General features: G+C 46.5%; 1 protein-coding gene, 1 long non-coding RNA gene and 1 other non-coding gene across 3 annotated transcripts; 2 read left to right on the top strand and 1 right to left on the bottom strand.

The window, feature by feature from the left end:
* The first annotated feature begins 27265 nt into the window (after nt 1-27265).
* rasgrf1 (Ras protein specific guanine nucleotide releasing factor 1) lies at nt 27266-143973 on the top strand. The gene is made up of 27 exons (XM_073032700.1): nt 27266-27736; nt 70931-71037; nt 79221-79368; nt 80792-80884; nt 82482-82735; nt 85815-85894; nt 88283-88476; nt 91903-92012; nt 93989-94107; nt 98750-98910; nt 99960-100023; nt 101066-101202; nt 102093-102175; nt 103520-103768; nt 104974-105344; nt 106728-106853; nt 109477-109647; nt 111120-111226; nt 111642-111754; nt 118186-118246; nt 118336-118430; nt 121627-121711; nt 126825-127022; nt 127127-127206; nt 131499-131616; nt 136691-136759; nt 142113-143973. Exons 1-27 carry the CDS (start codon nt 27461-27463, stop codon nt 142203-142205), a joined length of 3762 nt encoding a protein of 1253 aa, XP_072888801.1. The 5' UTR covers nt 27266-27460; the 3' UTR covers nt 142206-143973.
* Nucleotides 59854-59964, top strand: LOC140718951 (U6 spliceosomal RNA). Its single transcript, XR_012096840.1, has one exon. It is a non-coding gene; the product is annotated as a U6 spliceosomal RNA (small nuclear RNA).
* Nucleotides 71595-77538, bottom strand: LOC140718776 (uncharacterized). The gene is made up of 4 exons (XR_012096787.1): nt 77434-77538; nt 72190-72262; nt 71964-72107; nt 71595-71879 (listed from the first exon to the last, which is right to left on the bottom strand). It is a non-coding gene; the product is annotated as an uncharacterized lncRNA (long non-coding RNA).
* Nucleotides 143974-144179: the final 206 nt, after the last annotated feature.

The raw sequence follows: 144179 nt of genomic DNA, 5'->3' as shown, positions 1-144179 counted from the left end.
CGGAACGCCACATTCACTTGTCTAACTAAATCGCAACGCTGACCCTGATTACTTAGCAATGACATTTAACAGCACTTTATCACAAAATGCTGGAGGAACTCAGCAGGTCTGCCGGCATCTCTGGTGAGGAATTAACAGTCGACACTTCACACCGAGACCCTTCATGGAGACTCTCGGCCCCATAGATGCAGCTTGGCCTGCTGAGTTCCTCCAGCATTTTGTGTGTGTCATTCTGGATTTCCAGCATCTCGGAATCTCTTGTTTTTATCCAGATACTACAATGTAGGGAATATCCTGAAACATGGGCTCTCCTGGAGAAGCCGGGTTCTCCACTGCCACCGGATCTGGCAAATACACATGTGGTGCCCCCAGTGTTGCTTTTCTAATTTTATCTGATGAGAAATACATTGAAACGGAGGAGGAAGTCTCAGGAAATGAATAAGAGTTATATTAAGAAATTTATTTTGAAGCTTTTAATAAATCCACACTATAAAAAGATTTCTTAGAAGTTTTTGTGTTTGAATATGTTTATGTTTCCTTCTGCAAGATATCCACTCAGACATCACCTCTCTGGAGTTTTCTGAACACTGCCAGCCTGAAACAGAGGACTCCACTACCCAGGACCTGCCCCCTTCTCATTACTACCATCAGAGAGGAGGTACAGGAGCCTGAAAGTACCCTTGAATTAGCCACTTCCACCCTGGGAAAAAGCATCTGGCTGTCCACTCTATCTATGCCTCTTATCGTCTTGTACACCTCTATTAAGTCACATGTCATCCTCCTTGGGTCCAAGGAGAAAAGCCCCAGCTCGCTCAACTTATCCTCATAAGACATGCTCTCTAATCCAGGCAGCATCCTGCTAAATCTCTTCTGCACCCTCTCTAAAGCTTCCACATCCTTCCCATAAGAGGCACATCCCATAGAGGCAACCAGAACTGAACACAATACTCCAAGTGTGGTCTAACCAGAGTTTTAGAGAGCTGCAACATTACCTCGTGGCTCCTAAACTCAATTCCCTGACTAATGAAAGGCCGGCACACCATAGATCTTTCCTGAACAATTCTAGTCTGAAGTAGAGGGCCCCTACTATCCAGGATTTGGTCTTATAAGATATGGCCGGTGTATGGGGGTTGAGTGGGATCTGGGATCAGCCATGGTGGAATGGCAGAGCAGACTTGATGGGCTGAATGGCTTAATTCTTCTCCTAGCTCTTATCTCTTATGGTCTTATGGACACACCCTCTTCTCATTGCAACCATCAGGGAGGAGGTACAGGACACACTCAACAATTTAGGAACAGCTTCTTCCCCTCCACCATCAGATTTCTGAATGGTCCATGAACTGACGAATACTACCTCACTCTTTGTACTACCCATATATTATATGTGCAACAAATTTTTGACATATGTCAGTGACAATAAATCTGATTCTGAGGATCATACTCTTAAGAATTGATTAAATTATGTAAAGAAATGGAAAATAACTGGACTATCAAGACCACCAGCAGGATGGGCCAAGGAGCCTCTCGTGCTGTAAGATCCTACAAGTCTATATCTGTTGAGGGACCAAGCAGGTCTCAAGGTATAGAAATGAAAGTGATTCAAAGTTCAAAGTAAATTTATTATCAAAGTACAGTACATATATGTCACCACATAGTATCCCAAGTTTCATTTTATTGCAGGCATTCACAGTAGAACAAAGAAATATAATAGAATGGGGGTTCCATAACTGGCCGTTGTCCGGCATGCCAAAGGCTCGGCCTAAGAGTCCGGCTCGAATTTAGAAATCTAGGATCGTGGAGCTCTGGAGATGGGTGGATCGAAGGTCAGTGTCACGACAGGAGACCCGTGTGTCGTTGGGGGAGTCGAAATATCTACGGCTGTGTGCCTGGAGACCCGGATCTTTGCAATCTTCAGGCACAGAGCTCAAAAACAGTGACTTAACAGACTCTTAACAACCAGAGATTTGTTTGTTATGTCTCCCTGCTTGCTGAGAAAATGGAGACACCACTTTCTCCCTTATTAGGGAGAGAGAGAGAGAGAGCCTGCGGCATGTTGAATACCGGGTGAAGTGCAAAGTCTTCGGAGTAACGGCCAGTCTGTGTCTTTGCTGTTGCTTTGCTCACACTCGAGTGCTCGGTGGTGGTGCCAGTGTTTGCCTTTTTTTGCCAGTGGGGGGGGGAATTGTTGCTTGCTGCTGCTCACACGTGGGAGAGGGGAGCTGGGGGGGGTGCTTTGGAGTTCTAACATTTCACTGTCGTTCATTCTTTGGGGCACTCCTCTGTTTTCGTGGATGGTTGCAAAGAAAAAGCATTTCAGGGTGTATATTGTAATCATTTCTCTGACATTAAATCGTACCTTTGAACCTTCGAACTTTGAATCAGTGAAAGACTGACCAACAGCCAATGAGCAAAAGAAGTCAAACTGCTCAAAAATATAAGAAATTACAGAGAACCTGAGTTGTAGAGTCCTTGAAAGTGAGTTCACAGGTTGTGGAATCAGTTCAGAGTTGAGGTGAGTGAAGTTCAGGACTGATCTTGAACTTGGTGGTGTGGGACCTGAGGCTTTTGCGCCTCCTTCCCGATGGCAGCGGTGAGAAGGACTCCACGGGTCAAGCAGGGTCTGTGGGGACAATGATGGACGTTTTGGGTTCCACCAGTTGAAGATTTGCTTCATATTCCAGCATCTGCAGTTTCCCGTGTTGCTGTGTCTCAGGTTGTAGGGCTGCTGTTTTCCACACACGTTTCCCAGAGGAATGACAGGCGCCTTCTGCACCTGACCTGCAGATCCCTGCGGTTGTATCGAGAATACGAAGCTGGGTTTAGCTGTGATTTTGCTGAATGAGGCTGTTAGCTCAAGGGGCTGAAGGACATTTACTGATTGAACTTGCTCTATCCAAGCTGGCCACGGAAACCCCAGAGTGTGAGAGGAGGTCCTGCAACAGTTACAGGCATACAACATGGATACACAGGTGAATTACAAAGCCACGTAGACTAGTTACGGCTGAAGGTGACTGTCCAGCCTGCCTTACCCCTCGCCTGCAACAGCTCTCATCCACGTGGCTCTGCTCACGACTAGAATCATAAAATGTAGAACATTACCGCACAGTGCAGTCCCTTCAGCCCATGATTGTGCTGACCCTTTAACCTACTCCCAGATGAAACCATTCCTTCCCTCCCCAAATTACCCTCCATTTTTCTTTCATTCATGTGCCTTTCTACCAATATCTAATATAATCTACCACCACCCCGGCAGTGTGTTCCATGCACCTACCATTCTCTGTGTTTAAAAGAAACTTACCTCTGACCTCTGACATCCCCTTTATACTTTACTCTCAACAATTTAAGATTATGTTCTCTTGAATTAGCCATTTCCACCCTGGGAGGAAGTCTGAAGCTATCCACTCAGTCTAATGCCTCTAATCATCTTGTACACCTCTATTAAGTCATGTCATCCTCCTTGACTCCAAAGAGAAAAGCCCCAGCTCACTTAACTTATCCTCATAAGACATGCTCTCTAATCTGGGCAGCATCCTGGTAAATCTCTTCTGCACGAAAGGTGACCAAAACAGAACACAATACTCCAAGTGAAGGTTTTATAGAGCTGCAACATTATTTTGCACTCAATCCCCCAACTAATGAAGGCCAACGCACCTTTCACCTTCTCAACCATCCGATCACCTTGTACGGTAGCTTTGAGGGATCGAGAGATGTAGATCCCAGGAGTCATCTGTTCCTCCCCATGGATTAGAATCCCACCATTACATGATTGGTGATGTACAGATGGGTAATTTGTTCCAATACACCTTCTCAAGAACTCTTTGTCTTTTCATTGTGGACCCCATTCATGCTCACTGAACTCTGGCCTTCTGCTAACTGTTGCTGCCATTTCTCTCCACACCCATCCCTCACACATGGCCCTTTCCAGGTGTCTTTGAGGATCAGCTCACTGGTCTCCGGGTGGACAGGACTCCTCTTATAAGATACCTTCAGCCAGTTGACACTGCCCATTTCTCTTGCTCACTGACACACACTCACACGCACAAAGACAAACAAAGAAGACTAGCATTAGATCCAATTATACACATAAGAGGTTCCTCAAATGCTGGAAATCCTGAGCAACACACACAAAATGCTGGAGGAACTCAGCAAGTCAGGCAATATCTACAGAGGGGAAAAAACAGTCAAAATTTCGGCTGAGACCCTTCATCAGGACTGGAAAAGAAGGGAGACTAATCCAGAATAGAAAGTGGAGGGGGGGGAGAGGAGTACAAGCTGGCAGGTGATAGGTGAGGGGGAAGGTGGGTGAGTACAAGCTGGGAGGTGATAGGTGGAAGAGATTAAGGGCTCAAGAAGAAGGAATCTGATAGGAGAAGAGAGTGGACCATGGAAGAATGGGGAGGAGGAGGGGCACCAGAGGAAGGTGAAGGGCAAACAAGCAAATGAGAAGGGGGGAGAGGGGAACCATAATGGGAAATGGAAAAGAGAGCAGGGGGAAGGGGAGAAATTAACTGAAGTTGGAGAACTCAATGTTCATGCCATCAGGTTAGAGGCTGCCCAAACAGAATAGGAGGAGTTCCCCTCCAACCTGAGCGTGACCTCCCTCATCATGGCAGCAGAAGAGGCCATAGAATGAATATTTCTGACAGTCAAGTTTCCAAGTGTGCCGATTGACTCTCCCTGAAGTGTACACATGGTGACGAGCTTCCTGTTTGCAGGCAATCTCTCTGCCAGTGAGATCTTGATTTTTTTTTGTCATCTGTGCTTGTCAGTGGAGAGGCAGGCTGGCAGAGAAAGATCCTGATGGCTTCTGACTTGGCATCAAGTGCCATGCTGTGGGCATTAGGGTTCCTCGCCAGACTGGCAGACCATGTCTGAGTGGCAGAGGAAATTGGGTCAGCAGGGGAACAAAGGAGGTCACCACACAGCAACGTGACAGATCGTCCTGGGCATCTAACACTCTGCCAACATTCCCAGCGTGCACAGTGATAGTGGGAACAAGTGGTGACCTTCTCACCAGAAGTGACAGCTGACAAACTCTCAGGAAGTCTTGGAATGAGCCAATTAACTGAAAATTCCAGGAAAACAACTCCCGAGTCAGCACTCTGAAACATGCTTCCAATCTCTCTTGCTGTCAAATAGCAACTCGCTCCCGAGTACAAAACTAAGCTTCAACATCTCTCAGACCTTCACAAAAATTCTGCAAGTAATTCCCCCGAGATTCCCTGGCTGGTAGTTTTGAGGACCATATCCTCCTGCCCTTGAGTATAAAATGATACTTGTGATGAGGAAGTGGAAGTTTTCAGTAGACACGAAGGCTGACAGTGTTGTGGGCAGTGGAGAAGGTTGTTGTAGGTTACAGTGGGACATTGATGGGATACAGAGTTGGGCTGAGAAGTGGCAGATTACAGCACATTACAGGCCCTTTGGCCCACAATATTGTGCTGACCATGTAACCTACTCTAGAAACGGCCTAGAATTTCCCTTCCACATAGCCTTTTTCTAAGCTCCAGTACCTATGCAAGAGTCTCTTAAAAGACCGTATTGTATCTATCTCCACCACTGTCACCGTCAATGAATTCTACACACCTACCACTCTCTGTGTGAGAAACTTACCTCTGACATCCCCCTTGTACCTACCTCCAAGCACCCTAAAACTATGATCCCTCGTATTAGCCATTTCAGCCCTGAGAAAACGTCTCCAGCTATCCATACGATCAATGCCTCTCATCATCTTGTACACCTCTATCAGGTCACCTCTCATCCTCCGTCACTCCAAGGAGAAAAAGCCAAATTCACTCAAACCTATTCTCACATGGCATGTCCCCCAATCCAGGCAACAGCCTTGTAAATCTCCTCTGCACTCTCTCTATAGTATCCACATCCCCCCTGTAGTGAGGCGACCAGAACTGAGCACAGTACTCCAAGTGGGGCCTGGCCAGGGTCCTATATAGCTGTAACATTACCTCACAACTCTTGAACTCAATCCTTATCTCGTTCTAAATGGACGTCCCTCTACTATGAGACTGTGCCCTCTGGTCCTTGACTCCCCACTATAAGAAACATCCTCACCACATATCCCTCTAAATCTTCCCTATGCAGGTACCTGTCTTTTAAGTGTTGCTGATGTCCCTGTGTCTGGCAGCTGACGAACCACTTGGCAGTGCAGTGCGTGTACACTGTGTACCACCCCTAAAGCAATGCTCCACTGTGGCAGGTTTCTGAATTGTGGAACTATGCACTGATCTACCGCAATATCGAGCAGCCAAGAACCAAACTCTGCTCGACTGCAATTATTTATCGGAACCAGGGCCCAGAATCTCTCTAGCAAGCTGGTCCCCCACGGTGAGAGCTGCATTTCGGAGAACTCTACCACACAGTTCCACAATGTGCCGAGGTGGCTCGTGTGGGCTGCTCCTGCACACTGTTCACTTCCCTGCCCTCCTCTGCCGTGCGGACACGCCATGGCGGTTTGTTTTACCATCTGGAAGTGAGGGCAGAAGGTAAAGGAGGCTTAGGCCCCACACCACCAGGTTCAGGAACAGTTATTACCCTACAACCATCAGGTCCAGACCACCAGGTTCAGGAACAGTTATTACCCTACAACCGTCAGGTCCCACACCACCAAGTTCAGGAACAGTTATTACCCCTCGACCATCAGGTCCCACACCACCAGTTTCAGGAACAGTTATTACCCTTCAACCATCAGGTCCCACACAACAAGGTTCAGGAACAGTTATTACCCCTCAACCATCAGGTCCCACACCACAAGGCTCAGGAACAGTTATTACCCCTCAACCATCAGGTCCCACACCACAAGGCTCAGGAACAGTTATTACCCCTCAACCATCAGGTCCCACACCACCAGGTTCAGGAACAGTTATTACCCCTCAACCATCAGGTCTCACACCACAAGGTTCAGGAACAGTTATTACCCTATAACTATCAGGCTCCTGAACTGGCATTTATAACTTTACTCATCTCCACCTTGAACTGATTCCACAATGTGTAGACACACTTCCACAGACCCTTTACAACCTGTGTCCTCATTATTAATATTACTTTTTTTGTTAATTGCCCAAATTTTCTTCTTTTGAACATTGGTTGTTTGTCAATCATTGCTATGCAGAGTTTTGCATAAATTCTTCTGTATTTCTTTATTTTCCCTGTGAATGCCTGCAAGAAAACAAATTTCAGGGTAGTACAAGGTGACATATATGTACTTTGATAATAAATTTACTTTGGAAAAGGAAAGAAACTGTAGCCTGGGGCAGAATTTTATTCCAGAAACTTTAACCAACCAAGAGGAACATTTAGAAACTTCAAACAACATAGATAAACTAGCCACCCAACCTCTTTGTCAAGCACCTCTGCTCCATCCGCCAAAACTGTCATTTCCCAGCGGCAAAATATTTAAATTCCTATCCGCAGTCCCATTCCGACATGTTTGTCCATGGCCTCACCTTTTTCCCAAGACGAGGCCACTTCAAGGTGGAGGAACTGGATCTCAGGTCTGTCTAGTTAGCTTCCAAACCAGTGGCATGAATATCAATTTCTCCTTCTGGTAATTTTTTTCCCTCCCCCATCCCTCTTCCTGTATTTCCCATTCTGACCTCTTATCTCTTCCCACCTGCCTATCACCTCCTTCTGGTGTCCCTCCTCCTTCCCTTTCTCCCATGGTCCACTCTCCTCTCCTATCAGATTCCTTCCTCTCCAGCCCTTGACCTTTCCAACCCACCTGGCTTCACCTATCATCTTCTATCTATCCTCCTTCCCCTCCCCCCACTTTTTATTCTGGGATCTTCCGCCTTCCTTTCCAGTCCCAATGAAGAGTCTCAGCCCAAAACATCGACTGTTCATTCATTCCCACAGATGCTGCCTGACCTGCTGAGTTCTTCCGGCATTTTGTGTGTGGTGTTAAGCTTGCATATTGTGGTGGCACAGAGCAGTGTTGCTAGGAATTAATCCACATTAATCCCTGTTTGAAGTTATCTTGTCCTCTCCCTGTTTCAGGAGTTTTCTGGATCTGGCCATCCCTGGATCGTCCTGTGCACCTGCAGTTTGCCAGCCCAGAGAGCAGGTGGTGGAACAGTGCGCGCTGAAGGTGGCATTGTTGGACTGAAAGGTGAGGAGACTTGTCACCACTGAGGTCTGTAACATTAGAACAGAGACCAAGAACAGGCCCTTCGGCCCACAGTGATGTGCTGCATCAAATAAATTAGTAATCAAATGGCCAACTCAACTAATCTCTTCTGCCTACACAATGTCCATATCCTTCCATTATCCTCACATTCAAGTGCCTATCTAAACATCTCTAAAACAGCCCTAATGTATCTGCCCTTACCACCAGCAGGGGCAGCACATTCCAGACACCCACCACGCTGTGTAAAAAACTTGCCCTCACATCTCCTCTGAATTTACCCCCCTCACCCCAATTGCAATCCCCTTGGTGTTAGATATTACAACTCTTGGAAAAAGATACTGTCTGTCTTCTCATAATCTTATAAACCTCTATCAGATCTCCCCTCAGCCTCCACTACTCCAAGGAAAACAAGCCACGTTTGTCCAACCTCTCATTAAAACGCATGCCCTCTAATCCAGGCAGCATTCTGGTAAACCTCTTCTGCAGCCTCTCCAGAGCCTCGACATCCTTCCTATAGTGGGGCAACCGAACTGTGTGCAATACTCCAGATGTGGCCTAACTAGAGTTTTGTAAAGCTGCAACATAACCTCCTGACTTTTGAACTCAATGCCTCGACTAAAAAAGACAAGAATGCCATATGCCTTCTTAACCACCCTATCATGTATTTAGACAATAAGACTGTATAACAACAGCACCCTTTGTAAAATATTCTCATCAGGACGGAGAGTGCAATGTTGCATTTGCTTAAGACGAGCTCCGTGGGTGGATGTCATTATCAGTGTTGCCTCTGTCACCTTACCAATTATCTGCAGGTTTCTGCAGGTCAAAACTTTGAGGGACTTGTCACCTGATGCTTTAAATAACCTCAAGAGTTTCTGCAGATGCTGGAAATCTTGAGCAACACACAAAATATACTAAGGAACTCAGCACATCAGGGAGCATCTATGGAGGGGAATTAACAGTTGATATTTTGAGCTGAGACCCTTCATCAGGACTGGAAAGGAAGGGGGACAAAGCCAGAATATGAAGGTGGGAGGAGGGGGAGCCTGTACAAGCTGGCAGGTGACAGGTGAGCAGATGAGGGGGTGGGGGTGTGAAGTAATAAACATTGACTGTTTATTTCCCTCCATAGATGCTGCCTGACTTACTGAGCTCCTCCAGCATTTTGTGTGTGTGGTGTTAAAAAACCTCCTCTCCTCTCCCTGCCATAATCCTAGCTCACATTCCCTTCATTCTCCTGTCGACATGGGATCTGAAGACCCAGATGGAATGTCCTATCTGGAGATCTGAAGGTTAACCTTGTTTGATAACCCCTGACCTTCGCTGCTCGATAGAGGGCAGTCGCAGTTTCGTCATTCTCTGCATTGAGCTGCTCCTCAGTGCTGGAACCATTCCAGTATCTCTCCGCTGCACATCGCTAGCCATAAGACAATAAGACCTAGAGTAGTAGCAGAGCCAGGCCATTCAGCCCATAAAGTCCATCTTGGATGATATATTAATCCCATTCTCCATGTACCCTTTGACACCATTACTAATCAAGAACCAATCTCCCCTTTACATACACCCTTCTGCAACTTTTCAATGTACTGTGGTAGGAATCAGACTCAATGCCCTTCCCGCTTTCACGGAGGGGGTAGGGACCACGTTACCTCTGTGAGCCTGCTCCACCATTCGATGTGATCATGGCTGATCCATTCCCCGTCTCTCCAGAACAGTTGATGCCATCTGTAGCTCTACTATCACGATGAGGCCAAACTGAGGCGGGAGGATCAACACCTCAAGTTTCCATCCTGTGCAAGAGGGCAGAGGGATCTCACACAGTGACTCTGGTTCTCGAAGACCAAGATGAATGGAAATGAAGGTGGGGAGGCACATAAACCAACTCTTGCCCTCCTCCATCACCTCCTCCATCACTTCCTCCATCTCCTCCTCCATCATTTCCTCCATCTCCTCCTCCATCACCCCACAGCCTTGGTGATGTCCAACCAACTCATCTAAATAGCAAGACTTTCAACCACACCTTGAACCTGCCCTTTTGGGGACATCATGAGCAAAAGTCCACAAACTTGTACAGAGCCAGACTATGCAGGGGAGATGCCAAATATTTTAATATCAAAATAACTTTTTATTCATAATAAAAACTATTTATAAGTATAAACCATGAAATAGCTGATGAAGGGCCTTGGTCCAAAACATCGACTGTTTATTCCTCTCCATAGATGCTGCCTGACCTGCTGAGTTCCTCCAGCATTTTGTGTGTGTAAACCGTGCGAAGTTTATATTCTTACAACCATAGTCGATGCATTAAGTAGTGTTCTCTGACATTTCTTAAAACCAGTAGGACTGTTCAAAAAAGAATAGAATAGAACTTCACTGTCTTTGCTCTAGACAACAGGATTGAGGTGCTACTCCAGTCCATGCAAACATATTTAAAATGCATATGGTACATCTTAATTAAAAATTTCCCATATTTACTTGCAACAAGTGACTTTGAAAGTCAATAACACTCAAGGGCCATTGGCAAGCCGAGGTGTAGCATTATTTAGCTGCACAACAGCCCTTGGGAAGAAGCTTTTACAGCCTTAATGTCTTGGCTAAGGTGTTTCTGCACCTCCTACCAGGTGGCAGGAGATTGAACAGACGGCATACGGGATGGGCTGGGTCTTTAATGATGTTATGAGTGTTCCGTGGGTATCGAGAGTGGTAGATCGTCTCCAGGTGGTCCAGTAATTGAGTCCCAATGATGGGCTGAGCTGTCCTAATCAATAAAGTTGGCCAGCAATTTCTGAGGCAGTTGGGCTCTCCTTAAGCACTGCAGGGAGTGTAGTCTCTGTTGTGCCTTCCCTACTATTGGGTTGATGGACCAAGAGAGCACTCATGTGACTCATGTGGCTCTCTGGGGAGATACACTACTGCAGTAACTGAGAAACTTCTTCACCCAACCTGGCCCCTCCCTGTCCAGTAGTGGAAAACTCCTTACACTGAGACTGAACTACTACAGCTCGGGGTGTCGGAGGTTGGGGTTCAGAGTTTGGTCCAAACGTTCTCTGTAAGATGTCTCTGTACGATCTCTTCATGGAATACCTGGGTTTTCTCCAGGTCCTCTGGTTTCCTTCCACAGTCCAAAGACGAACCAGATAGGTTAACTGGCCATTGTAAGCTGTCCTGTGATTAGATTAGGGTTAAAACGGGGATGTTGAAGGTTGGTAGGTGGTGCAGCTCAAAGGGCTGGAAAGGCCTACTCCACATTGTATCTCTAAATAAACAAATAAACCCTATATTGTGGTCCTCCACCATTGGACAGAACATCTTTACACTTACTCCCTCTCCATAGATGCTGCCTGACTTGCTGAGTTTTCCAGTATTTTGTGTGTTACTCAAACTCACAGAGGGTATTACAGAGAGGACACCTCCCCCGAGGGAGCTGTTGGGCTGCTGATCAAATGAAAATTGCAAAACTGCAAAAAGTATGTTCGCTTTATTTGGCCAAGGCACAGAGGGAAACAGGACAAAGCTAGGGGGAGGTCAGCCATGATGCACTGATTAGGAGCACAGGGCTGAATGGTCTCTCGTTCATGTTCAGTGCCTGGCTTGGGATAAGTGAGCTTTGAGAAACCTCAGCATGCGATCCCCAAGAAACTATCACCCAAGTCTCAGCATGTGTTTCCTGGTGAGGGGGAAATTGCTTGAATCCTTCTGTCACCAATAATTGCTTAAAGTAATCTATCTCTAACTCTAACCGCAATCATCTCATCACTGCAGGCAAACATGTTACAAAAATGATGAATAACTTGTCAGCTTGAAAATGCTTGAAGGAGCGGTTGTTGTAATTTTGGCACAGACACGGAGAATGTCTAATCTCATGTTTCTCCCACTATCAATCTTCCCTACAAGCCCGAGTTATTTCCAATTAAACTGATTTCAAATCAAGAGCCATCACTCTGCCAGATCTCTTTTCTGGCTTCTTCCTCTCCCCTCCTCTTCTCCCTCTCTCCTCCCTTTCTCCTCTCTCCTCTTCTCCTCCCTCTCTCCTCCTCTCCTCCCTCTCTCCTCCCCTTCTCCTTTCCTCCTCTCCCCTCCTCCCTTCCTCCTCTCCCTTCCTCTCCCTCTCTCTTCCCTTCCTCCTCTCTCCTCCTCTTCTCCCCCTCTCCTCCCATCCTTCCTCTCTCTTCCCCTCCCCGTCTCCTACCCTCACCCTCTCTCCTGACTCCCTCTCTAAACTCCTCCCTCCTGTCTCCTTCTCTCCCTCCTCTCTTCTGTCCTAATTTTTCTCATGTCCTTCCCTTCTCCTCCCCTGCCTTTCTTCACTTCCCCTTCCTGGCCCCTAACATCTCTCCTCTTTCTGCCCTCCCCCGTCTCCTCCCCACCCATTCCTCCACCCCCTTCTCTCTTCTGCCCTCCCGATTCTCTCCTGGCCCCTCTCCTCTCCTCCTCCCTCTCCTACCCTCCCTCCTACCATCCCCCACTTCCCTCCCCATCTCTTGTGCCCTCGGGTGATTGGAGCAAAGTTTAGGGGTGAAGTCATTGTTTGTTTTTAACACAGAGAGTGGTTGGAACGCCCCACCAGGGGCAGATATATTGGGGGCCTATAAGAGATCCTTGGACAGACGCGTGGAGGAAAGGAAAACAGAGGGATTTATGGAAGGGAAGGACCTTGGATCTCGTTGTGCATAAACTAGCTGTTACATTCCAAAAATACTTCATCATAAAGACTTGAAGACATCTGAAGATGGGATTGTCCTAATTGGTATGCAAGACTTTGTGTCCTTTGACAGCAGGACAATCTTGCAACACTCATGGCCAAGAAAAGCCTTCAGCTCACACCCAGCAGGGACTTGCAGGGATCTGTGGAAACAACAGGGTGGTGGGACTAACTGGGGAGTCCTTTCAAAGAGCTCCTATAGACAGGCTGGGCTGAGCAGCCTCTCTCAGACCTCAGGATTCGTTCTGATGACACTTTGGATCTTCTCTCTCCGTACCCTGACCAAAGATTGAGAGCTCCAGCTGGTAATCAGCTCTTGGATGTTATCTGAAGACATGAACACAGAAAGCAGCCAAAAACAACCACCCCCAGCGTCCATCTGAGAAAACCTGTCAAACTTTACCCGTCCAGCCTCAAGTTTTGGGGTAAAAACCTGGGACAACATTGAGCATAACTCCATGATACTCTACATAACCCAGTGATACTGACCATAACCCCCATGATATTGAGCATAACCCCGTGCCAAGCCCGTACTCTTGAACGGACCTCTCATTAGATCAGCTTTATTTGCCACAGCATACAGTGAAATGCGTCAATGACTGAGCTGGGGGCAGCCCACAAATATCAGAATATGCTTCTGGCATCAACATGGCATACCCACAACTAACTAACCCTAACCCGTACATCTTTGGACCGTGGGAGGAAATCCGAGTACCCAGAAGAAACCCACACAATCATGGGAGAACATACAAACTCCTTACAGACAGCAGAGGGAACTGAACCCCAATTGTTGGCACTGTTGTGCATATTGCTAACTGCTAAGCTGCCGTGTTGGACCCCCTGTATGATAAACATAGAACATAGATCGGGCCATTCAGCCCACAATGTTGTGCAAAACCAGCTAAAAAACAAATCAAAAAAACCCAAAGCACTAATCCCTCCTACCTACACCAAGCCCATATCCCTCCATCTTCCTTACATCCGTTTGGCTACCCAAGCATCTCTTAATTGTATTTGCATCTACCAACATACCAGGCAGCACATTCCAAGCATCCACAACTCTCTGAGTAAGAACTTACCCGTCACATCCCTCTTGAACCTACCCCCTCTCACCTTCAATGAATGCTCTCTGATACTAGACATTTCTACCCTGGGAAACAAATATTGCATGTCCACTCTATCAATGCCTCTCATAATCTTGTAAACCTCTATCAGATCTCCCCTCATCCTCCCATGCTCCAGAGAGAACAACCCACCTTTATCCAGCCTCGCATGATAGCACATGCCCTCTAAACCAGGCAGCATCCTGGTGAACCTCTTCTGTACCCTCTCCAAAGCCTCAACGTCCTTCCTATAGTGGGGTGACTAGAACTGTATGCAAAACTCCAGCTGTGGCCTAACCAGAGCTTCATAAAGTTGCAACATAGTCTCCTGACTTTTGAATTCAATGCCTTGACAAATAAAAGCAAGCATTCCGTAAGCCTTTTTAACCATCTTCTCTTCATGTGCAGGTATTTTTAAGGAGCAATGAACTAGGATCCAAAGATCTCTCGGCTTAGCAACACTGTTAAGAAACCTAGTTTCACTTTACATTGTACTGTCTCCTTGCATTTGCCTTCCCGAGGTGCAACACCTCACATTTATCGGGATTAAACACCATCTGCTATTTCTCAACCCATTTCTGCAAATGATCTATATTGTTCTGTATTCTTTGCCAGTCTTCTACACTATCCACAGCTCCGCCAATCTTGGTGTCGTTCACGAACCCACCCATCAACATTTTCATCCAGGTCATTTATATACGTTACAAACAGCAGAGGTCCCAGCTCAGATCCCAGTGGAACTCCACTAATTACAGACCTCCCACTCGAATAAGTTCCTTCAACTACTACCTTCTGTCTTTTATACGCAAGTAAGTTCTGAATCCAAACGGCCAATTCACAGCAGATCCATGTATCTTAATCTTCTCGATTAGCTGCCCATGAGGGATTTTGTTGAATGCCTTACTAAAATCCACGTAGACAACATTCACTGCCCTACCCTCGTCAATCTCTCTCGTCACCTTGTCAAAAAACTCAATCAGGTTGGTAAGGCACGACCTGCCCCACACAAAATCATGCTGGCACTCACTAATTAGGCCATGGGCTTCCAAATGCTCATATATCCTATCCCTAAGAATTTTCTCCAGCAATTTCCCTACAACTGATGTGAGGCTCACCGGTCTATAGTTCCCAGAAACCTGGAACATTAATCATCCATTCCTGCCCATCTCTCAACCAAGTTTCAGTAATGGCTACAACATGATAGTTCCATGTATTGATGGGCTCTTTGCCTGATAATCTACATCGTTATGACCTTGCAATTTTCTGGTAGCTTTTACTGTTAATTCTGCGTTGTTATTGTTTCACCTTGTACTGCCTCAGTGTAATGATTTGATCTGTATCAATAGTATACAAGACAAACTTTTCACTGTATCTGGGTACATGTGGCAATAATAAACCAATTCCAATACCAGAGGCAAAGTCTTGGATTCATTCCTACCCCCCGGCTGTAAATTCACCTTCCAGCCACGCTCTCCTTGGTTTGGAGGATGGCTCGATTCTGGTTTAGTGGGTCCTGAGGTGCTCAGTAGGGTCTGCTACAGATGCTGGTGCTTGCTGGGGTGGGGGAGGTTCTTTGGGCTTTGGCAGCTGCAACAGCATGCCAGTGGGGAGACATCCCAAAGGTCTGTGTCTGTGGTGGCTGCACGGGGACCCGTGGTACCACTGTCACGGCGCATGTGTGAGCTATTGATTTCTCAACATTACAGTACAAAGTTACATGTTTGGGCATTAAGAATTAGCATAATATGAAATTTAGTTTTTTTAAACCAAAAAAACTTTATTCATAATAGAAGATATTTACAGGAATAAATATTGTAACACTTTCTCATTCTTACATTCATAGGCAACGTGTTTAGTGCTCGATTAAACCCATTAAGGGGGCCCTCTGGTGTGGGACATACTACAAGAATTTAGAGGCTAAAATAAGTCAACAGGTCAGTCTGTGTGTTTGTCTTCAGATCTGTCTCCCCTCCAAGCGCATCAGATCTGTGCTCTATGCTCTAAGGTGAGAGGAGGAAGTTTAAAAACTTACGAGGCAAGTTTTAATGCGGAGAGTGGAAGGCGCTTGGAGCACGCTGCCTGCGCTGCTGGTGGACGCAGGCACAACAGCAACACTTTCCAGGCATTTAGACAGGCAGGTGAACGGGCAGAGAGTGGAGGGATATAGGCCAAGTGCAGGCAAACGAGATCTGTGTAAACTGGCATGGTGGTTGGCACAGACATTGTGGGCAAAGGGCCTGTTCCCTGTTGCACGTTCAATGTTCTAACATCCCCATTTACATTAACCCTGGTCACTTTAACCATTCATTTCTGTTCATTCACCAGGACTGGAGTCATGAAGTCATGGGCTGTTGAACACAACCACCACACTGCCCCAGTCAGCAGCCGGAGTGGAACTGACTCCTGGGCAGGAGGTTCGGTCTCAGGTGAGATGGGTGGAGGGAGGGAAGGGCAAAATCTAATGGACGTTGATAAAGATTGCACAGGAAGGCTCTACAACAATTAGTCAAAGCTGGCATCAGCCTAACCACCATCAAAGACATACTGTATGCACAGAAAGGTGCTGGAAAAGGGCCAGTAACATCATGAAGGATCCTACCCACCCTGCCCATGCACTGTTTGTCTCACTCTCATCTGGGAGGAGGTTATGTAGCATCCACTAGACTAAAAAAAACCCAATTACTTTCCCCAAGCAGTAAGGCTGATCAACACCTCCACCCACCAACCCATCCCAGCCACTTATCATTTCCTGTCCGTCACCCTATGTACAGACACTCCTGTGCCTAGTGACTTTATGAATATTCAATCAATGTATATAAGCTATCTTATGTATTTATATTTATTGTGTGTTATTATTGTGTTCTTTATCTTTTGTGTGTTTTTCTGTGCTGTATCAGATCTGGAGTAACAATTATTTCAGTCACTTGTGTACAGGAATGGACATTAAATAATCTTCAATCTTGATTACTTTGGAAATGGAATGTCATTTGACCAACTCCACGTGGAACATTGCCAAGACTAACTGACACACCCTCTGCTGGGAATTAAGAGGTGTTTTCTAGAAACACATCAAACACAAACCTCTTCCATACATCAATTGATCTTGTAACAATGAGGCACCCGTCAATAACATAAGACAATTCATAGAACGTTCTGCTTGTACGATGCTATTAACTTACTGGTTTATTATGGGTCTATGTACCAGGATATGGTGAAATACGTTTGTGTCAGGAAATGTGGAGGAGGCTTGACCCAAACACAGCAGTGGAGACAATTAAGCAGTGAGCCATAACTTTAATAACAAGCTGCAAAATAACAAGCCAGGACAGGCCTTAAGTCAGATACTGAACACATCAAGGTAACTGAAGCTCAGGAACAACTGGCTGAGGCTGGCTGGTTCGTATAAGTGAACAAGGACTGTGGCTGAGAGCTGGGTTTAAATAGGCTGCAGGTGATGAGTGGGAAAGGAGAGGCATCAGGTAACCCCCATTAGCTGAGTGGGGACTGGGAGGCGCCTGCCTGTGCAGACCAGACACATTTGTTAACAAGCTGCCTGGGCAGATCACTCCAAACATAAATGCATCGAGGTAGGAAATAGAAAATGAGATGTAGAATATAGTATTGTAGCTACTGAGGAAATGCAGTGCAGTTCACTCTTTCCAGGCCTTTCAGAATCTGATAGGTTTCGATGAGATTCCCCTCCCCCCTCCCATCCCCATCCTTCCGAACTCCATTGAGTACAGACCTAGAGACATTAGGCACTCCTCATTGTCTGTGAAATCTTTTACGATATCCCAGGGATGTGAAACTCACTAATATAAAAGTATGGTTTCAAACAATGCTGTTTTCATGTTCCTGGGAACAGCTTCAGTTCTCCCCTCCTGTGAGCTCGCTCCCTGTTCTATCACTCACCATGCACTCTCACATCCTCTGCAGGATTTCTTCATTGAAAACTGCTTGTTCCTTTAATACTTCTAAATGACTTCTGATTTGCATTTGGATATTTATTGCAGAGAGACATAGTAAATATAAATTTCAAAGACTTAATGCAGACTGAAATTTCGAGCTGACACCGACCTGAAGACAGCTCGACAAAACAAGCCGCTATGAGACAGCAAAACAGCCCTCAGTCAGCCCGATGGGTCTGGCTGTGAATCAGTTTTGAGCACTTCCCTCTCATCCTGTAAACCATTTGTCCAATCCTGGTTCAGATCTATTTATCAGAACAGACAGTAAAATGTGTTAGCAGCCAACACAACCTAAGGATGTGCTGGGGGCAGCCCACAAGTGTCACCACACATTCTGGTGCCTATATACCAAGCCCACGATGTTCAGCAGAACAACACAAGCATCAACAATACCAGAACAATACAGGAACAGCAAAATATGCTCCGTTCCTCAAACCCCCTCCCCTGCCCGCCCCCCGCACCACACCCAGCCTCTCACACGCACAGACAGACCTGCAACCCCAGGACAGGTTCCCTCCAGACGTCCAATCCCTGGCCCAGACTCGCAGACTCACAGACCTTTGGGCCTCTACCTCCAGACTTCAGACTTCCTGTTCAGTCTGGCACAGTAACAGTCTTCTCCTGGCAGGGATGTAGCCACCCACCCTCATTGTAATGTCCCTCCCCACCGCACGTCCCTCCATTATTCTGGCTCAGAATAAAATGAGAAGATAAACTACAGAACAAGAAATAAAAATTGAAAAATCTGTTGAAAGGACTTGAAAGATTAGTCCTGTCCTGTGTCCACGGATGTTATGTAATTACTGATGGTTTCGGAGGAGGATCGGCCAATCAGCACGGAACTGATCTCGAATCATGCTAACACTTTAACATGCCTTATGTTGAAGTGCGATATCTATTTCACTACCCAGTTCGACTTGGCTAACTCTAGCTTCCTCTGTTTGTAATGGTTCCCGGGGATTGTATCAGCTGTAATTCCAATCACAGTGGTGTATCGGTCAGTGTAACGCTTTACAGTGTCAGCATTAGGGTTCAATTCCCACCATTGGCTGTATGGAGTTTGTAAATCCTCCCCGTGACCATGTAGATTTCCTCCAGGTGCTCCTATGGGTTAGGGTTAGTATGTTGTGGACGTCAAATCAAGTCATTTTTATTGTCATTTTGACCATAACTGCTGGTACAGTACACAGTAAAAATGAGACAACGTTTTTCAGGACCATGGTGCTACATGAAACAGTACAAAAACTACACTGAACTACGTAAAAACAACACAGAAACAAAAACTACGCTATTCCACAGACCTACCCAGGACTGCATAAAGTGCACAAAACAGTGCAGGCATTACAATAAGTAATAAACAAGACAATAGGCACAGTAGAGGGCAGTAAGTTGGTGTCAGTCCAGGCTCTGGGTATTGAGGAGTCTGATAGCTTGGGGGAAGAAACTGTTACATAGTCTGGTCGTGAGAGCCCGAATGCTTCGGTGCCTTTTCCCAGATGGCAGGAGGGAGAAGAGTTTGTATGAGGGGTGTGTGGGGTCCTTCATAATGCTGTTTGCCCTGCGGATGCAGCGTGTAGTGTAAATATCCGACAACGTGCTATGTTGTCTCTGGTGACACTTGCAGGCTGCCCCCAGGGCAATCCTATGATGGTCTGGGCTATCCCCTGACTGCACCATCCCAAAGCCATTCTGCACATTATCCTTGGTACAACTGAGAGAGGCAGGTATATAAAGAAGAACCTGTTTCTGTGTAACAGGGGAGTGGGACTGATGGGATAACACTGAGCCTGCAAACACTCGATGGGCTGAACAGCCTCCTCCTGAGTTAGAAGAATACATAAAAGCACGATCAACAGACTGTTCATTGAATAGGAAAAGTATCCAAGAACTAATGCTTTACATAATCCCACTAAGCTTATCACTGTACATGCTTTTTAATTATTTATGTAAATCATTTTCCTTGGAACCTTCAGTCCCATCAATGGCCAAAAATTAAAGGACTGTGAGAATACTCCCTCACTAACCTGTAACCTGATGTGAAATACACCCAAGTCTTATGATTGCCGTTAAAATTAATATACACTTTGCTATTAACAATTCACTCAATATTACAATAACAGTAATTTCATGATTGTTCAAAACACTACAAGCAAAAAGTACACATTTCCAACTGACTGGCTTATTCAACCATAGTTATAACCTTGATTAATGCCAAATGTACACTCAGTCCCCTCTTTATTAGCTACTTTTCGTCACCATAACTAGAGAGAAGTTTCTTGGGAAACGGAAAGGTCTGAAGGTAGATAAGTCACCAGGACCAGATGGTGTACACCCCAGGGTACTGAAAGAGGTGGCTGAAGAGATTGTGGAGGCATTAGTAATGATCTTTCAAGAATCACTAGATTCTGGAATAGTTCCGAGAGACTGGTAAATTGCAAATGTCACTCCACTCTTCAAGAAGGGAGAGAAGCAGGAGAAAGGAAACTATAGACCAGTTAGCCTGACCTCAGTGGTTGGGAAGATGTTGGAGTTGATTATTAAGGATGAGGTCTCAGGGTACTTGGAGGAACATGATAAAATGGAGCACAATCAGCATGGTTTCCTCAAGGGAAAATCTTGCCTGACCAATCTGTTAGAATTCTCTAAGAAATAACAAGAAGAGACAATGGAGAATCGGTTGATGTGCAATTGGATTTTCAGAAAGTCTTTGAGAAGGTGAGGGGTCTGTGTTGGGACCAGTTCTTTTTACCTTATATATCAAAGTAATATGCTGCAAAGTTTGCTTACGATATGAAGATAGGTGGAGGGGCAGGTAGTTTTGAGGAAGGACTTAGACAGATTAGGAGAATGGGCAAAGAAATGACAGATGGAATACAGTGTCAGGAAGTGTGTGGTCATGCACTTTAGTAGAAGAAATGAAAGGATTGACTATTATAAATGGAGAGAAAATACAAAAAACAGGTGCATGGGAGTCCTTGTGCAGGATTCTTTAAAGGTTAATTTGCAAGTTTAATCTGGTGAGGAAGGCAAATGCAATGTTTGCATTCATTTCAAGAGAAATTAAAAAGCAAGGATGTAATGTTGAAACTTTATAAAGCATTGGTGAGGCCACACTTGGAGCATTGTGAGCAGGTTTGGGCCCCTTATCTTAGAAAGATGTGCAGAAACTGGAGAGGATTCAAAGGAGGTTCACGAAAGTGATTCCAGGATTGAATGGCTTGTCATATGAAGAGTGTTTGATGGCTCTGGGCTTGTACTCACTAGAATTCAGAAGAATGAGAGGTGACCGCATTGAAACATATCAAAAGGTGAAAGGCCTTGATAGAATGGATGTGGAGAGAATGTTTCCAGGTTGGGAGAGTCTAAGACCAGAGGATGTAGCCTCAAAGTAGAGGGGGAATCCTTTTACAACAGAGGTGAGGAGGTATCTCTTTAGCGAGTGAGTAGTGAATCTTTGGAATTCTTTGCCACAGGCAACAGTGGAAGCCAAGTCTTTATGGATATTTAATGCAGAGATTGATAAATTCTTGATTGGTCAGGGCATGAAGGGACACGGGGAGAAGGCAGGAGATTGAAGCTGAGAGGAACATTGGATTAGCATTGGATTGGAACATTGGATCTCGAATTCTGCTCCTATATCTTATGGTCTTGTGCTACGTTAGTGGTCTTCTGCTGCTCCCACTGAATGCATCCACTTCAGGATTTGACAGGCTATGCAATCAGCAATGTTCCCTCTGAGGGAAGTGTGTGTGCTCAAAGGAGTTTAAGCTGTGTACTAAAGGCTGTCACCCTCTGCCTCAATGGCACGTTGATTATATTTTACAATTGTACACAATCAAATTTCCTTTTATGGTTTCTGATGTGGATGGGGTTGACAACGTGGAGTTTACGATGATTTGCTTGCAGGTTTTAGATTGTTTGTATTGAAGAAATTATTCAGTGCACTCATGTTGTTGTCACTGGGTAAAGAATTGCACAGCACAAGATTTTTGTGCATACAGGTCATTACAAATTAGAGTGAAAGTTGGTATTCAGAGATGCTCTCTGTACACTACTGATGTGATACATGCTTATTTGAGTTATTGATCCAAAGATCCAAAGAACATTTATTATCAAAGTATGTATGTAAATATGTACTGTCACCTTCCTGTCAGCTTGAAGCAGTCTGGCCATTCTCCTCTGACCTCTCTCATTAACAAGATGTTTTCTCCCACAGAACTGCTGCTCATTGGATGTTTTGTGTTTAATGCACGCATCATTCTCAATAAACTCTAGAGACTTGTGTGTGAAAATCCCAGGAGATCAGCAGTTTCTGAGATACTCAAACCACCCCACCTGGCACCAACAATCATTCCATGACCAAAGTCACTTATGTCACATTTCTTCCCCATTCTGATTTTTGCTCTGAACAATAACAGAATTCAATGCTTTTATGCATTGAGTTGCAGCCGCGTGTTTGGCGGATTAGAGGAGCATTAAGGAGCAGGTGTACAGCTGTACCTAATAAAATCGCCACTGAGTGTACAACAACCATGAGTAGGAAAAATCACACCAGCCATCAAGCCATGCATCTCCCATGCTGATCAGAGATAGTGGGAGGACACGTCCCACCTCACCAGCAGCCCCTGATTTAGCCCTAACCTAATTATGGAACAATTTAACCCGAGCCTAATGATGGGACAATTTACAATGACCAATTAACCTACTAACCGGTGCATCTTTGGACTGTGGGAGGAAACCAGAGCACCCAGAGGAAGCCCACACAGTCACTGGGAGGACGTACAGAGACTCCTTACAGAGGATGCCAGGATTGAACTCTGAACTCCGACACCCCAAGCTAATGGCAACGTTACCATGGTGCATATTACATTAATAGTCATAGCTTTCCATACTGTTCTATTACATTCCTACTCACCAACAGGACTGTTGCCACTCATGTGGCCCCCTGGGGTGGTTCATTACTATAATCATTGAGGGCTCTTCCCTCTCCAGTAGTGAAAGAACTGTATACTTGGTCCTTCCCCATCCAGCCTTACTGTGGCCCCTCCACACATACACCTACAGCCTGGAATGCACATGCCCTAGGTTCAATTCTAGCTCAAGTTTGAGTTTATTGTCATTCAACTGTATACATGTACACAGCCAAACATAACAACGTTCCTCCAGACCAAGGTGCACCACACAGTGCATACGATTCACACACATAACACATAAATTACAGAATAATAACATACAGTACTGTGCAAACACACACACACACACTCACACTCACACACACACACACACACACACACACACACTCACACACACACACACACACACACACTCACACTCACACACACACACACACTCACACTCACACACACACACACACACACACACACACACACACACACACACACACACACACACACACACACACACACACACACACACACACACACACGCTCTTTGCACAATACTGTAGTGACTTTACGTATTGCACTGTCCTGCTGCTGCCAAGTGTCTCGGGACTGGGTCTCTGTTCTGAACGGGCTGCCAGCAGGAGTGGTGGATGCAGGTTCGATAGTATTTCAGAGAGGCTTGGGTAAGGACCTAGATGGGATGAACACAAAGGCTGTGATCCAAGTGCAGGTAGCTGGGACGAGGCAGAATATCAGTACAGCATGGACTAGGTGGGTTGAAGGGTCTGTTTCTGTAGTGCTCTATCCCTGAGCGGTGAAGTTTACGTCACATGTCTGGTGTGTCCTCTAGGAGACAGAGAGGCTTTGGGGCTGGGGGAGGGGGTGGTTGAATGTGGCCTTCACCATCTCGAACTGCTCCTACACCCACAGTGTTTACACTGCTGGCCCAGTGACGCCTCTGCTCACCAATGAGCCTCTGGGACTTTGAGTGGTGGGAACATTGGTGACGGTAATAGCGATGAACGCCAAGGGCAGATCGTTTTGCATCTCACGTTCTTGATGTTTATTGCTTATTTATTTATTATTATTATTTCTTTCTTTTTGTATTTGCACAATTTGTTGCCTTTTGCAGTCTGGTTGAACGCTCAAGTTGGTGCAGTCTTTCATTGATTCTATGAAGGTTATTATTCTATGATGCATTTATTGAGTGTGCCCACAGGAAAATGTATATTGTGTTTGCATATGGTGACATATATGTACTTTGATAATAAATTTACTTTGAACTTTATAACCTGTCATGTTGGAGACAGTCCCTGCCTCCATCTTCTGTGTCATAGATGTTCCCAAGCCCAGTACCAGTGTTGTCCACAGGATGAAAGGCCTGACCTATAACAAAGCTTGTGAAGGACTTGATGCTTGATTTAAAACATTGACAACTGCTCCCCCTCCCCACCTTGTCCACACAGATGCTGCCTAGCCCACTGATTGCTGTTTACTTCAGTTTCCAGCATCCTGGCCTCTTGTGTCTCTACTTGTTCTAGAATTCTCTCCCTGTTTCTGCCTTGAATGTCTCAGTTTGATCCCTCCTGAATCTTCACAAATAATGCATACAGACAGGAAGGCTCTAAACATGTAGTCAAAACAGCCCAACACATCGCCGGCACCAGCCTATCCACCACCAAGGACATATTTACTGAAAGGTGGTGGAAAAGGGCCAGTAACATCATGAAGGATCCCACCCACCCTGCTCAGGGGCAGTTTGTCTGACTCCCCTCAGGGAGGAGATTACATGGCATCCTCACCAGGACCACCAGACTCAAAAACAGTTACCTTCCCCAAGCAGTAAGAATGATCAATACTTCCACCCACTAACCCACCCGACCACCACCGCTACTTTATCATTTCTAGTCAGTCAGCTGATGTACCGACACCACTGTACCTAACGTCCCTGTATGGGCATACGATCAATCTATGTACAGTATGTAATCTACTTTATGTATTAATATTTATTGTGTTTTATTAAATTATTGTGTTCTTTATCTTATTACTTTTTTATGTGACATTGTATCTTGTTCTCCCTTACACTTGTGTGCTGGAAATTACGTTAAACAATCTTGAATCTTGAATCAAATCCCCTTTTCCTATCGGTCCTTCAGTTTATTTTTTCAGATGCATTTAATCGATTATTTGATTAATCAGAGCAGCCTTCTATCTGTAACTGTTCATCCCTACCCTCGCATTCCCCCTCTCAACCTATTACACGCCTGATTTATTGCCAAGGTACTGTGACGCCTTGTGCAGCCTGCGGTCTATAATTCAGGGGCCCTCTAATCTCCACAATCTGCTGCAGCAAATGGCAATTTGCTTTAACTGGACTTTAATTAATGAAGTAGTGTTTAATTTCAGATGTTAAATTGGACATAATAAAAAAAAAGAAATTGGTGGCCAGGGAAAGGCTGTGCTAAGTCCCTGTGAATGGAGATGGATTCTGAATTGGTGGCTTAAAAGCTCAAGTGTGTTTAACCCCGAGTTCACGTGCTGATGACCAGCCGTGACCTGGTGCAGTTGTACGCTGGCAGCATTGCAGGACTGGGACTGAAAAGGTAGCTGAGGAATTTAAATTCAGTTGACATAGAAGTTCAGGCTCCTCAGCCCACAATGTTGTGCTTACCAATATAAACCATCTCTACAATTAATCTAACCCTTCTCGCCCACGTAACCCTCCCTTTTTCTAGAGTCTCTTAAATGTCAATACATCCGCCTCTACCACCAGCAGGGCATTCCACACACTTACCCCTCTGACATCCCCCCTGTATTTCCCTCCAATCACTTTAAAATTAATTATACCCCCTCGTATTAGCCATTCCTACCCTGGCAGTCCCCTTTATCAATGCCTGTTATCATATTGTACTCCTCTATCAAGTCGCCTCTCATCCTCCTTCACTCCAAAGAAAAGCCCTACTCCGCTCAACCTCTCCTCATAAGACGTGCTCTCCAATCCAGGCAGCGTCCTGGTGAATCTTCTCTGTGCTGTCTCTGAAACCCATCTGGTTCATCAGTCTACCTGACCCTCCCAGTGTGTGTAGCCTGTTGCTGTCTGTCTGTCTGTGACTCCCGACTTACTACAACGTAGTTTGCTCTGACGTGGTCCAGCTTGAAGGGCAGTGTGACCCAGCCTGCTTCTGCTTTGCAACTGGTGAGTGAAAACGGATAATTTACACCAAGGGGCAGCTTCTGAATCTCCAGAAAGAGCATGGTGACCTGCATCGAGCCGTGTGTATCCCTGAGTATCTCTGCACACAGTGTTGTCTAGGGTGGCTTTAGGGGTGTACTGTGCCTACCCTGTGGTAAAGGTTGTAGGGAGCATCGGTGACCATAGCACAATCCCTCCACACACACATTCACCCCTCTTTCGCTCTTCTCCTCATCACTCTATCTCCTCTCTTTCTCCATCCTGGCTCTTGTCACTACCATCCCATCTTGCGAATCCTGTCCCTCTCTGCCCTCCTTATTTCCCTCATTTTCATCCTGTTTTCCCCAGGCCCTGACCCAATTCTTGCTAAATTTCTTCTTTCCCTACCACACCCCTCTATCCATCTCTCTCTCTCTCTCTTTCTCTCTCTCTCTCTCACCCCCCCCCCCCCCCACCGCCCGGCTAGTCCTCCATTTCTTTATCGATTTTCTCTTCCCACCTTCCCTCTCAATCACTGTTTCCCTTTATTTGGGAACCCTATACCTCCTCTACCTCTCTCCCTCCATTCTCTCCTCTCCCCTCTCTCCCAACATCCAGTTTCTTTCCTTCTATCTCGTCTCCTCTTCCCACCCTCACTCCCTGCATTCCCTAACCCTCCTCCCCTCCCTCCCTTAACCCTCACCTCTTTCCCCTTTCCTAGTCCCCTTCCTTACTATTGCATTTCTCTTTTTACTTTTGATTCTCCCATCACTCTCTCTCTCCCTCTCCTTTCCTACCCCTCTGTCTATCCCCTCTCCTCATCTCTCTGTATTCCCCACCAGACCACTCCCTTTCCTTGTCTCTTTCTCCCAATCCCATTCACCCTCTCCATGCTCTCTTCCTGCCCTCTTCCCTTCCTAATCTTCTTCACCTATCCTCTCTCTTCATGCCCTCCCTCCTTGCTCTATCCAACCCCTTCTAACTCCCCGAGGTTTCTTTCCCTCCCTCGTGCCCCCTTCTTTGACTGCCCAGTCCCATTTTCCAACTCTCCCCCCTTCCCATCCCTCATCCCCCACTTTGTTTTACTGCCTTGTGCCCTCCACTGCTCCCCACCTTCACCGACACCCCACCCCTCTATCTCTCTCCCTCCCTTCCCTCTCTCTCCATCCCCTGTGCCCCCTCGCTCCCTCCGCAGCCTCTCTCCCCCTCCCGCCCTCTCCCCCTCTCCGCCCTGTCCATGGTGCTGAAGTTGCCCCGCAGCGGCGCCACGTGACGCGGAGCCGCGGTCCCGGGCTCCGAGCAGATCAGTCCCTGTTCAACGCGGGATCCGGCGGGCAGGGGCAGGGAGCGGGCTTGCGGAGGAAATGATGTAGAAGCACCTCTCTGGCGAGAATCTGATTTGAACCGCAGTTGGAGCTTCGGTGAGTTGCTCGGGCGGCGATGTGAGGCTGGCGCTGGCGGCTGCGGCAACATGCAGAAGGGAATCCGCCTCAATGACGGGCATCTCTCCTACTTGGGGCTCCTGGCCAAGAAGGACGGGAGTAGGAAGGGCTACCTGAGCAAGCGGAGTTCGGACAACACCAAATGGCACAGCAAGTGGTTCGCCCTGCTCCAGAATATGCTGTTTTATTTCGAGAATGATTCCGCTTCGAAAGCCTCGGGTCTCTACTTGCTGGAGGGATGCGTGTGCGAGAGGGCACCGTCTCCCAAACCGTCTCTGTCCGCCAAAGAATCCTTGGAGAAACAGGTAGGCGGCAGACAGATCATCTGCCCATCGCCCGCGCCCGGCTTCGATGTGCGGTGCTCCAGCCAGTGCGTGGGGTTCGGTGCCCGTTAACTAGTGTTCGATATCCAGTGCCTGTATCCAGAATCCAGTGCCTGCCCAGTGTTCGATATCCAGAATCCAGTGTCCACGCGTTATCCAGTGCCGACCCCAGTGTTGAAAACCCAGAATCCAGTGTCCACTCATTATCCAGTGCCCAGTCCAATGTTCTGTATCCAGGATCGAATGCCCACTGAACTGTTGAATATCCAGAATCCAGCGCTCCTCGTTATCTGGTGCTCACACCGTGTTTAACATCCAGAATCCGGAGCCACTCCACCGTTCAATACCCAGAATCGAGTGACCCCTTGTTATCCAGTGCCCACTCCACCGTTCAATACCCGGAATCCAGTGGACCCCCCCCCCCCCCCAGTGTCCAGAGGACCAGGGTCACCATGAGCTCCAAGCTAGTGTTTTATTGTGAAAGGGCGCCCGGTCTGCACGCTCACAGCGCTGTCAGAGAGCGGAGTGTTTCTGGCTTCCAAACCTTCGCCTGTGTAAGATCCCTCAACTAGATCATCGGGCTGTTTGTTTTCCTAATAATCCTGGTGCAATTACTGCGGCGTCAAGCCAACACACAGACTAAAGGGGAAAAGCTAGAACATGCAACATTTTAAATACAGACGAACTTTATGACGGGAAAGGGATTTCATGTCATTAACAGCGATCAAGTAAACACGCCTCCTTGAATGTTATTGAGAAAACAACTTTATTTTGTACAGACGCTATAATATTTCTAAATTACCTGTAATTCTAAATAAATAATTAATCGGTAGTTGGCTCGGGGAGAGTCTATTTTTAACGGTTAATCAGTCACAACGCGTCTGCTAATGAAGCTAAACGAGAGCGCGCGGCATCCGCAAATTTTAATTAATCTTTGAAGTGCAGATTCTTCCTGCTGAGAATCCAATATTAAGAAGAAGCAGATCGATAAATTATGCAACAGGCCAGATGTGAGGTTTATCAAACTGGACAGGCAAAGTTAATTAGCTGTTTCTTGGGCAAAGTGGGTAAACGTGGGCGAGCGTTGCCCGGGTTATTTATTTATCGGGGCTCACCGGCGCCTCCTCCTGGACTGAGAAGGGACTGCGTTCCCCGCAACCCCTCGCCTCTTCGTTCCTCGTTTATCTCCTCCCTCCTCTTTATTACTGATGTCAGAATACTTGAATCAACGATACCGGTGTGGCTGAGACACTGCGATTACAGAGGGTGGTGGAAGGGTGGGCTATCTCCAAGACGCTCACTGTGGGAATGTGCTGGCCGTTTGCCAGATATCGATACTGCTCTCCCTGACACAGAATAAATATAAACGATAGCCTTGCCTCAGTGATACAAATATCCTGATATTAAACACCCCCTGCTCTCCGCACCCTTGTTATCTAGAGTCTGTCTTCGTTCAAGGCTCCAATATTTAGGTCGATTTCTCACACATTACTGCCCCGCAGTGTCAATGAAACAGCCCCCTGCAGCCTATTGCCGCTCGGGGAATACCGCTCGCTTACAGAGAAAGTCGGAACAAAACAGAAATCTTCCACAGGATTTGCCGCATGTTTATCAGACATAAATCAAACGAGCTGTAATGGCCGTGGATGTGACGGGCTGTCAGTCCGGCGCTTTCTGTGCAAAGTGAAGCGGACGGTTCCTGCTGATCCTTGCGGGAGTCAGAACTGAACAGGAAATCTCTACGCCGGAATCACAGAGCGCCGCGGCCACCGGGTTACAGCTGTGTCCTGAGGCTGTAGGCAGCCACACACACACACACACACACACACACACACACACACACACACACACACACACACACACACACACATACACACACACACACACAGAGTGATCAACACACACACACATACACACACACAGTGATCAACACACACACATACACACACAGTGATCAACACACACACACATACACACACACATACACATACACACAGTGATCAACACACACACACACACACAGTGATCAACACATACATACACACACACAGAGTGATACACACACACAGTGATCAACACACACAGTGATAAACACACACACACACAGAGTGATACACACACACAGTGATCAACACACACATACACATACAGTGATCAACACACACAGTGATAAACACACACACACAAAGTGATCAACACACACACACATACACAAGTGATACACACACACATACATACACAGTGATAAACACACACACACACAGTGATCAACACACACACACACACACACACAGAGTGATACATACACACAGTGATAAACACACACACAGATTGATACACACACACAGAGAGTGATACACACACATACAGTGATAAACACACACACAGTGATAAACACACACACAGTGATAAACGCACATGCACACAGTGATACACACACACACACACACACACACACACACACACACACACACACACACACACACACACACACACACACACACACACACACATACACACACACAGGATTAGATTAGGTTTCATCCCACAGGAGCCGGAGTCAGGCAGTGAGGTGATACAGGGCTGTGTTGCAGCAGAGATGTAGTCGACATCGACGACACAGTACAGAAAGATGTTGTACAAGGGGTGATTCCGCTTGCCCTGGTCTCAGTCGATGCAAGAAATCTGCTCAATGAGGACAAAGTTGAAAATGTCCAGAGCGATCCCTGACTCTTACATGAGAGAGTGAGAAGATAGGCACTGATCAAGCCTGATGACTCCGAGCTGGACAGGGAAGTGAATGTGGGACGTGGAGCTGATCCTAGACTGGACAGGGAAGTGAATGTGGGACGTGGAGCTGATCCTAGACTGGACAGGGAAGTGCATGTGGGATGTGGAGCTGATCCTAGACTGGACAGGGAAGTGAATGTGGGACGTGGAGCTGATCCGTAGACTGGACGGGGAAGGGAATGTGGGGCGTGGCGCTGATCCCAGACTGGACAGGGAAGTGAATGTGGGACGTGGAGCTGATCCCAGACTGGACAGGGAAGTGAATGTGGGATGTGGAGCTGATCCCAGACTGGACAGGGAAGTGAATGTGGGACGTGGAGCTGATCCTAGACTGGACAGGGAAGTGAATGTGGGACGTGGAGCTGATCCTAGACTGGACAGGGAAGTGAATGTGGGGCGTGGAGCTGATCCTAGACTGGACAGGGAAGTGAATGTGGGACGTGGAGCTGATCCTAGACTGGACAGGGAAGTGAATGTGGGGTGTGGAGCTGATCCTAGACTGGACAGGGAAGTGAATGTGGGACGTGGAGCTGATCCTAGACTGGACAGGGAAGTGAATGTGGGACGTGGAGCTGATCCTAGACTGGACAGGGAAGTGAATGTGGGACGTGGAGCTGATCCTAGACTGGACAGGGAAGTGAATGTGGGGTGTGGAGCTGATCCTAGACTGGACAGGGAAGTGAATGTGGGGTGTGGAGCTGATCCTAGACTGGACAGGGAAGTGAATGTGGGACGTGGAGCTGATCCTAGACTGGACAGGGAAGTGAATGTGGGACGTGGAGCTGATCCTAGACTGGACAGGGAAGTGAAAGTGGGACGTGGAGCTGATCCTAGACTGGACAGGGAAGTGAATGTGGGACGTGGAGCTGATCCTAGACTGGACAGGGAAGTGAATGTGGGGCGTGGAGCTGATCCTAGACTGGACAGGGAAGTGAATGTGGGGCGTGGAGCTGATCCTAGACTGGACAGGGAAGTGAATGTGGGACGTGGAGCTGATCCTAGACTGGACAGGGAAGTGAATGTGGGACGTGGAGCTGATCCTAGACTGGACAGGGAAGTGAATGTGGGACGTGGAGCTGATCCTAGACTGGACAGGGAAGTGAATGTGGGATGTGGAGCTGATCCTAGACTGGACAGGGAAGTGAATGTGGGGTGTGGAGCTGATCCTAGACTGGACAGGGAAGTGAATGTGGGGTGTGGAGCTGATCCTAGACTGGACAGGGAAGTGAATGTGGGACGTGGAGCTGATCCTAGACTGGACAGGGAAGTGAATGTGGGACGTGGAGCTGATCCTAGACTGGACAGGGAAGTGAATGTGGGACGTGGAGCTGATCCTAGACTGGACAGGGAAGTGAATGTGGGACGTGGAGCTGATCCTAGACTGGACAGGGAAGTGAATGTGGGGCGTGGAGCTGATCCTAGACTGGACAGGGAAGTGAATGTGGGACGTGGAGCTGATCCTTATACTGGACAGGGAAGTGAATGTGGGGCGTGGAGCTGATCCTAGACTGGACAGGGAAGTGAATGTGGGGTGTGGAGCTGATCCTAGACTGGACAGGGAAGTGAATGTGGGACGTGGAGCTGATCCTAGACTGGACAGGGAAGTGAATGTGGGACGTGGAGCTGATCCTAGACTGGACAGGGAAGTGAATGTGGGACGTGGAGCTGATCCTAGACTGGACAGGGAAGTGAATGTGGGACGTGGAGCTGATCCTAGACTGGACAGGGAAGTGAATGTGGGACGTGGAGCTGATCCTAGACTGGACAGGGAAGTGAATGTGGGGTGTGGAGCTGATCCTAGACTGGACAGGGAAGTGAATGTGGGGTGTGGAGCTGATCCTAGACTGGACAGGGAAGTGAATGTGGGATGTGGAGCTGATCCTAGACTGGACAGGGAAGTGAATGTGGGACGTGGAGCTGATCCTAGACTGGACTGGGAAGTGAATGTGGGGCGTGGAGCTGATCCGTAGACTGGACAGGGAAGTGAATGTGGGATGTGGAGCTGATCCTAGACTGGACAGGGAAGTGAATGTGGGGCGTGGAGCTGATCCTAGACTGGACAGGGAAGTGAATGTGGGACGTGGAGCTGATCCTAGACTGGACAGGGAAGTGAATGTGGGACGTGGAGCTGATCCTAGACTGGACAGGGAAGTGAATGTGGGGTGTGGAGCTGATCCTAGACTGGACAGGGAAGTGAATGTGGGGTGTGGAGCTGATCCTAGACTGGACAGGGAAGTGAATGTGGGACGTGGAGCTGATCCTAGACTGGACTGGGAAGTGAATGTGGGGCGTGGAGCTGATCCGTAGACTGGACAGGGAAGTGAATGTGGGATGTGGAGCTGATCCTAGACTGGACAGGGAAGTGAATGTGGGGCGTGGAGCTGATCCTAGACTGGACAGGGAAGTGAATGTGGGACGTGGAGCTGATCCTAGACTGGACAGGGAAGTGAATGTGGGACGTGGAGCTGATCCTAGACTGGACAGGGAAGTGAATGTGGGGCATGGAGCTCATCTCTCCATGTCACGGACTTTGGTGCCAAGGACTGGGGCTCAAGGGTGTGATGAAAATACTGGTGACCTGTTGATGGTGTGACCTGTGCACGGGGAAACACACACCGAATCCCAGCGCCTGGTGACGCTGTTGATGGTGTGACCTGTGCACGGAGAAACACACACCGAATACCAGCGCCTGGTGACGCTGTTGATGGTGTGACCTGTGCACGGGGAAACACACACTGAATACCAGCGCCTGGTGACGCTGTTGATGGTGTGACCTGTGCACGGGGAAACACACACCGAATACCAGCGCCTGGTGACGCTGTTGATGATGTGACCTGTGCACGGAGAAACACACACCGAATACCAGCGCCTGGTGACGCTGTTGATGGTGTGACCTGTGCACGGAGAAACACACACTGAATACCAGCGCCTGGTGACGCTGTTGATGGTGTGACCTTTGCACGGAGAAACACACACCGAATACCAGCGCCTGGTGACGCTGTTGATGGTGTGACCTGTGCACGCGGAAACACACACCGAATACCAGCGCCTGGTGACGCTGTTGATGGTGTGACCTTTGCACGGAGAAACACACACCGAATACCAGCGCCTGGTGACGCTGTTGATGGTGTGACCTGTGCACGCGGAAACACACACCGAATACCAGCGCCTGGTGACGCTGTTGATGGTGTGACCTGTGCACGGGGAAACACACACCGAATACCAGCGCCTGGTGACGCTGTTGATGGTGTGACCTGTGCACGGAGAAACACACACCGAATACCAGCGCCTGGTGACGCTGTTGATGGTGTGACCTGTGCACGGAGAAACACACACCGAATACCAGCGTCTGGTGACGCTGTTGATGGTGTGACCTGTGCACGGGGAAACACACACTGAATACCAGCGCCTGGTGACGCTGTTGATGGTGTGACCTGTGCACGGGGAAACACACACTGAATACCAGCGCCTGGTGACACTGTTGATGGTGTGACCTGTGCACGGAGAAACACACACCGAATACCAGCGTCTGGTGACGCTGTTGATGGTGTGACCTGTGCACGGAGAAACACACACCGAATACCAGCGCCTGGTGACGCTGTTGATGGTGTGACCTGTGCACACGGAAACACACACCGAATACCAGCGCCTGGTGACGCTGTTGATGGTGTGACCTGTGCACGGGGAAACACACACCGAATACCAGCGTCTGGTGACGCCGTTGATGGTGTGACCTGTGCACGGAGAAACACACACCGAATACCAGCGCCTGGTGACGCCGTTGATGGTGTGACCTGTGCACGGGGAAACACACACCGAATACCAGCGTCTGGTGACGCTGTTGATGGTGTGACCTGTGCACGGGGAAACACACACCGAATACCAGCGCCTGGTGACGCTGTTGATGGTGTGACCTGTGCACGGAGAAACACACACCGAATACCAGCGTCTGGTGACGCTGTTGATGGTGTGACCTGTGCACGCAGAAACACAAACCGAATACCAGCGCCTGGTGACGCTGTTGATGGTGTGACCTGTGCACGGGGAAACACACACCGAATACCAGCGCCTGGTGACGCTGTTGATGGTGTGACCTGTGCACGGAGAAACACACACTGAATACCAGCGCCTGGTGACGCTGTTGATGGTGTGACCTGTGCACGCAGAAACACACACTGAATACCAGCGCCTGGTGACGCTGTTGATGGTGTGACCTGTGCACGGAGAAACACACACTGAATACCAGCGCCTGGTGACGCTGTTGATGGTGTGACCTGTGCACGGGGAAACACACACCGAATACCAGCGTCTGGTGACGCCGTTGATGGTGTGACCTGTGCACGGAGAAACACACACCGAATACCAGCGCCTGGTGACGCTGTTGATGGTGTGACCTGTGCACGGAGAAACACACACTGAATACCAGCGCCTGGTGACGCTGTTGATGGTGTGACCTGTGCACGGAGAAACACACACCGAATACCAGCGCCTGGTGACGCTGTTGATGGTGTGACCTGTGCACGGAGAAACACACACCGAATACCAGCGCCTGGTGACGCTGTTGATGGTGTGACCTGTGCACGGAGAAACACACACAGAATACCAGCGCCTGGTGACGCTGTTGATGGTGTGACCTGTGCACGGGGAAACACACACCGAATACCAGCGTCTGGTGACGCCGTTGATGGTGTGACCTGTGCACGGAGAAACACACACCGAATACCAGCGTCTGGTGACGCTGTTGATGGTGTGACCTGTGCACGGGGAAACACACACCGAATACCAGCGTCTGGTGACGCTGTTGATGGTGTGACCTGTGCACGGGGAAACACACACCGAATACCAGCGCCTGGTGACGCTGTTGATGGTGTGACCTGTGCACGGAGAAACACACACCGAATACCAGCGCCTGGTGACGCTGTTGATGGTGTGACCTGTGCACGGAGAAACACACACCGAATACCAGCGTCTGGTGACGCTGTTGATGGTGTGACCTGTGCACGGAGAAACACACACCGAATACCAGCGCCTGGTGACGCTGTTGATGGTGTGACCTGTGCACGGAGAAACACACACCGAATACCAGCGCCTGGTGACGCTGTTGATGGTGTGACCTGTGCACGGAGAAACACACACTGAATACCAGCGCCTGGTGACGCTGTTGATGGTGTGACCTGTGCACGGGGAAACACACACCGAATACCAGCGTCTGGTGACGCTGTTGATGGTGTGACCTGTGCACACGGAAACACACACCGAATACCAGCGCCTGGTGACGCTGTTGATGGTGTGACCTGTGCACGGGGAAACACACACCGAATACCAGCGCCTGGTGACGCTGTTGATGGTGTGACCTGTGCACACGGAAACACACACCGAATACCAGCGCCTGGTGACACTGTTGATGGTGTGACCTGTGCACGGAGAAACACACACCGAATACCAGCGCCTGGTGACGCTGTTGATGGTGTGACCTGTGCACGGAGAAACACACACCGAATACCAGTGCCTGGTGACGCTGTTGATGGTGTGACCTGTGCACGCAGAAACACACACCGAATACCAGCGCCTGGTGACGCTGTTGATGGTGTGACCTGTGCACGCAGAAACACACACAGAATACCAGCGCCTGGTGAAGATCTGGCCATAACCAGAAGTGTGCACACTGTATTTTGTCATCGAGACACTCCTTGCGTGAGCTGTCTTTACCTCTTCGATGCACAGTAACCAGACTGCTGTTATTACACCATGTTCATCTTTTCTCCAAATGCTGGAGAAACTCACCAAGTCAGCAGCATCTAGACAGGGGAATAGACATCAGGAGGGTTCTCAGCACCAAAAGTATTTTTAAAGCATAAACACAAGAGACTCTTCAGATTAACACACACAAAATGCTGTTGGGTGACCAGCGGGAGATCCTGCTTTTGTGGCAGACAAGAACTCCTGCAGATGCTGGAACACACAAAATGCTAGAGGAACTCAGCAGGTCAGGCAGCGTCTTTGGAGGGGAATAAACAGTCAATGTTTCCGGCCGAGACCTTTCATCAGGACTGCAAAGGAAGGGGCAGAAGCCAGAATAAGAAGGTAGGGTAGGGGGGGAAGGGAAGGACTACAACAGGCAGGTGATAAGTGAGGGGGAAGGTGGGTGGGTGGGCCAGGGGTGATGGAGAAGCTGGGAGGTGATGGGTGGAGGAGGTAAAGGGCTGAAGAAGAGGGCATCTGATAGGAGAGGGGAGTGGATCATGGAATAAGGGAGGGAGGAGGCCAGAGAGAGCTGCTGGGCAGGGAAGAGAAGGAGCGAGAGGGGAGTCAGAATGGGAAATGGAAAAAGATAGAAGAGTGAGGGGGTTAATTACCAATGTTGGTGAAATTGATACTCACACCATCTCGTTGGAGGCTTCCCAGATGGAATTTGAGGTGTTGTTCCTCCAGTCTGAGAGTGGCCTCGTGCTGGCAGAGGAGGAGGTCACGGGCTGACATGTTGAAATGGGAGTGGGAAGCTGAATTAAAATTTTTAATGCTTAAGTATTTTTGTGGATTAGAGAGAGACAGGAACAGTTTTCTCTAGTGGGGAGACTGGAACGAGCAACTTTAACTTAGAGCCAGACTGCTCAGGCCAGCCTGACGTACGGTGCTGAGGGGCAGGATCTCTCCTGGATGTTGTTGATGTGACGACTCAGATCAACAGGCTTTTGTTGGATGTGGACTTTAATGGTGAAGTAGATGAAGTTGAGATACAAAGTGGCTGGCACGATTGTGTAATGGTTAGTGTAACGCTATTACAGCATCAACGACACGGGTTCAATTCCCACCACTACCTGTAAGGATTTGTACATTCTCCCCATGACTGTGTGGGTTTCCTCCAGGTGCTCTGGTTTCCTCCCACATTCCAAAGACAGGTTAGACAGGTGAGTTGTGGGCACGCTCTTTTGGTGCCAGAAGCGTGACAACACTTGTGGACTGCCCCCAGCACATCCTTGGACTGTTGGTCGTTGAATCTAACAACGCACTTCATGTGTGTGTATCCTCGTACATGTGACAAATAAAATTAATCTCTAGCCATTAATTAAATGTATGCTAGAACAGGGTTGAGGGGAGGAATGGCCTCCAGCAACTGAGCTGCTCCCCCCTTTTCCAGATGGTGTACAGGTCCATTCCCTATCCTTTAATGGGTAGTTGGTGTGGGTCTTAGCCAACTGCAGCCCCTCCTCTCTCTGCACAGAGACCGAGGCTGTGCCTCAGCTAGGCCAGCAGGTCTGCCCCTTTGGTAACAGCCCCAGGCTTCAGCAGCGATCAAAGCCAAAGGTCAGTCTGAATTCCGGGTCAAGGGCCGCTGACCAGAGCCCAAGTGTGCGAATCCACGAGTCCGCTGGAGGCTGCAGGCCGAAGGTGGCCTCTCCTTGGGTTAGAGGAATGTGTATGTGGGCGAGAGGGAGGAACGGGGTTTGTTTCACTGTGTTTGCTTTGTATGTTGCTTGTGTTGTTCTGTGCCAAGCTTCGCGGACATGCCATGCTGATGCCGGAATGTGTGGCGGCTCTGGTGAGCTACCCCGGTTACACCACTGGGTGTGTCGGTTCTCGATGCAAGCAACACCTTTCATTGTATGTTTCGATGTAGACATGATAATCCCAGGCATTCAGACCCGGGTTGGCAGCAGTGGGACCCGGGTTGGCAGCAGTGGGACCCGGGTTGGCAGCAGTGGGACCCGGGTTGGCAGCAGTGGGACCCGGGTTGGCAGCAGTAGGACCCGGGTTGGTAATCATTCTTTATGGAAGGACTGAGCTCGTGCTGCTGCTCTCCTCATTTGCAGATGAAAAGACAGTTCCCATGTTCTGAGATTTATGTGATAATTGGTTTCCTTCAGTTTTTTGGTGTTTTCTTTCTTGAGGACGATTGGCAGGTGGGTGATCTGTTAATCTTTGTGTGTAAAAGCGGGGTTGGGGATTTGGTGCTACGGTCACTGTTCTTTTCTGTGAGTGAGGGGATTGGGGATTGTTATGTGTAGGGGTCGGTGATTGTTATTGTGGCTGTTTTTGCTGTGGGGAGGGGGGGATTTTGGGGGCTGTGAGTTTTGCTTTGTTTTTTTTTCCTGCTGGTGTTGTGGGGGAGGGGGGTTGTGAGGTGATGTCTTTTCTTTCGTCAACACCTATGTGTCTTTCTGTACTTCTTTTCTATCTGGAGAAGACAAGTATCGGGTTTGTGCTGTATGTGCGAACTTTTACAATAAATTGAACTTTTGAAATAAATTTGAACCTGAGATCTGATCTGTGAGGGCTCAGCTTGTGTCCCTAGATAGTGTTCCCTTCAATCCCACTCTCCGCCAAGCTGTTTAGCTCCCACCCGCCCCACCTGCTCACTGAACACAATCCATAACTGCTGTGTATTTAATGTTTCAATTATATTTGAGTAATCCTGTAAATATATTGTTTGATTAAACATTCTTTTGTTTCAATAGTTCATTATGAGTAATTTGTAAAAGTACTTGGATTGCACACGTCATCACACTACGTACACACACAGTTTGGAGTGTTGTGTGCAGTTTTGGTCACCTACCTACAGGAAAGATGTAAATAACATTGAAAGAGTGCCTAGAAAATTACGAAGATTTTGCTGGGGCTGGGGTACTTGAGTTACTTGAAAGATTGTGCTTTATTCCCTAGAGTGTAGGAGAATGAGGGGAGATTTGATAGAGGTATGCAAAATACTGAGAGGTATAGATAGGGCAAATGCAAGCAGACTTTTCCCACTGAGTTTGGGTGGGACTATAACCAGAGATCATAGATTAAGGGTGAAAGGTGAAATGTTTAAGGGGAACATAAGGGGAAATTTCTTCACTCAAAGGGTGGTGAAAGTAAGGAACGAGCTATCAATGAAAGTAGTGCATGCGATTTCAATTTCAATGATTAAGAGAAGTTTGGATAAGTACGTTAATGGGAGGATTATGGAGGGCTGTGGTCCGGGAGCAGGTAGATGGGATTAGGTGGTTTAAATGGCATGGATTAGCTGAGCCAAGGGCTTTATAACTATGATTCTAATGCTGGAAAAGAACTGATGATGGGCCTTGGCCCAAAACTTCAACCATTTATTCCTCTCCATAGATGCTGTTTAGTTCCTCTAGCACTTTCTATGTTGCTCTGGGTTTTAAGAGCAGTGAAGATCTTCATTTCTGATTGAGCACTATGGTTACAAAACCATAGGATCCAGGGTCAATAAAAACACAAAATGCTGGCAGAACTCAGCAGGCCAGACAGCATCTATGGGAGGAGGTAGTGACGACGTTTCAGGGGTTTCGGTCTGAAACGTCCTCACTACCTCCTCCCATAGGTGCTGTCTGGCCTGCTGAGTTCTGCCAGCATTTTGTGTTTTTATTTATTTCCAGCATCTGCAGATTCGCTCGTGTTGCCTTTGGAATCAGGGTCAATGGCTGTTTGACTGGGGGTGAGGCAGCAGCCAATCATTTTATGTAGATTTGTCACTTTCTAATCAGCTGCAGGAGGGCAGGGTGACACAGAAGGAGTGTTAGCTGGCAAATGGCAAAAGGCTAGGGGATAATTGAGGATAATTCTTGGAAAATATCCAATCAGAGTCATGGTGTCTGGGTCACCTGACCAGCCTTCATTGACTGAGACATGACTTTTCTATGAGGTAAAGGCACTGCAAAGGTTTGAATTAAGGATGACATTCTCTCCATCTGGCAGGTACTGTGGGACACGATTGAAGGGGAGATATTTATGTGGAATGTAGAAAATGGTTACTTCACTTTGGAGGAGAAGCGGGCCCAGAAGGAAGGAAGTTATAAATACTTGGCTTAATCATGCCATATTGGTTTAAATGACACATTTAAAACTTAGACTTGGTAAACATACTTCAGGTGAATGTAGACAGTGTCAACTTCCAGAGAGAGTTTTGCATATGTTATTGAAACGTAGGGCATACGAGTCGAAGAGAAAGCAGACCCAGGAAAACAATATTGTTACTTCGGATAGTTTGGTGGAGTATGGGTAAGACACACGAGAAAAGTATAGACAAGTATCTAAATCCTTGAAACTTGTTGGATTGTCAGAATCAGGTGTAGTATCACTGGTATATGTCATGAAATTTGTTGTCTTTGTGGCAGCAGTATATTACAATACATAAGAAACTGTAAATTACCGTAAGAAGTAGAGAAAGTAATGCAAAAAGAGAAAATAAAATACAGAGGTAGTGTTCGTGGGTTCATTGTCCATTCAGAAATCTAATGGCAGGGGGGAAGAAGCTGCTCCTAAATTGTTTAATACAATTTAAGTCAATGGCGTTGAGTGTTTATATGTTCAGTTATTATTATTATTATCTGTATAATTAGTATTATTTCTCCTTGTGGGTGGTGGTAGGTGTTAGGTCCACTCCCCTGAATCCTCCTCACCCTTCAGTTCAGTGGGTGGCAGTAATGCCCCGCGTGAATTGGACTGCTAACCGCCAATAAACGGCAAGAAGATGGAGAAGTTTGAGACATGACTTTGGGAAGGTTCCTGAAGGTTGGAGGCCTGTGTGAGTGGGTGGGAGGGTGAATCTGAATCCAAATCAGAATGATTGGAGCTCATCCTTGTTGGCATCTAGATGCATTAGCTCTTCCGGATGAAGCAGTGGACTACACGTGTGAGTGCAAAGCCTTGTCCAACTATCCACAAATATTTATGCTACTGGCCTCGTGTGGTCTTGTATAAAGGAGGAGGTCACTGTGCAATCAGCAATGTCTGTCGGTAGTATCTATTACTGGCTCTCTTGGGAATTTGGTGTGTAGAAATAGGCTCTATGTGTCCTACATGAGGATGATTTGGGCAGAATGGTCACAAAGTGGTTCCCACCGTTATCTGTAAGGTGTCGGTACGTTTTCCCCGTGATTCACTTTGGAAGGTTGAACGAAGGCAGTGTAAAGGGTTAATGGCAGAGTGGAGAAACAGAGGAACCTTGGGGTTCATGTCCATATGTCCCTCAAAGTTGCCGTGCAAGTTGATAGGGTAGTCAAGAAAGCTTATGGTGTGTTGGTCTTCATTAGTCGGGGGATTAATTTCAAGAACTGTGAGGTAATGTTGCAGCTCTGTAAAACTCTGGTTAAACCACACTTGGAATAGTGTGTTCAGTTCTGGTCACGTCAGTATAGAGGGAGCAGAGGAGATTTACCGGGATGCTGTCTGGATTAGAGAGTTTGTCTTATGAGGATGGTTGGGCAAGCTCAGGTTTTTCTCTTTGAGAGCTGACTTGACGGAGGTGTATAAGATACGAGGCACAGATCAAGAGGACAACCAGAGACTTTTCCCGGTGGAAATGGCTAATACAAGAGGGCATAAGTTGAAGGTGATTGGAGGGAGGTCAGAGGCAGGTTTTTCAGAGAGATTGGTGGGTGCATGGAAAACCGTACCGGGGTGGTGGTAGAGTCAGATACATTAGGAACGTTTAAGAGACTTTAAGATAAGCAGATGAATGATAGAAAAATGGTGATCAATGTAGGAGGGAAGGGTTAGATTGATCTTAGAGTAGGTTAACAAGTGAGCACAACATTGTGGACTGTGTTGTCATGTTCTCTGCCTCTTCACCAAAGTTTGCATTTGCTTGATAATCACTCTTCTCACGTCCCCTGGTTTCGCAAAATAAGTCCTGTAGAGAGTAGAGAGGTCACGTTCCAACTCTACGAATCTCTGGTGAGACCACACTTAGAGTACTGTGTTCAATTCTGGTCACCTCATTATAGGGAGGATGTGGAAGCTATGGAGAGGGTGCAGAGGAGATTTACCAGGATGTTGCCTGGATTGGAGAACAAGTCATATGAAGCAAGGTTAGCAGAGCTGGGACTTTTCTCTTTGGAGCGTAGAAGAATGAGAGGGGACTTGATAGAGGTCTACAAGATTATGAGAGGCATAGATAGGATGGATAGTCAGTACCTGTTTCCCAGGGCACCAATAGCAAACACAAGAGGGCATATGTACAAAATTAAGGGAGGGAAGTTTAGGGGAGACATCAGGGGTAAGTTTTTTACACGGAAGGTTGTGAGTGCCTGGAATAACTTGCCAGGGATGGTGGTGGAAGCTAAATAATTAGGGGTATTTAAGAGCCTCTTGGACAGGCACATGGATGAAAGAAAAATAGAGGGTTATGGGGTGGTGTGGGTTTAGTACTTTTTTTAAGGATTATATGGGTCGACACAACATGGAGGGCTGAAGGGCCTGTACTGTGCTGTAGTGTTCTATGGTTCTATGGTTAAAGCTCTTGGCTCGAAACGTCATCTGTTTATTCCTTTCCATAGATGCTACCTGACCTGCTGAGCTCCTCCAGCAGTCTGTGTGTGTTGCTCGGATTTCCAGTAGCTGCAGAATCTCTTGTGTTTAAAATAAATGCAAGTTGCTGTTGTTGTTGACAGTGCATGGCATTGGATGTGACATTGGAGCTCAGCCTGGTCCAACCTTATTAGCAACTAAATTGGCACCTTATACCTTGTCAATCATGTGTAATACCTTCACTATTGGTGTGACTTAAGCCCTTCAGGCTGAAAGTGCAACAGATAAGGAAGAGGGTTTACTAACAGACTTACAGATGGCAAAATGCTTTCCTACCATATCTGCAAAGTAGGAATGTAAAGGCATTGCACTGTCTATTCTTGCAAATCTTTTTTTATTATGAATAAGGTTTATTTTGGTTAATATATTTAAAAAATCATGTTTCTGGGCACAGTTATAATGGGAGCCCTCTGTGGAAACAGCTCTTGGTGTCACTGTGCCTGCTTGCCCGCAGAGAGATGCCAGACATTTCATCGGTCGGGGGCCTGAATTCAGGGTGGGAGGCAGGGGTGAGGGGGTGTGTTAAGCTCAAAGGGGATGTGTCAGACACAGAGAGTGGTGAGTACCTGGAATGCTCTGCTAGGGGTGATGGTTGGGGCAAATATGATAGGCTCTTAGGCATATGAATGTGCAGAGAATGGAGGGAGATGGACTGTGTAGGGCAACGGATTACTTTAGTCAGGCATTTGATTACCTTTTTAATTAGATCCACACAACATTGTTCCTTTCCCATGTTCAATTCTTTGTCCATTCTTCCCAAGCCATTGGGGATTTTACCATTTAGAAAAACTAATCATAAATCAAAATAATATCTAAAAATAAAGTCCCAACGTATTACTTTAAAATTTAAGTTGTGTTTTGGCCGTGATCCACTCAGTCCCGTCAGTTTGGGGCCATACAGAGAGAACTTGCAAGGGTGTTGCTGGGACTGTGTTAAAGGGAAAGGTTGAATAGGTTAGGACTTTATTTCCTGGAGTGTAAGAGAATGGGGGGGAGATTTATACACAATTATGAGGGGTATATATAGGGTAAGTGCAAGCAGGCTTTTTCCCCTCAAGTTGAGTGAGATGAGAACTAGAGGCTTATGGTGAAAAGCGAAACATTCAAAAGGAATCTGAGGGGAAACTCCTTCACTCAGAGGGTGGAACGAGCTGCCAGTGGAAGTTGTAGATGCAGGTTCGATTTTAACATTTAGGAGAACTTTGGATAAGTATATGCATGGGAGGGGTAAGAGGGCTATGATCTAGGTGCAGATCAATGGCAGACTAGCAGTTTGGTATGAACTAGATGGGCTAAAAGGCCTGTTTTGTTGCTGTAGTTCTCTATAACTCTATAGCTCAATGCCTGACAGAACAAAACCGAAGGATTTGCATTCACACACGTGCCTCCTCCAGCATCGTGTAGAGATGCTGTTTTGAGCTGAACTGGAAACCCCATCTGCCTTCTCAAGTACGTTGAAGACCAGGGAAGGTTTGCCAAGTAGTGGGAGCTTTCTGTGCACGTATTGGCTCCTGCGTTTCAAACATTACAATCACATCATAGTGAAGTACTTTATGACAGCCTGTGGTAGAGCAGGTACCATTGAACAGTAAAGCAATGTCTAGTTTCTTGTTGTGTTATCAGGTACTGTAATATATTCAGTGTCTTAATCCTTACCGGAATAAAGTGACTTTCTGATACCAGCAGTTTAATGCTTGGAACAGACTGTTGTCTCCCTGAAATTATCGCATCTGACGAGTTTGTTTTTCTTGTTATGACTGAATCTCATTGTAAGCAGTCAGCAACAAGATGACAAAATTCATCCAGTGATAAGCGCACCAATCCTTATACGTTTATCATCACTGTATAATGTTCAAAATCTGATTACTCTGTAAACAGACATTTGCTATTACTATCGTAAATTATGTTTCAGCTTATTATTACTAAGTGTGGGAAAAGCCCCACTGTCAGTCAGTGGATATTTTATCAGCTTGGAGACCAGGAATGAAACAGCCAATGTTACAGTGCAGTACAGGCCCTTGGTGTGCCAACTTTTTAACCTACTCCAAGATAATCTGCCCCTTTCCTCCCACATAGAGCTTCATTTTTCTTTCACCCATGTACCTATTGAAGCATTTCTTAAATGTCCCTAATGGACCAGCTTCTACCACCACCCCAGCGGAGTGTTCTATGCACCCACCACTCTGTAAAAATACTACCTTGAACAATCCCCCCATACTCTTCTCCAATCATCTTAAAATTCTGCCCTCTCGTTGGACGGTCTTCTCATTGTTACCTGTAGTCTGAAGACACACACTCAACTTCCCCTCCACTGTCAAATTCCTGAATGGACAATGAACCCATGAACACTACCTCACTGTTTTCTCTCTCTTTTTTATATATACTTACTGTAATTTATGGTTTTTAATATTATATAGCACTGTACAAAACAAAATATTTCACAACAGACGCCAGTGACATTAAATCTGATTCTACTTCCTTGGGTTTCAGTGGGAGCTTGGAGGTGACAGGTTTCTCAGGACAACACTCTGGTTCTGGAATGTTGATCCAAAGATGGGAGATCAAATTCCTCTGTGGTAACAGGGGGACCTACCTATCTGTAATTAAATAAAACTAAACCAAGAAGCTAATACCAGTGGGGGTAAACATGGACCTTTTCCCTGTCTGATTCAAGAAGGATATTTATGTTTCAGACAACAGAGCTGCCACCTGCCAAGCCGCTATTCCAATGGGATCTGGCTGGTTCAGTCCAGAAGATCCTTAAGCTTCTGGATCATTTTCCACTGGCAAGCTCGGACCAGCCTGGGCCCTGGGTGTTGCAGTCGATGCTGCTGCCTGTGTGCAGGGATGGGAAACATTACGAAAAGGTTCTGCAGTGCCACTGCAGAATAGACATCTGATTACACAAGACTCTCAGGAGGATGTTGGACTGTGAGGGCAAGACCAGGCCCCTGGGGCTAATGTCAGCGAGCCTCTACAGTCATGAAGAGCCTCCTTTGCTGTTCTACGTGTCTGAACTTTTCTATTTGAGATGGCACTGAGTTGTGGTCTCCAATGAGGTCGCTGCCCAGGTGTGTTTTCGTTAAGGTTTGCAGGGATGATTTTGGGGCAGTGAGGGAAGTTGGGGGCCAGGTTAGAGTTTAGGGACATGGGGGAATTAGAAGTCAGCCCAGAGTCTAAGCCTGCGTTCCGCTTTTGGAGATCAGATGTCGGGCTGATCAGTGAGGTCGAGGGTTTGAGCTGCTGGTGTGTTCCAGGCTCGGAGTTTCTTGCAGGCGGGCGGAACCCGGGCCATTGGCCCCTCGGATGTGACTTGTTAGCGCAAATGACACACCTCACTGTACGTTTTGATGTGCGTGTGATAACCAAATCTGAAGACCAGACATCAAAAAACCATTAACTAATCCTCCAAACTTTCAAATTCCTGCCCCCACAGTCACTTGAATTTTGTAACTGCTGCGCCAGCAGATCGATATTAACCAGGGCTCCGCGGCAAGAGTGTTAATCTGGATAGTTTATTTTAATTACATCCAGTACAGTGAAATTCATGTCATTCCCGTTACCATGGTGAAGCACGGATAGAGGCTCTGCACAGCAACAGCCTCGCTGAATCTAGAATCGCCTGGTTCTATTTTCTGTAGCAGCTCAGTAAGATCACAGCAACATCACTTCTTCCCCCTGCAGATCGAGAAGGTCCAAAGACTCCTGATGGGACTCCATCACCTCCAGAGATCAGGTGAATCCTGTCGTGGAGGAACCTGGGTCATTCCTTCATTATTCAGGGTGACGGAATGTTTGACAACGCACCCAATAGACTCTGTAGAACCCCGAATCAGAATCACTGGCGAGTTGTGAAATTTTATTTTTAATCGAGATGAGGACGGAAGAGGTCTTTCCTGCCCTTTGATCCAAGCCATCCAGCAAACCTGAGCCTAATCATGGGACATTTTATAATGGCAATTAACCTGCCAACCGGTACGGCTTTGGACCGTGGGAGGAAACCGGAGCATCCAGAGGAAACCCACGCAGTCACGGAGAGAATGTACAAACTCCTTACAGGCAGCGGCAGGAATTAAACCTGCGTCTCCTGTATCGTAAAGTGTTGTGCTAACCACTATGCTACCATGTTGTTTTGTTGCAGCAGTACGTGGAAATAAGTAATAATAAAAACTTTGAATTACAACAAAATACATATAAAAAAGAAAATTATATTAAATAAGTAATGTAAGAAGGGAGGGTAAAAATAGAGGTAGTGTTCATGGGTTCATTGTTCATTCAGAAATCTGATGATGGAGAAGATGCTTTTCCTGAAAGCTGAGTGGGTGTCTTCAGGCTTCTATACCTCCTCCCTGTCTGTAATGAGTTTGTACGTTCTCCCCGTGACCACATGGATTTCCTCCGGGTGCTGCAGTTTCCTCCCACAGTCCAGAGACGTACGGGTTAGGACTTGTGAGTTGAGGGCATGATATGTTGGCACTGGAAGTATGGCGGCATTGTATTGGTTGTTGATGCAAATGATGCATTTCACTGTTACGCACACAAACCGCTGGAGGAACTCAGCAGGTCAGGCAGCAGCTGTGGAAATTAACAAACAGTTGACGTTTCGGGCCAAGACCCTCCATCAGGACTGGAAAGCAAAGGAGGAAGAGGACTCCCTTCCACTTCACTGTATGCTTCGATGTAATAAAACTCAAAAAACCCTTAAATCTGTCATGAACACACCCAACAAGTGGTTTTAAAATGAAGTCAGTGAATCCAGCATGGATTGGGCTTGTATCCCTGGTCCCTGATCTCTGATCACATTATCCAGTGGGCGATAACAGTGCCAGTCTCCTGTTTGGGTGTAATTGGGCGGCATAGCCTTGACGAGACTGAAGAGTCTGTTACTGTGCTGAATCTCTAAATAAGCAAATAAAATAAAGTTTGCAATATAAAGAAAAGTCACAGCAAACACTGGAAGAGATTGTTTTGACATAAATGATGACTGAAAGTAATAAACCATAAATAACCTCAGAGTTTAATGGTGTTGCTTGAGAGGAAGATGAACTTGTTCCCCAGTGCCACTCCATCTGCAAAATGGAAGGGTTAAGTTCTGATCTGGAACAGCCCAACAACTGGTAAATTATCCACTGGTGATAACAGTGTCTTTCAGTCAGTTGATAGGACCCGTTGGGTGCATGTAATTGGGCAGAGAGGGCTCTTTGGGCTGGTGGAGCCTGTTACTGCTGTTTCTCAAAACAAAATATTTTTGCAGTCTTGTAGCCTGATCTCAAAGTGGCCTAATATCCTCGTAGCGCAAACACTCGAGATGAGTATGATGTTCTCGTGAGGGGTTGTCTACTGGTGGGTCCTCAGCTGGCTGTGGAGGCCGATCTGGGATCCACAGAACTGGGTGGATTCCCTCAATGGAGAACACTTGAGAGTGACTTTGTTTAATGTGGGGAGGCTGATGCACGGGCAGCTACCACACCGTCCTTGACAGAGCGGGGTCAGTGTCCCATGGCATGGAGTGACAGATGACTGAGGACACCCTCGTCCCCTCAAAACTAATCTACAAGCTGCAAGACCGTGGCCTCAATATCTCCTTGCGCAGTTGCCTCCTCAGTTCCACCACTTGCCAGTCAGTTCAGATTGGCAATGTCTCCTCCACAGCCTCCACCAGTACAGGAGCACCACGAGGCTGTGTGCTTATCCTCCTGTTCTTCAGTAGAGTGTTCCAGTGGGAACAGGGAGAGACATTCGGCACCACGTTGGCGTTACCGTTAGCAAGACGCTATTACAGCGTAGGGCGTCGGAGTTCAGAGTTCATTTCCGGTGTTCTCTGTCAGGAGTCTCCCTCCCCGTGGAATGCGTGGGTTCTTTCCTGGTTCTACAGCTTCCTCCCGCAGTCTAAATACGTGCCAGTTACTAGGTTAATTGGCCATTGTAAATTGTCCTGTGATTAGGTTAGTGTGAGTCAGGGGTTGCTGGGGGGGTGGGGGGGGGGTTTGAAGGGCCGGAAGGGTCCATTCTGTGCTGCGTCTCTAAGTCAATAAAGCCAAGGCCTTGGCGTCTGAAGGGCAGGTTACCAGGTGACAGTTACAGTGCAGGATGAGCAACAGGCTCAAGGTGGAGAGGAACAGGGGTTTCCAACCTTTCCTATGCCATAGAGTCTTACCATTAACTGAGGGGTCCATGGACCCCAGGTTGGGAGCCCCTGCCTCAGACCATAAGAACAGGAGCAGGATTAGACCATCTGGTCATTGCGTCTGCTCTGCATTACATCAGCCCACACACAATTCTGCAGGCAGCACCTATGAAAAGGAATGAAGAGTCGATGTTTCGGGCCAAGACCATTCATCAGATGAAGAGACTCAGCCTAAAATGTCAACTTTTTTTTTCTTTTTCATAGATGCTGCCTGACCTGCTGAGTTCTTCCAGCATTTTGTGTGTGTTGCTCTGGGTATCCAGCATCTGCAGAATCTGCTGTGTTTATGATTTGCCATTCCATCATGACAGATATATTCATCATCATCATTGTGTCCTGTGCCATATGACGTAGGCTATTTATGGGTTCGCTCTCTCTATCCATGACCATGACTGTTCTTGGCAAATTTTCTACAGAACTGATTTGCCATTGCCGCCTTCTGGGCAACGTTTTTACAAGACGGGTAACCCCAGCTGTTCTCAATACTCTTCAGAAATTGTCTGCCTGGTGTCAGTGGTCACATAACCAGGACTTGTGATCTGCACCGGCTGTTCATACGACCATCCACCACCTGCTCCCATGGCTTCACATGACCCTGATCAGGTGCTACACCTTGACCAAGGGTGACCTGAAGGCTAGCGGAGGGAAGGAGTGCCTTACACCTCCTTTGGTAGAGACATATCCCCACCCCATCACCCAGCTAATTTATTATCCCTCCCAAATCCCATTCTCCTGCCTTCTTCCTGTAACCTATTGCTATTGGAGATGGTGTAGAGAAGGTTTATGAGAATTATCCTGGGAATGAAGGGGTTAATGTATACAGACAGACAGACATACTTTATTGATCCCGAGGGAAATTGGGTTTTGTTACAGCCGCGCCAACCAAGAATAGTGTAGAAATATAGCAATATAAAACCATAAATAATTAAATAATAATAAGTTAATCATGCCAAGTGGAAATAAGTCCAGGACCAGCCTATTGGCTCAGGGTGTCTGACACTCCGAGGGAGGAGTTGTAAAGTTTGATGGCCACAGGCAGGAATGACTTCCTATGTCGCTCAGTGTTACATCTCGGTGGAATGAGTCTCTGGCTGAATGTACTCCTGTGCCTAACCAGTACATTATGGAGTGGATGGGAGACATTGTCCAAGATGGCATGCAACTTGGACAGCATCCTCTTTACAGACACCACCGTCGGAGAGTCCAGTATGAGAAGCGTTTGATGGCTCTGGGCCTGTGAGTGAGTGAGATATTGCATCCTAGCTGTCTAGATACACAAGCCAGGGCAGTACAATATGGAGAGCAAGCTGTAGCCCATGTAGCAGACTCCCCCTCTCCACGTATCTGATGAACCCAAATGAACAGCAAAGACCGATACAGTTCAGTACCAGCAGCGTCGCAGGAGCTGCCATTCAGCGCTGAACTTGGGGATTCCAGCTCCGGTTTTTCCCCTTGGGATTTACTCCTGAAGCCTTCCCCAACAGTGGGGTTTGAGATCAGAGTTTTGCTTCTCCTAGATGAACCGCCAACCATGGTTGACAGGCCTCATCATCCCAAAGCAACTGGTTCTGAGGCACTGGTAACCCACCTCTGCCCCTTCTCTGCCAGTACCACCAGGCTTAGTAGCTAGTCTACACGTGAAGGCCAGGAGCTGGATTTGGTTGTCAGAGGCTATTGAGGTGCACGTCATTGGAAGTATTTAATAAGTAGTGGGAGCTTCTCCCTATTACCATCCCCGGCTATAACAACCTTAAGGAATTAATACTGGGCTTGTACTCACTGGAGTTTAGGAGAATGGTGGCGGGGGTGGGGGTGCAGATCTCATTGAAACCTATCGAATATTGAAAGGCGCATGGAGTGCACATGGAGAAGTTGTTTTCATTAGTGAGAGAGTCTAGGACCAGAGGGCATGGTCTCAGAATAGAAGAATGTCCCTTTCAACCAGTAATGAGGAGGAATTTTTTTTGCTAGCGGGTGGTGAATCTGTGAAATTCATTGCCACAGATGGCTGCGGAGGCCAAGTCATTGGGTATATTTAAAACAGGGGTTGAGAGATTCTTGAATAGTAAGGGTGTCAAAGGTTACAGGGAGAAGGCAGGAGAATGGGATTTGACAGGAATAATAAATCAGCCATGATGGAACGGCAGAGCAGACCTGATGGGCCAAATGGCCTAATTCTGCTCCTGTGTCTTACGGATGTGGTTAAGTAGCCTCCTCAATCAGCCTTTCACACAGTATGTAGACACACCGTCTGGTCTCTCCACTCCTGTATCCTGTGGTAGTGTAGTGGTTCGCACAAGCCTCTTCCAGCTTCGGGAGTCGGAGTTCAGAGTTCAATTCCAGTGTCCTCTGTAAGAATGTGAACATATGGGTTTCCTCCGGGTGCTCCAGTTTCCTCTCATAGCCCAAAGACGATCATTGTAAATTGTCCTGTGATTAGGTTAACTTTAAATTAGTGGGTTGCTGGTGGTGCGGCTTGGAGGACCGACAGCTATCTCTAAATAAATAAATAAGTACGACCTTCTGTCATTTCGCATTTCTATCAACCTTCTCCTGTCTGTCTCTGACCCCCTGAAGTTTGTTCCTGTCTTCGTGCAATTCCTTCGTTTGGCTTCCTGCAAGCACTTAAGGCTTGCCGTCTCTGCCAAACCAGGTGACAAACATATCCCAGCTTTATACGTGGTCCTCATTCCGAGCACCCAGGAACATCAGGACAAACTTCGCTCCGTCTGAGAAACAGCCACTCACCACTGAGCAATGCTTTATCCGATTTATGAAGAATTAGCTTTGTATGATGGAGCTTTTAAAAACACATAGAGTGAACATTTTGTGTAACTGTCAGTTCATATCTGCAGTAATTACAGAGCTCAGGATTCCTGCAGCCCTCGTTTCCCCGCCCTCCCTCTCCCGATCTTTATATAGACCCCAGCAAGATACACAGCATCCTCTGCCAGATATCAACGGTTATGGCAAGTGCAGTCTCACAGTTGGTAGTAGGTGTATCCGGAATGTTCTCTCCTGAAACCCACTCCTACATCACAGTGACTGCGTTTATAATGTTCTTCAAAAGCTTAGTGGAGTACCCCGAAATGGTGTGTCAGGTGCCATATAAAGTGTCTCTTTTTAATCAAAAGGAGGACATTTCTAAGTCTGAGATTAATACAACATAGAACAGGACAACCATGATGTTATGCTGACCTTTTAACCTACTCCAAGATCAAATTAACCCTTTCCTCCCATATAACCCTCCATTTTTCTATCATTCACGTGTCTATATCAGAGTCTCCTAAAAATGTCCTTAATGTGCCTGCCTCTACCATCACTCTTGGCAGTGTACTTTTTCTCGTAAAGAAAGCTAAACTCTAAATCCCCCTATACTTTTATCCAATCACCTTAAAATTGTGTCTCCTCACATTAGCCATTTCCACCCTGGGGAAAGTCTCTGACTGCCCACTCTGTCTATGCCTTCTTTCATCCTGTACATCTCTAACAAGTCACCCCTTGTCCTCATTCACTCCGAAGAGAAAAGTCCTAGCTCATTCAACCTTTCCTCATAAGACATGCTGTCTAATCCAGGCAGCATCCTGGTAAATCTCCTCTGCACCCTCTCTAAAGGTTTCACGTTCTTCCTATAATGAGGAGACCAGAACTGAGCACAATACTCCAAGTGTGGTCTAACCAGAGTCTTATAGAGTTGCGACTTTCCACGCAGCTCTTGAACTCACTTTCCCAAGTGATGTATGAGGTGTAAACAAGGAAAGACATTCTTGCCATAGAGGGAGTACAAAGAAGGTTCACCAGATTGATTCCTGGGATGGCAGGACTTTCATATGAAGAAAGACTGGATCGACTAGGCTTATACTCACTGGAATTTAGAAGATTGAGGGGGGATCTTATTGAAACTAAGATTCTAAAGGGATTGGACAGGCTAGATGCAGGAAGATTGTTTCCGATGTTGGGGAAGTCCAGAACGAGGGGTCACAGTTTAAGGATAAAGGGGAAGCCTTTTAGGACCGAGATGAGGAAAAACTTCTTCACACAGAGAGTGGTGAATCTGTGGAATTCTCTGCCATAGGAAACAGTTGAGGCCGGTTCATTGGCTATATTTAAGAGGAAGTTAGATATGGCCCTTGTGGCTAAAGGGATCGGGGGGTATGGAGAGAAAGCAGGTACAGGGTTCTGAGTTGGATGATCAGCCATGATCATACTGAATGGCGGTGCAGTCTCAAAGGGCCGAATGGCCTACTCCTGCACCTATTTTCTATGTTTCTAAACTTTGGGCAGGTACCAGGGAGAACTCCCATTCTCTCTGAGATTGTTCGGGAGGATCAAAACAGTGAAAAAGAACTCTTGGAGCAGCTTAGCTGGAAGTCCCTGGCACCCCATCCAGAGCTGATTAACTTCTCAGACCCAGCTCCAGAACCTGATTTCCCATAAGACCATAAAACATAGGGGCAGAATTAGGCCATTCAGCCCATCGAGTCTGCTCCTTCATTCCATCATAACTGATTTGTTATCCCTCTCAACACCGTTCTCCTGCCGTCTCCAGTAAACTTTGACGCCTTTACTAATTAAGAACCTGTCAACCTTAAATATATCCAAAGACTTGGCCTCCACAGTCACCTGCGGCAACAAATTCCACCAATTCACCACCCTCTGGCTAAAGGAATTTCTCCTCATCTCTGTTCTAAATGGGCGTCCCTCGATTATGAGGCTGTTTCGTTGTGAAGTTGTAAAGATACAATTCTTGGCAACAATGTGGCCTATACTCTTTAAGAATGTTAATTTTTGTAATCATTGTGTGCCTGAAATTCCTAACAGCAATGTAATATGAGGGCATAAAAAGCAGGTAATTACAATTTCAGGAAATAAAAATTTGCAGCAAAAGTCATGTATCAGAAAAGTCTGCCTTCACTATTTCCACATCAACAATTATAAGTATGTAACATGGACTCCCCACTACAGGAAACGTCTTCCCCATGTCCACTCTATGCAGACCTTTCAATGTTCAATAGGTTTCAGAGAGATCCCCCCCCCCCCCATTCTTCTAAACTTGGCACCTGTTAACCCTTTCATTCCTGGAATAATTCTCGTAAACCTCCTCGGGACCCTCTCCAATGCCAGCACATCTTTTCCTAGATAAGAGACCCAAAACTGCTCACAGTACTTCAAGTGTGGTCTGACCCATGCCTTATAAAGCCTCAACATTACATCCTTGCTTTACGTCTCGAAATGAATGCTAACATTGCATTTGCCTTCCTTACCACCAATTCAACCTGTAAATTAACCTTTAGGGAATCCTGCGCAAGTACTCCCAAGTCCCTCTGCACCTCAGATTTATGAATTTTCTTCCCATTTAGAAAATAGTTATTTTACTACCAAAGTGCACGACCGAACACTCCCCACACTGCATTCCATCTGCCACTTCTTTATCCATTCTTCCAATCTGTCTTAGTCCTGCTGCAGTCTCCCTACTCCCTCAACACTACCTGCCCCTCCACCTATCTTTGCACTGTCCGCAAACTTACCCACAAAGCCATCAATTCCTTCGCCCAAATCAATGATATGTAATGTGAAAAGAAGCGGTCCCAACTCCAACCCCTACGGAACACCACTTGTCACCGGCAGCCAACCAGAAAAACCTTACTTTATTCTCACTCTTTGCCTCCTGCCAATCAGCCAGTCTACTATCCATGCTCTAAGTAACTTTCCCATAATACCATCTTGTTAAGCAGGCTTGTGTGTGGCACCTTGAAAAAGGCCTTCTGAAACTTCAAGTGAATAACATCCACCTTTTCTATCTTGCCTATCTTTATTTCCTCAAAGATTTGTCAGGCAAGTTTTCCCTTAATGAAACCATGTTAGCTATTTTATCATGTCCCTTCAAGTACCCTGAAACCTTGTCTTTAATAATTAGACTCCAATGTCTTTCCCACCACTGAGGTCAGACTAACTGGTCTGTAATTTCCTTTCTTCTGCCTCTCTCCCTTCTTGAAGAGTGGAGTGACATTTGCAATTTTCCAGTCTTCCAGAACCATTCCAGAATCTAGTGATTCTTGAAAGATCATAGATAATGCTTCCACAATCTCTTCAGCCACTTCTTTAAGAACCCTGGGGTGTAGTCCATCTGGTCCAGGTGACTTATCTACCTTCAGTAGCTAAATACTCAAATGGCAAAATAGACATCCATGGCTGACAAGGGAAGTCAAAGCTAATGTAAAAGCAAAAGGGAGTGAATACAACAAAGCAAAAAGTAGCAGGAAGATAGAGGATTGGGAAGCTTTTAAAAGCCTACAGTAGGGCAACTAGAAGAATCATTAGGAGGGAAAAGGTGAAATTTGAAATCAAGCTAGCAAACAATATTAAAGCGGATAGCAAAGGGTTTTTACAAGAATGTAAAAAAAATTAAAGAGAGATGAGAATGGATAGAGGATTGTGAGAAAATGAGGCTGGAGAAATAATAACGGGGGACAAGGAGATGGCAGGTGAACTAAATGAGTATTTTGCATCAGTCTTCACTGTGGAAGACGGTAACAGTGTGCCAGATGTTGAAGGGTGTGAGTGAGGGAAGAGAAGTGAGTGCAGTTACAAGAGAGAAGGTGCTCAAAAAGCTGATAAAGCCTAAGGGTATATATGTTAGTCGGACCTGATGAACTGCACCCTAGGGTTCTGAGCGAGGTAGTGGTAGGGATTGTGGAGGCATTAGTAATGATCTTTCAAAAATCATTGGACTGAGACATGCTGCCAGAGGACTGGAAAATTATAAATGCCACTCCACTCTTTAAGAAAGGAGGGAGGCAGCAGAAAGGAAATTATAGACCAGTTAGTCTAGCCTCAGTGGTTGGGAAGTTGTTGGAGTCAATTGTTAAGGAAGAGGTTATGGAATACTTGGTGATACAGGAAATGAAAGATTTCCTTGAGGGAAAATCTTGCCTGACGAACTTGTTGGAATTCTTTGAGGAGATTACAAGTAGGATAGATAGATAGAGGGGATGCAGTGGATGTTGTATATTTGGATTTTTAGAAGGCCTTTGACAATGTGCCACATGTGAGGCTACTTACTAAGAGCCCATGGTATTTCAGGGAAGTTACTGACATGGTTAGAGCATTGGCTGATTGGTAGGAGGCAGCGGGTGGAAATAAAAGGATCCTTTTCTGACTGGATGCCAGTGACTAGTGGTGTTCCGCAGGGGTTGGTGTTGGGACCGCTTCTTTTTATGTTGTATGTCAATGATTTAGATGATGGAATAGATGGCTTTGTTGCCAAGTTTGCAGATGATCTGAAGATTGGTGGAGGGGCAGGTAGTGCTGAGGAAACAGGTAGGCTGCAGAAGGACAAACAGATTAGGAGAATGGGCAAGAAAATGGCAAATGAAATACAACATTGGAAAATGTATGGTCATGCACTTGGGTAGTACAAATAAACGTGCGGACTATTTTCTAAATGGGGAGAAAATCCAAAAATCTGAGATGCAAAGTGACTTGGGAGTCCTAAAGGTTAACTTGCAGGTAGTCAGTGGTGAGGAAGGCAAATGCAATGTTAGCATTCATTTCAAGAACTCTAGAATACAAGAGCAGGGCTGTGATGCTGAGGCTTTATAAGGTACTTGTGAGGCCTCACCTTGAATACTGTGAACAGTTTTGGGTTCCTCTTCTAAGAAGAGATGTGCTGGCATTGGAGAGTTCAGAGGAGGTTCATGAGGATAATTCTGGGAGTGAAAGGGTTATCTTACGAGTAATGTTTGATAGCCCTGGGTCTGTACTCGCTGGAATTTAGAAGGATGGGGGGGTGGGGGAATGTTGAAAGACCTAGACAGAGTAGATGTGGAAAGAATATGTTCCATGGTGGGGGAGTCTAGGACAACAAGACACATCCTCAGGATAGAGGGGCAACCATTTAAAGCAGAGATGCAGAAAAATATCTTTACCAAGAGGTGGTGAGTTTGTGGATTTTATTACCACAGGCAGCTATGGAGGAAGCCAGGTCGTTGAGTGTACTTAAGGCAGAGCTTGATAGGTTCTTGATTGGACACGGCATCAAAGGTTACGGGGAGAAGGCCGGGGAGTGGGGCTGAGGAAGGGAAAAAAGATCAGCCATGATTGAATGGCGGTGCAGACTCAATAGGTCAGATGGCCTAATTCTGCTCCTATAATCTTCAGACTTTCCAGCTTCCCAAGAAACCTTCTCCTCAGCAACTGCTCTCACTTCTGACCCCAACACTCTCGAATTTCCAGCATTAACCATAATCACACACAAAATGCTGCAGAAACTCAGCAGGTCAGGCAGCGTCTATAGAGGAGAATAAACAGTCGATGTTTCGGCTGAGACTCTGCATCAGGACTGGAAAGGAAGGGGGAAGAAGCCCGAATAAGAAGTTGGGGGGGGGGGTAGGAAAGGAGTATAATTTGCCAGGTGACAGGTGAGGGGGAAGGTGGGTGGGTGTGGGAGGGCAAATGAAGTGAGAAGCTGGGAGGTGATAGGTGCAAGAGGTAAAGGGCTGAAGAAGAAGGGTTCTGTTAAGAGAGGAGAGCGGACCATGGGAGAACGGGAAGGAGGAGGGGTACCAGAGGGAGGTTATGGATAGGTGAGAAGAGTAAGAGGGGAGCCAGAATGGGGAATGGAAAAAGAGAGAAGGGGAGCGGGAGAAATTACCAGAAGTTGGAGAAATCAATGCTCATGCCATCAGGTTGGAGGCTACCCAGACGGAATATGACGTGTTGCTCCTCCACCCTGACAGTGTCTCTATCGTGGCAGTATAGGAGGCCATGGACGGACATGTCAGAATGGGAATTGGAGGGAGAATTGAAATAGGCGACCACCAAGAAATCCCTGCCTTCTGTGGCAGGTGGAGCAAAGGTGCTCGACGATGCAGTCCCCCAGTCGACATCAGGTCTCACGGTAGAGCAGGCCGCACCAAAAGCACCAGGTACAACCACAGCCGCCGTGCCCCGCCTCACTGGCAGGAGTGCTTACCTCAGAGGCTAACAGACAACACAGGATCTTCCGTGTCACATCAGTACCGAGGTGGGAACAATCTAACACACGCTGAACAAATATAGGAATAATTACGCCAGAATAATTTCATTTAAATCCATTTATAGTCTGCACGTGGAAAAGAACTTGAGATGGACTTCAGATCTTGAGAGAGGACCTAGCAGCTTTAGTTAGAGCATATCCATGGTGGAATTGTACCGGAATCATCTGATTTCTAAAGATAGCGTCTCCTGATATTATTCACTTATAAGGAGCCAAAAGAATACACTCTAGTACATAAAAGTACATTTAGGAAATCTTTAATTGGTTACCAGGGAAACAAATCCACAGTACTATAATTAACTAGAACATCTTGTAGCTGAAATAAATAAATTGTTTTTAATCAACTCACTCATTAATATTTCCTCAATGACAGTAAGTAGCACCCATAATTCAGTATTTGTTAGAAATGGTTGCAGTTCAGACACTTCCCTTTCCCTTCCTGACACAGTGGTGGCTGTTACTGAGCCATGAATTCAGGATGTTGTTCAAACCCCAACCCAGCACGGTTAGTGAGAGTCTCCGAGCACACGGTCTCCACACTGGGGCGTGCAGAGGGAGGGGCACACCCAGTAAAAGGGACTGAGAAAGTGTGTGGAGAAGACAAGTGAAGTTCTCTGAGACATCTCCCCCTTCCCCTCCCCCTCCCTTCTCCCTCTCCCCTCCCCTCCTCTACCCCCTCTCTCAATCCTTTACTCTCTCTCCCTCTCTCTCACTCTGCTCTCTCACTCTCGCTCTCTCACTCTCTTTCTCACTTTCTCTCACTCTGTCTCTCTCACTCCTCTCTCACTCTCTCTCACACTCTCTCTCACTCTCTCACTCACTCACTCTCTCTGTAACACACATACACAAACACTGCAGATGAACTTTTTCCTGTGCATTAGACCCTACACTGGCAACAAACAATTCCACGGGAGGTCACGTGTTTAAGGGACAATGATTCTTGTTGAACAAAGCTGCCGGATGGGGGTGGCGCCAGTGCGGCGGTTAACGTAGCCGGCGACCCGGGTTCACTTCCCGCTGCTGCCTGTAAGGTGTTTGTATGTTTTCCCTGTGACTGTGTGAGTTTCCTCCAGGTGCTCCAGTTTCCTCCCACTTTCCAAAGACGTACAGGTTGGTGGGTAATTGATCGCATAGGTGTAATTGCGCGGAGTGGGCTCGTTGGGCTGGGAGGGCCAGTTACCCATAATGCACCCACATTGGATACCTTTCTGTGAGGCAGGGTAGTTTACCAAGAAGGTGCAGCATTGGGAATAATCTGTGTCCCAATTTGTGCTCTGTTTCCTTGATGTGGACTGGAAAGATTAGAGGCAGTGATTTGCGTGTACAGGGTTGAAGGTTGCTTCTGTTATGGTTATTACTCTGTGAGCTTATTGAGCAAGACAGTGAATCTCTGGGTTGTATACGGTGACATATCTGAACTTTGATAATAAGTTCTTTTTTAACTTTGAGCTTATCCTTGTCATTGCTTAAGTGAAGGAGTTTGATGAGTACATTTCCTAGCACGGGTAGAATTGCAGGAAGTGGTTACATTAGAACAAGCCACAACCGTGGCCATCACTGTGTAGTAGTCAGTGTTAGAATGTGGGAAGCACAGCTTGCATGATAACAGCAATGTGTTGGGGGCCAGGTTACTGTATATGTTCTCAGTGATATTAGATGGGGCATAAATACTGGCTGGGACACCGAGGAGCTCCCCCCCGCCTCTTCATCAGACAGACAGATGCCATGGCACATCCTGCTTTCACGTAAATGGGCAGACGGAAACGTGCAGAGATGCCCCTCCATTTCGACAGCACATGTACTAAAGTTGGAGTGATACCGAGAAGATTAGCATGACTCCTACGCAAGGATGACACGCAGATTGGTGAAGGTTTTCGAATTTGGTTAGGGTTGGCACGGTAACATAGTGGTTAGCGGAACACTTTACAGCACCGATGACCCGAGTTTAATTCCTGTCACTCTCTGTGGGGAGTTTGTACGTTCTCCCCATGACCGCGTGGGTTTCCTCCGGGTGCTCCGGTTTCCTGTCCCGTTCCGAAGATGTCTGGGTTCGGAAGTTAATTGGTCACCTGGGTGTGATTGGGTAGCGAGGCCTCGTTGGGTCAGAAGGGCGAGTTACCCGCTGTATCTCTAAATCAATGCGTGCGGCTCTCCTTCAGTGTCACCCTGGGGATTAGCTGAGACTATTGTGGAACCAGAATCTCCAGACTCCTGTCTCCAACAGTCAGCACTAATCCAAGGCAGCACATTCTGAGCCTTGAAGAGCACCTTCGCTCAGTCCACTGCCCCCATTTCAATTTAACTTCCCATTTTCACTTGTCAGTCCATGGCCGCCTGTATTGCCACAGCGAGGCCAAGCTCCAGGTGCAGGAGGATCACCTCATATTCTGTCCGGGTATCTTCCAACCTGATGGTACAAACACCGATTTCTCCATATTCTGATAAATTCTCCCCCCTCCCACTTTGCTCTTTTTCCATTCCCCTTTCTGGTTCCCCTCTCACCCCCTCTCTCCTCACTTGCTCATCACCTCCCTCTGGTGCCCCTCTTCCTTCCCTTTCTCCCACAGTCCACTCTCGTCTCCAATCAAACTCCTCCTTCTACAGCCCTTTACTTCTTCTACCTCTCACTTCCAAGCTTCTTATTTCATCCATCCCTCCCCCATCACCCCTCTTCCTCCTCACTTGCTGTTGGTTAAGATTTCCAGCATCTGTAGAAACTCTCATTTCTGTAGGGCCACGTAAGAGTGAAGGGTTAGATTAATCTCAGAGTAAGTCAAAAGGTCGGCACATTGTAATTTTCTATGTTCTCCTCTCATCCACGTGGTTACATGATACAAAGATGATAGAGTTTTTAATTATCCACAACAATTAGTTTCTGTCAACAAGTCTACAACAGTCCCAGGAGAAAGAAGCTTTGGGAACCACAAACTCACAGATTTGGGCCTGCTGAATTTGTGGTAGAAAGGATTGGAGGGTCCCTCAGCACCGGGTACTGTCTCACCTGAGGGGTGGGGTTGAACAGCCCTCACTGTGTATGGCCATTACATCTCCCAGGCTGTTGTCTGTGCCGAGACAGTGCCCTCATTTTGAATCTTCTGCTCTAGTGGGCTGTACGGTCTGATTACTCCAGGGATACGTGACAGTGCTGCTTGGTGTACGGTGATGTCACCAACCCCTTGCTGGATAATTTTAAACTCTGTCTCCAGACTCAGTAAACAAGTCAATAAGTGCAGTGTCGTGTCAAATGCTCAAGCACTGCAGCGCTTAGCAAAAGCTGTGACCAAAATTCCTTCAAAAAACTGCTTAACTTTAGTTTGAAGATCAAGCTAAAACAAAGGGATTAGGTTTAATTGTCACATAGACATCGAAATGTGTCGTTCTGCGTCAATGGCCAACGTGGTCTGCAATTGTCGTTACGCTTCTGGTGCCAACATAACATGCCCACAACTTACTAACCCTAATTCATACATCTGGGGAGGAACCTATGGTCATGGGCACTGGGAGAAGGTGCAAACTCCTTACAGTCGGCGATGGGAACTGAACCCTGATCACCGGCACCGTGAAGCCTTACACTAGCTGCTACACTAACCTAGCACACTGGCAACATTAAAATGTTCATAATGTTGTCAGATTCCACGTGAATCTCTTCCTAAATCCATACATTCTTTGCGCAAATTATGCAATCAAAAAATATTTTGAGAAAGAGATCTGTCTGAAGCACATTGGACTTCCAAGCATGAGGAGTTTCTGCAAGTGAATACTGCTGTACATGCTGACGGATGCACTGAAATTCAGTGAAACCCCAGCAGAGGGTCCTCTCGCCACTGCACATGCAGTGGAAGGAACACCTCTCAAAGTCAAAGTCAATAGGGCGCTGTAACGTAGCAGTTAGCATAACACTTTAAAGCACCAGCGATGGGGTTTGACTCCCACCGCTGTCTGTAAGGAGTCTGTACCACATGGGTTTCCTCCCACTTTCCGGGGACATCGGGTCTGGGTCAGTGAGTCGTGGGCATGCTATGTTGGCACTGAAAGCTTAGCAACCCTAGAGCTCCCCAGTACAATCCTCACTGATTTGACATAAATGACACTCTTCACTGGCTGTACACGTGACAAATAAAACTAACCTTTAATCTTTGAAGTCAAACTCAAGTTAATTGTCATATGCACAAGTACACGTGTGCAGAGGTGCGAAGTAAACCCGCAGCAGCATTGCAGGCACAAAGCATCAGATTAGAAGCATTCGCGAGAAAAGCATGAATTGAGGTTGAGGGAACTCGGGCTTTTCTCTGTAGAGTGAAGGAGGATGAAAGGTGACTTGATAGAGGAGTACAAGATGATGAGGCATAGATCAAGTGGGCAGCCAGACTCTCCCAGAGTGGAAATAGCCAAAATGAGGGGCATTATTTAAATGTGTTTGGAGGAAAGTATAGGGTTTGCCAGAGGTAGGTTTTTTAAACTCAGAGAGTTGTGAGTGTGTGGAACGCCCTGCCTTGAAATACAAGGTGACAGGTGACAGATGAAACCAGATGAGGGGGAAGGTGGGTGGGTAAGGGGGAGATGAAACTGGGAGATGATGGTTGAAAGAGGTAAAGGGCTAAAGAAGAAGGAATCTGATAAGAGAGGGGAATGGGCCATGGAAGAAAGGGCAGGAGGGGAGGTGATGGACAGGTGAGGAGAAGGGAGGGGGTGAGAGAGGAGCCAGAATGGGGAATGGAAAAAGAGAGAAGGGGAAAGAGGAGAAATTACTGGCAGTTAGAGAAATTGATGTTCATGCAATCAGGTTGGAAGCTACCCTGATGGAATATGAGGTGTTGCTCCTCCACTCTGAGAGTGGCCTCATTGTGGCAGTTCAGCAGGCCGTGAACTGACAGGACACACCCCCCCGGTGACTGCTCCTGTGACTCCTCCCACAGACCCCCTGCTGACTCCTCCCGTGGCTCCTCCCACAGACCCCCTGCTGACAGCTCCTGTGGCTCCTCCCACAGACCCCTGCTGACTGCTCCTGTGGCTCCTCCCACAGACCCCTGCTGACTCCTCCCACAGACCCCCTGCTAACTGCTCCTGTGGCTCCTCCCACAGACCCCCTGCTGACTCCTCCCACAGACCCCCTGCTAACTGCTCCTGTGGCTCCTCCCACAGACCCTGCTGACAGCTCCTGTGGCTCCTTCCACAGACCCCTGCTGACTGCTCCTGTGGCTCCTCCCACAGACCCCCTGCTGACTGCTCCTGTGGCTCCTCCCACAGACCCCCTGCTGACTGCTCCTGTGGCTCCTCCCACAGACCCCCTGCTGACAGCTCCTGTGGCTCCTCCCACAGACCCCTGCTGACTGCTCCTGTGGCTCCTCCCACAGACCCCTGCTGACTCCTCCCACAGACCCCCTGCTAACTGCTCCTGTGGCTCCTCCCACAGACCCCTGCTGACTCCTCCCACAGACCCCCTGCTGACTGCTCCTGTGGCTCCTCCCACAGACCCCCGCTGACTGCTCCTGCAGCTCCTCCCACAGACCCCCTGCTGACTGCTTCTGTGACTCCTCCCACAGACCCCCTGCTGACTCCTCCCACAGACCCCCTGCTGACTGCTCCTGTGGCTCCTCCCACAGACCCCTGCTGACTGCTCCTGTGGCTCCTCCCACAGACCCCTGCTGACTGCTCCTGTGGCTCCTCCCACAGACCCCTGCTGACTGCTCCTGTGGCTCCTCCCACAGACCCCCTGCTGACTGCTCCTGTGGCTCCTCCCACAGACCCACTGCTGACTGCTCCTGTGGCTCCTCCCACAGACCCCTGCTGACTGCTCCTGTGGCTCCTCCCACAGACCCCCCGCTGACAGCTCCTGTGGCTCCTCCCACAGACCCTGCTGACTCCTCCTGTGGCTCCTCCCACAGACCCCTGCTGACTGCTCCCGTGGCTCCTCCCACAGACCCTGCTGACAGCTCCTGTGGCTCCTTCCACAGACCCCTGCTGACTGCTCCTGTGGCTCCTCCCACAGACCCCCTGCTGACTGCTCCTGTGGCTCCTCCCACAGACCCCTGCTGACTGCTCCTGTGGCTCCTCCCACAGACCCCTGCTGACTGCTCCTGTGGCTCCTCCCACAGACCCCTGTTGACTGCTCCTGTGGCTCCTCCCACAGACCCCCTGCTGACTGCTCCTGTGGCTCCTCCCACAGACCCCTGTTGACTGCTCCTGTGGCTCCTCCCACAGACCCCTGCTGACTCCTCCTGTGGCTCCTCCCACAGACCCCCTGCTGACTGCTCCTGTGGCTCCTCCCACAGACCCCTGCTGACTGCTCCTGTGGCTCCTCCCACAGACCCCCTGCTGACTGCTCCTGTGGCTCCTCCCACAGACCCCTGCTGACTGCTCCTGTGGCTCCTCCCACAGACCCCTGCTGACTGATCCTGTGGCTCCTCCCACAGACCCCTGCTGACTGCTCCTGTGGCTCCTCCCACTGACCCCCTGCTGACTGATCCTGTGGCTCCTCCCACAGACCCCCTGCTGACTGCTCCTGTGGCCCCTCCCACTGACCCCCTGCTGACTGATCCTGTGGCTCCTCCCACAGACCCCCTGCTGACTGCTCCTGTGGCCCCTCCCACTGACCCCCTGCTGACTGATCCTGTGGCTCCTCCCACAGACCCCCTGCTGACTGCTCCTGTGGCCCCTCCCACTGACCCCCTGCTGACTGATCCTGTGGCTCCTCCCACAGACCCCCTGCTGACTGCTCCTGTGGCCCCTCCCACAGACCCCTGCTGACTGATCCTGTGGCTCCTCCCACAGACCCCTGCTGACTGCTCCTGTGGCTCCTCCCACAGACCCCTGCTGACTGATCCTGTGGCTCCTCCCACAGACCCCTGCTGACTGCTCCTGTGGCTCCTCCCACTGACCCCCTGCTGACTGCTCCTGTGGCTCCTCCCACAGACCCCTGCTGACAGCTCCTGTGGCTCCTCCCACAGACCCCTGCTGACTGCTCCTGTGGCTCCTCCCACAGACCCCTGCTGACAGCTCCTGTGGCTCCTCCCACAGACCCCCTGCTGACAGCTCCTGTGGCTCCTCCCACAGACCCCCTGCTGACAGCTCCTGTGGCTCCTCCCACAGACCCCCTGCTGACTGCTCCTGTGGCTCCTCCCACAGACCCCTGCTGACAGCTCCTGTGGCTCCTCCCACAGACCCCCTGCTGACTGCTCCTGTGGCTCCTCCCACAGACCCCTGCTGACTGATCCTGTGGCTCCTCCCACAGACCCCTGCTGACAGCTCCTGTGGCTCCTCCCACAGACCCCTGCTGACAGCTCCTGTGGCTCCTCCCACAGACCCCTGCTGACTGCTCCTGTGGCTCCTCCCACAGACCCCTGTATAAAGGCGATTGAAGGCACTGCTCCTCCCTCAGTCTCCAGGATGCTGTGTGGTGGTCTCTTGCTGCTGACAGTGCTTTCTTCCAGCTAATAAAAGCCTATCTCTTGCCTCACGTCTCCGAGAGATACTGATGGTGCATCACAGGGCGGAATGGAAAATGGGAAGTAGAACTTAAATGGGTGGCCACCAGGAAACTCTGCTTGTTGTGGATGGAACGAAGGTGCTCACCAAAGCTGACACAGGAAACAGGAAATTAAATCCTATTCTATGGCTAAAGCCCTCACAACCATTGAGCACATCTACATGAAACACTGTCACAGGAAAGTGGTATGAACACCCACCATGCAGGACATGCTCCCTTCTCACTGCTGCCATCAGGAAGAAGGCACAGGAGCCTCAGGACCCACTCCACCAGGGTCAGGAACAGTTATTACCCTCAATCATCAGGCTCTTCAGCCAGAGAGGATAACTTCACTCAACTTGTCTCACCCCATCACTGAACTGTTCCCACTGAACCCAGTTCACTTTCAAGGTCTCTTCATCTCATGTACTCAGTATTTATTGCTTAGTGTGCTGTTATTATTGTTTCTTTTTTTTTTGTATTTACACAGTTTATTGTCTTCTGTACACTGGTTGAATGCCCTAGTTTGGTGGTCTTTCATTGATTCAGTTATAGTTATTATTCTATAGATTTGCTGAGAATGCCCACAAGAAAATGAATCTCTGGATTGCACTTGGCAACATTTACTTTGAACTTTGTGCTGTTGAACTCCTACCACCATTAGAAAGTTCCCATGAACAGCAAAGAGGTAAATGGCTGATTAAACGTGGCAGTGACAGGTAAGAAATGGTTTACTGGAGAACACGTCTCCCTTTGATTGTCATTGATCAGAGCACCAACATCTCCTGCGTCTTGCTGACAGTCAGAGGTCCACCGTTGAATGTAGCTTCTGAAGCCCATGCTGCAATGAACAGAAGGTACATGAAGATGGTGATGGGGTGAGGAGCTGGGGCGTGTGGATAGGACAGGAGGAAAAGGGATGTAACAGCTGCGCATTTTTTGAAAGGTGAGTTAAGGTTGGAATATGCACAAAATGCAGGAGGAACTCAGTAGGTCAGGCAGCGTCCATGGAGAGGAATAAACAGTTGATGTTTCAGGCCAAGATCGTCCTGATGAAGGGTCTCGGCCTGAAACGTTGACTGTTTATTCCTCTCCATAGATGCTGCCTGATCTGCTGAGTCCCTCCAGCATTGTGTGTGTGCATTGCTCTGAATTTCCAACATCTGCAGAATCTCTTATTAAAGGTTGAAAGTTGCCCCCCAAAAGGAGGAACACCTTTGATGGGCCAAATGGCCTTCCTGGCTATATGAATGATTAAACCATTAGACACAGGAGCAGAATTAGGCCATTTGGTCCATCTAGTTCATATAACAGTTGTAATACGTGGACTTTGATGTCTGCACGTGACCCTCCTGGTAATCCAAAGTTCAAAGTAAGTTTATTATCAAAGTACATATATGTCACCATGTACAACCCTGAGGTTCATTTTCTTGTGGGCGTTCACAGTAGAATGAAGAAACACATTAGAATCAATGAAAAACTGGACAAAAAGACTGACACACAACCAATGTGCAGAAGTAGACAAACTGACCATTGGTAAATAAACAAACAGATAATTAAATGAACCTCAGAAGATGTGTTGTGGAGTGTTTGAAAGTGGAACTATAGGTTGTGGGATCAGTTCAGAGCTGCGTTGAGTGAAGTCATCCACACTCCATCATTAACTGCCCCTTCAATCATTCATGAATTGCACCTTTTCCATTCCTTTAGAACACAGAGTGTGCAGCTTTGTGGACTAAACATCGCACCTTCTGAGCAGAAGATGCTATTGTCAGTTTCTGTACAGGAGTTCTTTCAGCCTTTTCATTTTGCAGTGTGAATCTGAGCCACACAATATCGATGGGTTTCATCACACTCTCGCTCATATCTTGCAGCCTCTGTGCTTTTGCCCACATTTCTGAACGCTGCTGATTATTTCTCTACACTTTTGCTAACTTCCTTGTAAAAAAAATTGTATTGATAGGCTTTCTTTAAATAAACAAATAGATTTTTACAATGGACCACGTTCAAAGTGAGCAAAAGCTCTCTCAAGCTGTGTGCTTTCTTGCGATTGGCATTTGAAGAGCTTGTACTTGGTGAGAATTATTCTTATCAGAGGTCTTATGGCAGGGTTGCGTCCAGCTGTTAGTTATCTGCTTGGTATCTCCTGTAGCACCACCTGAGCTCTCCACACTCTCCCTGCCAGCCTTCCCTTCAGCTGTCTGTAGTCCCCGAGCTCCCACGTTCTTTCACTTTAGAATGTAAACAGAGGCATAGCAAGATCCTGTGAACAGCAATGAGGAAAATCTGGCAGCAATTGATGAAGGAAACGGATTGAAGTCTTCCTTCGTTCATATCCGAGCAGTGCAGCAACAACTCTTGGGTCTTCCTGATAGGTTATTGATTGTGTGTGAACTGTGTTCAGCCACACGCTCACGAGGGCCGGGTGAACTGATCCTGCTACTGGGGCAGCACAACAGCATAGAGGTTTCCATAACGCTTTACAGCACCAGCAACTCATGTTCCATACCCACCACTGACTGCAAAAGGAGTCTGAGCAATCTGCGTGTGACTACATGGGTTTCCTCTGGCTCTCGTTTCCTCCCACAGAACACTGCCTCTCTATCAATGCAGCGTACTGCCCCTCCCACAGTGTGACCCTCCCTCAGTACTGCCCCTCCCACAGTGTGACCCTCCCTCAGTACTGCCTCTCCCACAGTGTGACCCTCCCTCAGTACTGCCCCTCCCACAGTGTGACCCTCCCTCAGCAACAACCCCTCTCTCAGTACTGTCCCTCCCACAGTGTGACCCTCCCACAGTACTGCCCCTCCCTCAGGACTGCCTCTCCCACAGTGTGACCCTCCCTCAGTACTGCCCCTCCCTCAGAACTGCCTCTCCCACAGTGTGACCCTCCCTCAGTACTGCCCCTCCCACAGTGTGACCCTCCCTCAGCAACAACCCCTCTCTCAGTACTGTCCCTCCCACAGTGTGACCCTCCCTCAGTACTGCCCCTCCCTCAGTACTGTCCCTCCCACAGTGTGACCCTCCCTCAGTACTGCCCCTCCCTCAGTACTGTCCCTCCCACAGTGTGACCCTCCCTCAGCAACAACCCCTCTCTCAGTACTGTCCCTCCCTCAGGACTGCCTCTCCCACAGTATGACCCTCCCTCAGTACTGCCCCTCCCACAGTGTGACCCTCCCTCAGCAACAACCCCTTTCTCAGTACTGTCCCTCCCACAGTATGACCCTCCCTCAGTACTGTCCCTCCCACAGTGTTACCCTCCCTCAGCAACAACCCCTCTCTCAGTACTGTCCCTCCCACAGTGTGACCCTCCCTCAGGACTGCCTCTCCCACAGTATGACCCTCCCTCAGTACTGTCCCTCCCACAGTGACCCTCCCTCAGTACCACCCCTCCCACAGCGTGACCATCCCTCAGTGCCACCCCTCACACAGTGTGACCATCCCTCAGTACCACCCCTCGTACAGTGTGACCATCCCTCAGTACCAACCCTCATATAGTGTGACCATCCCTCCTTACCACCCCTCCCACAGTGTGACCGTCCCTCAGTACCACCCCTCCCACAGTGTGACCGTCCCTCAGTACCAACCCTCCCACAGTGTGACCCTCCCTCAGTACCAACCCTCATATAGTGTGACCATCCCTCAGTACCACCCCTCACACAGTGTGACCGTCCCTCAGTACCAACCCTCGTACAGTGTGACCATCCCTCAGTACCACCCCTCCCACAGTGTGACCCTCCCTCAGTACCACCCCTCACACAGTGTGACCGTCCCTCAGTACCACCCCTCCCACAGTGTGACCATCCCTCAGTACCACCCCTCCCACAGTGTGACCCTCCCTCAGTACCACCCCTCACACAGTGTGACCGTCCCTCAGTACCAACCCTCCCACCATGCGGTTCCGGTATCAATCACTCTAAAGAACTTCAATTAGCCGGTGGAGCTGCACTGGAGAGGAAATGCATCAACGACGAACACAACCCGAATGGGTGCTGGGGACAGTGTGCAATTCTCACCACACTTCCAGCACCAACAATGTATGCCTATCACTCACTAACCCTAAACTGTAGGTCTGTGGGCTGTGGGAGGGGCTGGAGCGACCCACGCGGTCACGGGGAGAACATACAAACTCCTTACAGACTGCGGCAGGAATTGAACCCGGATCGCTTGGGCTGTAATACCGTTACACTAACTGCTACGCCACCACGCCACCAATCTTTGCGATTATTATCGTGATGATTGCAGATGTAGTTAATGTTTAACCTCTTTAACACTGAAAAACTGTTTGGATTTTTAAAATTTTAATAAGCAACTAAGTCTGTTTACTAATTGTAGAAATATGGTAAGCTGTTAAATTGGTTTATTATTGTCACATGCACTGAGGTAAGTGAAAAACTTGCTGTGCTTTACAGATCAACTGTTTGCACGGCATTGAGGTAGAACAAGGTAAAACAATGAAGTGTTAGAGCTACAGAGGAAGTGCGGTGCAGGTAGACAGTGAGGTGCAAGGTCATAATAAGGGAAATTCAATAGTTGTACGAGAAGCTGTCCTCGAGCCTGATGGTACATGCACTCAGGCTTCCGTATGAGGAGGAATTTCCTCAGCCAGAGGGTGGTGAACCATTGCCGTAGATGGCTTTGGAGGACAAGGCAGAGGTTAAGAGGTTGTTGATTAGTCAGGGTGTGAAGGGGTAAGGGGAGAAGGCAGGTAAATAGCACTGAGAGGGAAATAGATCAGCCATGATGAAATGGTGGAACAGAATCGATGGGCCGAATGGCCTAATTCTGTCCTATCCCTTATGGTCTTCTGCCCAGTGAGAGAGGAGGAAAGTGAGGATATCCGGGGTGGATGGGTCTATGATTATGCCGGCTGCTTTATTGAGACAGTGAGAAGTGTAGACAGAAGCCATAGAGAGGAGCCTAGTTTCTGCTGAGCCGTGTCCACAACTCTGCAGTATTAGTGGCTATTTACTATACCATGCTGTGATGCATTCAGATACGATGCTTTCTGCGCTGTGTCAATAAAAGATGGGAAGAGTTGACAGGGACATGCTGAAGGTCTTTGGCCTCCCGAGGCATTGGTGAGTTTTCTTGGCCCTGACAGCTACATGGTTGGACCAGGACAGACTATTCATGATGTTCACTCCAAGCAACTGGAGCTCTTGACCTCAGCATCAGGCAATAGGCAGGGAGGAGGGGCTATTATGGTGGAGCCAGGATTCTCCTAGTCCAGGATGAAGGTCTTGCTGCCTCTCCGAACGGCTACAGGAGGGTGGGATTTGGTGATAATGGTGGTATTGGAACTGGGACGTGATGTTATGGAACTTTCTCGGGTGTCTGTTTGTTGGGGCTGCTCTGAGAGACTCTGTTATTTGTTTCCTGTAGTATTACTTCACCATTAACTTTGGCCATGATGCCCAGAAAGCCCTGGAGCTGAGAACAGAGGACATGAAGGATTGTGATGACTGGGTGACAGCGATTGGCCATGCAAGGTAGGCTCACCTGGTTAGTCTCCCACCTCTCTCTCCCTCACCTCCCTCTCCCTCAAACTCACTACCCCAGTCAGTTCCCCACCTCCCTCTCCCTCAGCCCCTCCACCCTGGTCAGTCCCCCACCTCTCTCTCCCTCACCTCCCTCTCCCTCAAACTCACTACCCCAGTCAGTTTCCCACCTTCCTCTCCCTCAGCCCCTCCACCCTGCTCAGTCCCTCACCTCCCTCTCCCTCAACCCCTCCACCCTGGTCAGTTCCCCACCTCTCTCTCCCTCAGCCCCTCCACCCTGGTCAGTTCCCCACCTCTCTCTCCCTCAGCCCCTCCACCCTGCTCAGTCCCTCACCTCCCTCTCCCTCAACCCCTCCACCCTGGTCAGTTCCCCACCTCTCTCTCCCTCAGCCCCTCCACCCTGGTCAGTCCCCCACCTTCCTCTCCCTCAGCCCCTCCACCCTGGTCAGTCCCTCACCTCCCTCTCCCTCAAACTCACTACCCCGTTCAGTTCCCCACCTTCCTCAGCCCCTCCACCCTGCTCAGTCCCTCACCTCCCTCTCCCCCAACCCCACTACCCTGCCTTTCTCTTAACCTGGGTATCCAGCTCACTCCAATTCCCATCTGATGATGCTGTGAAATTTGCAGCAGCAACACAGAGCAATACCTTAAAAATGACTATAAATCACAGTGAGAAATGCACAAAAAAAACTGGTGCAAAAAGAGAGCAAAGTGAGGTAGTGATCATGGGTTCATGGACTGTTTGGAAATCTGCCGGCAGGGAGGAAGAATCTACTCCTAAAACATTGAGTGTGTGTCTTCAGGCTCCTGTACCTCCTCACTAATGACAGTACCTGTAAAGAGAAAAGAGAGGATCAGGGCTCTTCAGGATGGACGCTGCCTTTTGAAGATGTCCTCGACTGTTGGAAGGCTCGTACCCATGATGGAGCTGCCTGAGTCTTCAGTTCTGTGCCATGGCCCCTCCATACCAGATGGCAATGCCACCAGTCGGAATGCTCCGTAGAAATTTGCTAGAGTCTTTGGTGTCATACCAGTCTCCTGAAATGCAGCCTCGAGCTTGCCTGTAATTGTAATCACATCAATACGTTGGGCTCAGAATAGACCTTCAGAGATGTTGACACCCAGGAACTTGAAGCTGCTCACCCTTTCCACTGCTGATCTCTTGATGATGATTGGCGTGTGTTCTCCTGCTTCCCCTTCCTGAATCAACTGTGGTCTAGGAGTAACAGGTGACAGAAAACAGGATTGTTGCACCGACAAAGGAACAGTGAGTTTACATTTTCAGTTCCCCTACGCAGCACACCCGGGCTTCCACACCTGGTGTGGCCACATCAATGGAGATTGATCATTGTGATTGATCAACACTCCATTATCGTCAACCCACAGCCTGCTCTTCAGTCTCGATGAGGACACTCTCAGGCTGGAGGAGAAACACCTCATATTCCATCTAGGTAGCCTCCAACCTGATGGCATAAACATCGATTTCACCAGCCTCAGGTAATTTTCCCCTTCCCCTTCCCTCTCCTTCAATTCCCTACTCTGGCCTCTTACCTCTTCTCCTCACCTGCCTATCACATCCTCAGGGTGTCCCTCCTCCTTCCCTTTCTCCCAAGGTCTACTCTCCTCTTCTACCAGATTCCATCTTTTCCAGTCCTTGGCCTTTTCCACTTATCACTTCCCAGCTTCTTACACCATGCCCCATTCTCCATTCACTCGGCTTCACCTAAGCTTCTAACTTGTCTTCCTTCCCCTCCTCACACCTTCTTATTCTGGTTTCCAGTCCTGATAAAGGGTCTTGGCCCAAAATATCGACTGTTTATTTCTTTCCATAGATGCTGCCTGACCTACTGAGTTCTTGCAGCGTTTTGTGTGCGTTGTTCCATTGTTGTTGCACTATGTCACTCATCATCATAATCGTTATGTGCCGTGTCGTATGACATCATCATTATCTGCTGCATCGTATGACATCAGCATTATGTGCTGTGTCATATGAAGTAGGTGATCACGGTCTTTCCATGACCATGATTGTTCTTGGCAAATTTTTCTACAGAAGTGGTTTGCCATTGTCTCCCTCTGGGCAGTGTCTTTACAAGACTGGTGACCCCAGCCATTATCAATACTCTTAAGGATTGTCTGCCTGCCGTCAGTGGTCACATTACCAGGGCTTGTGATATGCTCCGGCTGCTTGTACGACCGTCCACCACCTGCTCCCATGGTGTCAAGTGACCCTGATCGGGGGCTAAGTAGGTGCTACACCTTCTCAAGGGTGACCTGCAGGCTAGCAGAGGGAAGGCGCATCTTACACCTCTTTTGAGAGAGATGAATCTCCACCCCACCACTAACAGCACGTCACTAGCGGCAGAGATTAGCAAACAATACAGCTCAGAGGGAGGTTATAAACACAAGAGATTCTGCAGATGCTGGAGGGCCAGAGGAACACACACTAAATGCTGGAGGGACTCAGCAGGTCAGGCAGCGTCTGTGGAGAGGAATAAACAGTTGACATTTCAGGCTTCATCAGCATTTTATCAAGGGAGGACGTGGAATCCGTCATATCTGTACAGACTCTCTAAAGAACCAGCAAGGAATCCCTGCAAATCATCACATGTCCAGTACAGCTTTGATTTTATACAGTTACTTCACTTTGTTGGCTCTTTTCAAAACGGCATCCTATTACAGTCTAGACAGTGGTTGAGATTGATCAGTTGGATAACAGAGCTGTAGTGTACAATTGTTTACCTGTGTATTGCACTATATGCATTTTAATTACATGTTATTAACATATTTATGATAATATTTTGTTCTACGTGCTGTGTGTGATATACGTATTGTGGGTGCACCGTGGTCCAGAACACAGCATTTCGTTTGGTTGTATACGTGTAGACGACAGTAAACCTGACCTTGAATTTGCATTTAATTACATAACTGCCCAGACAGAAAAGCAAAGCGAGTCAGTGGAACACACAAAACTCCGGAGGTTCTCAGCAGATCCTTCAACAGGATTGCTAAGGAAAGGGGGAGGAGGATCACAAGCTGGCAGGTGACAGGTGAGACCAGGTGAGGGGGTAGGTGGGTGGGGATGAAGTGAAACGCTGGGAGCTGATACAGGTGGAAGAGGTAAAGGGATGAAGAAGAAGGAATCTGGTAGGAGAGGAGAATGGACCATGGGGGTAAGGGAAGGAGGAGAGACACCAGATGAATCAATGTTTTTGCCCTCTTACCCCTTCTCTTCACCTCACCTGCCCATCACCTCCTTCTGGTTCTCTTCCTTTTTCCCTCTCTCCCATGGTCATCCTTCCTCTCCTATTAGATTCCTTCTTCAGCCCCTTAACTCTTCCACCCGTCACCTCCCAGCTTCTCTCCCCCACCCACCCACCTACCCGCTCACCTGTCACCTCCCAGCTTCTCTCCCCCACCCACCCACCTACCCGCTCACCTGTCACCTCCCAGCTTCTCTCCCCCACCCACCCACCTACCCGCTCACCTGTCACCTCCCAGCTTCTCTCCCCCACCCACCCACCTACCCGCTCACCTGTCACCGACCAGTTTGTACTCCCTCCACTCCTCCCACCTTCTTACCCTGGCTTCTGCCCCCTTCCTTTCCAGTCCTGATGAAGGGTCTCAGACCGAAGTGTCAACTGTTTCCATAGATGCTGCCTGACCTGCTGAGTTCCTCCAGCATTGTGTGTGTTGCTCAGGATTTCCAGCGTCTGCAGAATCTCTTGTGTTTATGATTCGGAGAAAGGAGGCCATTCGGCCCATTCAACCCAACCCAGTCCTTTGAAAGAGATGGCCAGCCAGCTCACAGCTGGTGAAGGAGAATAGGATGTACTTTGGCTTTTCCTTGAGGTAGCTTTAGACCAGCACTAATCTTCCAAGGCAGAGTACGAACAGCCAGGCACGAGTGTCTGAAGCAACACATTACCTTATTACAACACTGCCATCCTCGCCCTCACATCTAATTTACACGTACTGATGGCCACATTCTGAGATCCTCTCAGGCCAGCAGTGAAATTCGCACAAGTATTAATTGTGCTAATTATAAACCTCATACAGACAGTGGCTGCACTTCGAAGGCCCATACGGTGCAGTTGTCGTGCCACCTGTCAGACAGTGTTTCTGCTGTTTCTCCAGAGAGCCTGTATTATTATCCCTTTCCCACCCACCCCACTTCTCCCAAGGGCTCTGCTGTGAGTCACGAGACTTCCCCGCAGAGCTGGGGGATCAGAGTCACTGGCATATGCCGTGTAATTTGTTGACCAGCCGTCCTGGAACTTGGAGCAATGCAGAAACAGGAGCTCTCGTTTCCTCCCATAAACTCAGCCTGACCCATTGAGATTGCCCAGCGTTTCGTCGGTTACTTGGTTCTGAGCCTATGTGTCCATTTTGAAAGGACTCGAATAGAAAAGAACCTTTTGCTGAACCTTTAGAGGTCATTAGTCAGGTCACACTGGGAGTACCGTAGACACTTTGGGCTCCTTGTCTGAGAAAGGATGTGCTGACATTGGAGAGGGATACAGGGAGATGGCAGGAGATTGGGGCTGGGAGGGAAAATGGATCAGCCATGATGGAATGGTGGAACAGACTCGATGGGCAAAATGGCCTAATTCTGCTCCTAAATCTTATGGTCTTATGGTCTAAATTGATGCTGATGCCAAACACCTCACATCCCACCTGGGTAGCCCTCAACCTGATGGCATGAACATTGATTTCTCCAACTTCTGGTAATTTCTCCCTCTCCCCCTTCTCTCTTTTTGCATTCCCCATTCTAGTTACGTTCTTATCCCTTTTGTTCTCCTCACCTGTCAATTACTTCACTCTGGTGCCCGTCCTCCTTCCCTTTCTTCCATGGTCCACTCTCCTCTCCTGTCGGGTTCCTCCTTCAGCCCTTTCCTCCTTCAGCCCTTTCCTCCTCCACCTATCAGCTCCCAGCTTCTTACTTCATTCATCCCCCCTCCACTGCCCCTTTCACTCACCTTCCCCCTCGCCTGGTCTTATCTATCACCTGCCAGCTTGTACTCTTTCCTCACACCCCCCCACCCAATCTTCATATTTTGGGTACTTCCCCCTTCCTTTCCAGTCCTGATTAATGGTCTCGGTTTGAAATGTCCACTGAATATTCCCCTCCCTCTATCTTGCCTGATTTGCCAAGTTCCTTCAGCACTTCTTGTGTCCTATGTTAATAATGATGAAGGAGTTTGACTGATAGCCAGGGTACAACTTATCTCTTAAGGTCAGTCGGCACCTTCTGGAATGTTCTTTATTTGCTTGAGTAGCCAATTATTGCTAGGTAAGACAAACAATGTCCAGAAAGGCTTTTAGTAGCCATGGTAACCAAAGGCCATAAAGGACAAGCCCGTAAAGTGGGCCTTCTATGGTTTCAATAAGCAAGTCAAGAGCCTTGCTGACTAACCCACTCACATCCTGACAGGGTTGGAGTGCCCACTGTTGTGACATTTTGTTCCTTCACTGTTTACAGAGAACCATTATCAACTGTTCAAGCAAGGACTGAAAAGATTTCACTGAATAACTTGGGGCAAAAGGTTTCAACCGTTTATTTTACAGTGTTGAATCCTAAGCACAAAAAAAGACTTTTATCGTTAGATTTATTTTTGGAGCGAAAGAGAGTGTGAGGTGTCTTGATAGAGGAGCGTAAAATAATAAGAGGCATGGACCCAGCGGTCAGTGGTCAGCCAGAGACTTTTCACAGGGCGCAAGTGGATAAAACCAAGGAGCGTAATTTTAGAGTGATTGGAGGAAAGTACAGGAAGGGATGTCAAAGGTAAAGTTTTTACACAGAGAGTGGTGGTTGTATGGATCCCACCAGAAGCAGAGATGTTAGGGACAGTTGGGAGATGCTTAGGTACATGAATGGTAGAAAAATGGAAGGCTACATAGGAGGGAAGAGTTAGATTGACCTTAGAGAAGGTTAAAAGGTCAGCACAACATTGTGGGCCGAAGGGCCTGTACTGTGCTCCACTATTCTATGTTTTAGGATTGGCTAACATGTTGTCCTTTCTAAGAACTGCAGTTCTTGTCTCCCAGTAGCCGTCCCACTAAGCCCACAAATGAGGTCAGGACTGCACTGGCCCACACAGGGATCAAGTGGCCAGTGGTGGGGGGAGGGGAGAGAATAGGCATGAAATAGAGGACAGAAATTGAGTTCTCAGTTAATTGTGGTGTTGAAGGGGATTACTCAAGATATACAGTACAGGGACTGAAAGCCAGTATAAGTATTCTAAAAGTTTTTGGTTAACTGGAAGCCAGAGGAACTAGAATAGGAGAATAAATAGAATCTTTCACTGACTGAGATCATCAGATGAAACAAAACTAAATAGAAGAAAGAGGGAAAATTAATGACGTTTTACAAATTTTCGGATTGCTCACCCAAATATTGTTGTGTCTGGTCGAGGAAGAAAGTTGGTGACCTGCTGGTATGTGGAGCAAATGTGAAATGGGCTTTCCAGAGGCCTGATGAAGCTCTGAGGCTCACAGCTTACTGTTTGTGTTTGGCAGAGTTCACGTCTCGTGTGGGATTGCTGCCTGAGTTAATCAGTGGGCAGAGAGCTAATTACTGAACTTGCACTGGGACTGACTAGCTCAATAGCAAATCATTTAAAGAAGGTTTTATTTTAGTTTATTTCACAATACACTCCCTCTTGGCCCAAAGAGCCTATGCCACCCACTACACCCACAGAGTTATAGAAGAGTACAGCACAGAAACAGGCCCATCTAATCCATATTGAATCATTTAAACTGCCTACTCTCATCGACCTGCACAAGGGGCCGTAGCCCTCCATACCTGTACCACCCATGCACCTATCCAAAGTTCTCTTAAATTTAGACCAAGGAGCGTAATTTTAGGGTGATTGGAGGAAAGTACAGGAAATTGAATTCACATGCTCTACTCGTGCTGGCAGTCCGCTCCACACTCTCAGCTCTCTCAGTGAAGAAGTTTCCCCTCATGTTCCTCTTAAATTTTTCACTTTTCACCCTTCACCCATGACCTCTGGTTGTAGTCTCACCCAAACTCAGTGGAAAAAACCTGCTGGCATTACCCTATCTATACCCCTCATAATTTAGTATATCTCTATCAAATCTCCTCTCAATCTTCTACTTTCCAAAGAATAATGTCCTAACCTATTCAATCTTTCCTTATAACTCAGGTCCTCCAGACTCGGCAACAACCTCGTAAAGTTTCTCTGTACTCTTTCAACCTTCCTGTAGGCAGGTGACCAAACTTACACACAATTGTCCAAATTAAGCCTCACCAATGTCTTATACAACTTCAACATAACATCCCATCTCCTGGGCTCAATAACGCATACAAAATGCTGGAGGAACGCAGCAGGCCCGGCAACATCTATGGAAAAGAGTAAACAGTCAATGTCATCAGGGTGGAAAAAAGAGAGCAAGAAGGTGGAGGGAGGGAAGGAAGAAGTACAAGGTGGGAGGTGATAGGTGAAATGGGAAAAGGGGAGGGTGAAGTAAGGAGCTGGGAAGTTGATTGGTGAAAGAGTTAAAGGGCTGGAGAAGGGGGAATCTGATAGGAGAGGACAGAAGACCATGGAAGAAAGGGAAGATGGAGGAGCACCAGAGAGAGGTGATGGGGAAGTAAAGAGATAAGGAGAAAGAGGGAAACGGGAATGGTGAAGGGGGGGCAATTACCAGGTTTGAGAACACTTTGATTTATAAAGGCCAATGTGCCAAAAGCTTTCTTTACAACCCAATCTACCTGTGATGCCACATGTGGACAATTAACCCAGTAACCCGTACTTCTTTGGACTGTTTGAAGTATCTGGAGCACCCAGAGGAAACGCAGATAGTCACATAGTCACGGGGCGAACGTACAAACTCCTTTTGGACAGTGGCAGGAATTGATCCTGGGTGCTGGCACTCAGCTATAGCCTGAAAATGATTTGCTCTGTCATTACTAACTTTTGATTCACCATCGTCGGTACCGTGCAGGCTGCTGGGCTTGGAGAGGGAGACTGACTACTGGGGTTAATCAATGATTCTGTTAGGTATTGGGCAGACTGTTCTAATGGATAATAGTTTTCACATCCAACTATCTCTCGGGTCCAATCTCTATTCTCATGCCTTTATCCGAGGTTAGAAACCCAAGCTTTCCCCTTCCCTTTCCACCACCCGTTAACGATACGTTTTTGGAACAGTTACAGGGACCTTGCGACGGAACACGAATCCCTGATGCAGAAATACCTCCACCTGCTGCAGATTGTAGAGACGGAGAAGACGGTTGCCAAACGGTTGCGTCAGCAGATTGAGGATCAGGAGATCGAGGTTGAGCGACTGAAAGCGGAGGTGAGTCGCCACTCAGACCAGGGTTATGGACGTTGTACACGTGATAACTAAACTTGAATCCCAGATCTTTATGGATCAGGAAATTCAGGGAGAAAATCAGGCATCTCACTCCCAGATTCAGATTCATTTATTTATCACATATCCATCGAAATATACAGTGAAATGCATCATTTGTGTTAACAACCGATACAACCTAAATTGGGGCAGAATGGTGGTATAGCGGTTGGCACAACTGTTTACAGTGCCAGGGTCCTGGGTTCACTTCCCGCCACTGTAAGGAGTTTGTATGATCTCCCTGTGACCACCTGGGTTTCCTCTGGATCAGGGGGTCCCAACCTATTTTTATGCCACGGACTCCTACCATTGACCGAGGGGTCCATGGACACCAGGCTGGAATTCCTTGCTCTGGATTCTCCAGTGTCCTGCAACAGTCCGAAGATGTACCGTTTCATAGGTCAGTTGGTCACTTGGGTGTAATTGAGTTGCACGGACCCGTGGGTGGAGGGGGCCTGTCACCTTGCTGTTTCTCTAAAGAAATAAAATAAAATGTGCTGGGGGCAGCCCGCAAGTGTCTCCACTCATTCGGGCGCCGACACACCACGTCCACAACGGTCAACAGAACAACAGGGAACACAGCTGCAATAGGAAAGCATACCCCTTTCGTCCCCCCCAGCCACTCACATACACAGAACCCATCCCAGGAGAGGCCGTCACCGGCCTTCGGCCTCCAATAGATTTGTGGATGTGCAAGCATTGGGCTTCAACTTTCACAGTGGGCCCACAGACTCAAACATTGCTGTCGACTTGGGACTTACTGACGGTGACGAATGAGAACCTTGGATAATCACCTTGACCCAAAGGCCTCAAGCTCCGGACTTGCCAATGATGGGCTGCCCAACACTAGACTTCGAACTCCAGCCTCACTGCCTCGCATACCCAGGCAGTCACTGGCCTCATGCCCGTACAGAACTCTGAATCCAGATCCCACCAATAACTCAATAACCTGCAGGGGTCGCCAGCCCTCATCCTCGCTGGTCTGCTGACCTGTCACCTGACAGTGGATGTCTTTCATCCACAGTACTGGCCTTGGAACATGAAGCGGAGACGTAGACTCCAGCCTGACCTCTAATTCCCTCACAACCCTGTCCCTAAAGCCTAAGCTGACCCCTACCACCCCCCTCACTGCCCCAAAAGCATCCCTACAAACCTAAAGAAAGAACTAAGTGTGAGCCACAACTCGACAGACCATGCACAGCTCGGCAACACCTTGACCGGAAGCCTGCCCAGAATGACTTGGCCGAGAATCCTTTTGGAAGCAGTGTGTCTGGGAGTGTTTGTGAGACTCCTGTTTGTGAATCCACAGCTGAATGCTCCCAGGGTCAACAGAACAGGCCACTGAATTCACTCTCGTACCTTTTAACAGATCGCTTCACTGCTCAAAAACAACGACCGCATCCAACTAACCCAGCCAGTGATGCAGAATGATGAAGATGTTGACATAAAGAAAATTAAGAAGGTAAGGCAGGCATACAGACAAAGCACAGAGGTTTCCTGCAGGAGAGATTTCTGATTTGATTAATACCATGTTCTTAACCCCACATTATCTACCCATCATTCAGGGCTCTGTGGAACCCCACTTCATGTCCCGTATTTATTATATATCTTTTTACCTTGTTTGCCCCAGACAGATATGTTCTATAGAGTCATAGAACACTGCAGCACAGAAACAGGCCCTTCAGCCCATCTGATTACCATACTACTATTTTGCCTAACCCTATTAACCTGCACCAGGCCCATAACCCTCCATACCCCTCCCATCCATGTACTTCCCTCTTAAATGCTGAAATCACACTCCCATCCCTTGTTCCCACACTCTCACGACCCTCTGAGTGAAGAAACTTCCCTCTGTGTTCCCCTTAAACATTTCACCTTTCACCCTTAACCTATGACCTCTGGTTGTAGTCTCACCCAACCTCAATGGAAAAAGCCTGCTTTCATTTACCTTATCTATACCCTATCTATCTACATCTCTATCAAATCTCCCCTCATTCTCTTATGCTCCAGGGAATAAAGTCCTAGCCTATTCAATCTTTTCCTTATCATTCCGGTCCTCCAGTCACAGAAACATCCTTGTAAATTTTTTCTGTGCTCTTTCAGTGCACACATTTCCAAACTGGATTTTATTTACCATCCCTCTGCCCACCTGACCACTGGGCTGACCCGTCCACTGATACCTGCCGCACTCTGTACCTATCTCCCTCACTATCGATTATCTGGGTAATCTTGGTTCCATCTGCCAACTCTATGTACTATGTACTTACCATGTACTATGGTGTGTGTGTGTGTGTGTGTAGTCATCGGGGCGCCATCATGACAAGCTTTATACGGCGTGTCTTGGGCATCTGAAACCTGGTGGAGCCCATCCCTCTCCAGGTTTTTTTTTACAAGATCAAATTGCTAGCTCGACACTCAACCCAGGCACGGATGGAGAGTGTGCAAGGGAGCCGGCCGGATTCGAATTCGAGACCTCTTGCCCTGAAGTCCAGCGCTGATGCCACTACGCCACCAGCTGGTGTCCTGTGTCCTATGAACTATGTTCTATGGTCTACGGTCTATGGTTTATGGTCTACGGTCTATGGTTTACGGTCTATGTTCTACGGTCTACGTTCTAAGGTCTATGGTTTACAGTCAATGGTTTATGGTCTATGGTCTATGGTCTATGGTTTATGGTCTATGGTCTATGGTCTATGTTTTACGGTCTATGGTTTATGGTCAATGGTCTATGGTCTATGGTCTATGGTCTATGGTCTATGTTCTACGGTCTATGGTTTGCGGTCAATGGTCTATGGTTTATGGTCTCCGGTCTATGGTTTACGGTCTATGGTCTACAGTCTACGGTCTATGTTCTACGGTCTATGGTCTACGGTCTATGTTCTACGGTCTACGGTCTACGGTCTATGGTTTGTGGTCAATGGTCTATGGTTTATGGTCTCCGGTCTATGGTTTACGGTCTATGGTCTACAGTCTACGGTCTATGTTCTATGGTCTACAGTCTATGTTCTGTGGTCTGTGGTCTGTGGTCTATGGTGTATGCTCTATATTATATCCTACAGGTCCAAAGCTTTCTTCGAGGATGGCTGTGCCGAAGGAAGTGGAAGACCATCATTCAGGACTACATCCGGTCCCCGCACGCGGAGAGCATGAGGAAGAGGAACCAGGTTGTGTTCAGCATGCTGGAGGCCGAGGCTGAGTACGTCCAGCAGCTGCACATCCTCGTGAACTGCTTCCTCCGACCCCTCCGCATGGCAGCCAGCTCCAAGAAGCCTCCGATTGCCCACGATGATGTCAGTAGCATATTTCTGAACAGGTACCTAGCTATATACTACGACAGCGTTTAGATTGTTGGACTGTGGTTCAGTTTCAGAATTATTTGCCACACGTACAGAGAAACATTCAGTGAAATGCGATGTCTGAGTTAACAACCAGCACACCGAGGATGTACTGGGGGGCAGCCCGCAAGTGTTGTCACTCATTCCGGCGCCAACAGAGCACGTCCACAATGTTCAACAGGACTACACAAACAACAACAGCAGGAACGTCACAACAGAAACAGCAAAACAAGCCAATATTCTCCCTCCCACTTAACGCACTCACTCACATACACATTGACAGGCCACCTCCGGGCCTCCAGCCCTTGACCCTGGATTCTCAGACTCAGAGACATCAGGTCTCCAACCTTCAGTCCCTGGCCCAGACTCACAGACACTGGGCCCCTGACTTCCAGACACAGGGGAAGGGGATTCGATTTTCAGACCTTTGTGCATTCAAATCACACCTGGCAGATGGCTAATCTAAATTCAGATAATTAAATACTGTAAATCTGGAATTACTGTATCGATGACCATCTGATGTGAACTCTTCTAGGTTGATAATGTTCATCAGGGAAGAAATTCTTTACCCAGTATATTTGAAATGTGACTTCAGACCCACGGTAAAATGCCCCCTGAGAGGTTGTCTGGTTCCAGTTCCCCACCACATTCCTGAAGGATGGAAAATACATACAACCTCACACCGTGAAAGATTTTCAAATCAAAATTATTCTCACTGTACTTCTAAGTAGTTTCTCTTTGTGAATTGCACCCAGAGCTGCCTTCCCCCTACACTTCTCACTGTCTCAGTAAAGACCCCACCCACCCCGGACGTTCTCTCTTCTCCCCCCTCCCAACAGGCAGAAGATACAAAAGCCCGAAAGCACATCCCACCAGGTTCAAGGGCAGCCTCTACCCCACTGTTATAAGCCCATTGAACAGCTCCCCAGTACACTAAGATGGATTCCTGCGTCCACAATCTACCTTGTATCTTATTGTGTACCTGCACTGCAGTTTCTTTCTTTTTCAATCTTTTTATTAATATCAACATGGTGAGATTGATACATAATTATTGGGATTACAAAATTACAAAATTAAAATGAGTATATGAGGATACATAAGCAATAAGTACAATATAGTTAAGTCTTCACAAATCATATGTGATACAAATATAATATAGACAAGACAAAAAAAAACTAGGTATATCCATATGAAAAAAAACAGAAAAAGAGAAAAAAAATTATTCCCCCAAAAAACAAGATCTAACAGACTAACCACTAACTAATAAAAAAAAAAGAAAAGGAAGAAAAAAAACATGGGCTGTTTATAATATCTAAGAAAAGACAAAGAATCATCAGTGACACCAACTCCGATCCTCTCTACATATACATAATCAGAACCGGGAAAAAAAATAGGATTGGAACAGGGTCAAATTACATCATGTGAAAATATTGAATAAATGGCCTCCAAGTCTTTTCAAATTTAATAGAAGGGTCATATATGACACTTCTAATTTTTTCCAAATTTAAACATAACATAGTTTGAGAAAACCAACAAAATGTGGTAGGGGGATTAATTTCTTTCCAATTCAACAAAATAGATCTTTTAGCCATTAATGGAAGAAATGCAATCATCTGACAAGCAGAAGGAGATAAATGAATTGACTCCATCATTGGTAAACCAAAGATTACAGTCATAGGATGAGGTTGTAAATCAATATTCAATACCGTGGAAATAATATCAAAAATGTCTTTCCAATATTTTTTCAAAGATGGACATGTCCAAAACATATGAGTTAGAGAAGCTATCTCAGAATGACATCTGTCACATATAGGATTTATGTGGAAATAAAAACGAGCTAATTTATCCTTGGACATATGAGCCCTATGCACAACTTTAAACTGTATCAATGAATGTTTAGAACATATAGAGGATGAATTAACTAGTTGAAGAACTTTATCCCAATTCTCAATAGGGATAGTAAAGTTAAGTTCTCTTTCCCAATCATTCTTAATCTTATAAAAGGCCTCTGAACGTATTTTCATAATTATATTGTAAACATTTGATATTACACCTTTCTGAAAAGGATTTACTTCTAACAATTTCTCCAAAATACCCATAGAATCTAGATTTGGAAAGGTAGGAAGTACAGTGTTTAAAAAGTTCTTAATCTGTAAATATCTAAAAAAAAATGAGATCTGGGCAAATTATATTTATTAGATAATTGTTCAAAAGACATGCAACAATTATCCAAAAATAAATCAGAAAATCAGAAAATACCTTTAGTCTTCCAAGCTGCAGTTTCTTTGTAACTGTGACAGTTTAAATTCAGATTTGGATTTATTTATCACATGTACATCGAAGCATACAGTGAAATGTGCCATTTGAGTTAGCAACCAACACACCAAAGGACGTGCTGAGGGAAGCCCGCAGGTTTCGCAGCACTTTCTGGTACCGACATAGCATACCCACAAAGCTCAGCAGAACAACACAGAACACAACAAGCAACAGGACGAGCTTTGTTCCTCTCTAATAGCCATCCACACACAGTGTACAAACCCCAGGACAGGCTGACTTCTGCCTCCAGCACAGGCACTGACTCGTGACTTCCCCGGTGGACATGTAAAGATTCATACACTTAGTCCCCAGTCACTGGCCCACAACTTCTGGATTTCTGATTGGCCTCCAGGCCTCCGAGCGAACTTCAGCCCTCAACCTGAGCCTCCAATTGGCTTTCAGCCTCAATCTTTGGTGTCAATCCAGGACTGCATTCTGCATTCTCCCCTTGTTAAGTTGCAATGAAATGAATGGCATGCTAAAACAAAATGCTCTTCACTCTAACAGTACATGTGTCAATAATAAACCAGCTTACCATAGAGTTGTCTGTAGCTTGGAAGGATGTGATCAGAAATGATCAGTTACCAAGCCTGAGGAGTGAGAAATAGTTCCCATTGTTATTGAGAAGGTTTATTTTGTGATCAATAAGACAGGGTTAAGACGAGGGGAACAGGTGGTGACAGAGAAAAACTCTCTAAATACACATTACATTCTCTTTCTTTAAATTTTTCTCTTTTTCAGTGAAACAATTATGTTTTTGCACCAAATATTTTACCAGGGACTGAAAGCTCGAGTTTCCAGTTGGCCTACGTTGGTACTAGGTATGTATGGTAACGACTTGCTCCATCACGAGGATCGGCAGTGGTAACTTAGATAATGGGCTCCTTTGTAGCGATGTGAAAATTATACTATTCAATCTGCAATCCTCTACTCTTCAGATGGAGCTATGCCTCTTCAACAGAACGAGGATTTGCTTTTTATTCAGTAAACAAACTCAGTTCAATCAGAGTTCATTCGCCTTTTCATACTTATTTCCTCATCCAGGGTAAAATATCTGGTTCACAGGAGATTCTGTGGATGCTGGAAACACACACACAAAATGCTGGAGGAACTCAGCAGGTCAGGCAGCATCGATGGAAAGGAATAAACAATTAATGTAGTTATACAATGGGAGACCACACCTGCAACACACAGTAGCTTTGGTCCCCTTTTCTAAATAAAAGATAAATTAGCATAGAAACACACACAAAATGCTGGAGGAACTTAACAGGTCAGGCAGCATCTATGGAGTGGATTTTGTGTGTAAAATATCTGGTTGTTTTTCTCTTTGGTAAAGCAACCAATGAGAGACCTGCCACAATGTATTTTATGATGTATGTCAATGATTTGGACGATGGGATTAATGGATTTGTGGCTAAATTTGCCGATGATACCAAGATAGGTGGAGAAGCGGGTAGTGTTGAGGAAACAGAGAACCTTCAGAGAGACTTAGATAGTTTAGGGGAATGGGCAAAGAAATGGCAAATGAAATACAGTGTTGGAAAGTGTATGGATGTGCACTTTGCTGGAAGAAATAAACGGGCAGACTATTATTTAGATGGGGAGAGAATTCAAAAAGCAGAAATGCAAAGGGACGGCAATCTTTGTGCAGGATATCCTAAAGGTTAACCTCCAGGTTGAGTTGGTGGTGAAGAAGGCGAATGCAATGTTGGCATTCATTTCTAGAGGTATAGAATATAAGAGCAGGGATGTGATGTTGAGGCTCTATAAGGCACTCGTGAGACCACACTTGGAGTATTGTGTGCAGTTTTGGGCTCTGTATTTTAAAAAGGATATACTGACATTGGAGAGGGTCCAGAGAAGATTAACGAGAATGATTCCAGGAATGAAAGGGTTACTGTATGAGGGATGTCTGGAGCTCTTGGGCTGTATTCCCTGGTGTTCAGGAGCATGAGAGGAGATCTCATAGAAACATTCCAAATGCTAAAAGGCCTGAACAGATTAGATATGGCAAAGCTATTTCCCATGGTAGGGGAGTCTAGGACAAGACTTCAGGATTGAAGGACGTCCATTTAGAACAGAGATGCGAAGAAATTACTCTAGTCAGAGGATGGTAAATCTGTGGAATTCGTTATCAGGAGCGACTGTGGAGGCCAAGTCATTGGGTGCATTTAAGGCAGAGATAGATAGGTTCTTGAGTAGCCAGGGTGTCAAAGGGTATGGGGAAAGGGCAGGGGAGAGGGGATGACTGGATCAGCCATGATTGAATGGTGGAGCAGACTTGATGGGCTGAATAGCCTACTTTACTCCTATATCTTATGGTCTTGAGATCATCCAGAGATTATGAAAGGCAAGATGACGGGTAAAGATAGGGTAAATGTAAGTAGGCTTTTCCCACTGAGTGTGGGTGAGACTAGAACTGGAAGTTATAGGTTAAGGGTGAAAGTTGAAATATTTAAGAGGTACATGAGGCGGAGTTCACAAGAAAGGACCCCCACCATCCAGGCCATGTCCTCTTCTCACTGCTACCATCAGGAAGGAGGTACAAGAGCCTTGGGTCCCACACGGACAGGATCAGGAAAGGTTATTACACTATAACCATCGGGTTCCTGAACCGGTGTGGATAACTTCACTCATCTCAACACTGAACTGATTCCACAACCTATGGACTCACGTTCAAGGACTCTACAACTTATGTTCTCAATATTATCTATTTAGGTACCATTTTTTGGTATTTCTAGAGTTTGTCTTCTTTTGCACCTGGGTTGATTGTCAGTCCTAGTTCATTTTTTTAAAATTGTTTTCTATTTTATTTCTTTGCTTGACTGTGAATGCCTCTAAGAACATGAATTTCAGGGTTGTAAATGGTGACGTATACGTACTTTGATAATGAATTTAATTTGAACTTTAAAGTGGTGGGTGCAGGTTTGAGTGCAGTTTGGATAAGTACTTTGTTGGAAGGTTTTGGAGGGCAATGGTTCAAGAGCAGGTCAATGGGACCAGGCAAGGACTAGACTGGACATATGGCCTGTTTCTATTCTGTAGTGCTCTGTGACTCTAAACGTTCACAATGCATGCACCTTTCCACCAAGTGCACCAAGTCACAATGTGAGGCTTGACTGCTTCCTGCCAGTTTAGCAGAAATGTGGAGAGTTAAGACGGTGACCACACTAACCTCTTGACCATGTGTTTTCTGAACCACCCCACAGCTGACCTTTTTGACATTCTCCTTCCGATGCTGAACATCTACCAGGAGTTTGTGAGGAACCACCAGTACAGTCTGCAGATCTTGGCTAGTTGCAAGCAGAACAGAGACTTTGACAAGCTACTGAAGCAGTATGAAGCAAAGCCGGACTGTGAAGAGAGGACGCTGGAGACGTTCCTGACCTACCCAATGTTTCAGGTGAGGCAGGTGCTTCTATCCTACCCCTCTTCTCAGGGGCTGGGGAAGAGAGCAGAGCCTTCCACTGCTAAAGTGGATTGACATCTGCCCTTTAATTGAACATAGAACATAGAATGTTGTGAATAGAATGCCCACAATGTTGTGCCGACCCTCAAACCCTGCCTCCCATATAACCCCCCACCTTAAATTCCTCCATATACCTGTCTAGTAGTCTCTTAAACTTCACTTGTGTGTCTGCCTCCACCACTGACTCAGGCAGTGCATTCCACGCACCAACCACTCTCTGAGTGAAAAACCTTCCTCTAATATCCCCTTTGAACTTCCCTCCCCTTACCTTAAAGCCATGTCCTCTTGTACTGAGCAGTGGTGCCCTGGGGAAGAGGCGCTGGCTGTCCACTCTGTCTATTCCTCTTAATATCTTGTATACCTCTATCACGTCTCCTCTCATCCTCCTTCTCTCCAAAGAGTAAAGCCCTAGCTCCCTTAATCTCTGATCATAATCCATACTCTCTAAACCAGGCAGCATCCTGGTAAATCTCCTCTGTACCCTTTCCAATGCTTCCACATCCTTCCTATACTGAGGTGACCAGAACTGGACACAGTACTCCAAGTGTGGCCTAACTAGAGTTTTACAGAGCTGCATCATTACATCACGTCCCTTAAATTCTATCCTTCGACTTATGAAAGCTAACACCTCATAAGCTTTCTTAACTATCCTATCTACCTGTGAGGCAACTTTCAGGGACCTGTGGATATGTACCCCCAGATCCCTCTGTTCCTCCACACTACCAAGTATCCTTCCATTTACTTTGTACTCTGTCTTGGAGTTTGTCCTTCCAAAGTGTACCACCTCACACTTCTCCGGGTTGAACTCCATCTGCCACTTCTCAGCCCACTTCTGCATCCTATCAATGTCTCTCTGCAATCTTCAACAATCCTCTACACTATCTACAACACCACCAACCTTTGTGTTGTCTGAAAACTTGCCAACCCACCCTTCTACCCCTACATTCAGGTCGTTAATAAAAATCGCGAAAAGTAGAAGTCCCAAAACAGATCCTTGTGGGACACCACTAATCACAGCCCTCCAATCTGAATGTACTCCCTCCACCACAACCCTCTGCCTTCTGCAGGCAAGCCAATTCTGAATCCACCTGGCCACACTTCCCTGGATCCCATGCCTTCTGACTTTCTGAATAAGCCTACCGTGTGGAACCTTGTCAAATGCAAAGACTCAGGCTTTACAGCCCTGGAACAACATCTTAATGTGTTTGCTCTTGTGTCACCAGAATCAGGTTTATTATCACAGACATATGTGGTGAAATTTGTTGTTTTGAACATCAGTACATTGCAATACATAAAAATTACTATAAGTTATAAGAAATAAAGTGATTAAAGAGACACTCAGTAGCCACTTTACTCGGTACACCTGTATACCTGCTCGTTGATGCAATATCTAATCAGCCAATCATGTGGTAGCAATTCAATGTATAAAAGCATGCAGACATGGTCAAAAGGTTCAGTTGTTGTTCAGATCAAACATCAGAATGGGGAAGAAATGGGAACAAAGTGACTTTGATCGTGTAATGATTGATGGTGCCAGGTGGGGTGGTTTGAGTATTTCAGAAACTGCTGATTCCTGGGATTTTCACGCACAACAGTCTCTAGAATTTACAGAGAATGGTGTGAGAAACAAAAACATATCCAGTAAGTGGCACTTCTGTGGGTGAAAACACCTTGTTAATGGGAGAGGTCAGAGGAGAATGGCCAGACTGGTTCAAGCTGACAGGAAGGTGATGGTAACTCAAGTAACCATGTGTTACAACAGTGGTGTGCAGAAGAGCATCTCTGAATGCAGATCATGTCAAACCTTGAAGTGGATGGACTACAGCAGCAGAAGACCACGAACATACACTCAATGCCTTCTTTATTAGGTACAGGGGGCCTAATACATACAGTATGTTGTGAAATTTGTTGTTTTGCAGCAGCAGTACAGTGCAAAAAAGTTACAATAACAATAAGTTATAATAAGAAATATATGGCTGGAAATAAATAAATAATGCCAAAATAGCAATGTAGTGTTCATGGAATCATGGACCATTCTGAAATCTAATGGCAGAGAGGAAGAAGCTTTTCCTAAAGCATCAAGTGCACTGTGTGCCTTCAGGCTCCTGTACCTCCTCCCTGATGGTAGTAGTGAGCAGAGGGCATGTCTTGGATGATCGTCCTCAATAACAGATGCCACCTTTCTAAGGGTGGCATTCAAGTCCCACAATCCCTTGATTCTGATGCTTTCAGTAGTTTGTCCCTGGACTTGTAGTTTCTTGTGAATCACAGACTTGGGTTGTTGGAGAGAGGCTGGGTTCTCACAGCCACAAAGTGATAGGCAATGTATGGATTTTCTCCGCACTGGGGGATTCTTGAAGACACTGCTTGTCTGTGCATTTGCATTCTCGTTTGGTGTCTCCCAAAAGCAGCCTGCATACACTACATCTACTTAGAGTCACAGTCAGGAAACCATAAGAGCAGATTTAGGTTATTTGTCCTATCGAGTCTGCTCCGCAAATCCATCACGGCTGATTTATTATCCCTCTCAACCCTATTCTCCTGCCTTCTCCCTGTAACCTATCATGCCCTAACTAATCAAGAATCTATCAATCTCTGTTTTAAATATATCCAATGGCTTGGCCTCCTCAGCCATCTGTCTTATATCTTATAAAATGCTACAGCACATCTAGTCCATGCTGACCTGTCTGTGACTTAGTCGCGCACCGTGATCATAGTGCTCCAGACCCCTCCCATCTATATACTTATCCAAATATCTCTTTTCTGTTGCAATCAAACCCATATCCATCACTTCCGCTGGCAGCTCGTTCCATTCCTTAGAGTGAAGAATATTCCCCTCAGGTTCCCTTTAAAGATTAACCTATGACCTTTAATGCTCGTCTAACCCAACCTCAGTGCAAAAAGCCTGCTTTCATTTACCCTATCTATGCCTTCATAATTTAGTACAACTCTATCAAATCTCCCCTCGTTCTCCCACACTCCAGGGAATAAAGTCCTAATGTATCCAACCTTCCCTGTAACTGAGGTTCTCAATTCCTGTCAACATCCTTGTACTCCTTCAAACTCATTGATATCTTTCCTGTAGGTGGGTGACCAGTAATACACACAATACTCCAAATTTGGCCTCATCAAAGTCTTATACAACTCAACACAACATCCCAACTCCTGTACTCAGTTCTCTGATTTATAAAGGCTAATGTGCCAAAAGCTCTCTTTACGACCCTAGATACCTGTGACACCACCTTCAAGGATTCCCGGGTCCCTCTGTTCTACTGCAGTCCTCAACACCCTGCTGTTCACTGTGTGATCTACTTGTGTACTTCTGATCCCTCGTTTGATTTTCCGTTTTCTGCTCCGTAGATCCCCAGGTACATCCTGACTCTGCACGAGCTGTTGGCTCACACACCCCACGAGCACGTGGAGAGGAAGAGTCTGGAATATGCCAAGTCAAAGCTGGAGGAGCTCTCTCGGTTAGTAATGGCATCCAACAATTCCCAACCACCTCTGGCAGGTGACTGAAACCTGCTCTGCTCTTTCTCTGTAGCTGTTACACTTTATTCTACATTCTCTTGGTGTTTTACCTCGTTTAACCTCAGCACACTGTGTAATGAGCTGATCCGTATAAACTATAGACAAGCTATTCACTGCATCTCAATACACACAACAATAATAATCTAAAGCCCAGACTAATGTCTTAAGGGGGAGCTGCTGGAATTGGGTTCACAGGGACCTGCCTGGGCAATTCCACTGAGTCAGGCTGCACAGCCACACCCACCCCGGACAGTCTCTCTCCTCCCCTCTTCCATCCGGCAGAAGACACAAAAACCTGAAAGCACGGACCACCAGGCTCGAGGATAGATTCTACCTCACACTGTTATCTGACTCTTGAACGGATCTCTTGCAAAATAGTGGGAAATGATCTCACAGTACAACATTAAAAACACTCAACAGTTTGTTTGTTTTTTAATGTGGACTGAGATCAGGAACTGCTTCACCCTGACCTGTTCCCTCCGTGTCTCTCTCTACGGATGTTGCTGCTCTCCTTCTTGGGGTTTTATTTCAGATACCCAGCGTCGGCAGGTTTACCTCTGCTGCTCTGGAGGATTTACCTTCCCCAGCGGCTGTAAACCCCAGAGAAAATGTGACAGTAGTTGCCCCTGAAAGTTCCAGTTCTGTGAAGGACCACAGGAGACCCTCACAGAGGGTCCTTGCGAGGTTTGGAGGGTGAGGCATTCACCAGTGCCGACATTTGGGAATCCTGTGCAACACGGCCCTGCTGTGGCAGCAAAGGGGAGATCCCCATTGACCTCGGTGGCATTTGAAGACCATGGCTGAATTAAACATAGAACATAGTACAGCAGAGTACAGGCTCTTTTGGCCCACAATATTGTGCCAACCATTTAATCTATTCCAAGATCAATCTAACCCTTCCCTCCCACATGGCCCTCAATTTTTCTGTCACCCACGTGCCTGTCTAAGAGTTTTTCAAAATCCCCCCCCCCCCCATTGTATCTGTCTCTACCACCATCCATGGTGGCATATTCCACCCACCCACCACTCTCTGTGTAAAAAGCCTACCTCTGACATTCCCTCTATACTTTCCTCCAATCACTTTAAAATTATACCCCTCATGTTAGCCATTTCCACCCTGGGGAAAAAACTCCGAGTGTTCACTCAATCTGCACCTCTTATCATCTTGTACACCTCTATCAAGTCACCTCTCACCCTCCTTTGCTCCAAGGAGAAAAGCCCTACTTTGCTCAACATTTTCTCATAAGACATGCTCTCTAATCCAGGCAGACTCCGGTTAGTACTCACCTGCACCCTCTCTAAAGCTTCCACATCCTTCCTATAATGAGGACACCAGAACTGAACACAATACTCCAAGTGTGGTCTAACCAGGGTTTTATAGAGCTGCAACATTACCTCGCAGCACTTGAATTCAATTCCCCAACTATAGCAGCAGAGCTTCTCCTGTGTTTATTCCTCTCCATAGATGCTGCCTGACCTGCTGAGTTCAGTGGTGCGATTTAATATCAGAGAATGTAGACAGTATACAACCTGAAATTCTTACTCTTCACAGACCGCCACGAAGCAGAGAGGAAAACCCCCAAATAGTGAATGACAGAGAAACATTAGAACCCCAGAGCCCCCTCCTCCTCCCACACACAAGCAGCAGAAAAAAAGTATCAAACCCCCCCCCCGCTCACTTCAGCAACCCCCACCACCCACCACGCAAGCAATAACAAAGCCCCCCGAGACCATGACCCAGAATCCATCAAAACCTACTGTACACCCAACACTTCAACATCTCAACATGCCCTCTTTCGGGGCAGAGAGACATAATGTTCCTGCCACGGCTCCTCTGGCATTTTGTGTGCGGAGCTCCAGAGCTCCAGCTTCTGCAGAATCTCCTCCATTTAACACTCTGCTGTGCTCACCGCAGAATAATGCACGATGAAGTAAGTGAAACAGAAAACATTCGCAAGAACCTGGCCATCGAGCGTATGATCGTGGAGGGCTGTGAGATTCTCCTGGACACCAGCCAGACCTTTGTACGGCAAGGTAATGGGAGATTGCATCATTCAAAGCTGCATTGACACCTCAGACACTGGAACAAACGGGGAACAGTTGTAACACAAACAAAACGCTGGAGAAACTCAGCAGGTCAGGCAGCATCTATGGAAATGAATAAACAGTCGACATTTTGGGCTGAGACCCTTCTTCAGGACCGGAAAGGAAGGGGCAGAAGCCAGAATGAAAAGGTTGGGGGAGGGGTGAGAGTACAAGCTAGCAGGAGATAGTGAAACCTGGAGAAAGGGACTGTGGGTGGGTGGGGAAGGGGGGGGGGGTTGAAGTTAGAATTTGGGGGGTGATAGATGGAAGAGGTAAAAGGCTGAAGAAGATGGAATCTGATGGAACCCTCCCTGATTTTGGGGAATTTTGTTAGATTTTCTTTTCCTTTAAACTACATTAATGCAGATATGATGAAATTACCTGGGCCAAGATCCCTCATCAGGACTGAAACACTGACTGTTTATTCCCCTCCACAGACGCTGACTGACCTGCCGGGTTCCCCTAGCATTTTGTGGGTGTTGCTTTGGATTTCCAGCAACTGCAGAATCTCTTGGGTTTATAGAACAGTTGTAAATGGTTTTATAACAGAGTTAGACTCAAATAGCTTTGGTCCACTGTATTTGGTTAATTTAGATTAAATTATGGATTGGAAACTGTAAAATAGGACAATGTAAATGTAATTAATTTAGTTTAAAATGATTGGCCAGTGAAACACCACTCTTTAGAGGGATAAGCTGCCATTCGCTTGTTTTCTCATTGGAATGAGGGTTACGCTCCTCCAAGAGGACCTCAAACTTGCCGTGGTTTGGAGGCTTGCGTGCTTCAATTAGATAGAGAGCTTTGTTGGCTGGAGTCAGGGCTTTATGTGTTGGTTCCTGGTAGGGTGACCCGTGTCAAACAGGTCAAAGGGTAGAGGCCAGACCAAGAGTGATCCACCAGTCCTCCAGGTTCAGGGGTTCAGCTGAGGGCTAACAACCGCGACAGGTAAAACAAAATTGATCCCTCCTGTATCTGAGTGCGACGGTATTCCTGAGTCTCCAGTCGGGACTTGTATGACTGACAGCAGTGAAAACCGAGAGGAAGCTACTGTCATGATGAAGGAAGCCCTGGACACCGCCAGAGATGGAGGTCTTCCACTGGCGCCCTAACCGCCAGCGGTGTAGCAGGCAGTAAGTAAGCAAGGGTAGACTGGATCAGCTGACATGCCAGTTTCTGGCTGAACTGCTTGAAGATGTCTGCAATTAGATGAGCTCAGATCAGTTTGCAGCTAATGAGGTCCCTGTGAGGCGTTGTCACAACTGAAGAAAATGTCCACATCAAGGTCACACAGTAGGTTTAATGACTGGTTGGGAGAGGAATGCTGACTGGGACACTGAACAGAACTGTGTGCTGCTCTTCCTTGGGGAGTGGCTGTGGGACCTCATACATCCACCTGGGTTTAATGTCTCACACACTCTCAAGAAGGCTTCACAGTTCAAACTAGACTTATTATCAAAGCACACGTATGCAAGATTCATTTTCTTGCCGGCATTCACAGTAGAACAAAGAAATCCAATAGAATCAATGAAAAATTGTACACAAAAAAACTGACAAAGAGCCAATGTGTAAAAGGAGACTAATTGTGAAATAGAGAAAGATCAACTAGTAATAATAAATAAATAAATTTGCAAACATGAGTTGCAGCTTGTGGAATTAGTTCAGTGATGAGCTGAGTGAAGTTATCCACACTGGTTCAGGAGACTGATGGTTGAGAAGTAATAGCTGTTCCTGAACTGGGTGGTGTGGGTCCTGAGGTTCCTGTACCTCCTACCTACTGGCAGCAGTGAGAAGGTGAGTGTGGTCTGAACGGCAGCGGTCCACGATGCTACGTTCTTGTGGTAACGCTCCTTGCAGTGCTCAATGGTGGGGAGGGCTTTACACACGATGGACTGGGCTGTATCCATTACTTTTTGTAGACTTTGCGATGCGTGTCCATATTTGACATTGTTCAACTGAAGAGTTAAGCTCAACTATCTTGGGTGGATGTAATGAGGCTGCACTGCACTCCACTGCAGTCTGTGGCAGAACATGCCACAGATTCACTACTCTGGCTAAAAAAATTCCTCCTTACCTCTGTTCTAAATGGTCACCTTCAATTTTGAGAATGTGCCCTCTAGTTCTGGATATCCCCATCATCGAAAACATCCTCTCTATATCCACCTTATCTAGACCTTTCAACATTAGGTAGGTTTCAGTGAGATCCCCCCCTCATTCTTTCAAATTCCAGCGTGTATAGGCCCAAAGCTGCCAAACCCTCTTCAACAATACTGGTGCATTGTTATAACCTATCTACTGTCCATTAGGGAAGGAAGTTTATCACCTAACCTATCTAACTTTTAAAATGGCCATCAGTAAAATAAGAAAGTCGTGCTTCCAAGGACTGATACTACAACAGTATGCTGTGTGACTCGTTCCAACGTGAAAGATTGTTCAGTCCCTTACAAAACATCACCTCTAAAGAGGTGCTGTAGTCACACTGAATCTCCAATATAACAAGTCTTGGATTTATAAAGCATCCTGCACATCAACAACTGCCAGATGTCTTCATGAATGGAATCTATCTCAAGAGCAATGATTTTTTATTTTTTTTAATTAGTTTTTTTATACATTTTCTACATAACTACAGATAAAAAAAACCCAGATCAAAATGAAGAACATTGATACAGTGCAAAAATAAACATACAATAATAATATGATACAAAGAAAGATAATTGAGAAAGCACCCAAATTGAGGACATGTAAAATTAGTATCCTCCCCAAGCCCCGCAACAAAAAAAAACTCCAGACCAACCACAACACAATCTAGAGAATATAAATCAGGACAATCAAACCCCAAAACTGTAAATACACTTAGCAACAGAAGATATTAATGCCTACTACCAACAAAAAAAGGAGCTGAAAGCAAGGGACCGAAAAAAAACCTTAGTTAAGAGGAAGGTTATGAAAGTACTCAATAAAAGGTCCCCAGACCTTATGGAAATTTAAATCCGAATTAAGGACTGAATAATGAATTTTTTCAAGGTCTAAGCAGGCCATAATATCGTTAAACCATTGAGCATGCATGGGCGGGGCAACATCTCTCCATCTAAGGAGGATTAAACGTCTAGCCAGGAGAGAGGCAAAAGATAATATTCGACACTTAGTCGAACTCAAGACGTAAATCTGTCTCGCCCCAGAAACCGAACAAAGCAATTAAAGGGTTAGGTTCTAGGTGGTGATTCAAAATATACGATAATGTTATGAAGACATCTTTCCAAAATTTCTCCAAGCTAGGACAAAACCAGTACATATGAATGAGAGAGGCCTCACCCCTTTTACATTTATCACAAAGCGGACTGATGTTAGGGTAAAATCGAGATAATCTAGATTTAGACATATGGGCTCTATGAACAATCTTAAACTGTAAAAGGCAATGGCGAGCACAAAGAGAGGTTGAATTAACCGATTTGAGAATCGAGTCCCAAGTCTCATCAGATAGGGAGGTATTTAGATCGTGCTCCCATGCCATTTTAATTTTATCCACAGGGGCACATCGTAAGGCTGCTAATTTATCACGAATAAATGATATTAAACCTTTACCTAGTGGATTAATAGAAAGAAATAAGTCCATAACATTTTTAAGAGCAATGATTTAAATGCCGTCTCATTCAAACAGTCATGGGTTGAAGGAACAGTTGTTTGACATTTAAACACAAGAGATTCTGCACATGCTGGAAATCCAGAGCAACGCACAAGAAATGTTGGAGGAACTCAGGAGGTCAGGCAGGATCTATGGAAAAGAGTAAACAATTCCCGTCCATAAACCTCCTTCTTGTGCCCCCCTCCCTTTTTTCTGTGGCCCACTCTCATCTCCTATCAGATTCCTTCTTCTATTCATCCCTTTATCTCTTCCACCACTGTCCTCCCAGCTTCTTATTTCATCCCTCCTTCCCCACCCACCTTTTCCTTCTCCCCCTCTTCCCCCACTGTCCCCTTTCTGGCTTCAGCCCCATTTCTTTCCAGTCCTGATGAAGGGTCTCGGCCCCAATCGTCGACTGTTTATTCCTCTCCATAGACACTGCCTGACCTGCTGATTTCCTACAGCATCCTACAGTATCACTCCAGATTTCTGGCATCTCTTGTGTATGTCCAAGAGTAGAGCAGTATTGTGATCACTTTTATTTAATTAACTGCAATTATTGAATGAACTGAGTTTAAATTTACCTGTGGCTTTGGTGGGATTCAGACTCACATTAGTTAGATTACCAATCCCAAACTCGATACTGATTGCTTATTTGTTTATTATTATTATTATTTTGTATTTTCATACACTTACGCTTTTTGCATGTTGGTTATTTGTCCATCCTGGAGGATCCAGTCTTTCAGTGCTTGTGTTTCTTTGTATATATTGTGAACACCTACAAGAAAACGAATCTCAGGTAACATAAATGTACTTTGATAATAAATTTATTTTGAACTTTGATAACCGCCTCAATAAATAAATAGTTAGCTTTGCTGAGGTGTGAATTTGTGTGATCTGCTGTTGAGAGTGATGGGTTTATCTTTGCTCTACCCTGTGCCTGGTAACGAGCTGAAACTCTCTCCAACCCAGGATCTCTTATCCAAGTGCCAATGACAGAGAAGGGGAAAATCACTCGGGGCCGTCTGGGGTCTCTCTCGCTGAAGAAGGAGGGAGAGAAGCAATGTTTTCTGTTCTCCAAGCACCTGATCATCTGCACCAGAGGATCGGGTGGGAAACTCCACTTAACAAAAGTAGGTCACCACTGCTGCGACTGACCGTGTTTCGTTTCACCTAGATCAAGGGAATGAAAGGTTTAGCGTGTGAGGAGTGTTTGATAGGTTTTGTCCTATACTTGCAGGAAGAATGGGGGGGTGGGGGGAGTCTCATCGAAACATACTGACTGTTGTGGGGGAAGGGATTTGATGTTCTTGCCGTTGGCATAATTTGTTTTTTTGCGTGGGTTGATGTCCTTGTCGCCGATTTTCTGTGGTGGGAAGGGGTTTTTGATCATGTTGCCTTTCGCAATATTTGTTTTTTTTTGTGTGTGGGGGGGTGGTGATGTTTTTCTTTGGACGACCTCCATGGTTTTCTTTGTTCCATGGCCGTCTGGAGAAGACAGATCTCAGAGTTGTATACTACATGCATACTTTGGTAATAAATGAACCTTTTTGAATATTGAAAAGCCTAGATAGAGTAGACATGGAAAGGATGTTTCCTGTAGTGAGGGAGTCTAGGACCAGAGGCACAGCCTCAGAATAGAGGGGCGTCCCTTTAAAATGGAGATGAGGGGGAATTTCTTCAGCCAGAGGGTGGTGAATCTGTGGAATTCATTGCTACGGATGGTTGTGGAGGCCGAGTCATTGGGTATATTTAAAGCCAAGGTTGTAGATACTTGATTAGTCCGGGCAACAAAGCTGCAGCATCCTTAGTGCTCACCTCGTTAGCCAACAACCAATGAACAAGACTCAGCTCCAGACGAGAGCAGTTGCCTTTAGGGGCAGTACGGTAGCGTAGTGACTAATGTAATGCTTGACGGTACAAGCGATCAGGGTTCAATTCCCACTGCTATCCTTAAGGAGTTTATACCATGACCATGCTGGTTTCCTCGCACGCGTACAGGCTGGAGTTAGTGAGCTGTGGGCATGCTGTGTTGGTGCCAGAAGCACGGTGATGCTTACGGGCTGCCCCCAGCACCTTCCTGGACAGTTGGTCAGTCAGGTAAACAATGTGTGTTTTGATGTTTCAATGCACAATTGAAGACTGTAAGAAAGCTAATCTTTCTCTTTCGCCTTTATTCCAGAACGGTGTTCTCTCACTCATTGACTGCACCTTGATGGAGGATCCGGAGACAACTGATGATGAGAGTATGTAAAAAGTATTAAAATATTTATCATGCTGTCCAAACATACGTGCAAGAGTGTATGTGTGTGCACCCGTAAGTGTGAATCTGCGATTGAGTGTGTGTTTGTGTGTGTGTTACTTGCTTCTGTAAGTGTGTGTACAGTTGGTAAGCTGAGAGTCAAAGTAAACAGAAAAGCACAGCACAGAAAAAGGCCCTTCAGCCCATCTAGTCCATGCTGACCCATTTAAACTGCCTACTCCGATTGACCTACACCGGGACCATAGCTCTCCATACCCCTGCCATCCATGTACCTCTTAAACATTGAAATCGAGCTTACATCCACCATTATTATCAAAGTACATATGTATCACCATCTGCTACCTTCAGATTCACTTTCTCACAGACATTTACAGGAAAATTATATAGAATAAATGGAAATCTACACACAAAGACTGACATTGTGCATGTAATGGTGTTCTGCTGAACCTGGTGGGCATTGTAAAGCAGCTATCGTAACATTTTACAGTGCACCAGCTGTAAGATCGGAGTTTGTGCTCCCTCCCTGTGAACATGTAGGTTTCCGGTTTCCTCCCACCGTCCGAGGACATACGGGTTAGTAGATTAGTGAACTGTGGGCACGCAATGCTGGCGACACTTGCGGGCTGCCCCCAGCACATCCTCGAGCTATGATAGCTGTTGACTCACTTCACTGTAGATTTCGATGTTCCAATGTACATGTGACAATTAAAGCTGATATCTCTTTATCTCTCCAATTCCCACGGTGGGAAATCTTTTGGCAGATACTTGAAAGGAAATAACTGCAGCATGTAAGAGAAGCTTGGATAGGTACACATTTGGGAGAGGTTTGGATGGCTGTGGTCTGGGTACAGGTAGATGGGACCAGGCTGGCAGGGATTAGATGGGCCGAAGGCCTGTTTCTGTGCTGCAGTTCTCTGTGACTATAATGGCACGATCCATGGACGGGTCAGTGATGTTGGTGTTTTTCGGGGATGTGAGACTCCGGGTGGCCTTGTCGCTGAAATTCCTCCCTTTAAATCCGGCAGCGCGGGGAGGGGGTCAGGACATGGAACACCTTGATTTCAAAATTGTGGTGGAACCGAAAGATGTTCCTTCGTTCACTGTGATTCTGGTGGCCTCTTCACGGCAGGAGAAAGCAGCGTGGACGAGTGACATCAGCCAGGTGAGTGAATCCTCACAGACAAAATCATAATTATCACCGGTACATGTCGTGAAGTTTGTTATGTGGTAGCAGTACATTGCTGTATATAATACCCAACTCTGTGAATTACAGCAAGTGTATAAGTTATATTAAATAAGTAGTGAAAAAATAGTGAGGTGGTGTTCATGGGTCCTATGTCCATTCAGAAATCAATGGCAGAGGGGAAGAAGCTGTCCCTGAATCTTTGAGTGTGTGTCTTCAGGCTCCTGTACCTTGTTCTCAATGGCAGTAATGAGAAGAGGGCATGTCCTGGGGGTCCTTAATGCCACCTTTTACAGACATTGTTTTTTGAAGATGTTCTGGACAGTACGGGGGTTAGCATGAGGACAAGGACTACTTGGCCCATCATCCCTTTGCCAGCCTGTTGAAAGAGCTTTCCATTCTATCGCTCTCCTCCTGCCCTTCCCACTGGCTTTGTGTCAAGGTCATGGCCCAATTCCCGGGCATGCTCTTGGCTTTTACCCGTAAGATTCTTCAGCACGTGGGATGAGGGAACTGCACCTCCCCCACCTCTCCCTGCAGCACGTTTCAGGCTCCCACTCTCTGTAAAAAGTGGCCTCACGTATTTCCTTTGAGCTCCCTCCCCCCCCCCCACTTTAAACGCATACCCTCTAGCAAGCAGTTGGATAATTTTCTAGCTGTAATTTCAGTCCTTACATCTCATGAGAGTTCCTTCCCTTTAGAACAAAAAGTAAGAACTGAAATCGCTGGTGGTGGCACTCAGGTCCGAGTTAACATTTCAAATGCAACCTTTCATCAAGTTGTTCAAAACTTTCTGTCCAACGGTTTGTATTTTGATTTAAGATCTGAACTATTTGACTTTACATACTTAACTATTTCTCTCCTACTAGTGCATAGATAACATTCGATGCAATGGTCTGATGATGAATGCATTTGAGGAAAATTCCAAAGTCACAGTTCCACAGATGATTAAGTAAGTGACGATTGCCTGCACGTGTACTCTGAGACAATGGGACGCACAGCGAGGGGCAGCACGGTCGCGCAGTGGTTAGCACAATGCGTTACAGTACAGGCGACCCGGTTTCAATTCCCACCGCTGCCTGTATGTTCTCCTTGTGAATGCATGGGATTCTTCCAAGGGCTCTGGTTTCCTCCCACAGTCCAAAGACGCACTGGTTGGCAAGTTAGTTGGTCATTGTAAATTGTCCCGACACTAGGCTGGGGTTAATAGGGACATTTCTGGGCAGCGCGCCTCAAAGGGCCGGGAGAGGCGGCTCCGTGCTGTACCTCGATAAATAAATAAATAAACAATGCCACAGAATTTGGTCACCTATTGTCTAAGTCACTGCGCTAGAAATAGGAAAAGGTTACTTCAAATCCAGCCAGTCAATTTGATCAATCAGGAACAAGAAACGGCGTGGCAGCTTCGACTGCAATCAGACTAACAACCAGGTGAAGACAAAAGTCAGAAATGAAACAGAGTATGTTGCTGGAGACCATTAGAGATTATTTCACCATTTGGCCGACAATGAGAAGGGATGGGAGAGAAAATTGGGACAGCACAGTAGTGTGCCAATTAGCCTAACACTTCCAGGTTTAATTCTTACTGCTGTATGTCAGGAGTTTGTACATTTTTCTCTGTGACCATGTGGAATTTTTCTAGTTACTCCGGTTCCTTCCCACGTTCCAAAAACATGCGGGTTAGTAGGTTAATTAGTCACGTGTGCGTAACTGGACAGTGCGGACTCGTTGGGTTGGAAGGGCTTGTTACTGTGTTGTATCTCTAAATAAAATTCATGGCAGAATTTTAAAGCTATTTTCAAGTTTGTTTATTATCATTTCCAGTACACAAATGTAAATGAGAATGAAACAATTGTTACTCCGGATCTGATGCAGCACAAAAAAACCCACAAAAACATGAAGAACCAATAAATATAAATATGAAAGCAATCCCATAAAACACAACGTACAAGTAACTGTTTGAGTGTGGCTCTATCTATACATCAATATTATCATTAAGGAAATGTATGTATGGGCAGCTCTTCAAGGAATATTGAGAAAAGTCACTCAGAATATTGGGAAAGATAAACCTTTCCATCCTGTTAAGCCATTTTTGATGAGATTGTGACTGTTCTCTGACTTTAAATAGACACATCTTCTCTTTTGTGTCTTAATACTATCCATTGAAATCACACTTTCTCAGGAATCTATCAAACTTTATCTGGAACTTTAGTCTGAACTGTATCATCTTGATTGCACTGGCAGTGCCAGCCTTTGCTGAGCGAGATCATCACTCTGGTTTTGTTGTATCCGGCAGGTCTGACACCAGCCTTTACTGTGACGATGTGGACATCAGGTTCAGCAAGACTCTCAACTCCTGCAAAGTTCTCCAGATTCGCTATGCAACCGTGGAACGTCTGCTGGAACGCCTGACTGACCTGCGTTTCCTGAGTATAGATTTCCTCAACACATTCCTGCATTCGTACCGTGTATTCACCACGGCCGATGTGGTGCTGGACAAGCTCATCGCCATTTACAAGAAGCCAATAAGTGCAATACCTGCAAGGTGACGTCTGTGTGTTATTGTATGACACATTGAACCCACTCTGTGTGTCTGTGTGTCAATGTATGAGTGTGTATGCTTGCATGCACATATGCATTTGCTTGTCTGTGTGTGTGTGCACAAATGCACGTTTGTGTGTAGATGTGCAAACATGTACGTGCAAGTGAAAAATAATTATTCTGATCACATGATCACATATACAGCGATGTCAACAAAATGTTCATAAAATAGTCTTCACTGGGTACACAATTGAAAACATTCAGTTCTCAGTCTCCAAGAACTGTTTGCTACTAATAACTCCTGGTGTGGCAGATTTCTAGGACATGTCCGCATGACAAGGGTCACTCCTCCATGTGACTTATCTACCCTACCATCCCTCCTCACCTGGATCCACCCATCACCTGCCAGTTCCTGCACCATTTCTTCCCCTCATCACTTCCCTCATCTCACCTGACAATCACCACTCCCTTTCAGTCCAGTGAACGGTCTCTCAACCGGAAACGTCAACTGTCCATTTTCCTCCACTGACCCTCTCAGTTCCTCCAGGAACTTGCTTGTTTACCGCCAGACTGCAGCATCTGCAGTCCATTGTGTCTCTACCACAGCGACTTACTTCCTCATCATCTTCTCTTTAGGACAATCACAACAGAGTAGTTAGTTACCTGAGGAATTATTGAGATTGTTACGGCTCCTTTTACAGAGAATCACAAGCATCATCCATTACAGTTGTCCGAAAGGGCTAATGGTAAAGAATATAACTCACTTTTAAGGTGACTGGAGGAAAATACATGGGGATCAGAGGCAGGTTTTTACACAGGGAGTGGTGGATGTGTGGATAGAGGCAGATATATTGTTAAGAAGCTCTTAGATAGACAAATGGATCAGAGAAAAGTGGAGAAGCATTTGATTGATCATAGAGTAGGTTTAAAGGTTGGCCCCACATTGTGGGCTGAAGGGCCTGTATTATGTTGTCCTGTTTAGTGTTCTGTTCAGCAAAGTGTGTTCGATTTAATTGTATCACACACAAAATGCTGGAGGAGCTCAGGTCAGGCAGCATCTATGGAGAGGAATAAACAGTCAACGTTTTGGGCTGAAACCCTTCATCAGGATTCACAGTCAACCCTAATTGTCTAATACTTTTGATTAAACGAAATGCAGTGGTTATATCACGGCAACCCTACTAACATTAGATTTCCTCTCAAACACAGGTCACTTGAACTCTTTCTTGCAAGCAGCCAAAATAACAAACTCCTGTACAGGGAGCCCCCGAAGTCCCCACGAGCGAGCCGGAAATTCTCCTCCCCTCCGCCCCTTTCCATTTCGAAGACGTCGTCACCAATTCGGAGGAGGAAGCTTTCCCTTAACATTCCCATTATCACCGGAGGCAAAGCCCTGGATCTCGCCACCATGACCTGCTCGTCCAACGGCTATGCAAGCATGTACTCCTCATCGTCCCCCTTCAGCAAGACCAGCCTGGACATCAACAAGCTCTACTTGTCCAGTAACTACTCCAACAAGATTTCCGATGAGCCCGAATCCAAATCAGACAAAGCTGAAGATTCTGGTCTGGGCAAAGGAGGTGAGTTGTCAACACCAACAGCATTAAAAGTTCAAAGTAAATTTATTATCAAAGTACATATATGTCAGCATGTACTGCCCTAAGATTCAGTTTCTTGTGGGCATTCTCAGTAAATACAAAGAAACACAATAGAATCACTGACAAACGGCACCCAACAGGACAGAGAAACAACCAGTGTGCAAAACACAACAAACTGTGCACAACAAAAGCAGGAAATCAATCAAAATAATAATAAATAAATAAGAGATAAATATTGAAAACATGAAACGAAGAGTCCTTGAATCCAAGTCCATAGTTTGAGGGCACACTTCAGTGCTGGGGTGAGTGAAGTTGAGGGAACTTGTCCTCTTTGATTCAGGAACTTGATAGCTGAGGGGTAATAACTGTTCCTGAACCTGGTGGTGTGGGACCTGATGGTTGAGGGGTAATAACTGTTCCTGAACCTGGTGGTGTGGGACCTGATGGTTGAGGGGTAATAACTGTTCCTGAACCTGGTGGTGTGGAACCTGATGATTGAGGGGTAATAACTGTTCCTGAACCTGGTGGTGTGGGAGCTGATGGTTGAGGGGTAATAACTGTTCCTGAACCTGGTGGTGTGGGACCTGATGGTTGTGGGGTAATAACTGTTCCTGAACCTGGTGGTGTGGGTCCTGATGGTTGAGGGGTAATAACTGTTCCTGAACCTGGTGGTGTGGGACCTGATGGTTGAGGGGTAATAACTGTTCCTGAACCTGGTGGTGTGGAACCTGATGATTGAGGGGTAATAACTGTTCCTGAACCTGGTGGTGTGGGACCTGATGGTTGTGGGTTAATAACTGTTCCTGAACCTGGTGGTGTGGGACCTGATGGTTGAGGGGTAATAACTGTTCCTGAACCTGGTGGTGTGGGACCTGATGGTTGAGGGGTAATAACTGTTCCTGAACCTGGTGGTGTGGAACCTGATGATTGAGGGGTAATAACTGTTCCTGAACCTGGTGGTGTGGGACCTGATGGTTGAGGGGTAATAACTGTTCCTGAACCTGGTGGTGTGGGACCTGATGGTTGAGGGGTAATAACTGTTCCTGAACCTGGTGGTGTGGAACCTGATGATTGAGGGGTAATAACTGTTCCTGAACCTGGTGGTGTGGAACCTGATGATTGAGGGGTAATAACTGTTCCTGAACCTGGTGGTGTGGGACCTGATGGTTGAGGGGTAATAACTGTTCCTGAACCTGGTGGTGTGGGACCTGATGGTTGAGGGGTAATAACTGTTCCTGAACCTGGTGGTGTGGAACCTGATGATTGAGGGGTAATAACTGTTCCTGAACCTGGTGGAGTGGGACCTGATAGTTGTAGGGTAATAATGCCCTCCAGACATATAACGAATCTAGCATTCATATGTAGGTACGGCAAGGACGGTGAAGGAAGATTCCGAGATTGAGCAAAACCTGAGTGATGAGGATGAGACAGAAACATCACCGACAAAATCTCCAACGACTCCAAAAAAACTAAAAACAAAGAACTCTTCGGGTAAGGAGCAAAGAGTTTGGTGTCAACTAATCAGGGGATCAAACCGAAATGTAGCGTCTCTGTAACCTGCTCCAAACTGACTTCCCTGTCTCTGTAATCTCTTCAGCCTCCATACTCCAGAACTCTCCCTCCTGGCATGACTCCTCCAGCCTCCAGAACTCTCCCTCCTGGCATGACTCCTCCAGCCTCCAGAACTCTCCCTCCTGGCATGACTCCTCCAGCCTCCAGAACTCTTCCTTGAGGCATGATCACCTCCAGCCCCCAAAATAATACCTCTCGACATGACTACTATCAGCCTCCAGACACAGAACTCTCCCCGTCAACATGACTACATGCAGACTCCAAAAATTTCATTCTCAACGTGACCATCTCCAATCCCCAGACAAATTCCTTTCACCTCCAGCCCTAGAACGCACCCTCTTGACGTGACCACCTCCAGCCACAGAAATCTCCCTCTCAAGACAACCAGCTCCAGGTTGGGATAATAAATCAGCCATAACAATATGACATCTTCAGCCCTAACCACTCTTCCAATACCAGCTTCTTCTACTTACTTATCATTTGCCCCACAGGTCCTAAAATCTGGAATTCCCTTCTCAAACCTTCTCCTCCTGTAGGATGCTCTTTAAGATCAGCCTTTGGCCATCTTCCCCATCATTACTTCATGTAACAGCATCAAATTTTAGACCATAAGACATAGGAGCAGATTTAGGCCATTTGGCCCATTGAGTCTGCTCCGCCATTCCATCATGGCTGATTTATTATCCCTCTCAACCCAATTCTCCTGCCTTCTCCCTGTGACCTTCGATACCCTGACTAATCAAAAGCTTATCAACCCCTGCTTTAACTACACCCAATGACTTGGCCTCCACAGCCATCTGTGGCAATGAATTCCACAGGTCCACTACCTTCTGGCTAAAGAAATTCTCCATTTCTGTTCTAAAGGGGGCGTCCTTCTATTCTGAGGCTGTGCCCTCCGGTCCTAAATTTTGTTCAATAACATTGTCAACGATGAATTCAGATGTCATTTCTCCAACTCAGAGATTCTATATAATTCTTTTTGAGGAGGTTATATTTGCTTAAGTCTGACTCATCAATCCTGAAAGAGATGTGTTTCAGGCAGGCTTGCCCTGGGATTGGAGGACAGTCTGTGGGAGGGAGGAAAGGGGCTTGCCTGCTGTTGTTGTTTTGTTGTTTGTTGCATTCTGTGTTCTTTTGTGAGCATTATGACCTTTTTATGTCGGTGCCAGAAAGTGTGGTGACACTTGCAGGCTGCCTCCAACACATACTTCGAGTGTGTTGGTTGTTAACTCAAATGATACATTTCACTTGGTGTACATATGATAAATAAATTAATATGAATCTATTTATTTATCTATTTAATTTCCTTCACTTTAAAAAAATCTACTCTTACTTTACCAAATCAGTTACACCATTAATATTTTCTATCAACAATGATATAGTTCTTATTATATAGTAGCTCTATTGCATAGGGATGACTGAAATCGTTAATGCCAAGGACACTTGAATGTTAAGGAGATCGGGGGTATGGCTTTAGTACAGGAGAGTGGTGCTGAGGAAAGGCAGCTCTTATTTTCCTTGTTGAATCGTGAAGCAGATGCCAGGAGCTGAACAGCTTCTTATTGCTTCAAGTTTCTTTTATTTTCTTATGAATAGCTATTATTATATTTTTATTTTTTCTCAGTTCAAGCCGATAAAACCAGAGGTACAGGCATAGCCAAACACACTCATTTCTCAATTGCCAGGAACTTTCAGACTATTCTAGTGGTGTGTAGTATTGTGGCTTTCTGGAGATTTACATAGATATTGCTGTCCAGCCCGAATTGTTCAGTGCTATTGTGTAGTGACTCTGGGATGATGCCAGTTGTAGATATTACTATCGGGACAATGTATACCCTGTTCATGTTCCATAGTCTTTCAATTTCCTCTTTTTATTCAGCACATTTCCATTATTATTTTTATTTCTTTATTTTTGTATTTGCACACTGATTGAACGCCCGAATTGGTGTAGTCTTTTGTTGATTCTATTTTGGTTATTATTCTATTATGGATTTATTGAGTAAGTCCACAAGAAAGTGAATCTCAGGGTTGTATATGGTGACATACATGTACCTTAATAATAAAGTTACTTTCAATGACTCTCTAAAGAATGACATAGACTACATATTACATAATTTGGCACAGCCAATATAAGTTGAACCATGTCAGAAACTGATGACTGAAGATAACCAGATTCAGATTTATTTATCATATGTACATCAAAACTAACAGTGAAAATCGTCAATTGTGTAAACAACAAACACAATGCAGCACTGCCCCAAAGCCTTTGATAAGCAGCATGACGTCGATGGAAATTGCAACTGGCGCCTTCTTGAACCGAACCCCAGCTCCTGCCCCTGAATCTCCATTTACCGTCTCTGACCTCTGACTCTCCCTTATACCTGTCCCTAAACTCTAACCTGATCCCTAACTCCCCAAGCTGTCCCGAAAACCATCCCTACGAACCTAAACAAAATGACTATATCTGAGCCATGGCCTCGACAGACATCAGCGCTCGGCTATAGGGGCTGTGGATTACCTGTGATCCATCTTATCTCTGCAGAGTTCTCCTTGTTTTCCTACAATAATGGAGTGGTGGTCACGTCCAGTCGGGAGATGGAGAACAACCGCAGTGCGCTGTCGGCCACCTCAGCCTTTGCCATTGCAACCGCCGGTGCCAATGAGGGCACCCCCACCAAGGAGAAGTTCAGACGGATGTCGCTGGCCAGCGCAGGTAGCCTCTGGATTTCAAAATGCAGAATCTCATCTCTTAATGCCGAATCTTGGTCATTGGTTCTAAAAGAACCCAACACAAGAAGGGGGCTGATCTGTGCATTTAAATTCACCGTCACCAGGACATAAGCTGGTTGAATTATTTTGAAATGTAGGCAGCAACAGAAACCACGTAAGTTAAGGCACAAACTCGGAACAGAGTCTAGAGTGTTTCAACGGTTAATCAGTACATCCAGAGGGAGAAAATGTGTCAGGTGGACAAATGGCTCTCCCACCCCCACTGCTTCTGCGAGTCTCCCCCAAACACTGTTACTCCTCTAAGCTGATTCAGTTTAGAGTAGTGGAGATCGAAGTTATCCATGTCATTCAGGAGCCTGATGGTTGTGGGGTAATAATTGTTCCTGATCCTGGTGGTGTGGGACCCAAGGCTTCTGAACCTCCTAGCCAGAGGCAGCAGCAGGAAGGGAGCACAAGCTGGATGGTGGGGGTCTTTGATGGCAGACGCTCCTTTCTTGTGGCAGTGCTTCATGTGAATGTGGTCACTGGTGGGGAGGGCTTTGTCTGTGATGGACAGGGTTGTATCCACCACTCTCTGTAGATTTTCCACTCCTGGGCCATCGGTGCTTCCATGTGACACAACCAGCTCTGATACTCTCCACTGTGCATCTATAGAAGTTTGTCAAAATTGTAGTGACATGCCATATCTGCATAAACGTCTCAGAAAGTAGAGGCGCTGTTGTGGTGAACTACATATACCTGTCTGGACACGCCCCCTGATGACTGCTCCTGTGGCTCCTCCCACAGACCCCCGCTGACTGCTCCTGTGGCTCCTCCCACAGACCCCTGTATAAAGGTGATGGAGGTCTGAGCCCGGCCTCTCAGTCTCCAGGATGTAGTATGGTGGTCACTCACTGCTCGTTCCTTCTTCCAGTCAATAAAAGCCGATACCTCGCTTTTACGTCTCAGAGTGAGTTATTGGTGGTGCATCAATTTTATTGACTGGACGAAGGAACGAGCTGTGTCCTTCTTCCAGTCAATAAAAGCTGATACCTCGCTTTTACGTCTCAGAGTGAGTTATTGATGGTGCAACAGCTGCTGCGTCCCCTTACAGGACTCATCCCCTGATATGATAACGCCAAGGAATTTAAAGGTACTTGGCATGGAAGCCCAGCACTAAGACCCACGCTGAGAAAAGGGTATGTGATCTTTGGTCATAACTTATTTAAGCCTAATACTGCTCAGTCAGGCTGAAGTTAGGAAACCTCCAGTGACACAGAGATATCTAATAAACCCTCGAGTATCGAGCTACCATTCGACCAGGCGTTCCCAATCTGGGGTCCACGGACCCCTTGCTTAATGGTGTTGGTCCATGGTGTAAAAAAGGTGGGAACTCCTGCATTAGATGATGTGATGAGCTGATATCTGTTGTTCTCTGCCCAATTATTTCCCAATGAATTTCTTAATCGAATTCAGGCTTTCCTGCGGACCAGAGAATTTGTGACAAGGAATTTGTTATCCGAAGAGCAGCTACGAATCGGGTGCTCAACGTGCTGAGGCATTGGGTCTCTAAGCATGCCCAGGTGGGTGTTCGGCTGTAAACACGACAGATTCTGCAGTAATCCACGGTAACGCGCAGACAAAATGCCAGAGGAGTTCAGCAGGTCAGGCAGCATCTATGCAGGGGAACAAACAGTTGGCGTTTTGAACCAAGATCCCTCATCAGGGACAGGAAAGGAAGGGGGCAGGGAGAGAATGCAGAATAATAAGGTGGGGGAGGGAAAGGAGTGGAAGATGGCAGGTGGGGAGGCGGGGGGAGGGGGATGATGTGAGAAGCATGGATACGAAACCATAAATATTTTATAAATGATGCCATCCTGGCAGACGATGCAGGTGGCTTTGATTTAGTCATATTTAAGGGAAGAGGTACCAGAGGAGTATTGCGGGCAATATTGCGAGACCCGGGAACATTAACTGTTAATTCCTCTTCCCCCAAAGGACTTTGAAACAAACTCAGAGCTGAAAATGAAAGTGATTGGTTTTCTGGAGGAAGTCATCCATGACCCTGAATTGCTCACTCAGGAGAGGAAAGCAGCAGCCAACATCATCAGGTACATTTCCTAAGCAGGGATACACACCAACAAAAATTCGCAGCAAAACCAAACCCCAATCACAGATAGAAGAAATATCTCGTCAGGGCAGTCCACGGGGTGCTCCATAGAACCTGTAACATAGAGACTGACCGTCTGCAGGTTAGTGCCATCGTCTTCTTCTAGACAGTGTCTTTACAAGATGGGTGACCTCCAACCGTTATCAATACACTTCAGGGATTGTCTGCCTGGTGTCAGTGGTTGCATAACTAGGACTTGTGATCTGTACTGGCTGCTCGTACGACCATCCACCACCTGCTCCCATGACTTCATGTGACCCTGATCTGATCAGGGTGGGGGGGGGGGGGGGCTAATCAGGTGCTACATCTTGCCCAAGGGTGACCTGCAGGCTAAGGGAAGGAAGGAGCACCTTACACCTTAAGGTAGTATATGGTTACATATATATTGTCTTTGGTAATCAATTATTTTCACTTTTAGGTGACACGATCTTGTTGGCCTGGAAGGGCCTATTACCATACTCTAAATAAATAAACACAACAGGTCAACAGAGGACATGAGTTGAGAGTTAGGGGGCAAAAGTTTAAGTGTAACACGAGGGGGAATTTCTTTACTCAGAGAGTGGTAGCTGTGTGGAATGAGTTTCCAGTAGAAGTGGTAGAGGCAGGTTCGGTATTGTCATTTAAAGTAAAATTGGGTAGGTATATGGACAGGAAAGGAATGGAGGGTTATGGGCTGAGTGCGGGCCAGTGGGACTAGGTGAGAGTAAGCGTTCGGCATGGACTAGAAGGGCCAAGATGGCCTGTTTTTGTGCTGTTATTGTTATATGTTTATATATGGTTATGTGTCTTCAGTGGGGGGGAGGTGCTGTTGATAGAAACATAGAAACAGAAAATAGGTGCAGGAGTAGGCCATTTGGCCCTTCGAACCTGCACCGCCATTCAGTATGATCATGGCTGATCATCCAACCCAGAACCCTGTACCTGCTTTCTCTCCATACCCCCGATCCCTTTAGCCACAAGGGCCACATCTAACTTCCTCTTAAATATAGCCAATGAACCGGCCTCAACTGTTTCCTGTGGCAGAGAATTCCACAGATTCACCACTCTGTGTGAAGAAGTTTTTCCTCATCTCGGTCCTAAAAGGCTTTCCCTTTATCCTTAAACTGTAACCTCTCGTTCTGGACTTCCCCAACATCGGAAACAATCCTCCTGCATCTAGCCTGTCCAATTCCTTTAGAATTTTATACGTTTCAATAAGATCCCCCTTCAATCTTCTAAATTCCAGTGAGTATAAGCCTAGTCGATCCAGTCTTTCTTCATATGAAAGTCCTGCCATCCCAGGAATCAATCTGGTGAACCTTCTTTGTACTCCCTCTATGGCAAGAATGTCTTTCCTCAGATTAGGGGACCAAAACTGCACACATTACTCTAGGTGTGGTCTCACCAAGGCCTTGTACAACTGCAGTAGAACCTCACATTTATCCACATTAAATTGCATCTGCCATGAATTTGCCCACTCACCTAACCTATCCAAGTCACTCTGCATCCTCTTAGCATCCTCCTCACAGTTAACACCGCTGCCCAGCTTCGTGTCATCTGCAAACTTGAAGATGCTGCATTTAATTCCCTCGTCTAAATCATTAATATATATTGCAAACAACTGGGGTCCCAGCACTGAGCTTTGCGGTACCCCACTAGTCACTGCCTGCCATTCTGAAAAGGTCCCGTTTACTCCCACTTTTTGCTTCCTGTCTGCCAACCAATTCTCTATCCACATCAATACCATACCCCCAATGCTGTGTGCTTTAAGTTTGCACACTAATCTCCTGTGTAGGATCTTGACAAAAGCCTTTTGAAAATCTAAATAAACCACATCCTCTGGCTCTCCCCATCCACTCTACTAGTTACATCTTCAAAAAATTCTATAAGATTCGTCAGTCATGATTTTCCTTTCACAAATCCATGCTGACTTTGTCCGATGATTTCACCGCTTTCCAAATGTGCTGTTATCACATCTTTGATAACCGACTCTAGCATTTTCCCCACCACTGATGTCAGACTAACTGGTCTATAATTCCCCAGTTTTTCTCTCCCTCCTTTTTTAAAAAGTGGGGTTACATTAGCCACCTTCCAATCCTCAGGAACTAATCCAGAATCTAAGGAGTTTTGAAAAATTATCACTAATGCATCCACTATTTCTTGGGCTACTTCCTTAAGCACTCTGGGATGCAGACCATCTGGCCCTGGGGATTTATCTGCCTTTAATCCCTTCGATTTACCTAACACCACTTCCCTACTAACATGTATTTCCCTCAGTTTCTCCATCTCACTAGACCCTCGGTCCCTTACTATTTCCAGAAGATTATTTATGTCCTCCTTAGTGAAGACAGAACCAAAGTAGTTATTCAATTGGTCTGCCATGTCTTTGTTCCCTATGATCAATTCACCTGTTTCTGACTGTAAAGGACCTACATTTGTCTTGACCAATCTTTTTCTTTTCACATATCTATAAAAGCTTTTACAGTCAGTTTTTATGTTCCCTGCCAGCTTTCTCTCATAATCTTTTTTCCCTTTCCTAATTATGCCCTTTGTCCTTCTCTGCTGGACTCTGAATTTCTCCCAGTCCTCAGGTGTGCTGCTTTTTCTGACTTATTTATATGTTTCTTCTTTGGACTTGATACTATCCCTAATTTCCCTTGTCAGCCACGGGTGCACTACCTTCCCTGGTTTATTCTTTTGCCAAACTGGGATGAACAATTGTTGTTGTTCATCCATGCGATCTTTAAATGCTTGCCATTGCATATCCACCGTCAACCCTTTAAGTATCATTTGCCAGTCTATCTTAGATAATTCACGTCTCATACCTTCAAAGTTACCCTTCTTTAAGTTCAGAACCTTTGTTTCTGAATTAACTATGTCACTCTCCATCTTAATGAAGAATTCCACCATATTATGGTCACTCTTACCCAACGGGCCTTGCACGACAAGATTGCTAACTAACCCTTCCTCATTGCTCAATACCCAATCTAGAATGGCCTGCTCTCTAGTTGGTTCCTCGACATGTTGGTTCAGAAAACCATCCCGCATACATTCCAAGAAATCCTCTTCCTCAGCACCCTTACCAATTTGGTTCACCCATTCTATATGTAGATTGAAGTCACCCATTATAACTACTGTTCCTTTATTGCACGCATTTCTAATTTCCTGTTTAATGCCATCCCCAACCTCACTACTACTGTTAGGTGGCCTGTACACAACTCCCACCAGCGTTTTCTGCCCCTTAGTGTTATGCAGCTCTACCCATATCGATTCCACATCCTCCAGGCTAATGTCCTTCCTTTCTATTGCGTTAATCTCCTCTCTAACCAGCAATGCTACCCCACCTCCTTTTCTTTCCTGTCTATCCCTCCTGAATATTGAATATCCCTGGATGTTGAGCTCCCATCCTTGGTCACCCTGGAGCCATGTCTCTGTGATCCCAACTATATCATATTCATTAATAACTATCTGCACATTCAATTCATCCACCTTGTTATGAATGCTCCTCGCATTGACACACAAAGCCTTCAGGCTTGTTTTTACAACACTCTTAGCCCTTATACAATTATGTTGAAAAGTGGCTCTTTCTGCTTTTTGCCCTGGATTTGCCTGCCTGCCACTTTTATTTTTCACCTTACTACTTTTTGCTTCTACCCTCATTTTACACCTCTCTGTCTCTCTGCACTTGTTTCCATCCCCCTGTCACATTAGTTTAAAGCCTCCTGAACAGCAGTAGCTAACACTCCCTCTAGGATATTGGTTCCAGTCCAGCCCAGGTGCAGATTGTCCTGTTTATACTGGTCCCACCTCCCCCAGAACTGGTTCCAATGCTCCAGAAATTTGAATCCCTCCCCCTTGCACCATTTTTCAAGCCACGTATTCATCTGAAATATCCTCCTATTTCTACTCTGACTAGCACGTGGCACTGGTAGTAATCCAGAGATTATTACCTTTGTGGTCCTACTTTTTAGTTTATCTCCTAACTCCCTAAATTCACCTTGTACGACCTCATCCCATTTTTTACCTATATCGTTGGTACCTATGTGCACCATGACCACTGGCTGTTCACCCTCCCATTCCAGAATGTCCTGCAGCCGCTCAGAGACATCCTTGACTCTTGCACCAGGGAGGCAACCTACCATCCTGAAGTCTCGTTTGCGGCCGCAGAAACACTTATCTATTCCCCTTACAACCCTGTCACTATAGCTCTCCCATGGTGCAATGAACTCGGCTGCTGCTGCCTTCCCCTAATGAGACATCTCCCCCAACAGTATCCAAAACAGTATATCTGTTTAGGAGGGAGATGACCCCAGGGGACTCCTGCACTACCTGCCTACTGCTACGCTGTCTAGTGGCCACCCCTTCCCTTTCTGCCTGTGTAGCCTTTACCTGCGGTGTGGCCAACTCACTGAACGTGCTATTCATGACTTTCTCAGCATCGCGGATGCTCCAGTATGAATCCAATCGCAGCTCCAGATGCTCAATGCGGTCTGCCAGAAGCTGCAGTTGGACACACTTCCTGCACACATAGTCGTCAGGGACACTAGAAGTATCCCTGATTTCCTACATGCTGCAGGATGAACAAACCACGGGGCCGATCTCAGCTGCCATGACCTACCCAATACGTTGCCTCAACTTTTGAAACTTTCTCCTTTTAAAGGAACTTTACCGGCCTCACCTCACTTGGAGTGAAGCTCGTCCTCAGCCTCTGCGCGCCAAAGCCTCTCAAGACAAAGCCTTCCTACTCTGTCTCCCTCTACTCCGTTGTCCGCTACAATGTCACCCGCTCCGTCTAACTGTTTTCTTTAAATACTCCCGCTGCCTCACGGTCTGACTTACACGCACTTGCGCAGTCGTGCCCCCGTTAAACTGCCAAAGAAATTTAAGCAGAAAGTTAAAGAAGATGTTTTGAGTTGAAACTGCGCATGAATCCTGATGCAGGGTTTTGGCTCGAAACATTGAGGGCTCCTCCCTCCCCACAGATGCCACTTGGCCTACTGAACTGATCCAGCAGAACGCACTCTGCTCCAGATTCCAGCATTGGCTGTCTCTGTTGTCGCCACAGACGGTGATCATTTGGCCCGAATGACTCATCCAGACTCCACGGTTGTTCCTGTCCCACAGACACCTCAATTAATCCCCACCCCCACAATAATATCCTTTACTTATCTAACTCCCTTCTATTTCTGCTTTGATCATTAGTTCAACCACTTCCTGCTTAAATGGAAATTCCCCCAATGTTTGTGACAGTTCTGTATATATATAAAACTCATCATTTCAGTTTTCTCACAATGGGAAAGCCTAGACAGCCACCCTAATGAACATCTCTCTCACAGAAAGGAGCCCCAAGCTGTTCAAAGTTCCTCGTTGTGACTCCAGAGCAGTTTTGAGGCTGAGCTCCATGTCTCGCCTGTAACCAGAGTCATGGTTTCGTGCTGCATGGGAGAAGATCTTTCAGCCCTCATGCCCATGATGACCACCAGCTACCCATCTGTACCAATTCCATTCATCAGCACCCGGCCCAAAGCTTCCTCTGCCTTGGCCAAGATCAGCTTTATTCACCACTTACTGTACCTTTACACGTATTAGGAATTTGCTGTTGTATGTTGGTCAGAGCGCAACGTGCAACAAAAAACAACAGCGTTCAACAATATAAAGAATAAAGTATTCTGTAAAATATAAAGTTAGAGATTAAAGTACGGATATGGAATGCAATGTGCATAAATACATAACTACCAGCATGTATTTACAATGTAAACAGCATTATAAACAGTGGTTTAAAGTGCAGTAATGGGGTTAATAGATAGAAGGGGGTTAACTGGAATGATTGATCAGATTAGCCACCTAGAGGAATAACCTTTTAAGGTGGTGTGAATTTTTTTTTTGTTTTAATAGCTCTAAGCTGTTTTCCTGAAGGGAGTTTTTGGAAAAGGCAGTTTGGAGGATGGGTAGTGTCTGCAATGATTGTAATTTTTCCTGCCTGCTTCTTTGCCCTGGGCGCACACAAGTCCTGCAGAGATGGTCGGCTGCAGCTAGTGATCTTTTCTGCTGACCTGACATTTTGCTGTAGTTTTTGACTATTACAAGAGGATAATGCACCAAACTAGACAGTGTGAGGATGCTCTCTATGACGGCAGTGTAGAATTCGAGTGGTCGTCTAGATATTGTTGTGACAGCCTCTCCCCTCACCACTTTAACAGGGCTAAGCTGGGACAGTGCTACATCACTGGTGTAAGTATCGGGTCACAGTGGGAAAAACAATTTGTTTTTAACAAAGGTCTTGATGGATTTTGTCCTTGTATCTCTGTGCTGAATGTCCTCCCTGAACAGCTGCCTCGTCCATCCTTTCCGTTTTGTAAAGGCCTGCTGACTTCCTCTGTTTCCAATTCCCAGGACACTGAATGAAGATGACCCTGCAGATAACCAAATCTCACTGGAAGAGATTATGAACACGGTTGGTATGAATTTACTCTTCAGTTTGAGACTGCTGTCATTCAGGATCTTTATACTGAAGCTCCCTCTTATTTCCTCCTCTTTGAAAAGACGGAAGAAGAGACTTTTGAGAATCTCTCTGCACTGGAGATTGCTGAAGAGCTGACATTGTTGGATCACCTGGTCTTTGGGTGCATTCCATACGAGTAAGTCACTGTTTCTTCTCCTTCATGATGAAAGGTGTACTCCTACGTTTCGGTTCGGAGTCAGCTGAGATTCAGTAACAAGTGGGAATTGGAGGTTATGCTTCTGGTGTTCGGCACGGAGTGGGTGGGGTGTAGTGGTCTGGGAGGAGCATCACTCCCCTATCGATTTCTTGTGTCCTACAAAGAGACTCCAGACTGAGTCTATTGTCATCTGTGCAAGTATATGTACAGAGAGAGCAATGGAAAACGAGTAACAGTGTCACAGGCACATAGAGTCATACGGGCAGCATTCACAGAGTACCATAGCAGAGTGATCTCGCCAGCAATAAAAAGGCAGTCTCCCCTCTCCAGCAGCAGAGTGATCCCCCAGCGATCAAAAGGCAGTCTCCCTTCTCCGTAGCAGAGTGATCCCACCAGTGATCAAAAGGCAGTCTCCCTCTCCGTAGCAGAGCGATCCCACCAGTGATCAAAAGGCAGTCTCCCCTCTCCGTAGCAGAGCGATCCCACCAGTGATCAAAAGGCAGTCTCCCCTCTCTGTAGCAGAGCGATCCCACCAGCGACCAAAAGGCAGTCTCCCCTCTCCAGCAGCAGAGCGATCCCCCAGTGATCAAAAGGCAGTCTCCCCTCTCTGTAGCAGAGTGATCCCACCAGTGATCAAAAGGCAGTCTCCCTTCTCCGTAACAGAGCGATCCCACCAGTGATCAAAAGGCAGTCTCCCCTCTCCATAGCAGAGTGATCCCACCAGCGATCAAAAGGCAGTCGCCCCTCTCCGTAGCAGAGCGATCTCCCAGCGATCAAAAGGCAGTCTCCCCTCTCTGTAGCAGAGCGATCCCACCAGCGACCAAAAGGCAGTCTCCCCTCTCCAGCAGCAGAGTGATCCCACCAGTGATCAAAAGGCAGTCTCCCCTCTCTGTAGCAGAGCGATCCCCCAGTGATCAAAAGGCAGGCAGCCGGTGTTTCAATCTCCCTCGTCACTTTAATCAGCAAAATAGAACTGAACATCGGCCCATGGTCTCCTTGCCGTGAGGTTTCCATACCCTGCCTCTGCCTCCCAGAATCCTCTCGGAGACTGCAGAGTGCTAAAACACCCAAACGATCTCCAAACTGCAAACCACAGGCTTCAGCAGTTCCAGAATCACATTCAAGATGAAAAACAAACGTAAGAGACATTAAAGAAGTGAAATACAACATAAAGCATAACATTCACAAGGAATAACACAATTAAGACAAAAAAAGTCCTATTCTGACATGTTCGGCCCGTGGTCTCCTCTTGTGCCATGATGAGGCCACTCTCAATGTGGAGCAGCATCACGTTATATTCCATTTGGGTAGCCTCCAACCTGATGGCATGAACAGTGATTCTCCTTCCAGTAATTTTCCCTCCCCCTTCCTCTATTCCTCATTCTGACCTCTTACCTCTTCTCACATGACTATAACAATCCCCTGGGTCTCCTTCTCCTTCCATTTCTTCTATGGTCCACTCTCCTCTCCTGTCAGATTCCTTCTGCTCCAGCCCTTTACATCCCCCACCCACCTGGCTACACCTATCACCTTCTAGCTATCCTCCTTCCCCTCCTCCCACCTTTTTTATTCCTCCCACTTCCTTCCCCTCTTCCCTCTTCCTTTCCAGTCCCGAAGAAGGGGCTTGGACCAAAAAGTCAACAGTTTATTCATTTCCATAGACGCTGCCTGGCCTGCTGAGTTCCTCCAGCATTTCGACTTCCAGCATCTGCAGACTTTCTCGTGTTTATGAATAAAGGGACCTGTTGCCGAAGCCCCAGGCCCTGATACTGGGGACATCGGCCTGCAGAATTCTCATGATCAGTCCTGCCAATGATCTTGGAAAAATTTGCCGAGGCAGCGATTGTTGGTAACTCTCCAATGCTTTGATGTATCAGCTTCTGTGGTCCATGTGCTAGGCGTGCAGAAGGTTGGTGCACAGCTGATCATGAATGTGGGTCCTGATCTTCAAGCACTGTTTTCCTCTGTGGACCAAAAGCTTTGTTGGCCGAAAGCTTTTTAATGGAATAATAAAACTTACTGGTCAGAATCAGGCCTTTTGGCCCATCGGGTTTGTGCTAGTGATTGGGTTCTGCAGATACCTTCTACTTTTTCTCTTCCCTCAACTTGGAATATTGTGTTCAGTTGTGGAGGCTTTAGTGAGGGTGCAGAGGAGATTCACCAGGATGCTGCCTGGATTAGAGAGGGTGCAGAGGAGATTCACCAGGATGCTGCCTGGATTAGAGAGGGTGCAGAGGAGATTCACCAGGATGCTGCCTGGATTAGAGAGGGTGCAGAGGAGATTCACCAGGATGCTGCCTGGATTAGAGAGGGTGCAGAGGAGATTCACCAGGATGCTGCCTGGATTAGAGAGGGTGCAGAGGAGATTCACCAGGATGCTGTCTGGATTAGAGAGGGTGCAGAGGAGATTCACCAGGACGCTGCCTGGATTAGAGAGGGTGCAGAGGAGATTGACCAGGATGCTGTCTGGATTAGAGAGGGTGCAGAGGAGATTGACCAGGATGCTGCCTGGATTAGAGAGGGTGCAGAGGAGATTCACCAGGATGCTGCCTGGATTAGAGAGCGGGTCTTATGAGAATAGGTTGGATGAGCTGGGGCTTTTCTCTTTAGAGCGAAGGAGGATGAGAGGTGACCTGATGGAAGGGTATAAGCTGATAAGAGGCACAGACTGAGTGGACAGCCAGACAGTTACTCCCAGGGTGGAAATGGCTAATTCCAGGGAGCATAACTTTAAGTGACTGGAGGAAGGTTTGGGGGGGGGGGGGGTGCCAGAGTTAGTTTTGTTTTACACGGAGAGTGCTGAGTGCATGGAACTTGCTGCCAGCAGGGGTGGTAGAGGCGGATACATTAAAGGCACATGGATGGTAGAAAAAGGCAGGGCTATGTAGGAGGGAAGGGTGAGATTGATCTTAGAACAGATTAAGATGTCAGCACAACATTGTGGGCCGAAGGGCCTGTGCTGTGCTGTGATGCTCTAGAAAGTAGCAGCAGCTTCTCCACTCCATTCTGTGAAATGAACCTTCCATTTAAAAATCTCCGTTGGGTTCTCTCCCATTGTCTCCTCAAAACTGTGAAATTGCCTGTGTGATTATTTCTCACTTTACAAGACGTGGGGAGGTGTTAGCAGACAATGCTTGCACCGAGTGAAATGTTTACTTGTTTGCTTTCCATACAGGGAATTCTTTGGTCAAGGTTGGATGAAGCCCGAGAAGAATGAGAGAGCTCCGTACATTATGAAAACCACCAAACATTTCAATGATGTGAGTGCAGCCACTCAATAAACCGTGAAGGTTGTGTTTCTTCACTGAAGTGCCTCTGGTCTCCGGTGAAAGGCCCATTGATAAGTTACAACATTAAGCTGAATCAGTCTTTCTTGGATAAGAGTGTTAACGCAAATGAGATTTGAAATGATATAATGAAATGCAGGGCAAGCTTGAGATTGTGGATCAAATACAGAACATTCCACAAAGGGAATCGTCAACCATCATAGAAACCTCGTAGGAGTCAAATACTTATCTTAGAATCCATTAAAGATTAAAAATTAGATTTATTTTCCAAATATACATCAAAACATACAGTGAAACGTGTCATTTGTGTCGGAGGAATGGGGCTTGTTTTGCTGTTGTTGCTTGCCGGGTTCTATGTTGTTCTGCCGAGCTTTGTGGGCATGCTACATTGGTACCAGAATGTGTGGCAACACTAGCGGGCTGCCTCCAGAACATCCTCGGGTGTGTCGGTCGTTAACACAAACGGCACATTTCACTGTATGCTTTGATGTGCACGTGATAAATAAATCTGAAATAAATAAGTGCACACACAAATCATATCAGTGAGAGCAGTGGAAGGATCAGTCAGAGTCAGCATGGATTTATGAAGGGAAAATCATGCTTGACTAATCTTCTGGAGTTTTTTGAGGATGTAACTATGAAAATGGACAAGGGAGAGCCAGTGGATGTAGTGTACCTGGACTTCCAGAAAGCTTTTGATAAAGTCCCACATAGGAGATTAGTGGGCAAAATTAGGGCACATGGTATTGGGGGCAGAGTACTGACATGGATTGAAAATTAGCTGGCTGACAGGAAACAGAGTAGTGATTAACGGGTCCCTTTCGGAATGGCAGGCTGTGACCAGTGGGGTACCGCAAGGTTCGGTGCTGGGACCGCAGCTGTTTACAATATACATTAATGATTTAGATGAAGGGATTAAAAGTAACATTAGCAAATTTGCTGATGACACAAAGCTGGGTGGCAGTGTGAAATGTCAGGAGGATGTTATGAGAATGCAGGGTGACTTGGACAGGTTGGGTGAGTGGGCAAATGTATGGCAGATGCAGTTTAATGTGGATAAATGTGAGGTTATCCACTTTGGTGGCAAGAACAGGAAGGCAGATTACTATCTAAATGGAGTCAAGTTAGGAAAAGGGGAAGTACAACGAGATCTAGGTGTTCTTGTACATCAGTCAATGAAAGCAAGCATACAGGTACAGCAGGCAGTGAAGAAAGCTAATGGCATGCTGGCCTCTATAACAAGAGGAATTGAGTATAGGAGTAAAGAGGTCCTTCTGCAGCTGTACAGGGCCCTGGTGAGACCCCACCTGGAGTATTGTGTGCCGTTTTGGTCTCCAAATTTGAGGAAGGACATTCTTGCTATTGAGGGAGTGCAGCGTAGGTTCACAAGGTTAATTCCCGGAATGGCGGGACTGTCATATGTTGAAAGATTGGAGCGACTGGGCTTGTATACACTGGAACTTAGAAGGATGAGAGGGGATCTGATTGAGACATATAAGATTATTAAGGGATTGGACACGCTGGAGGCAGGAAGCATGTTCCCGCTGATGGGTGAGTCCAGAACTAGAGGACACAGTTTAAGAATAAGGGGTAGGCCATTTAGAACTGAGATGCGGAAGTACTTTTTCACCCAGAGAGTGGTGGATATGTGGAAAGCTCTGCCCCAGAAGGCAGTGGAGGCCAAGTCTCTGGATGCATTCAAGAGAGAGTTAGATAGAGCTCTTATAAATAGCAGGGTCAAGGGATATGGGGAGAGGGCAGGAACGGGGTACTGATTGTGTATGATCAGCCATGATCACAGTGAATGGCGGTGCTGGCTAGAAGGGCCGAATGGCCTACTCCTGCACCTACTGTCTATTGTCTATTGTCAGTGAGGATTGTGCTGGGGGTGCCCACAAAGTGTCGCCACACTTCTGGCGTCAAGAGACCATGCCCACAACTCACTAACCCTTACCGTTACACCTTTGAAATGTGGGAGGGAATTTGAGCACCCAGAGGAAGCCACAGCATCACGGGGAGAACGTACAACCACCGTATAGACAGCGGCTGCCTCTGTAAAGCACAGATGCCCCTATAAAGCACTGTGTCAAATGCTGTGCCACTCTTTGCTAATATGGGCCCACGTGCCTCTGCATGTCATCAGAGAGCTGTCCCATTGCTAAACTCGAGCATTTGACATCAGTTTTACACTTGCCAGCCCGTCCTGGTACCCAGTGTTGAGTAGCCTTAAACCTCCTTTACCCTATGCCACACGGAGAGTCCCCTTCATGTGGTAGTGAGGTAGTGTTTATGAGTTTAAAGTCAATTCGGAAATCAGATGGCAGAGGAGAAGAAGCTGCTCCTGTGTGCCTTCAGGCTTCTGTACCTCCTCCCTGATGGTAGGGATGAGAAGAGAGCATGTCCTGGGTGATGATGGATGCTGCCTTTTTGAGGCATCACTCCTTGAAGATGTCCTGGTTGCTGGGGAGCCTAGTGCCCATGATGGAGCAGACTTTCCTTAGATTTCCTGTTTCTGTTTATTGCAGAAAGGTTTGCAGTTCAAGCTGCTTTCCATCAGAAGAAAATGATAGGTCCTACTTCACAGACTCAGATCCAGATTTATTTATCTTGTGCCAATCAAAGCATACAGTGAAACGTGTTAACAATCAACACAACCGACGGCTGAGCCGAGGACAGCTCTCAATTGTCACCACACATTCTGGCGACAGATCAATACTCTCATTTAACTGTAACCATGTATATAACATATATAACCATATAATGTATATAGAAATGAAACAAAGTTTCTCTGAACCAGGGTGTAAAGCACAGTAGTACACATAACACACGATAACTTATGAAGGTACTGATAAAATCTACAGATGAATCACACATAGGTAACAAACTGATATTAAATATTGTCAGGTACAGAACAGATTACCAGCAACATTTCGAATATATCAGGGAGTTCAGAAGCCTAATGGCCTGAGGGAAGAAACTGTTTCTCATCCTGACCGTTCTTGTTTTTATGTATCGGAGTCTCCTGCCTGATGGTAGAAAGTCAAAGAGGATGCTGGACGGATGGGTGGGATCCTTAATAATACTAAGGGCCCTGTGTTTGCAGCGCTGCTGATAAATGTTCCCGACGGATGGTAGGGAGACTCCTATGATCCTCTCGGCTGTTCTCCCAGTCCTTTGTAGGGACTTCCGGTCCGATGCTCGACAGCTCCCACACCAGATGGAGATGCAACTTGTCAGGATTCTCTCAATGGTGCTCCTGTAAAACGGAGTTAAGATGGGATGGGGGGGAGGGGGGAACATTGCTCGCCTCAATCTTCTTAGGAAGTGGAGGTCCCACTGTGCCTTCTTGTTCAGGGAGGTGGTATTAAGGGACCAAGTGAGGTCATCTGTGATGTGCACGCCCTCTGTGGAGGAGCAATGTATTTGTAGAAGGGGATGGCTTGTCTGTGACTTCCTGAAGTCCACAATGATTTCCTTTGTCTTCTCTACGTTCAGGCTCAGGTTGTTCTTCTCACACCAGTCCAGCAGTCGTTCCACTTCCTCTCGACACTCCGTCTCATCATCGTTCTTGACGAGATCAACCACTGTTGTGTCATCTGCAAACTTGATGACACGGTTTGAGCTGGATCCTGCGACACAGTCATGTGTCAGCAGTGTGAACAGCAGTGGGCTGAACACACTGCCTTGGGGAGTGCCAGTGCTCAACGTAATGGGACGTTGCTGCTCACACAGATTGACTGTGGCCTTACTGTTAAGAACCCGGTATCCAGTTGCAGAGGGAGGTGTTGAGACGCAGCGAGGACCGTCTCCCCACCAGTTTCTAGGGTATGATGGTGTTGAACACCAAACTGAACTTATTTTCCAGGTAGGACAGGACAGAGTGGAGGGCAGAGGCTATTGCATCATCAGTGGATTGATTTGAGCAATAAGTGAACTGGAAAGGGTCTAGTGTAGCCTGGAGAAAGGCTTTAATGTGCTCCATGACCAGCCGCTCAAATCATTTCATAATGGCAACCTGGTTTCATAGTGACAACATGGTATGCTCACCATGTTCAGCAGAACAACACAAACAACAACAAAAACAAAACAAGCCCCTCCCTCTCTCTCACACACACACTCACTCACTCGTGTGCACGCGCACATGCACAGTCCTCTGACTCCAGGACAGGCTGCCCTCCAGTGGATTCAGTGGTCACTGCATACAACCCAGAAGGAAGTCATTTGGCATCATCCTCCTTGGAGATCTCTCCAATTTACTTACTCTTCTGAACTTTCCCTATCAATTTTTTTCCAAATGCCTTTAGAAGTTTTGATTTGTTTTATTTCTGCCAAATCTGTGTCTCAGCTTACTGTGTAAATAAACAAATTGTCTTGTCCTCCCCGCTAGTTCTTCTGTCTATAATCTTAAATCACTGACCTTCCCGTCACTGGTAGTAGTTTTTCCTTATTTATATCAATTTTGAAAGAATTTGTTAAACCTCCTCTTAACCCTGTCTGCCGTATGGCAAGTCCCATTCTCTTCATGACTGAGACCTCTCATCCCCAGGGCCGAGTTAGTTTTATCTATACAAGGCCTAGACACCCACAGCCTGGAACTGTCTGCAGCACTGTGATGGAAATTGAACTGAATTGACTTCATTACTTACATCCTTCATATACATGAGTAAAAATCTTTACGTTACATCTCTGTCTAAATGTGCAATGTGCAATTTATAGTTATTTATAATAAATGCACAACAGGACAGTCAATATAACATAGAAATACAGTTGTGTCAGCATGAATTAATCAGTCTGATGGCCTGGTGGAAGAAGCTGTCCCAGAGCCTGCTGGTCCTGGCTTTTATGCTGCAGTAGCAGCTGGAACAGTTCTGGGTTGGGGTGATTCAGGTCCCCAATGATCCTTTTTTCACACCTGTCTTTGTAAATGTCCTGAATCTTGAGAAGTTCACAACTACAGATGCACTAGTCTGTCCGCACCACTCTCTGCAGAGCCCTGCAGTTAAGGGAAGTACATTTCCCCTACCAGGCAGTGATGCAGCCAGTCAGGATGTGCTCAAAAATGTTACCTTCTTCCTGTTCTCCTCAGATCAGCGACTTAATAGCGTCGGAGATTCTGAAGAACGACGATGTGAATGCGCGAACGGCAGCCATTGAGAAATGGGTGGCGGTGGCAGACATCTGCAAGTGTCTCCACAATTACAACGCTGTGCTGGTGATAACCTCAGCACTCAACAGAAGTGCCATCTTCCGGTTGAAGAAAACATGGATGAAAGTGTCAAAGCAGGTGAACTGGTGGAGTTGTTAGGCTGAGGGGTGCAGTTCAATTTGGTAATTAAGTGGCGGTTGGAACTCCAATCACATTCTTCTCTCTCTCTTTCTTGTTTTTAGACTAAGGCTTTAATAGACAAGCTGCAAAAACTGGTGTCGTCTGAAGGACGATTCAAAAATCTCCGGGAGGCACTGAAAAAGTATGTTTCAGCTGTTGAATAGAGATACGGAAATCAGCATTAAGTAGCAACCCAAAATGTCTGCCGTGCCTTGAACCGCCATTTTGTTGCATGTCAAAGCAGAAAGTGGGATTGAATACTGATGTAACAAGCCAGCAAGTCATCCCCCTCCCCACCTCACCATTCCTTCTTCCAGCAGCCAGTTCTACCTCGTAGAAACTTAGGAAACAGGACTCAATCATGGTAAAGAGCAACATGCTTCACAATATCCTTCTTGAATTACAGTGACATACACTCAGTAGCCATATACCTATCATTAATGCAAATATCTTGGATGTAGATGGGTCATATTCTGCATGGAAGTCACATGCATATTCTGCAGTGGAGTGCCTCAGGGATCTGTTCTGGGACCTCTCCTCTTTGTGATTATTATAAATGACCTAGATGAAGAAGTAGAAGAGTGGGTTAGTAAGTTTGCTGATGACACAAAGGTTGGGGGTGTTGTGGATAGTGTGGAGGGCTGTCAGAGACATCGATAGGATGCAAAACAGGACTGAGAAATGGCAGATGAGTGTGAGCTTGTTCGTTTTGGTAGGTCAAATATGATGGTAGAATTTAGTATTAATGGTAAGACGCTCGGCAGTGTGGAGGATCAGAGGGATCTTGGGGTCTGAGGCAATAGGATGCTCAAAGCAGCTGTGCAGGTTGACTCTGTGGTCAAAAAGGCATACAGTGCATTCATCAACCATGGGATTGAGTTTAAGAGCTGAGAGGTAATGTTACAGCTTTATAGGACCCTGGTCAGACCCCACTTGGAGTACTGTGCTCAGTTCTGGTTGCCTCACTACAGGAAGGATGTGGAAACCATAGAAAGCGTGCAGAGGAGATTTACAAGGATGTTGCCTGGATTGGGGAGCATGCCCTATGAGAATAGGTTGAGTGAACTTGGCCTTTTTTCCTTGGAGCAACGGAGGATGAGAGGTGACCTGATAGAGGTGTATAAGATGATGAGAGGCATTGATCATGTGGATAGTCAGAGGCTTTTTCTCAGGGCTGAAATGGCTATCACAAGAAGGCACAATTTTAAGGTGCTTGGGAGTAGGTACAGAGATGTCAGGAGTAAGTTTTTTATGCAGAGTGAGTGCATGGGATGGGCTGCCAGCAAAGATGGTGGAGACGGATACGATAGGGTCTTTTAAGAGACTCCTGGATAGGTACATGGAGCTTAGAAAAATAGAGGCCTATGGGTAACCCTAGATAATTTCTAAAGTAAGTACATGTTCGGCACGGCTTTGTGGGCTGAAGGGCCTGTATTGTGCTATAGCTTTTCTATGTTTTTGTGTTTCTATCTAATCAGCCAATCATGTGACAGCAACTCAGTGCATAAAAGCATGCAGACTTGGTCAAGAGGTTCAGTTGTTTTTTTCAGACTAACAATCAGAATGGAGAAGAAACGTGATCTAAGTGACCTTGACCGTGGAACGATTGTTGTGCCAGACGGGGTGATTTGAGTACCTCAGAATCTGCTTATCTCCAGAGATTTTCACACAGAACAGCCTGTAGGGATTACAGAGAGTTGCTGGGGGTAAAAAAACATCCAGTGAGTGGCAGTTCTGTGGGCAAAAACTGCATTATGAATAAGAAAGGTCAGAGGAGAATGGCCAGACGGGTTCAAGCTGACAGAAGGGTCAGTAACTCCATGTGTTACAATGGTGATGTGCAGAAGAACATCTCTGAACACACAACACGTAGAACTTGAAGTGGATGATCTACAGCAGCAGAAGGCCTAATTGGGTTTCACTCCTGTACCAGTAAATTGGCCACTGAGTGTATTTTTGCCTAGGAAGCCCGCCTCATGAGAACTCTGTAAGTTTAGATCAGTACATGGATGGGAGAGGTATGGGGTCTCCAGGTACAGTTGATGGGACAAGGCAGAATACTAGTTTGGCATGGACTAGATGGTCTGAAGGGCCTGTTTCTATGAATCTGTAAGTGCTGAATACTGCACCTTGGTGTAAGAGTTTCCCCAATCCATTTTCCAATCAACAGTCCTGCTAAGGCATTAGCAGAAACTGGAAGCACTTTCTAGATGTCTGTCTTTTGTGAGTCTTTCAGTAACTAACATTCCCAGCTTGAAGGTTGTGAGTTCAAGCCCCACTCCAGGAGCTCAAGTAGAAAGATGTAGACTGGTACTCCAGTACAGTACTGAGAGTGAATCACACTATCTTTCTTCCAGATGAGGCACTAAATCAAGGCTATGTTTAGGTTTAATGAACATACAAATCAGAATCTTATTATCACTTACATACTGTATCTTGTGAAATTTTAAACACACAAGATTCTGCAGATGCTGGACATCCAAAGCCACACACATAAAATGCTGGAGGAACTCCGCAGGTCAGGCAGTGTCTGTGGAAAAGAATACGGTCAACGTTTCCGGAGGGACTCAGCAGGTCAGGCAGCGTCTGTTGAAAAGAGTACGGTCAACGTTTCCGGAGGGACTCAGCAGGCCAGGCAGCGTCTGTGGAAAAGAGTACGGTCAACGTTTCTGGAGGGACTCAGCAGGTCAGGCAGCGTCTATGGAGAAGAGTACGGTCAACGTTTCCAGAGGGACTCAGCAGGTCAGGCAGCGTCTGTGGAAAAGAGTACGGTCAACGTTTCCGGAGGGACTCAGCAGGTCAGGCAGCGTCTGTGGAAAAGAGTACGGTCAACGTTTCCGGAGGGACTCAGCAGGTCAGGCAGCGTCTGTGGAAAAGAGTACGGTCAACGTTTCCGGAGGGAATCCGCAGGTCAGGCAGCGTCTGTGGAAAAGAGTACGGTCAACGTTTCCGGAGGGACTCAGCAGGTCAGGCAGCGTCTGTGGAAAAGAGTACGGTCAACGTTTCCGGAGGGACTCAGCAGGTCAGGCAGCGTCTGTGGAAGAGAGTACGGTCAACGTTTCCGGAGGGACTCAGCAGGTCAGGCAGCGTCTGTGGAAAAGAGTACGGTCAACGTTTCCGGAGGGACTCCGCAGGTCAGGCAGCGTCTGTGGATAAGAGTACGGTCAACATTTCCGGAGGGACTCAGCAGGTCAGGCAGCGTCTGTGGAAAAGAGTACGGTCAACATTTCCGGAGGGACTCAGCAGGTCAGGCAGCGTCTGTGGAAAAGAGTACGGTCAACGTTTCCGGAGGAACTCAGCAGGTCAGGCAGCGTCTGTGGAAAAGAGTACGGTCAACGTTTCCGGAGGGACTCCGCAGGTCAGGCAGCGTCTGTGGAAAAGAGTACGGTCAACGTTTCCGGAGGGACTCCGCAGGTCAGGCAGCGTCTGTGGAAAAGAGTACGGTCAACGTTTCCAGAGGGACTCAGCAGGTCAGGCAACGTCTGTGGAAAAGAGTACGGTCAACGTTTCCGGAGGAACTCAGCAGGTCAGGCAGCGTCTGTGGAAAAGAGTACGGTCAACGTTTCCGGAGGAACTCAGCAGGTCAGGCAGCGTCTGTGGAAAAGAGTACGGTCAACGTTTCTGGAGGAACTCCACAGGTCAGGCAGGCCAAACAGTCGACATTTCAGGGCCAGATCTTTCTTCAGGGCGGAGCTCCGCCGGCATTTTGTGTATGTCATGAAATTTGTTTCGCGGCAGCAGCATAGTGCAATATATATTACTATAAGTTACAATAAGAAATATATTTTAAAATAATTAGTGCAAAAAAGAGTAAAATAGTGAGGTTCATAGACTGTTCTGAAGGTGGAGGGGAAGAAGTATGTGTAGTCAGACTTCCGGTACCTCCTCCTTGATGGTACGTTTGGTAAGTAAACATGAAAGATTCAATCTGAGATTCAGATTCATTTATTGATCACAGGTACAACGAAACATACAGTGAAATGTATCATTTGTGTTAACAACCAGCACAACCTAAGGACGCTGGCCTTTAAACACAGAGGCCTGGACCCAAGATGTCCTTCTTCACATCACTGTCCTTTGAATGCGGAGCTTGGAGCAGAGGCCTTGACCCCAACCTGATCTCCAACTTGTCCCTAAGCTCTAATCTGACCTCTAACTCCCACACACTCTTGTCCTTAAACCCCAACCTAACCCTGAACTCCCCTGATTGTCCCCAAAACCATCCCTACAAACCTGAAAAAAACAACTAAGTCTGAGACACAACTTTGAGAAAAGACCTCATTGTCTTAATTTGAAAAATAGCAGGAGAGTTCTCTGAGGTGACCTGGCGAGTATTTATTGTTCTATGAAATCCTAGTCTTTCTATTTTTCTTTCATAACTAAAATATCTACTGTTTGATGTTTAACCAACAACTTCTTGTTTGTTGTCTGCAGTTGTGACCCTCCATGTGTTCCTTACTTGGGAATGTATCTGACGGACTTGGCGTTTATTGAGGAAGGAACACCCAATTATACCGAAGATGGCTTAGTCAACTTCTCCAAGATGAGAATGGTACGTAAGTGAACATCGGATAGAATCTTTCCTTTATTCAATCATGTCTCTCTCTGCTGTATGTACTTCACTGGCAGAAAGTCTGGTGGATGGGAAGGTATCCCCACACACAATAATGGTTTCCAGTTTTCCCCAAACTCACCTTAATTAAAAGGAATCAGAATTATTATCACTAACAAATGTCATAAAATTTGCTGTTTTGTAACAGCAGTACATTGGAATGCATAAAATATTCTATAAATTACCATAAGAAATATGCAATTAAAAATTACATAAGTAGCACAAAAATAATGAGGAAGAATCCATAGGTTCAATGTCCATTCAGAAATCTGATGGCAGAGGGGGAGAAGCTGTTTCTAAAATGTTGAGTGTGTGTCTTCAAGCTCCTGTACCTCCTCTCTGATGGTAGCAATGAGAACAAGGCCTATCCTGGGTGAATAGGGTCCTTAATGATGGATGCTGCTTTTATGAGGCATCGCCTATTGAAGGTGTCTCCGATGGTAGGGAGGCTAGTGCCCCTAATGGAGCTGACTGAGTTTGCATCTCCCTGCAGCCTTTCCTGATCCAGTGCAGTGGCCCCTCCATACCATGATACAATCCGTCAGAATACTCTCCACGGTGCATCTGTAGTAATCTGCAAGTTCTTAGTGACATACCAAATCTCCTCAAACTCCTAATGAAATATAGTTGCTGAAGTGTCTTGTTCATCAATACGTTGGGCCCAGGAGAGATCTTCAGAGAGGTTGACACCAGCAACTGGAAACTGCTTACCCATTCCCCTGCTGATCCCTCCTGCCACTGGTAATCATTTCCATACCGAAGGCATTGATTGTAGACAGTACTGATTATCCTGCAATGCTTCTTTCATGATACTGTTTGGCAAAGGGCTGTTTGTCCAATAGCACCATTTACAAAACTGTGCTTCGTTGCACTGAGACTGAAACTGCTGCAGGCTGGTTGGTTCATATCGCAGCTTCTATGCCATCATAGAACACATATATGAAGGAAACAAATTGCTGAGGGCAGCCAATCTGAGGAGAAATCTCCACAGACCCATTCAACTGAGGGAATCAAAGACTCTTGTGAGTCCATGAATTGTGTTTGATGCTGCTCCTGCATTTCTCTTGGACTCGTGAGCAGTGGAAATCACGCCCATTGTCCCTCTAAAGAAAAGCTGTGCTTTGAGAGCAAGTCTTTGTGACCAGTTGAGGAGGAAGATCAGGATGGTGCTCCTTGTGACAAGTATTTCACTGCTAGATACTAACGGAGTCTCCCAAACATTGAACCTCAGTGTAGGACCATACACAATCCAAGTCCTTCTACCAAGGTGCATGACCATACACTTCCCAACGTTGTATGGCATCTTTCACCTCTTTGCCCGTTCTCCTGATCTGCCTAAGTCCTTCTGCAGATCCCTGCTTCCTCAACTCTACCTGCATCTCCACATATCTTTGTATTGTTCGCAAACTTGGTCACAAAGCCATCAATTCTGTTGTTCAAATCACTGACATACAACATGAAACAAAGCAGTCCCAACACCGACCCCTGCAGAACATCACAAGGCACCAGCAGCCAAGCAGAAAAGGCTTCCTTTATTCCCACTCTTTGCCTTCTGCTAATCAGCCAATCTTCTCTCCATGCTAGAATCTTTCTGTAATACCATGGGCTCTTACCCTGTTTACCTCAGGTGTGGCTCATTTCATTCCCTTTGCATTGTTAATGAGTTGGCATAGGCAGAAGTTTAAAAAAAAACTTCACTTTTTTTAAATTCCCATTTTGACTAAATGGCTATGAGCTGTACTAAGCACTTAATACAGGATCATGTTACTGTGCTATACCAAGTCACACAATCGGAATTTATGAAACAGAAAATGATGGAAATACTGAACAGAGCAGAGAGCATCAGTGGAGAAAGGAAGAGAGTTAATGGGCACCATGGTAGCGTAGCAGTTAGCGCGAGACTATTCCAGCTCGGGGCGTTGCAGTTCAGAGTTCAATCTTGGCATCCTATGTAAAGAGTCCCTGTACATCCTCCCCATGGATGCGTGGGCTTCCTCCAGGTAAGACACCAGTTAGTAGGTTAATTGGTCAGAATCAAATCAAAATTCGGTTTAATATCACTGACATATGTCGTGAAATTTGTTATAACGTGGCAGCAGTACATAATAATAAAAAACTGTAAATTACAATAAGTATGTATATTTTAAAAAAGTTCAATAAAAAATAAATAAATAGATAAATAATGCAAAAAGAGAGGAAAAAGAATAGTGACGTAGTGTTCATGGGTTCAACGTTCAGTCAGAAATCTGATAGTGGAGGGGAAGAAGCTGTTTCTGAAAAATTGAGTGTGTTTCTTCAGGCTCCTGTACCTCCTCCCTGATGGTAGGAATGAGAAGAGAACATGTCCTGAGTGATTAAGGCTTTCTTTGTAACTGAATCAATAATTTGGGCCCAGGATAGATCCTCAGAGATGTTGACACTCAGTAACGAAACTGCTCACCCTTTCCACATCTGGTCCCTCGATGAGAGCATGTGTGCGTGCCCTTGCCTCACCCTTCCGGAGTCCACAATCAATTCTTTCATCTTTCTGACGTTGAGTGCATGATTGTTGCTGCGATCAACCAGCTGATCTTATCTTGCTCCAGTACGCCTCCTTATCACCATCTGAAATTCTGCTAACAGTGGTTGTATTGTCAGCAAATTTATAGATGGTGTTTGAGCTGTGCCTAGCCACACAGTTGTCGGTGTAGAGAGAGTAGAGCAGTGAGCTAAACACACATCCTTGAGGTGCACCAGTGTTAATTATCAGTGAGATGGAGATTTATTTCAGACCGTAGTCTCCCAGGGAGAAAGTTGAGGATCCATTTGCAGAGATCATTGTAATTTGTCCCGTGATTAGGCTAAGGTTAAGTCGAGGTCTGCTGGGCAGTGTAGCCTGAAGGACTGGAAGGCCTATTCCACACTGTATGTTGAAGTAAATAAAATGTTTTCGCTGGATGACCTTTTGTCTGGCCTGCCTGACCCCCTGACAGAGGTGAAAGGGACTTGACAGTTCTAGTGCAGGATTCCCTAAAGGTTAACTTGCAGGTTGAGTTGGTAGCACAGAAGGCAAATGCAATGGTCGTATGTATTTCAAGAGGTCTAGAATACAAAAGCAAAGATGTAATCGCGAGGCTTTGTAAGGCATTAGTCAGACTGCATTTGGAGTATTGTGAGCAGTGTTGGGCCCCATGTCTAAGAAAGGATCCAAAGAAGATTCACAAGAATGATCCTGGGGATGAAAGGGTTAATGAATGAAGAGCGTTTGATAGATCTGGGCTTGTACTTGCTTGAGTTTAGAAGAATGATGGGAGAATTACATAATATACATAATTGTTAAATTAAATAAGTGCAAAAAAAGGAAAGAATTGCTGAGTGTGTGCCTTCAGGCTCCTGTACCTCCTTCCTCATGGTAGCAATGAGAAGAGGGCATGTTCTGGGTGATGGTTGTCCTTAATAATGGATGGCGCTTTTCTGAGGCATTGCTCCTTGAAGATGTCCTCTATATTGCAGAGGCTGGTGTGCATGATGGAGCTGACTAAGTTTACAACTCTCTGCATCTCACTTCAATCCGGTGTAGTAGCCCCCACCCTCATGATGGAATGGCAAAGCAGATCTGATGGGCTGAATGGCCTAAATCTGCTCCTATGTCTTAAGGTCTTATTTCCAGCATTTTCTGTTTCTATTTCTGCTTTACTGCATCTACAATTTATTCTTTTTGATGACTTTCAAAGGTTTCGAAGGTACATTTAATGTCAGAGAAATGTATACAATACACAGGAAGTGGGGGAATGACAAAGATAATTGAGAATCAGAATCAGGTTTTTAAGTTCAAAATTAATTTATTATCAAAGTACATATTGTCAGCATATACAATTTGAGAATCATTTTCTTGTGGGTATTCACAGTAGAACAAAGAGATACATAGAATCAATGAAAAACTACTCTGATGTATGTTGTAATTTTTTTTGTTTTGTGGCAGCAGTACAGTGCGGTACGTTAAAATAATACCGTGACTTACAATAAGAAATATATTAAAATAAAGTAGTGCAAAAATAGTGCGCTAGTGTTCAATGTCCATTTAGAAATCTGATGGCAGAGGGGAAGAAGCTGTTCCTAAAATGTTGAGGGTACGTTGTCGGGCTCCTGTACCTCCTCCCTGATGGCAGTAACGAGAAGAGGCCATTTCTTGGGTGGTCAGTCTCTTTAATGATGGACAGTTCCTTTTTGAGGCATCACCTTTTGAAGATAACCTCAATGGTGGGGAGGCTAGTGCCCGCAATGGAGCTGGCTGAGTCTATTACTCTCTGTTGTTGCACAAAAATCTCAAAGAACAGCGAAAATCATTAGAAAACCAACCTCGGCTAGTCTCAGTGAGAACTCATTGGTCACCTTAGAAGTGGAGTGAAAGTAAGGTGTCCTCAATCCCAAGGGACTACTGAGGAGGAAAAAGAAGTTCAAGAGGGCCCAAACTTGATGAAATAGTAGATAATTGGTAAAGTGATGTTGCAAAGATAAAGTGGACAGCCCATGCCTTTTTCCCAGGGCAGAAATGGCTCAAACATGAGGGCATAATTTTAAGGTGAATGGTGGAAAATATTGGGTAGGATGTCAGAGGTAAGTTTTTAACACAGAGAATGGTGAGTATGTGGAACGCCCTGCCAGGAGTGATGATAGAGACAGATAGATCAGGGACATTTGAGAGACTTGTAGACAGACACATAGATGATGGAAAATTGGAGGGCAATGTAGGAGGAAAGTGTTAGATTGATCTTGGAGCAGGTTAAAAGGTCAGCATAACATTGTGGGCCGAAGGGCCTGTACTGAGCTGTAATGTTCTATGTTGTATAATTGATAATATGTCTTGTACACAGAGGTAAACTACATCGAACAGCCCTTTTCCTTCTGCCGATGCTATTGTACACAAGCTATTTACGTGTACTTATATTTTTGTTTGGCTCTGACTGTTTGTTCTGACTGCTCTATAAATACCGTACGTTGTGGAACCCATTTCAATTTCCGCTTACTTTTACAGATATCTCACATAATCCGAGAAATCAGACAATTCCAGCAGACCTCCTACAAAATAGAGCAGCAAACCAAGGTCAGTTCATTTTAAGCGTTGTGTAAGTTAAAAGGTTTCACTGCATCTTTCTGATTTCTGCATGGGTGTACAAAGGAAGGATGTGGGCAAGCACGGTGAGAAAAATCCCACTGCAGCTTCAAGTTGTGCCGGGGATTCACAACATTTACCTGATCCGCCAGACAGAAGCTCAGTTTGGTACCTCATTCGAACGGTGTTTCTGACAATGCTGCACGTCCTCAGAAGGATGGAACAATCAATTTTATTCTCCATATACATTTACGTGTATTAGGGATTTGATGTGGAGTGATGGTCAGGGGTGGGACGGGGGGAAGACCTGCAATAAAAAAACAACATTCAGCAATTATAAAGAATAATATAAAAAATAAACTTAGAACTTAAAGTGCAGAATATGGAATAAAATGTGCACAAATACCAGAATGTATTGGTACTGCAGTAACTGTTATTTAGTACTCACATCTTTTGCTCAGGTTTAGATTTTATTGTTAAATCTTTCCTTCCAAATAATTAGTTTTCCCGGATCCACCTACCTTTGTATATTAGCATGTTGAGTGCTCCCACGGCTTCCTCTCCACATCACACACCTACACAACTGGGACTGCAGCTCTGCTCTTTCACTGTTACTGGACAAAATCCCAGAACCCCGATCTAATGACACTGAAAGCACCTTCACCACACTAGATGTAGATCCTTGGGAATAGGCATTGAATGCCGGTCTTAACACATTCCTAGAATGTTGTTAAAAGAAAAGTTCAAAGTTCAATTTATTATCAAAGTACATATACAACCTTGAGATTCATTTTCTTGTGAGCTTACTCAATAAATCTGTAGAATAATAACCATACAGAATCAATGAAAGACTATCCAACCAGGGTGCAGAAGACAACAAACAAAAAGAAGGATCACTAACAAATAACTAAGCAAAAAATATCAAGAGCATGAGATGAAGAGTCCTTGAAAGTGAGTCCATAGGTTGTGGGAACAGTTCAGTGTTGGGGTGAGTGAAGTTATCCCCTCTGGTTCAAGACCCTGATGAATGAGGGGTAATAACTGTTGCTGAACCTGGTGGTGTGAATCCTAAGGCTCCTGTACCTTCTTCCTGATGGCAGCAGCAAGAAGAGAGCATGGCCTGGGTGGTGGGGGTCCTTAATGATGGATGCTGCTTTCCTGCAATAGAGTTTCGTGTAGATGTGCCCAGTGGCGGGGAGGGTTTTACCCCTGATGGACTGGGCTGTGTCCATTACTTTTTGTAGGATTTTCCATTCAGGGGCTTTGGTATTTCCATTCCAGCATGTGATGCAACCAGTCAATATACTCCCTACTACACATCTACAAAAGTTTGTCATCAAAGCCTACAAAGAGGTGGTCCTTGCATACTGTTGAGCAAGGAGAACTGGGTGGCACGGTAGCATAGCAGTTCGTGTAACCCTGGTTCAATTCCCACTGCTGTTTGTAAGGAGTTTGCATGTTCTCCTTGTGAGTGCATGGGTTTCCTCCGAGTACTCTGGTTTCCTCTCACATTCCAAAGAAATATTGGTTAGTAAGTTAATTAGTCACAAGAGTGTAACTGGGTGGTGTGGGCTCATTGGGCTGGAAGGGCCTGTTATCGTGCCGTATCCCTAATTAAAATAAGAATAAATGCAGTTGGAACAATTCTAAAGAATTTCCCACAAGAAACAAACTTTTAACACCATAAATCAGCGAGTTGTTTTGTTATGTCTCCCCTCTCGCTGTGAAATGGGGACACCTCTTTTTCCCTTAGGGAGAGAGAGAGAGAGCCTGTGGTATGTCAAATACCAGGTGAACGAGTAGTCTTTGGGCTACTGCAAGTCTGTGTCTTTATCGATGCTTTGCTGCACGGTTGACTGCTCAGTGGGGGGCACCGATGCTTTTATGCCGGTGGGGTGGGGGGGAGTGGTGGTGGTTGCCTTACTGCTGCTTGTGCGTGGGAAGGGGGAGCTGGGGGGGGCTTTGGGGTTCTAATGTTTAACTGTCATTCATTCTTTGGAGCACTCTGTTTTCGTGGATGTTTGCGAAGAAAAAGAATTTCAGGATGTATATCGTATACATTTCTCTGACATTAAACATAACTATTGAAACTTATTGAACAAAATTGCAAATGAAGGCCAGTTAATGTATCACATGACACAAGGTACTGGAAATCTGGACCAATACACACAATGTGCTGGAGGAGATCAGCAGGTCAGGCAGCATCTGTGGACGGGAATAAACAGTCGACATTTCAGACTGAGACTCTTCATCGGGATTGGACATTAATGTATCACGTTATTTTTATGGTCAAATCCTGTTGAATAATTCTGAAAGCTCTCTAATGTTCATGGCATGCAAACCTTTATAAATTTTCCATTTCCATACATCCTTTCCTTCATGATTTGACCAAAGGTACCATTTTGATGCCTGTTGAAAAGAGTGTCAACCCTCTAATGAGGATTTATTTCATGGACATGGGAAGAGAAAAGGATGAATTAAATTTTAACCTCCATATTTTCCTCCAGTCATTTTCAGGAAAATAAGACCATAAGAGACTTGACCTTTGGATTACCAAAGGCACTGAAGCTATGGAAGAGCTGATGTTGGTGAAGATAAACTTCAAAGCTATCTAACTGAGCACCCACATGGGAGGCCATGTCATACTACCCCTGTGGCTCAGTAAGCAGTGTATCACTGGTGGGTCAGAAGATTGTATATATCACTGGTGGGTCAGAAGATTGAAGTGTATCACTGGTGGGTCAGAAGTTTGTATATATCACTGGTGGGTCAGAAGATTGTATATATCACTGGTGGGTCAGAAGTTTGTATATATCACTGGTGGGTCAGAAGATTGTGTATATCACTGGTGGGTCAGAAGATTGCATATATCACTGGTGGGTCAGAAGATTGCGTATATCACTGGTGGGTCAGAAGATTGTATATATCACTGGTAGGTCAGAAGTTTGTATATATCACTGGTGGGTCAGAAGATTGTGTATATCACCGGTGGGTCAGAAGAGTGAAGTGTATCACTGGTGGGTCAGAAGTTTGTGGGGTCAAGTTCCCCTCCAGAGACCTGAGCACATTCTGATACAGTATATTAGGCTTTATAAGACATTGGTTAGACCACATTTGGAATATTGAGAGCATTTCTGGCATTGGCGAGAGCCCAGAGGAGATTTACAAGAATTATCCTGGGAATAAAAGGGGAAACATATGAGGAATATTTGATGGATCTAGGCCTGAACTCAATGGAGTTTAGAAAAATAAGGGGAGTTCTCATTGAAAGGCCTTGATAGGGTGGATATGGAGAGGACATTTCTAGTAGTTGTAGAGTCTAGGACCAGAGGACACAGCCTTGGAATAGAAGGATGTCCCTTTAGAACAGAGGTGAGGAGGAATTTCTTTAGCCTGAGGGTGTGAATCGGTGCTGTGGAGACCAAGTCATTAGGTATATTTAAAGCAGAGTTTGATAGGCTCATGATTAGTAAGGGTGTCAAAGGTTACGGTGAGCAGGCTGGAGAATGAGATTGAGAGGAAAAATAAATCAGCCATGATCGAATGCTGGGGCAGGCTTGATGGGCCAAATGGCTCAATTTTGTTCCTACATCTTATCGTCTTTTGGACTATTGAATGGTTCCCTAGCTTGATACACTGAATACTTGACCTCTCAATCTTTCTCGTAATGGCCTTGCACTTACTGTCTATCTTGTCTGCACCTTCTCTGTAGCTGTTGCACTTGGTCTAGATTCTATTATGGTTTTACCTCAGTGCACTGTTGTAGTAAATTGATTTTGTATGGACATTGATCAAGACAAGTTTTTCACTCTACCTAGCTACATGGTGCAATGATAAACCAATTTATCAATGGATATTTTGCAGATGACCCACCGATAGCTAACAACAAAGTGCTGCCAATAGAGACAAACTGAAAGCCTTGTGTTTCTCTGCCAGCTTTCACGGCTCCAAATCCCTTTCCTTACAAACAAGCAAGTGTTTTTAAGGCTGAGTTACTGCTACAGTAAAGAAGGGCAGAGGTCAAATTTTCCATAGCAAGATCCCACATCCTGCAAGGTCATAATTATTAGAAGTTGAAAGAAATACCCAGAGCAGGCTGCAGCCTCAGACACAGAGCCCAGAGCAGGCCGCAGCCTCAGACACGGAGCCCAGAGCAGGCCGCAGCCTCAGACACGGAGCCCAGAGCAGGCCGCAGCCTCAGACACGGAGCCCAGAGCAGGCCGCAGCCTCAGACACAGAGCCCAGAGCAGGCCGCAGAATCAGACACGGAGTCCAGAGCAGGCCGCAGCCTCAGACACGGAGCCCAGAGCAGCTGGAGCAGGCCACAGCTTCAGCCTCAGATGAGCTTTAGAGATCTGTTCATTTGTAGGGCAGTACACTGGCCCCGCTCATAAAGATACTGACTCCACAACCTATATACGCACTTTCAAGGACTCTACATCTCATGTTCTCAGTATTATTTATTTATTTTTTATTATTATTAGCACGATTTGTCTTCTTTTGCACATTGGTTGTTTGTCAATCTTTATGTTTTTTTCATAGATTCTAGTGTATTTCTTTATTTCCTTGTAAATGCCTGCAAGAAATGAATTCAAGGTAGTTTATGGAGACATTTACGTACTATGATCATAAATGGAATTTCACTTTGAGCTGTTTCACTGATGCCTGTCAGAGAAGGTAATCTGAACTCCAGTGTAGTCTGGCCTCTGTGTAACCCAACCCTGTATGACCTACTGAGTGTAGAGAAGGGGAATTCCCAAGATTCTGTGTAGATGAGATTTCCAATAGGAAAGGCAAATGTAATATCCATGAGGTTTCATGGCTCAGGATGTGACCTGGCTGTTGAATATGGAAAACCAAAGCTTAACATTGATGTACGGGCCCATCATAGAGCTGAACTTAACTCTAGTCAGCATTCATGAATTCACCTGCACTCCAGGAACTGTACAACCTACTAGGCTCTTTCCAATAAATTGAAATGGAATATTTAAAGGCCTAGATAGAGTGGATGTGTAGATGTTTCCATTAATGGGGGAGTATAGAACCAGAGGACACAGCCTTGGAACAGAGGCACAGCTCTTTAGAATAGAGATGAGGAACAATTTCTTTAGCCAGAGGGTGGTAAATCCATGGAATTCATTGCCACAGATGGCAAGTCATCAGCCATATTTAAAGCGGGTTGATAGGCTATTGATTAGTATGGGTGTCAAGGAAGGTAAGGGATGGGGTTGAGAGGGGAAATAAATCAGCTGTGATGGAATGGAGGAGCAAGCTTGATGGACCAAATGGCCTAATCTGCTCCTATGTCTTGTGGTCTGAAAATGTCCTGTTTTGTTTCATTCAGGTGGCGAGGTACCTACTGGTCCAGACCAATGTGATGGATGAAGAAAGCCTTTATGAGGCGTCCCTGAGGACAGAACCGAAGCAACCGACCTGAGTCACAACCATCCCTCTGCCTCAGAAACCCTCACATAAGCAACGACACCGCTGGTCTCCTTCAGCGTGCTGTGCATGGGCCACTGCTGAAGAGAAGACACCATGGAGTGCACCACCCACCCACCTGCTCCTGACAATAAATAGCTGCTGGACTTCTCCTGTAGAGCAAATATTAACCCCCCCCAAAAAAAAACTACAGCAGTTGTTAGTATTTGTGGTGACAACTGAGCCATTTTAGCTTTCTTTAAATCTACACAGTCCTTTAAAATTGTCCAGGAATGGATGGTGTAATGGGCCAGGATACTGTCCTTCCAATTCCCGTGTCTGGATCCAATCCAGCCCAGGGTGCTAGGCCCCGCGATGGACGCCTGCCCTCCCTCGTGAACGTGTGGATAGTCAGCAGACTCCTTTCATCACTGGGGCCAAGGTTCACATCCTGAGCGTCAGGCCAAATGTAGTCTCTCTGAGGTGGGACCTGTTCCACACCAGCCCATGCTGATGGGCTGAATGGCCCCACTGGCTGACGAAGGGCTGTGTGATGTCGCTATCCACAGCACGGTTGTCTCATCGCGGGCTCAAAGCCAAATGCAGAAGTCACCCCTCCCCCCCGCCTGATGAGGGTGACCTTTTGCCACTGGAAGGCAGTGTGATATGACTGACCACCACACCAATATTTCCCAGGGAAAATCCAAGTTCATATCCCAGACTGTAGGCTTTCTCTTCCCATTCACTAACCTTCCATCTCTGGGTCTCAATGAAGCTCAGCTTGAAAGGTTTCCTTTCTTTGATTAAATTGGATTAGCACCCCTGGGACCCTGGTTTGAATCCTACTCTAGTTGTTAAATAATGAGACTCTGAGGCTCAGTCCTCTTTGGATAGACTGAAGCCTACAGCACAAAAGCTCACTTGACGTAGTACCAATTTCCAGCTGATGTCCATGGCTAGTGTGGAGATATCCACTCACCCTTTCTGAGGCTAAGATGCATCACTCGTGTATAGAAAGATCAGTAGACTGCACCTGTCCCACACTGTACCCAACTGCAGAACGCCGAATGCCACAATTCAAGATTAGATCAAAGGATGAGCTTTATTTGTCACATGTACATTGAAACATCAAAACATACAGCGAAATGCGTCGTTTGCGTCTACGACCAACACAGTCCGAAGACGTGCTGGGGGCAACCCCAACGTGTCACCACGCTTCTGGCGCCAACATAGCATGCCCACAACTCACTGACCCTAACCCCTACATCTTTGGAATGTGGGAGGAAACCGGAGCACCCGGATGATTCCCATGCGGTCACGGGGAGAACGTAGAAACCCCTGACGGGCAGCGGGGGGGGGGGGGGGTGGGAATTGAACACTGACCGCTGGCGCTGTAAAGCATTCCGCTAACCACAATGCCACCGTGAGGCCCACATGCTCTGCTCATTAAGATGAGGCTTACCAAAATAAACCTCACCTTAAGGAGAACCATAGAAATTAAAATTGTGCCCCTGATCCCTTACAAAACAGTTCTTGAATAAGAGTTGTGCTGAAGCTCGAACTCCAGGCCAGTGCTTCTCTGTAGACCTCAAGCTGGTTTAAGTTTCTCTGGATCTGCTCCGACTGACACCAGGTGCACCGCATTGATGGTGGGCGGGATAAGGTTTGTCCGCAGAGGCTTTGGTCAGCTCTTGGAGTCTCCGAGCAGTGACAGGAAATGAGAATAAGCTGGAGCTTTGCTCTGTGTGTACTTACATTATTTGAAGGAGTAAAGAGATTTTTCACAAGTCTAACAATGTTTTCTTGGTCATTATTTAATCAGCATGTTTATTGACCAGTTAAAAATGAGTCGGATGGGAACTCTTCAGTAAATCGGATTCTGAGTACAATCATCTGTTAGAAATGTTATTCTTTTAGTTATTTAGGGATATAGTGCCAGGGAGGCCCTTCCAGCCCTTTGAGTTGCACCACCCTGACAATCCTGATTTAA

This window comes from Hemitrygon akajei, chromosome 30 (assembly GCF_048418815.1).
Source record: "Hemitrygon akajei chromosome 30, sHemAka1.3, whole genome shotgun sequence".
Lineage (NCBI taxonomy): Eukaryota > Metazoa > Chordata > Chondrichthyes > Myliobatiformes > Dasyatidae > Hemitrygon > Hemitrygon akajei.
Note: the sequence above shows the minus strand (reverse complement) of the source record. Positions and strands in the feature narration are given on the sequence as shown.

Excerpts from the sequence above, each read along its gene's own strand:
- rasgrf1 (XM_073032700.1), top strand. The coding sequence starts at position 27,461 with ATGCAGAAGGGAATCCGCCTCAATGACGGGCATCTCTCCTACTTGGGG. Across the intron at positions 79,369-80,791 it reads TTGAGCGACTGAAAGCGGAG|ATCGCTTCACTGCTCAAAAA; the intron begins GTGAGTCGCCAC and ends ACCTTTTAACAG. Across the intron at positions 85,895-88,282 it reads TTGGCCTACGTTGGTACTAG|CTGACCTTTTTGACATTCTC; the intron begins GTATGTATGGTA and ends ACCACCCCACAG.